This window comes from Manis pentadactyla, chromosome 14 (genome assembly GCF_030020395.1).
Source record: "Manis pentadactyla isolate mManPen7 chromosome 14, mManPen7.hap1, whole genome shotgun sequence".
Lineage (NCBI taxonomy): Eukaryota > Metazoa > Chordata > Mammalia > Pholidota > Manidae > Manis > Manis pentadactyla.
Genome location: NC_080032.1, coordinates 11653637 through 11757917, shown reverse-complemented (window position 1 = coordinate 11757917; position 104281 = coordinate 11653637). Strand labels below are relative to the sequence as shown.

The following is a 104281-nucleotide window of genomic DNA, read 5'->3' as shown; positions in this document are numbered from 1 at the left end:
GAAATTGAATTGGAAATCAAAAAACTACCCAAGAACAAAAACCCAAGAACAGATGGTTTCACCACTGAATTTTACCAGAAGACAGCATACCCATTCTCCTTAAAGTTTTCCAAAAAACAGAAGAGAAGGGGATACTTCCAAACTCATTCTACAAAGCCAGCATCACTCTACTACCAAAACCAGGCAAAGACAACACAAAAAAAGAAAACTACAGACCAATATCCCTGATGAACATAAATGCAAAAATACTCAACAAAATACTAGCAAACCATATTCAAAAATACATCAGGAGGATCATACACCATGATCAAGTGGGATTCATCTCAGGGATGCAAGGAGAAACCTGGACTGGATCACTGACGGAATAACCAAGCGGCACTTGGAGGTCTTCGAGTGTTGAGGTTTATTTTACACCGGCGGGCTCAGAGGGAAGTAATCTCCCAAGGTCTGAGCCCTGAGCACAAGCAAGGGGAGCAATTTATATTATTTTGATATGTGGCATTTTGGCATGTGCGGGACAAAAGAGCCTGGAGGAGAGGAGTAGGAAGCTGGGAGTGCTTTGCCAACTGGAGGAAAAAAGTGGTTTGCTGACCTTCAAGGCTGTGTTGAATATTTTCCTTATCAAATGTAGTAACCACATTGTTTTTCATGTGAAACCTTCATAAGAGTGTATATCAATAATACCTTAATTAAAAAACTGTGATAAAGTAAATGCAAGTTGTTATGCCTGCAGTCATTACAGCACTGGGAATCTGGTACCTGCGGGGTAACTGAATGGATCCACGAGTCACCTACAATGAGGCATTGAGGTGATAGCTGAAGTCAGAAAGAAATGAGCTCACCCAGGGGGGAAGGCAGAGAACAGCTTCGGAATGAAATCTGGAGGAGACAACCATGCGCCCTAATGCACAGGTACCTGGATGTTGTTCAACCGGGAAGTGACTGTTCTCATCACCTGCAGCTGAAACAAAAGTTTCCTCCAGGACTTGAATGACTCTTAGATTTTGGTTCTAACTCTTTAAAACTGTTTCTCCCACTTGATTTCAAAGCCTCTTCTTCCCTTTCAAAACATTTCCAAAATGGCAAATCCTACCGCTAAAGAGTCCATTGAAGTTGGGTTGCAAACATTAACTGCTTTTGTCTGCTAAAGATTAATGATGTTTCTGATAAGCACAGTTCTGATTAATTGCTGTTGAAACTCCTGAGCTGAATGTCAAACCTGGGAAATTAACTCTTAAATGGACTTAAGAGACAAAAGGCCATGTATCCTACAACATAATCCAATCTAAGAGACTGCAAAGGAAAACACAAGAGGCAGTATTAAATTCATGATGACATGACTGATCTTTGTTCCATTTGTGGAAAAAACTACAAAAGCTCATCATTCTCTAGGAGACGTTCCTTTGATAATAACCTGCCTGAACTGTGAAAAAGTCTGAAACATAACTTTTGATTGCACTCATTGAACATTTGTCATCCTCCAAAATTTCTCATTTGCAAATATTGATGTTCAGTCATATTAAAAGAACAAAATAAAAAGAAAATCCAGTCCATTAAAAAAAAAAAAACTAAAGTAAACGTTAAAAGCCAAATAGCCAAATTCTTCCATTGCTAGCCTAGCTGTGGCCCCAGGTGGCATTACTATAAGACCAGACTGAGATTCTATGCTTGAAAATATTTTTAAGGTATTAATCCTTGTACTAATCCATGGCATAGGTAAGATAATTCATTCTCCAGAACTAACTTTTACTTCTAACAGCAGGATTTTTGAGAAATCAATGTAAATTTATGGGAGTTTATAAACTCAAGAGTATACAAAGATTTAAAAGTTAAGGCTGTCAGTTCCATGGAGACAAGCATGCCTACCCTGCTCTATTCCACAACCACCCAGTTGTCAATTACATGGAAATTTCAATAGCTATGTGACCTCTGAGCATTATATGTCTTAGCTCTACTAGTGATCCACCCTTTTTTATCATACTCTTCATGGTTCTGCTCCCAAAAGGGCTTGAGGGGACAAATGACCTCACTCTTCCCTATGTGGGATTCCATTTTAGTGGGCAGTTTCATTACCCCAGACTTACTACCAGAAGGTGTAAGAAGGAATTGGGGAGGAGGTGGAGCTACCACCATTTAGGGTATGAGTAAACATCTACTGAATATTCTGCCTATTAATAAAAGTTTAATTCAGATGTGTTAAAAAATAATAATAATAAGACTGTCAGGCATGCCCTGAGTTAAGTTGTTGGAAGGCCACTCAGGAGAATGGACATTATGTAAAGAAGGGAGGGAACCCAGTGAGGAGGCCACCAGGGAACTCAAGCAAAACAAGTGCTAGCCTAGTGACTGCAGAAGTGGAAGTAGACAAATTCAGTGTCAGAGTCTTGGTGTCAAACATTCTTGACTTTGAATCTTTTTACCATTTACATCCTTGGACAAATTCTTGCAACTCTTTGAGCCTCAGTCTCCTTACTTAGCAATGCTTGTAAAGCCCTAGCACACATAAAACACACAATACATTATCATCATACTACTTTAGTAACAAAATCCATCTGAAGGAGGTCACATGGACTGACTTCCTTTTCCCACTATACCAACATTAACCCTAAGTAATTTTTAAAATTTTACTTAAGCATAGTGGACATCCAATACTAACGTAAGTAATCTTTACCAAGATTCAATTGCAGTCACATACAGGTACTGCATTAACTCCACCAAGAGGCAAATTCCTATTTCTCACAGAACTTACACTAAAACAACTGCTCATAAATATACACTGAGCAAGGTGTTTTTGTCAAATTAATGAAAGTCTAGTTTGCACCTTCAGGTTGTGTTCTCACATACATTCTTTTATTTCTCAGTGTTTATGAGTAAAAAGGATATAAGCAGAATTTTGTAGTTAAATCATGATCAAGATTGTGCTACTATCAATTATTTTAATTTCTACTGTCAACAGCTTTTATTTAAAACTTTATTAAGGGATGACATTCCTCATTGTTATAGCACTGAGACACCAGGAAACTAAGTTACCAAAAAGATATTTTTGTAAGTATATGGATTATCAACATTCGACTATCTGTAGCTTCCCCTTACACTTAATATTCTTTCAACAAAAGATGAACTACTTTGAAAATCTATCATATTCAATCATTCAATATGTATTAAGCAGGACTTATAAGAAAGACAATGTGCTAGGCACTACGTAAGGACATCATGAGGCCTTATCCTCACGGAGTTTATAATCTAATGAGACCAAGTATTCACACATAACAGGAAGGAGTGATATAGACAGAATTACAAGTATCCAAAATAAAGAGATCATTTTCAGTTGAGGTAGTCAGAAAATGCTTCACAGCTGGGTGGAGTTTGAGCTGGACCCTTGGATAACTAAGTGGATTTTTACAGAATTTGCCAGGAAGAAAGTATGGGACAAACAACTTTTGAAGCAAAAAACTTCATTTTTTTTTTTTCTGAGTTGCTTCCTAGGCATTTTACAGTATGCTAACCCTAATCACGCCCGAAGTCTGGATATTTAGATGAGGATTTAGGTTTAGGATGCCCACCTTAAGTTCCCACCTCACTTTTCCCCAGGGGCACCTTTTAAAATAACCAGATTTAAAGCCCAAAAAGTAAATAACCTCCATCGCAATTATCGTGAAAGTGACAGATGCTGGATTCCCTATTCTCGATCTCCTGCTCACCTGTCACCTGGGACAGAGGGCTGTCACTCCCCCAGCTCACTGCTCCCTCATTCTGGGATCTGGAAGTAATAACAGATCTTGTGACTCTACAGTCGTCCCCTCATATCTGCGCTTTCAGTTACCCACTATCAACCATGGTCCAGAAGCATATGATGCCCTTTTTGACAAATCATCAGAAGGTCAACAATAGCCTAACACTACATCACACTACGTCGTTTCTTCACTTCATCCCATCACAAAGGCATTTTACCACCTCATGTCGTAATAAGGGTGAGTACAGTACAATAACGTATTTTGAGAGGAAGACACATGCACGTAGGTAAATTTTATTAAAGTGTACTGTCATAATTATTTTATTATTATTGCTGATAATCTCTTACTTTCTCTTAATTTATGAACTTTATCATACTTATGTATGGTATAGGAGAAAACAGAGTACATAGAAGGTTCAGTACTACGTACATTTTGAGGCATCTACTGGGGGGTCCTGGAATGTATCCCCTGCTGAGAACAGAGGGGGGCTGCTGTAGTTGCCATGCGTGAGTGTGCTGAAACTGCCTTCAATCAACAAGACCTCAGAGTTTCACTTCCCCAAAGTGGGAGCTTGGATGCTAAGAGTACTACTTGGCGACCCCATGTGGGTGGCTTGTACCCCCCATCTGGCAGGTCATAACTTACAAAGCCCTAATTCAATACACCAGTGCCAGCTTCTTAACGCAGAAAGCATGCACAAGAAACCAGAGAACAGCATCAATATATGTGTAGGGGCTTTTTTTTTTAACTTTTTATTATAAAAATTTTAAGTATGTAAAAAGTATACACAATAGAGTAATAAGCCTCCATGCACTTGTCACTGAGCTTCAACAATTATCAACTCACAACCAATCTTGTTTTATGATTTACATGTCTTATTATATGAAAACCTCACAGGACCCTATGTTCGTGTACTTCCACATTCTTCACCGACTCCATCCTCAGATAAATCCATATTGCTACACTAGACTCTACAAGGCCAGTTTTTCTTAAAGCCACACAAAAGTGCAAGTTTAATTTTAAAAAACAATCAACTGGATTGCTCAAACCAAGGGAACAATAACAAAGAAAATGCAAAATGAATAGATCATCCAAACTCAGTTTGCAGGTACTTTTGGAATTGCATCTACCTTTTCCATATTCTTATTTCAGTGATAATGAATAAAATGATGGGAGAATTCATGTCAAACAAAATAAAGCTTCACAGATGAGGTGTCTTGAGCAAATCACTTGGCCCCCTTAGCTGTTTCCTCCTCTATAAAATAGAGAAAGATCACCTACCTCAGGGACTTGTGAGAATTAAAGGAGTGTTTATTAAATGCCCCATGGACAGTTTTTTATGTTACTACAGAGTTGACTCAGGAAGAACTAGAAAGCTGTTGGGTTTCCCAATTCTCTCCCTTCATACACCAACTCTGTCTCATGCTAAAGGCAAGGGGCTAAGCATTCTGATTTCAAGAAGTTTGTTTGCCTGTAAGGCAAATAAAGGGAGCTGAGATTGAAGGTGTGTTTTTAGTAGGATAAATCTTGTAAACTGTCAAACTTCACAGAATTATTTCCCCTTAACTAGTAGAGCCACCCAACATCACACAGAGGTAGTATGTGGCCAACCTACCTAGTAAAACACTCTGATTTCCCCCCATTTCTTGGCCACTGTATTTACTCTTTCAGCTACGCACAGCCTCCACACAGCACAGTAAAAACAGCAGGGCGGCCATCAGGATTCTTAGCTGAGCCACAGTGTTAAGAAGCTCAAGAGGAGTTAGTTTCCACAAGGCAACTAGCTTTACCTTCATTTCTTACTGTGTCCCTAAGGAAGCTGGGACTGTGATTGTGTTCCGTATCACCTGCTTTGGAAAGGCAGCTCACTTGTTACTCAAAACTATCAAATTAATTTAAAGTTCTTAGAAAGAAAACATATACAGTCACAACTGTTCAAGATGTTAACTCTTCCTTTAGTGTTTTCTTTTAGTCTCTCACTTTACCTTCTTTTTGAGACTGAATATACATCACTGATGTGCCCTTTTGAATTATCATCTCCAATCACCAATCCTCTTTCCCTTCGTGAAGATACATAGGTTGTTGACCAGAGTAACACCCACCACAACAAATCATCCACTTAAAGTCTTCCACCTGAAACCAGTCTTTATTTTCAGATATTACCATTTTTGCTGTTTCCTTAATCATAATATAGTAAAATACAGCACGGAACAGTTTACCATGTGCTTTGTAAACCTACTCGTTTAATTCTTAACACCGTATGAAATGATTAATTCCCCTACTTTATAAGTAAGGAAAAAGTTAAGAACTTACTATCTTGTCTAGGTATAAAGCAACTTAGTGCAGAACCGGACCTCTAAGTCTTCCACACCTCCACTAACACCATTCTCTTTCCACGCTATAAGGCTCTCTTTTCTAAGAGGCGGAGGCCTACAGTTCTCACCTAAACCACATTTGCTTCAAAGAGTAAACCATCTTCAAAAACTCTCTAGATTGCAACCAGATTACCCAACCCTACACCTACAAATCATCCCATTTCTTGCTTCCTCACCCTTCAGCAATTCCTCCCTCCCCACAGTCCAATGTCCACTCTTCACAGATACTGTCATCATTCCCTCAATCCCTCCTGCAAATATTCCACTTCTTCAGACTGAAGGGAGGCCTCTCATCCCCCTTCCTCAAATCTTGGCACTCCCTTCCCAGGATAGGTATGTTCTCACTGCATAAACTATACAGGACACTTCTCAGTCCTTAACAAACTATTTAATAACTTTAAAAGCCCCATAAAGATGGACATAACTTGCAGATCCTCCCACCTCCACACCTGACCCAGGGGCACCAGGCCACTTCAAATTCGGAAGAACAGAGTACCAACCCTTACAAAGATTCTGCCCCGGCCCCACTGTCACCAGCGACTTCTTTCCCATAATTTGGTTATACAAACTTACAAACTCTTCGCAAGGGACTCCCTTCCAGGGTTCCCAAGACTCTCCTTCCTCGGTTTTCCTTCCGCCACACCTGGGCCTCTGCCCACCTTGCCAACTCTCCCCCACTGCCCATCGCAGTGCTGAGCAGCAGTTGAGGCAGCTCTTCCTCTCCCTCAACTTCCAAGTTCGGCCTCTTATCACCTGTTCTCACCAGTGGCCCACCTTTGCCCGGCCCGCCTCTCCAGACACCCTTGCAATTCGTCCCGCCCAGAAGCCAGCACCTCGAGGCATTTCCGGGATTCCTGTGGGATTGAACTTCCCATCCGTGGGCTTTCCAGCCCGGGGTCCTGCTCCCCTTCTCCACGCCCCGCCCCGCCCATGGCCAGATGACATCCGCCGAGGCCGCCGCCTCCTCCACCTCCATCCCCCTTCTCGGACGGCAGGCCCGCGGCCGCTCACCTCCTTCCCCGAGCGCCAACCACCCCCGCTGGTAGAGACGAGGGGGGCGTGCACCCCCGCCCGCTCCCCAGCCCCCCGACGCGCACCTGTTCCTCCTCCTCCTTTTCCCCACCGCCGGCCGCGCGGGAGCCCCGACCCCCACCCCCGCCGCGCCCCAGCTGCCCCAAGCCCCGCACTCACCACGAGTAGGTCTGCTCCGCCATGGCGCTGACTCTCCTGGGCTCCGCTGCAGGCTCCGGCCGGACCCGGCGGCCGCGGGGAACGAACGGGCGGCGGGCTCGCTCCGACCGGGGGCGGAAAACCGGCCGCGGCCCGGCGCTCGCTTGCCCGGCGGGGGGGCCGGGGACGCGGCTGGCGGGGAGAGGCCGGGCTCCGAGGCGGCCCCGCTCCCTGGGCCCCGGGGCGGGGCGGGCTCCGCTCTTGGCCTCCCTCACCCGCTGCGGCTCTAAACCCAACATGGCGGCGGCGGCGGCGACGCTGAGAACAAGGGGGCACCGGGGCGGACGAACGGCGACAGGGCCCCGCGCTCACTGCGCGCTGGGCCGCGAGAGGGCCGCGCTCGGGCAGCGGCGGCGGCGGCGGCGGCGGCGGCGGCCTGGGGACATGGCCGGAGGGCGGCGCTAGGCGGTGAGGCGAGGCTGTTCGGCTCACACCCGCCAGAGGGGAGGAGAGGCGAGGGCGGCACGAGCCTTGGCCCCGCTCGGGTCACGTGCCCAAAACACGCCGCCCCCCCCTTGCGCAGGACACCTGCGCGGAGACGGTTTTCTTTTTTTTTATCATAAATTTTTTATTAAGGTTTTACTGATGTACACTCTTACGAAGGTTTCACTTGAAAAAACAATGTGGTTAGTACATTCACCTATATCATCACGTTCCCACCCATACCCCATTGCAGTCACTGTCCATCTTCTCTGTGTTACACTGTCTTCCGGTGACCCCCCCACACCATGTGTACTAAACATAATACCCCACAATCCGCTTCTCCCTCCCACACCCTTCGCCTTGTAACCACTATCCCTTCTTGGAGTCTCTGAGTCCGCTGCTGTTTTGTCCTTCAGTTTTGCTTCGTTGTTACATACCACAAATGAGGGAAATCATTTGAGACTTCTCTTTCTCTGCCTGGCTTATTTCACTGAGCATAATACCCTCTAGCTCCATCCAGGTTATCGCAAATAGTAGGATTTGTTTATTTCTTACGGCTGAATAGTATTCCATTATGTATATGCACCACCTCTTCTTTATCCCTTCATCTACTAATGGACCTTTAGGTTGCTTACGTATCTTGGCTATTTTATTGTAAATAGTGGTGCAATAAACATAGGGGTGCATATGTCTTTTTGAATCTGAGAACTTGCGTTCTTTGGGTAAATTCCTAGGAGTGGGCTTCACAGGTCAAATGGTATTTCTATTTTTAGTTTTTTGAGGAACCTCCATATTGCTTTCCACAATGGTTCAACTAGCTGATATTACCACCGGTAGTGTTAGGAGGGTTCCCCTTTGTCCACATCCTCGCCAGCATTTATTGTTCTTAGTCTTTTCAATGCTGGCCATCCTTACTGGTGTGAGGTGATATCTCATTGTGGTTTTAATGTGCATTTCCCTGATGTTTAGTGATGTGGAGCATTTTGTCATGTGTTGGCCATCTGAACTTCTTCTTTGGAGAACTGTCTCTCCATAACCTCTGCCCATTTGTTAATCGGGTTATTTTAAGCTTATTGGGTGTTGAGGCATGTAAGTTCTTCACATATTTTGGATGTTAACCCCCTGTCGGATATGTCATTTACAAATATATTCTCCCCTACTGTAGGATGCCTTTTTGTTCTGTTGATGGTGTCCTTTGCCATACAGAAACTTTTTAGTTTGATGTAGTCCCATGAGTTCATTTTTGCTTTTGTTTCCCTCGCTGGACGGGATGCGTTCAGGAAGAAGTTGCTCATGCTTATATTCAGGAGATTTTTGCCTATGTTGTCTTCTAAGAGTTTTATGGTTTCATGACTTACATTCAGGTCTTTGATCCATTTCGAGTTTATTTCTTTGTATGGGGTTAGACAATAATCCAGTTTCATCCCCTTGCATGTAGCTGTCCAGTTTTGCCAACACCAGTTGTTGAAGAGACTGTCATTTCCCTATTGTATATCCATGGCTCCTTTATCATATTTGAATTGACCTATATGCTTGGGTTTATGTCTGGCTCCCTAGTCTGTTCCATTGGTCTATGGGTCTGTTCTTGTGCCAGTACCAAATTGCTTGATCAGTGTGGCTTTGTAGTAGAGCTTGAAGTCAGGGAGTGTAATTACCCCCTGCTTTATTCTTCCTTCTCAGGATGGCTTTGGCTATTTGGGGTCTTTTGTGGTTGCATATGAATTTCAGAACCATTTGCTCTAGTTCATTGAAGAATTCTGTTGGTATTTTGATAGGGATTGCGTTGAATCTGTAGATTGTCATAGGCAGGATGGCCATTTTGACAATATTAATTCTTCCTGTCCATGAGCACAGGATGTGTTTCCATTTATTGGTATCTTCTTTCTCTCTTGAGTGTCTTGTGGTTTTCAGAGTACAGGCCATGCACTTCCTTGATTAGGTTTATTCCTAGGTATTTGATTCTTTTGGATGCAATTGTGAATAGAATTGTTTTTCTGATTTCTCTTTCTGCTAGTTCATCGTTAGTGTATATAGGAATGCAACAGATTTCTGTGTATCAATTTGTATCCCGCAACTTTCCTGAATTCAGATACTAGATCTCATAGTTTTGGAGTGGATTCTTAAGGGTTTTTTATATACAATATCGTGGTCTGCAAAGAGGGACAGGTTGACATCTTCCTTACCAATCTGGATGCCTTTTATTTCTTTGTGTTGTCTGATTACCATGGCTAGGACCTCCAGAACTATGTTGAATAAAAGTGGGGAGAGTGGGCATCCTTGTCTTGTTCCCAATCTTAGGGGAAAAGCTTTCAGCTTCTCACTGTTAAGTATGATGCTGGCTGTGGGTCTGTCATATATGGCCTTTATTATGTTGAGGTACTAGCCCTTTGTACCCATTTGGCTGAGAGTTTTTAACATGAATGGATGTTGAATTTTGTTGAATGCTTTTTCAGTATCTATGGTCATGATCATGTGGTTTTTGTCCTTTTTGTTGATGTGGTAGATGATGTTGATGAATTTGTGAATGCTGTACCATCCTTGCATCCCTGGGATGAATTCCACTTGATCATGATGGATGATCCTTTTGATGTATTTTTTCAATTCAGTTTGTTAATATTTTGTTGAGTGTTTTTGCATCTATGTTCATCAGGATACTGGTCTGTCATTTTTTTGTGTGGTGTCTTTGCCTGGTTTTGGCATTAGAGCGATCTTGGCCTTGTAGCATGAGTTTGGGAGTATTCCCTCCTCTTATACTTTTTGGAAACTTTAAGGAGGATGGGTATTAGGTCTTCACTAAATGTATGATGAAGTTCAGCAGTGAAACCACCTGGCTCAGGCATTTTGTTCTTAGGTAATTTTTTGATCACCAATTCAATTTTCTTGCTGGTAATTGGTCTATTCAGATTTTCTTTTTCTTCCTGGGTCAGCCTTGGAAGGTTGTATTTTTCTAGAAAGTTGTCCATTTCTTCTAGGTTATCCAGTTTGTTACCATATAGTTTTTCATAGTATTCTCTAATAAGTCTTTGTATTTCTACAGTGTCTGTAGTGATTTTTCCTTTCTCATTTCTGATTCTGTTTATGTGTGTAGACTCTCTTTTTTTCTTGATAAGTTTGCCTAGGTGTTTATCTATTTTGTTTATTTTCTCAAAGAACCAGCTCCTCCTTTCATTGATTCTTTCTGTTGTTTCATTCTTCTTGATTTTATTTATTTCTTCTCTAATGTTTCTTATGTCCCTCCTTCTACTGACTTTGGGCCACATTTGTTCTTCCTTTTCTAGTTTCATTAATTGTGAGTTTAGACTGTTCATTTGGAATTTTTCTTCTTTCCTCAGGTAGGTGTGTATTGCAATATACTTCTCTCTTAGCACGGCCTTCGCTGCATCCCACAGATTTTGCGATGTTGAGTTATTGTTGTCATTTGTCTCCATATATTGCTTGATCTCTGTTTTTATTTGGTCATTGATCCATTGATTATTTAGGACCATGTTCCATCCCTTTACTTTACTTTCAGGACCATGTTATTAAGCCTCCATGTGTTTGTGGACTTTTTCGTCTTCTTTGTGTAATTTATTTCTAGTTTCATACCTTTGTGGTCTGAGAAGCTGGTTGGTACAATTTCAATCTTTTTGAATTTACTGAGGCTCTTTTTGTGGCCTAGTATATGATCTAATTCTTTAAAATGTTCCATGTTCACTTGAGAAGAATGTGTATCCTGTTGCTTTTGGATGAAGTATTCTGTAGATGTCCGTTAGGTCCATCTGTTCTAATACATTGTCCAGTGCCTCGGTCTCTTTATTTATTTTCTGTCTGGTTGATCTGTCCTTTGGAGTGAGTGGTGTGATGAAGTCTCCTAAAATGAATGCATTGCACTCTCTTTCCCCCTTTAATTCTGTTAGTATTTGTTTCACATATATAGGTGATCCTGTGCTGAGTGCATAGATACTTGTAATAGTTATATCCTCTTGTTGGACTGGCCCCTTTATCACTATGTAATGTTCTTCTTTGTCTCTTGTGACTTTGTTTTGAGGTCTCATACAAGTACAGTAACTACTCATTTTCTCTCTCTATTAGTTGCATGACATATCTTTTTCCATCCCCTTACTTTCAGTCTGTGTATGACCTTGGGTTTGAAGTGAGTCTCTTGTAGGCAACATATAGATGGGTCTTGTTTTTTATACATTCAGATGTATTTTTATTCAGACTATTTACATTTTGGGTGATTATCAATAGGTATGTACTTATTCCCATTGCAGGCTTTAGATTTGTGGTTACCAAAGGTTCAAGGTAATTCCCTTACTATCTAACAGTCTAATTTAACTCACTTCATATGCTATTACAAACACACCCTAAAGGTTCTTTTTTTTCCATCCTTTTTCTTCCTCCTCCATTCTTTATATGTTTGGTATCACATTCAGTACTCTTTGTCTATCCCTTGATTGACTCTTGGGGTAGTTGATTTGATTTTCATCTGCTTAGTAATGAATTGTTCTACTTTGCTGTGGTTTTATTTCCCCTGGTGATATCTATAGCAGTCCCTCCAAAATGCACTGTACAGGTGGTTTGTGGGACATAAATTCTCTCAGCTTTTGCTTCTCTGAAAATTGTTTAATCCCTCCTTCAAATTTAAATGATAACCTTACCGGGTAGAGTATTCTTGGGTTGAGGCTCTTCTGCTTCATTGCATTAAATATATCAAGCCACTCCCTTCTGGCCTGTAAGGTTTCTGTTGAGAAGTCTGTTGATAGCCTGGTGGGTTTTCAAGGTAGGAGAGCAAGACAGACACTTTTATTTGGCGATAAAGTGAGAAGGTAGAGCTCCTGGCTCGAGCCAGGAGGGGACAAGAGAGCCCCGGAGTGGTTGAGAGACAAAGGGCTAGAGATGCAGACCTGCTAAGTGGTCCCAAAATGTTTATCTTTGAAGAGACATTAAGTTTCTTATTAGTCCTCCGGTTATTTACAAGAATTTTACTGCTCTGATTTCCTCCCATAGCAGCTTCCTGGTCTGGGAGCATATCACTCAAGACTGCCTGCTTTGCTCCCAAGGTGGGCTGAGTTACTGTCTCTTTGTTAAGAAACTTTTTTTTAACTAATTAGGTTTTAAGATGGAATCCTTCCCGTTTTTACTATGTTGTTTTGGGCTTGCTTGCTACATTGCTTGCTACATTGCAAATCCCACAACGGGTTATCTTGCTTTGTTTTTTCCAGAGGCCCTCGCCCTGCTCTGTCTGGCCCACGGTCCCTGTCTCATCACCAGGAGCCCCTCCCGCCAGCCGCTTCCCGAGCCTGGTATTCAGCAGACACCGATGCCTGGGGCTGTCCTTCCCTGCGCAGCCAAAGGGGGTGGTACGTGCAGGATGCGGGGTACGGAGGAGGGGGAGTGTCCTGCGGCCCAGGAGGCCGCCTGGCGGAGGGGCGGGACGGCGCGCGCGGGTCGGACGTCGACGCCCCCGGCCGTCCTCGCTCTCGGCCCCGCCCCGCCGCGGCTGTAGCCGCCGAGCTGCGCCGCCAGGCACCGCCGCCGTCCGGGTCTCGGCCCGCAGCCGCCCGGCCATGGCTTCGGGCCCCGCGGGTAAGCGGGCGCGGGCGCGGGGCGGCGGGAGAGCAGCCCCGGGCCCCGGCCCCAGCCCTCGGCTGACCGGGCGCCCTGACATCTTGTCCCACAGAGGCGGAGACGCGACAGAGGCTGCTACGCACCGTCAAGAAGGAGGTGGGTGCAGGGCAGGGGCGCGACCCCCAGGACAGGCGGTGGCAGCAGCCACCCGGGCCAAGAGTCCCTAAGGGGGGCGTGGCCACTGGCGGCGCGGCCACCTCGGGTGCGGGGCTCACCTGGGTGGGTATTTACCTCCCGCAGGGCTGGAGGAGGGTGAGTTTGGGAGTGGAAGCCTCAGGTATGGCGGGTGGGGCACACTTGGATGAGTCTGGGTAGGTACCCCTTTTGTGGGAGAGCCAGTGGTTGGATGTCACTGAGGTGAGACAAGCCCCTTGAGGGGCTGACACAGCGTCCCGGGGCTGGGGTGGGGCTGGAGGGGGCTGCAGAAGAAGGACCAGACTTCAGGAAAGGGGTAAGATTCACCCGGAGGGAAAAAGCCCCTACCCCTACCCCGACTCTGCCCCCAAATTCTGTGCTCCGAGACACCCCCTAAAGCCAGGGGACTCCTTCCCTGAGAGGCCTGGGACAGCAAGTTATCTTATTTGTGGGTATGTGCCTGCACTCTCCTGGCAGGCAGGGTCCCCTCACCCTACACCCCACCCCACACACGCAGGAGGGTGACTGACAGGTTCAGCTGCCCCTCTCGCCCTTCCTTCACTCTTCCAGGGGCCAGCTGGGAGCCCAGTGTCGCCTTTAGAGTTAATGGCCCGTGACTTACCGCAGAGGGGGAGAATCTATAGTGATGGGTGTCTGGGAACACGAGATGCCTGAAATCCGTGTGTACGTGTGTGCACGCACCTCTGTGGGTGAGAACATGTGGCTGTGTGTACATCTTGGAATATCTGTGCATTTGTCTGGAGAATCTAAGTATATGTGTTGTGTGTACATGGTTCTGTGTGTCAGTGTGTTTATCTGTTACTGTGAATATGCTGTGTGTTTGTGTGATGCTGGAATCTGTGCAAATGAGACTGTGTGTGTGCATGTCTGTGTATGTGTGTTAATGGCCCTTTTCATGTCACCCCACATCCCTCAACCTGGGACCCCATTACTGCTGAGCCTGCATCACCTCTATACTTCCTGTTCCTTAGCCCGAGACTGCAGTGGCCACAGGCCTTTGGGGCTGGCCTTATTCCTGTGCCTCTCTGTGTGTTGATGGTGTCAGCATCTGGTGTCAGCATCTGCGTCAGAGCTGAGCACCAAGAAGCTCTTCCACTCACGGTGGCAGAAAGCCACCAAGGGCAGCCTTGATGCCAGGATCTGTTGCTGCCCCTCCCTCCTTGGGGAGCAGTGGTATGTGTCCGTGTGTGCGGCATGTCCCATGTTGGTTAAACAGTCAGCTCCAGGGCTGGGTGCATGTTCTGGCATTTCTGAATAAGGAGACATGCAGGATACATGGAATCCCTCAGAAAGGCCCAGAACTTTTCAGCTCCATCCTAGTAGAGACCCCTGTGGGGACCTGAAGGTAGCTCTGTGTAGACCCTCTCTGTAAGAAAACCTACAGACCCACAACATTCTGATGACTATTTTGACGGAGGGTGGATATAGATGCCCACCCCTAAGGCCTTCAGGTTAAAAGTCTTTTTGTTCATTGTTTAACCAAACCTAGATGGAATATGTGCTCTCCAGATGCTTTCACCTGGAATGGCTGTGTCTTTAAGGACATGGCTGGTTGGTTCAGCTGGAGGGGGACTTTAGGCAGAAGAGCATCTGAGCAACATCTGGGGAGGGCAGTGCTTCCTGCCTCTGGGCAGGGCTCCCGCTGGAGCCCTGGTCCCAGCTCTGCCACCAGCTCCCTCAGTGTTCTGGACAAGTCCCTTCCCCTCTCAAGGACTCAGTTTCTACATCTAGAGGAGAAAGCGTGGGTCCAGTGTCCTTGGAGGTTCCATTCATGTCAGCCAGGCTGTGGGGGAAACCTTGCCCCCAGTGGTCAACAGTCTGGGTGGTCTTGGCTGGGAGCAGCTGAGTTTGGGGCTTGGGATGAACTTTCTGCCTGGCTCGAGACTGAGGCCATCTCCAGATCAGAGGGACCTCTTGACATCCTGTATGGTGCCTGACTTGGAGGGCAGCCCTAGAACCTTGCAGGTGTGGGCAGAGAGCCTCAAGTGCCCACTGACCCCAGGTCTGCAATCAGAAGGCAGGACTTACAGTCACAAGTTGGCAGCTGTTTCTAAATTCTGCATTTTTGGGGCACATTATTTTAATCATCAGAGCCTCCATTTACTGGGGGTTACTCTGTGCCAGGTGTGCCCTGCATGCACAGTACCTTTATGAAGTGAGTAAGGTAGTCCCCATGTTATAGACAAGGAAACTGAGGCTAGGAGAGGAGGACCGAGTTGCTCAAGAGCACCCAAGCAAGAAGGGGCAAAGCCAGGGACTTGCCCCAGGTCTGCCTGACATCATGGCCTGGCTCATACCCCTCTGTAACATTCCCATCCCCGTCTTCTCAGCGCCGTAATCTCGGCATGTGTGGGTGGTAAAATTTCCATTGTACAAATGAGAAAACTGGCCCAGAGAGAGTAAGTGATGTCTCAGAGGCACAGAAGCATGGAAGGGAAAGAGGTTCAAGTCTTCTGTGAGGCTCCTGTTCAGCATGGGTGCCCCTAAGGGCCTCGCAACAAGCTGTGCCCCTGCAGCACACCTCTCCTTTCTTTCTTCTGCTCACCTCTTTGGGGAGCATCTCCTCCCCATATCAGAGAGCCAGGCTACAGTGGAATGGTGAAAGGAAGCTCTTTGCCTAGAAATCTGGGATTCGGGGCAGATCTTCCTTCTCTGCACCCTCTGTGTTCCAGGAGACAGGGTCCTACCTGTCGCAGCCACACCCAGAGGCTCCTCCCATCTGTCTTTCTGGAAGGGGTGGCTTAACAATCAGTTTCTGCAGATAAGCCAGGCATGTGTGCAGGCTTTACCTGAGCCACTGCGCCCACAAAGGCCAGCAGAGGCTGTGGAGCAGGAAGCTCTGTCCAGTGCAACTCAGGGAGCCAGTGTGACCAGCACTGTGCAGCAGGTCAGGGGGGAGCTCTGGGCTGGGTTCAGTCCCCGTGCATGTACTTACTGAAGGGCATCTGTGTGCCAGACACTGGGCTGGGCTCTGTGGCTATAGCCGTGAACAGGGTAGGCCCTACCTTCTTGGGGCTGACGTTCTACTACGGTAGATGGACCCTGACAGACATCTGAGTGTAGTTAAAAGGGATAATTACAGGCTGTGCACTGAGGTCTGAAGGAGAGCCACCTGGCACCACAAGAGCACATAACAGGGAGAAGTAAATGCATGTCGGTGGCCCAAGAAGGCTTCCTGGAGGAGGTGATGGTTAAGAAGATAAGTAAAGGATGAGTAGGTCATTTAGGTCAAAGTATATGGTAGGAAGAGACACGAACACCATTCCTGGCAGAGGAAATGCAAAGACTTGGTGACTAGATGGGGCACATGAACTTGAGGAATGGGAGGACTCAAAAGTGCTTGGAATACAAAGAGAAAGGAGAAGGGTGCCCTGTGCAGGGGGCAGAGCATGTGGTCCTATCCTAACAGCAAAGGGGAACAGAGTAGGGAGGACAAGAGGAATATGGGAAAAAGAGGGTGGGGCTGGGATTGATTGCTTGTATACTGTACAATTTTGGACAAGCATCTTTGTTTACCTTCACAGGTGTGTGGTGTCAGTTTATTCATAATGGGGATGAAAATCGCTCACCTGTCAGAAAAATGCTCATGAAAACACCCACCATGTTAGCTGAGCCTCCTCAGGGCAAGCAGCTTATTTTTTCTATCTCCCCAGTCCCACCAAGGCAAAGCTGGAGACCGTGTCCTCATCATGACTTGCTCCAGTTAAACCCAACCAGCTTAACCCTGGCTTCTTCCTGGGTTGGCTCACCCTCCACCCCCGCAAGCCCTCCTTTTCCCTCCCTGCCTCCATCTCTTAGTTTTGTTTTGCTTCCCAGAGCTAGCAGGGACTGGCTTCCTGTTCCCATGACAACTGCCATGAAATGAACCACCATGTGACACGAGTTGAGAACGGAAGCAGAGTGACTAGCCGCCTTGTTTTGCTGCCTCTGGCTAAGTCTGGGAGGCCTCTTAATTGGAGGGGAGATGGCGGGGGCTTCTGGGTGGGAGGAGAGACCCCAGGAAGGAGGCAGGGGGAGGAGGACGGTGCTGGAGAGGCGTCTGCGTTGGCTCTGCAAATGGAGCTGGTGTGAGGGCCCTGATGGAGAGAGCTGTCCTCACAGTGACTGTGGGCGTGCTTGGGGAGCTGAGCCTCCCAGGCCCTGGGTGGGAGGCAGTGGGACGGGAAAGGAGGGCAGGACTTGCTAGGAAGCTTATAAGCGGTGAAAGAAACAAGTGATGGCACCCTGGGACCCCATGATGCTTCCACTCCAAACCAAGAGGTTTTTAATGAGGGTGAAGTTTTGCCCCCCAGGTAGGGTTGCCAGATAGCATACAGGTGGCACAAATTCAAATTTCAGATAAACAGTGAATAGTATAGGCATGTTTTGCCAAATCAGGCTGCCCTACCCCAGGGGACATTTGGCAATGTCTGGAGACATTTTTAAGGTTGTCACCACTGGGGGGATGCTACCAACCTCTGGTGGGGAGAGGCTTGGGATGCTGCACAACCTGCAATGCAAAGGACCTCCTCCCCTGCCCCCTGGCAACCAAAAGAAGCATCCATCCCGGAATGGCACTCCTGTTGAGGTGGAGAAACCTCTGTGCCAGGCACTGTACCAGTGTTCCCCAAGCACTACCTCCTTCTGGTTCATAGTCCTACTGTGGAGAGTAATTATCTTCACTTAAGAAATGAACTGGAGGCACAGAAAATGTTAAGCAGCTCTCTTGAAGCTCACACAGCCAGCTCATGGAGGAGCCAGAATTCAAGTCCCGCTTTGCCAGGACCTGAAGGGTGGCCTCATAAGCCTGATTCACAGAGTGGGTAGGGAGCCTTGAGCTTCAACAGTGTGTCTGGAAGCATGACTTGAGGTCAGGCGTGCACAGGGGAAGAGGATGACGCAGGCAAGGCCCCCTAGTTACAGCTTGTGCTGGGCTGTGAATGCCATGTGGTGACATTTGCTCCATTAGATACTGGGGAGCTGTAGAAGATTTATGAGCAAGGGAGTTCGTGTTGTAGTTATCCTACAGGAAGTCTCAGCCAATAGTAGAGGCAGGATAGACCCTTTCTGCCAGTTCTTAGAAGAAAACGGCCTGCCTCCCTCCCTCTCTTTCTCCCCTCCCTCCCTCTCTCCCCTTCCTCCCTCTCTTCCTCCCTCTCTTCTTTCTTTCCTTCCACAAATGTTTATTTAGCATCTAACACGTGCCAGGCTCAGGGTTCTGTGCCCAGTTCCACTTTGGGGGTAGGGTTTCCCACACCAACAAGCAATGCTCCCACACCATCTGGGTGTCCCACGAGTCAACTGAATTCTGGCACTGTCTCCCTGGAGGTAGCATCAGATTCCACAGGTTAGGGGCTCAGTCCCACAGACTGCTTCTGTCCCCCCACCCCTTCCCCACGTCTGACGCACTTCCATCAGGCTCGATTAATTTTCTAGCGCAGCTCACAGAAGTCTGAGAAACATTTTGCTTAGCAGATCACTGGTTTATTATGAAAGCATGTAACTCAGGAACAGCCAGACGGAAGAGATGTATAGAGCAAGGTATGGGGGAAGGGTGTGGACATTCCACGCCCATTCTAAGCACAACTGTCCTTTTGAGTTTCTATGGAGGCTTCATTACATAGTGATGATTGATTAAATCATTGGCCATTGATGATGATCGACTCAATCTCCAGGCTCTCTGACCTCCCTGGAGGTCAGCGTGTGGGAATGGAAATTAACAACCCTCGCATCCAAGGTTAGTTCTCTTGGAAACCAGCCCTTTTTCTTGGGTGGGATCCAAAAGTCATCTTAACATAACAGAAGACACTTTAGGAAATCTCTCACCGCTTAGGAGATTCCAAGGGTTTTAGAAACTCTGTTACAAGCAAGATGAAGACCAAATACATATTTGTTATGACTGACAATATCACACAGGCACTATACTAGAAGCTGAAGATTGAGAAGTAAGCAGAGCAATGTCCCTGTTCACATGCTCCCATGAAACGTGACGTCTGCTTGGGAGACGGACAGTAGATAATAAACATGTATTAGAGGTGACAAGTGCCTGAGGAGAATAAAGCGGGAAAGAGTTGGGGGGAACGGTGGGAAGGGCGCTCCAGAGAAGGCCGTCTGGGATGGCCTCTTTGCTGGGGGGACGTTTGAGCAGAAGCCCGAAGGAGCGGAGGGAGCCGTGGAGACACCGCAAGAAGGGTGTTTCTGGCAGAGGGAACAGCACTTGCGAGACCTTGTGTCGGAACTGATGAAGCTGGAATAGAGACCAGGAAAGGAGTCAGAGATGAGGTCAGAGAGGGATCAGGAAAGCCATCCTGCAGGGGAAGCTTTCGCTCCTGCTCTGAGACGGGAGCTGTAGGAGGATTCTGAACAAGGTGGGGACGTGAACTTGTCTGTGCTGCGGATTGCTCAGGCTGCAGGGGGAGGAGTAAGTGCAGAGGACGGTGTTGGTGGGGGGGGGGTCCCAAAGTCATTAGGTAAGAGAGGAAACTTCTGTTTTGTTCTTTTTGGCACTTACCATTCTTGGGCAGGAAATCACAGCCCCTCACTCCCCGACTGGGCCAAGTGAGGGTTCTAAAAATGCTTGCCCAGTGGAGGAGTACTGGGTGGGATATTTTTGGGCTCTCTGATGCTTGCAGGGCTGACTCAAATCAGTCCGTGTGTGTGTGTTGTATTTTCGGGCTTAAGACAGCAGACATTCTCACGAGTAATGCAGCCATCTCCGCACAGCGCGGTCCTGATGTCATCTTCAGGGCTCTGGCGAGGCGGCTTCCTGGAGCTCCTGATAGTGGGCTTGGGCGTCAGGGCCCTGGCTTGCTGTGACGAGGGTGATAGCAGGGCTCTGGCTTTCCTGCTTCGTGACGTCTCCTGTGCGGCCTGGCTGCGGCTCCCCTGCAGTAACCTCCTAAGGGGTCATGGGAGGTGGTGGCGGCATTTGTTGCTGGCTGGCAGGTCGGAATTGGCTTTTTTGTCACACAGTGGGCCTGCAGTTGCTGGCCACAGACCCCAGAATGGGAATGAGGACACCTGAGTCCTTGTCCTAACTGTGCCCCTAACTGTGGCCTCCTGCCAAGTCCCTTCTCCCTGCCTCGTTCTGCTTTCTAAGTGGCCAAGATGACTCTAGGCTCCAGGATTCTAAGAACTCAAGCCATCATCAAATTTGGCCAGCATCACTTTCCGAGAGCGAGGTGTCCTGTGTTTTCTCTGCCCTGAATTTGCCAAGCCTCTATTTAAGAACTGTTAAAGCTCGGGGGCTGATAAGACTATTTTGGCGCCTTCGTTCCACTTGAGGAAAACAAAGGCTCAACCAAAGGCGTTCTAATGGGGTAAAAAAAAAATTTTTTTTAAGAGCATTTACTGAGCATTTTGTACGGGTGACCTCATTTAATTACCCCAATGCCCTGTGAAGTGGATAAAACATTCTCTTATAGATAAGCAAACTGAGCCACAGAGATGGCAAGGAACTTGCCTCAGGTCACAGAGATTGTCAGCGGTACAGTTGTCGCAAGTGTGGAGTTATGGGAAGAGCCAAGCCTTGAGTTCCGGTTGTGCCCCTGCCATTTTGTAGCTGCAGGAACTCGCTGGCTTCAGGATCCTTGGGAGCCAAACAGCGAGGGCATCGCCTACCACGCGGTGCTGTGTGCTCTCACCGCCCGCCGACTGACAGTGCTTATGGAGGGACCGGGCACAGTGCTTGGCTCTCCCAGTTAAGAGTGGTTTAGAACTCAGTCACAGGGCAGTTTGCTGCCCTGTGTGGTCACACCCAAGCTGGTTGCACCCTCAGCGTGGGTTCTCGCTCTCCCTGGGCAAGCCCTCTGCTGGGGAGGCCAGAGACAGTGTGGTGGACTGGAAAGGCGCATTGCCTGTGGTCCAGACGGATGAGCCCTTGAGTGGGAGTCGGGGAGGCTGGGTCGTGGCCGGCTGTTCCACCGTCCAGAGGTGAGCAGCCGGGTCTTGCCTCTGGGTCCGGTTGCTCACTGGTCCCATGGAGGTAAGGCCTCAGCCTGAGGAGGGCAGACCCCCTCCCACTTGGCAGCTCTTGAGCCCTTGGCTGAGGTGGCAAAGCGCGCCGAACTCCATGGGAGGTGGTGGATTTTTCTTTAAGTAGTACCAGAAGGTGGGAGATAAATAGATTCTTGTGCTTTTTCTTTTCGAAATCTTGAAAGAACTCAGATTCCTAGTGTTTATAAAGGTAACTGGCCCTTTGGCAGTATATCCCCATTGAAAAAGCAGATGACAGAAGTCCTGTGAGTTTAAGAAACTTCGTGACACTTGGGACATTGAATGAAATCACCTTAAGTTAGTATTATTTAGTGAATTATGTTTAGTTAGTGAGTTAAAATTATAGCAATTACCATTTATTTATTTTTCTTTTTTCCTATTTTAAAACAAGAAGTAAAAGACATCTTTACAGCTACCATTTGTTTATTAAATACTGCTCTAAATTGCTTTATCTCATTAAATCCACAAAGCAGTCTCCCTATAGAGTAGGTACAGATAGCACCCCTTACTGATGAGGAAACTGAAGCTCTGAGAGGTTAAGAGACTGGACCAAGTTCTCACAGCTGAGAAGCAGCCTAGCAGGGTATGTGGACCGGCTCCATCCATTTCGAGTTGTATAATAACTTGCTAACAGAACTAGATAGGACAATAAATAAATATGTAAATAGAGATTGAAAAGGGAAAGAGTGGCTAAGAAACGGATTTCTTGGTCTAAGCGTTTGGGACGTTTGGGTTGAGTACAGCTTCAGGTACAGCTATAGCCTGGGGTTCGGGGTTCTGGTGGTATCGTCAGGATCCTGTCTCTCTCCATCCCTCTGTGCTGCTTTTCTGTGGTGACTTGATGCTCTGTCTCTTCTGTGGGGAGGTGGAGTGTTGCCCAGCCACTCTCAGGGCACACAATCTGCCACGTTGGCATCAACAGACAAAGAACTTCCCCATGGTTCTAGCAGAAGTCTTAGGTTTAGGCCTCACTGGACCGGCCTGAGTCACATGCTCCTTTTGCGCCAATCCCTGTGGGATGGGCGTTCTGATTGGTGACGCCTTGGGGGTAAGGTAGGGAGTCAGCCTTGTGAGAGTAAGGCAGGGTTCCCAGAGGAGAGTCAAGGTGAAATGACAGGACAGGGAGATTGAAAGCAGGCAGACAAGCCACAGACGTCCACTCAGCACAGTGAGGGAGCTTAGCCCCTAACAGTGGAAGTGTCCACTCTTCTGCTGCATGCCTGGCTGTGATCCCAAATGCTGCCTGGGAACAGGTGTCTGCCGGTTTAGGGATTTCTGCTCTGGAGGTGGGCAAGACCCTGATACTGTACAAACACTTTGTACTTGCTGTGTAAAGTATCCTCATCTATCCATGGTACCTCTTAAGGGTCCACAAGCCAAATACCCAAACATTTTCAGAACCACCCTGCAAGACTCTGGGATACAAAGATGAATACAGTCGGTATCCCATCCTTGGTGTGCTCAGAATTGAAATGGGGCATCCTAATGTCTAACCCAGTGAACTCACTATTAATAATAATAATCACTAATAATAATCATAATTGGCATTTATTGGGCACCTACCAGAACTGTGCCATTCAATGGGAGCTACTAGTCACATGAGCTTATTATCATTTAAATTAAGTAAAATTAACTTAAATGAAAAATACTGCTCCTCAAGCACACTAGCCACATTTCAAGTGCTGAATAGTCACATGTGCCTAGTGATATCACATTGGACAACACAGGGATAGAGCATTTCCAGAAACTTCTATTGTGTCCTAGACACTGTGCAACATACTTTACATCCATTAACATATTTAATCTTAGGAAAACGACCCTCAGAGTGGTAGGTGCTATTTAGTATCCCATTTTACAGGTGAGTAAATTGAAGCACAGGGGAGGTGAAATGACCTGTCCAGGGTCACACAGCTGGTAAGGGGTAGAGCCAGGATTCTAACCCAGCCCTTAGGCACCATATTCAGCTGCTTTTCCTTCTAAGATTGGCCAGAGATGGTTCGTCCATTTCCCTGGTTCACCCTTGTGTGTGTGTTTTTTAGCAACTGCCTGGGGATTCCTGTTTCCTGCAGCTGCTGAGGCCCCCAAAGTTTGGGCAGCCTTCCAGAGGATCTAAGCATGCTCTAGAATCTGCATGTGCCTCCGTCATCCATGAGGCCTGGGATCTGTGGATACGGGGCATGTTGCCAGGGGAGCTGCCACGTGCACTGGTCAGAGCGCCTGGGAGAAAGCTGGCCTGTCTCTAGGCTGTGGGCTGGGAATGTGAAATATGGAGACCCTGTGCTCTGGGAATGGAGGGCAACCCAGGGATCATCTTCACGGCTCCGTCGTCTCCAGCAGCATCTGTGCATGGGAGTGTTGGCTGGGAGCACCTTTTTGCCAAGGTGCCCCCAGGTAGATGCTCAAGAATCTGGCACTGGGGGAACTTCCTTGCCAGGGGGTGTCAAAGGCACCTGTGCAGAGCGGCTATGGGAAGCCTGTTTGTGGGGAACCTATCCTCATCCTTGGAACACCCTTCCCCCCGGGTCATGACAGGTTGGACGGTGCTCAGACTGTTAGGGTGCAATGCCTGGCGCCTATTTATAGCACACCAGTAAACGATTAACTGGGGCCAGGCTAGCAGCAGCTGAATTAGAGGCATTCGCTTCTCTCCTGCAAGCCCAACAGGCATGTTTTAAGGCAGGTTAGAAGGGAGGAGCCGGTGGGGTGGGTTTTTCGGAACACTGGGCAGGCCCACCTGCCCAGTCCTTATCATCTAGGTCCCACCCCCCCTTCCTGCTCGCTCCTGTCACATAGATGGGGCTGCAGGAGGACACTCCTGTGGCTTGGCTTCCTTGCTTTTATCTGCATGGGTGTGGGGCCAGGATGCAAGTGTGTGGGTGGGAGAGTGGGGCCAGTCTGTTCCACAAACTGCGTGGGAGTCCAGAAGAGGAAGCTTTCATCCATTTACCAGTGGTGGCTGAGCTCCTACCGTGTCTGATACCTTCAGCCCTTCTCCGCGAAGTTCCCAAAGCCCTTTGCAGGCCACGACAGGCTGAGGGTGTGGAGGAACCCACCTGGAAGGAGGCCCTCAGGCTGTTTGCTGAAAGGTTGGGATCCCTGATGACATCCTACGTTATCAGCAGAGTGAGGAAAGGATGTTTCTCCTTTTCTTTTCTAATGGACTATTTTTTACAACAATTTTTGTTTCATGGTAAAAAATGAGCAGAAAGTACAGATTTCCCATATGCCCCTGGCCCCCACACATGTATAGGATCCCCCACTATGGATACCCCCCACCAGAGTGGGACATTTGTTGGGATTGGTGAACCTACATTGGCCTGTCATTATCACCCAACGCCCATGGTTTACATTAGGGTTCACCCTTGGTGGTTTATATCCAGTGGGTTTTGACAAATGCATGATGTCACGTACCCACCATCACAGTGTCGTGCAGAACGCTTTCTCTGCCCTAAAAACCCCCTGTGCTCTGACTATTCATTCCTCCCTCCTAGCCAGCCCCTGGCAGCCACTGATCTTTTCACCATCTCCATAATTTGGCCTTTTCTGGAATGTCATACAGTTGGAATCCTGCAGCATGTAGCCTTTTCAGGTTGGCCTCTTTGACTTCGTAATAAGCACTTCGGGTGGGCTGTTTCCTTTCATTACCACGAATCTCCTTTGGTAACCAACGTGCGGCAGAGAGAGGGCGCTGTGAGGAGCTGGGCATGCTGGGAGAGGTGAAGGGGAGCGAAGATCTGCTGGGGCGGAGGTAGAGCTGGGAGGTGCTGCTGGATCCTGGATCTGGGAGCAGGGGGATGGCCGTGACCCCCAGCTGCCCTGGGCTGAGGGACCGGGTGTGTTGGTCACATCGTTGATGGGGTCCCTACGGCCACCTGGCACTCCAGAGCAGGAGACCTTGATTCAAATCCTGACCTCCTCACAGGTCACATGATCTTCGTCCTTTGTCCACTCCAGGTCAGCTGCCTCATTTGGGAAAATGGGAATTAGAGCAATAACATCTATAATTACACGGTTGCTGTGAATCTTTGGGTTCATGTATGTGAAGTGCCTCTGAGGCTTGTGGGAAGCACCTGTAGGTGTCTGTTGAATGTATGAATGAGCTACTGTGTGCCAGGCTTGGTGCAGGGCACGGCAGTCAAGGGTTTGAGCCCCCACTCTGCCATTCAAAAGCCATATGCTCCTGGGCAAGTCATTCAACCTCACTGAGACTCAGTTTCCTTGCCTGTAAGATGGGGAAGGCAGTCTCACTTGACCCTGAACATTAATGCCCTATGCAAGGGCCAAGTACACAGTAAATAATAAATAGGTGCTGGTTGTTACTATGTAAAACAAATGTATAGGGTACTTACTATGTGGCTGCTATTGTGTTAAATGCTTTGGATGTGTTAACCTACTTCTGTGAAGCAAATACTAATATCATCCACCCGTTTTACTGCTGGGAATGCTGAGTCCGAGAGAAGAGATCGTTTGTGTAAGAGCTGAACTCTGGAAGTTTGATTCCAGAGCCCAGTGCTCAAAGCTGTGCAGTGGGAATTTCTCTAGGAGCTTGGAGGAAGGGGGCCACGTCATCTTTGGGGGGGTTTCAGGTGGTAGTGAGGAGAAGGGCACGTTCATGAGTCCCAGAGGATTGGGTGGTTGTTCCAGAGCTGGAGATGGAGGAAGGAATGGGTGGGAATTTTGGGTGCAGGGGACTCCACAAGCAAAGGCCAGGCCGTGGGAATCACTCGGACCCTCAGAAAGAATGGCGTGCGTGCTCAGAGCTTGGGGTGTGGGAAGGGGAAGGGACAGGATTTGGCAGGAAAGGAAGGTAGGGCCACAGCATGGAGACAGTCCCAGCTTGCAGGGTGGCACCCCCCACCATCTGTTTGTGTCTGTGCTCTGAAACTTCCCCTAATTTTCCTGTTCCTCTACCCACCACCAGGCCTGTTCCAGCCACTCCCAGCTCTCACCTCACTGATAACAAAATAAAAAATAAAAAGCTGCCAGCTATTTCCATGTAGTGCTTTTCCCTGCCACGTTCTCCTACATCTGTTCCTTCCTTTGAACTTGAAGGTGGCTGTGTGGGAGGAGTTTCAGGGGGGAGTTTTTTTCCTCTGCTTTAGAGTTGGAGAAACTAAAGACTAGAGAGTTCATTTTCACTTGCACTTCAGATCTTGAGCATCAGCTCCTCCAGGAAGCCCTCCCTGACCTTCTCACGTACACCATCAGGTCCTATTTCTTTGTTATTTTTTCTTATAGAACCAAGTTCTTTTGCTGTGAAGACCTGAACTCACTTTGCCCTTACTTACCCATCTGTGGGATTTTAGTTAATGTCTTTCCAACTTGGTGGTCTGTAACCTCCATGAGGGCAGGGACTCTGTTTACCACGTGGTACCAGATACATGGAGGTGCTCAATTAATAAGTGACAGCTATAGTTTCCTTGATAAGTGCTGGAAAGGCAGGTGTCAGTGGGACATGGAAGAGGCCTTCTGCTTGGGGGATGGAGAGTCCAGGGAGGTTTCCAGGAGGAGGCAACAGTTGGGCTGAAGCCTTAAGTCTGAGCATGTATCCAGCTGGAGCATGCTGGGAAGGCACCTGGCAGAAGGCACACAGGAGCAAACGCAGGAGGTGAGCCCATGGCACTGCCGCTGGGGACCCGCGTCCAAGAGTGAGTGGTCCCAGGTGGGACTGGAGATGCTGGCCTGCCAGGGCATCTGCATCTTGTCCTCCACATCTAGGGAGCCTGCAGAGGGGGCAGCATGGCACAGCCCATCCTCCCCTCACCCCCTCACCCCCGTGGCTGGCGAGAGGCCTTTGCGCTACCCCGAAGGCCCTCCAGGCATCCTAATTTAACCGTCCTCTCCACTGTGAGTTACTTGTTGACATAAGAGTCAGGGTGCCTGAGGCCTCATCTCATAAGGTGATGCTGGCTCAGCCTTACTCACCCACCTGCACTGCCAGGGGCCAAGCTCCTAAGACCCCAGGTGTGTGTGTGTGGATGCTCTGAGTCAGTACTGAGACAGTAGGCAGGTGGCAGCTTGGATGATTTTTATTTAGGTCTAATATTGCCCCGCAAGCACTATGCTGGGTGCTTTTAAACCAGGGTGTCCCTATGGGCCAATTCCAGCCAGTCTGTGTACAGCCCTTGGGCCAAGAATGGTTTTTACATTCTAAAAGGGTTGTAAAAGCAAATGGGACTACATGATGGAGACTTTATGTGACCTGAAAATAGGTTTGACAGATTTAGCAAATAAAATTCAGATTGCCCAGTTGAATTCGAATTTCAGAAAAAAAATAATCTTTTAGGATAAGTACACTACATGCAGTATTTGGTACACACTTATCCTGAAAAAGATTCCTTATTTATCTGAAATTTAGATTTCACCGGGGGTCCTATATTTTATTTGACAGTGCTACCCTGCCTCCCAAACGTGAATGATTTGCTGTCTGACTCCTTACAGAAAAAGTTTGCCCACCCCAGCTGTAAACACATAGCAAGTGAGACCAGGTGTCAGAGGGACTTAAAGACACTGCCTGGAACCAAGCTTACGAGCGTTAGCTTCTCATATGAGCATTATGTCTATCATCAGGGTGATCAGCAAACATAGATTGTACGCCTATTGCTTGCTTGTCCAGGTTTTGTCTCAGGCGTCAAGGTCTGTGTGGGAGGCAGATAAACCCACAGACACATAAAGAAAGTCAGGCCGTGGTAAGTTCTAGGCATACGCATACAGCAGGGCAAAGGAGTAGAGAGTGACAGGCATGACGCTCTATTTTAGACAGGGTGATTCTGAGCAGGGGCCCCATCCTGAGTGCTGTGCATGGGTTGCTGATGGAATCCTCATATAACAGCCCTAAGAGGTGGTGTATCATCCCCATTTCATGGACGAGGAAACTGAGACCTGGGTCACCCAGCTGCTGGCAGTGTTGGAGTTTGACCTGGGCCTAGTGGCTCCCAAACTCCTGTTTTGCTCACTTCACTAGAGTGCCTTCCTTTATATGGTGCCAGCCATGTGCCAGGTCCTCTGAGGCCCTCTGCCTGTTATTTTCCATAATCCTTATGACAGCCTTGCACACTGGGCTATGTTATTCCTATACTGGGCCGAGAGGGGGTGAACACTGCATGCTGTGGAGAGGCACAGGGGAGTAGTGAGGTGATTTGGAACGTGGCAGGGTTCAAGGTGGACAGCAAGAGGGTACCAGGCTGTGGAGGGGCAGGGGGCAGGTGTGAGGAGGGAAGACAAAGCAGGCCCTGGAACCCCAGGAGTCCCCCTCCTGGCTTTGCAGATTGGCCCTGATTTCCTTGCCTGACTCCTTCTGGATATTAATCCTCCTTTTATGCTGTTTAAATATTTGCAAGTGGAGGGTGGGAGGGCGTAGCTGGTTTCTGAATGGCTGTAGGGTGGGGCCGGAGGTGGGCTGGGGCAGGTGAATAGAGCTGAAGGGACCTTAGCAATTGTCCATTCATCTAATGCTCTTGAACATCCACCATGGGCCAGCAGTGAACTGGGCACTCACTGTCATCTCGAGAGTTGGTGCCACTTGTAGAATCCCAATTATGTGCCAGATGCTGTCTCCATGGTCTCATTCAAGCCTCCCATGAATCCCCAGTGTGGCAGGGGTGCTGTTACCATCTACCCCATTTCACAGATGGGAAAACTTGTCCAGCATCATGCAGACAGTGAGAGGCCAAGGATTCGACTGCAAGTTACATTCCAGGCTCTTAGGTTCTCTCAATGACCACCTGACATCCTGTCCTTAGAGCTGATAAGCTGGGTGAAAGGAGTGAGCCTCCTGTCATTAGAGGAATACTAGGAGATGCTGGAGGATGCCTTAGAATGGATGCTGGAGAGGGATAAAAGCCTCCTGACCAGACTGACCTGCGCGGTCTCTCCGCCCCTGAAATTCCCCTGTAGGATGTGTTTGGCAGAGTCACCTCCGGGCAGCCCAGGTCCCCTGACTCCTAGCTCGGGGCTGCTTTTGATCCTTAAGTGGGTGACACTGAGGAATCCCTTAGAGGTTTCTCAGCACCTCGGGATTTCAGGAGGGCTGGGGCTGGACGCAGAGCTGTAGGTTAGACTGTCAGACGCTTGGTTCAAGTCCTGGATGACCTTTGGGCAGATAGGATAAATTGAGCCTCAGTTTGACCATCTTTAAAATGGGGCTAATAATGCTCTTGCAAGGATTAAATGAGGTATTTTATTTACCAAGTGTACCAAGCATCTGGCACATAGTAGGTGCTGACTAAGCATTCTCTCTTGCTCTAAACTGAGCAATAACAAAAGCATTTTGTTCCAAGTGACCTCCAGCTTCTGCTGTAAGACAAAGTATTTGTTAGGACAAAGGCCCCAGGTCTGAATGCTGTGACCTCTGCATGACCTTGGGTGGGTTATCTAATTGCTGTGTGCCTCAGTTTTCCCATCTGTACAATGGGAATAATTTGGTGACCTACCTCCTTAGAGTTATTGTGCTTACAAACAGTACCCAGAGCACAGCGAGGACTCAGAAAAATGAGCAGTGACTTCAGCATCCTAAAACTCTGCACTTGCCCAGCCCAACTTTTCCCAGATGACAGCACCTTTAATCCTCACCACAGGATGTGAGGGGCTGTGATGGGACAGGAATACAGGTCTGCATGGCTCCAAATTGCACCAGCCACTGTCTTGTGCTCTCTAAGTTGGGCATGATTCCTGGGCTGGAGCCTAGAAAATCACACAGAGAGCAAGGAGCCAGGATGCCACACTGCCACGGTCCCCAGACCACCGCGAGGTCCCTCAAATCTGTTGGCGTCCCAAGTGGACCAAATCAAAGCCTGTGTCTGGGAACCAGAGCGGGGGGAAGGTGGCTGAGCTGAACTTCAGAGGCCTTCCGGGGCTACCTGACCATCTGTCCCTGCCCACAGGCCTGGTCAGACACTGGGAAGGGCCCCGCTCACAGGAGTGGGCAACAGCCTCTTTTAGGCCGTGCCCTCTTCTGCAAGGCTCTCGGTGAGCTTTGGGGGAAGCTCCCACCCTGCAGGCTTTTTAATTTAAGCTTCTGGCCTTGGGCTGTCAGCTTGCTATTAAATTCTGGGAAAGTGGTCTAGTCCCTAGCTGGGAGCCAGCAGGGAGCACTCGCCCCAAGAGCTGGCCCAGACTGAGATTAGTCTGGGCTGCGACTCCCCATGGGCGAGGAGCAGTTCCCTTGGCCGGAGCTGCCAAGCAGACCCACCTGGTGGCACCAGCCCGGCTGGAGCAGGCTTGGTGAGTTAGAAAACCACTCCTGTGCGTTTCTCCCTCTCTCACACTCTCACTGCATCATACTTCTGACACCAGAGGTGTGGGTTTTCTACACACCAAGCCATTCTGTGACACCAGCTGGGTATCCTACAATTTAACTCAGTTCTGACACTGTCTACCTGGAGGTAGCTTCAGATCCCACAGGTTAAGGGCCTAGTCCCACAAGACTGCCCTCCACTTCAGATGCCAATTGCAATCTTAGGTTGTCACCTACACTTCTGATGACAGGTTATATATAGGTTTCCTGCCACCCCCTTCTTGGGTTCGATAATATGCTAGAATGGCTCACAGAAATCAGGGAGACACTTAGGTTTATCAGTTCATTATAAAAGGATATGGTAAAGCATACGGGTGAACATGCAGATGGAAGAGATGGGTAGGACAAGGGGCGTGGTGCTCCCGCGCCCTCACCAGGTGTGACCCCTCCCAGCACCTCCATGGTCAGCAACATGGAACTCTCCAAACTCCATCCTTTTGGGGTTTTTATGGAGGCCTCATCATGTAGGCGTGCTGTATCATCAGTTCAATCTCCAGCTCCTCTCCTCTTCCTTGAAGTCATGGGAGGGGGTCAGTCTGACTGTTCCTAGCTTCTAGTCATGGCTTGGTGTTTCTGGAGACCAGCCCCTATCCTTAAAATGCTATCTAGGAGCCCACCATGATTTTCTTCATTAGAACAAAAGATACTCCTATCACCCAGGAACTTACAAGGAAATTAGGAGCTCTGTCAAGGAACCCAGTTCAGAAACCAATGTATGTGTTTTCTATTATTTCTCAGTAAGTGAACTACTGCCCAAGGGCCAAATCTGACCCTCCACTTGTTTTTGTAAATAAAGCTTTATTGTAATACCCACACCCTTAGATATTGCACATGGCTGCTCTGGTGCATTACAAGGGTGGAGTGGAAGAGTTGAGACAGAGACTAAATGGCCAGTAAAGCCAACAATACTCTCTAGACCTTTACAGAAAAATTTTGCAGACCCCTACCCTTGTACTTTGGGGTCTGAAGTCCTGCGTGCCAGGCCTGCCCCGGGAACTTCCTCTGTTCTGACTTGGAGAAATGTCTTAGTCCTTTGGGGGGGCTGTAACAAAACTATCGTAGACTGAGTGGCTTAAACAAACATTTATTTCTCACAGTTCTGGAGGCTGGGAGGTCCAAGATCAAGATGTTGGCAGGTTGAGTGTCTGCTAGGAACCTACTTCCTGGTTCATAGATGGCCGTCCTCTCCCTGTGTCCTGTGTGGCAGAAGGGGACTCTCTGGTCCCCTTAGTAAGGACACTAATCCCATTGATGATGGCTTCACCCTCATGACCTAATTTTCTCCCAAAGGCTCCACCTCCTCATACGCTGACATTGAATGTTAGGATTTCAACATCTGAATTTGTTGGGGAACGTAAATATTCAGTCTATTGCAAGGGTTGTCCCCCTGAGCCTCAGTTTCCTCCTCTGTAAATGGGGAGAGGTGATTTCTGTGTATGGTGTAAAGTGCAGGTCCAACTTCATTCATTTGCGTGTGAATGTCGTTTTCCCAGCACCATTTGTGAAGGGATGCCTTTCCATTTATTTCTGTTGTTTTAAATTTCTCTCAGCAATGTATTGAGTTTTCACTATGCAAGTTTTTCACTTCGTTGGTTATGTTTATGCCTAAGTGTTTTCAATATACAAGTCCTGTCCCCACTGAATGATCTTGGCATCCTTGTTGAAATCATTTGACAGTATATGTGAGGGTTTCTTTCTGGGCTTTCTGTTCTATTCCATTTGTTACATGTCTGCCTTTATGCCAGTACCACACTATTTTTCTTACTTTTTTGTAATAAGTTTTGAAGTCAGGAAGGATGACTTTGTTCTTCTTTTTCAAGATTGTTTTGCCTATTTTGGGTCCCTGAGATTCCATATGAATTTTAGGGTAGATCTTGTTTCTGCAAACAAAGCAAAACAAAACCGCTGTTGGGATTTTGATAGGAATTACATTAAATCTATAGATTGTTTTGGGTTTTGTTAACATGTTAACTATATTAAGTCTTCCAATCTGTGAACAACATGGGATGCCTTTCCATTTATTTCTGTTGTTTTAAATTTCTCTCAGCAATGTATTGAGTTTTCAGTATACAAGTCTTTCACTTCATTGGTTATGTTTATGACTAAGTGTTTTCAATATACAAGTCTTTCACCTCCTTGGTCAAGTTTATTCTGAAGTGTTGTATTCTTTTTGATGCTATTGCAAATGAAATTTTTTTAAATTTCCTTTTTGGATTATTCATTTTTAGTGTTTATAAATGCAACTGATTTTTCTGTGTTGATTTTGTGTTTTGCAATTTTGCTGAGTTTGTTTATTAGTGCTAAGTTTTGTTTATGGAACCCTTAGGGTTTTCTATAGATAAGATCATGTCATCTGTGAACAGAGATACTTTTACTTTTTCCTTTCTGATTTGTTTTTCTTTTTATTTCCTTTTCTTGCCTAATTTATCTAATCCTTTATCTAACTAGAAGTTCAAGTGCTATGTTAAATAAAAGAGTGGGCATCTTTGCTTTGTTCCTGATCTGAGAAGAAAAGCTTTCAGTCTTTCACGGTTGAATAAGATGGTAACAGGGTTTTTAATATAATGGTCTTTATTATGGAGGTAATTCCCTTCTGTTCTTAATTTGGTGAGTGTTTTTATGATGAAAAGATGTTGAATTTTGTCATTATTTTTCTGCCTCAACTAAAATGATTATGTGGTGTTACTTTCTTCATTATGTTTATGTGGTATATTACATGGGTTCATTTTTGTCTGTTGAGCCATCCTTGCATGTTAGCAATAAATCCCACTTGGTCATGGTTACAGTCCTTTTGCTATGCTGCTGAATTCTGCTTGCTGGTGTTTTGTTGAGATGTTTGCATCTGTATAGTTTTTGTGTAGTGTTTTGTCTGGCTTTGGTTTCAAGGTGATGTTGGCCTCATAAAATGAGTTTGAAAGTATTCCCTTCTGTTCAATTTTTTTTTAAGAGTTTGAGAAGGGTTGGTTAGTTCTTAGGTGTTTGACAGAGTTCTCCAATGAAGCCATCTGTCTGGTCTTGAGCTTTTCTTTTTGGGGACATTTTAGATTACTGATTCAGTCCCCTTGCTACCTATACGTCTGTTCAGATTTTGGTAGACTGCATGTTTTAGGAATTTATTTCATTCAGGATATCCAATTTATTGCATGCAGCTGTTTATAGTATTCTCCTAAGAGCCTTTTTATTTCTATAGCATATGTTGGATTGTCTCCTGCAGCTCTGATTTTAGTTATATGAGTCTTTAATTCTTAGTCAGTCTAGTTAAAAGTTTGTCAATTTTTCTTATCTTTTTTGGAGAACAACTCTTGGTTTTGTTGATTTTTTTCTATTGTATTTGTTCATCTCTGCTCTGATGTTTCCTTCTTTCTGCTAGCTTTGGTTTGTTTTTAGTTTAAAAAGTTGCTTAAGGTTATAAAGTCAGCTTGTTGATTTGAGGTCTTTCTTCTTTTAACATAAGCATTTCCAGCTGCATGTTTCCCTCTTAGCACTGCTTTTGTTACATCCCATTGTTTTTACTATGTTGTGTTTTCATTTTCCTCAAGATATTTGCTAATTTTTCTTGTTATTTCTTCTTTGACCCATAGGTTGTTCAGCGAGTGTGTTAATTTCCACTATGCTGTTGGTTTCTAGTTTTACTCCATTGTGATCAGAAAAGAAACTTTGTATGAATTTGGTCTTTTAAAATGTTATTAAGACTTGTTTTGTTTCCTAACATATGCTCTATCCTGAAGAATGTTCTGTGTGCACTTGAGAATAATGCGTATTCCCCTGGTGTTGGGTGGAGGATTCTATGCAGTCTCTTGGGCCCAGGTGGTCTATAATGCTGTAGTCCTCTGTTTCCTTGTTGATCTTCTGTCTGGTTTTTCTTTTGACTTAGCCTTTAACCAGATCCTTCTGGCCACGTGAAGATGAGCCTCTAGGAGGCAAATGCAGGGAGACAAGTGAGAGGTTACAGTGTCAATCCAAAACAGATGTGGCTCAGACCAGGGTCACTTGGACCAGAGAGGTACTGTTGGAGGGGATGTCGGTTTGGAGATGCAGGGAAGAGTACAAGGTGAGAAAGGAACGCATTAAAGTGAGAGTGTTAGGGAATGACAGCATAGAATAGTAAAGGAAGGTCATGAACAGCTGCTCAGCATAGGGTACCACCCCTGCTAACTCCTCAAGGCAGTGTTACCTGGCATCCAGTGTCTGCTTGGATCTGCATGGTGTGAGAACTGAGTCCCTACCACCCCAGAATTTTGGGAGCTGCAGAGCACTGGATGGAGTGAGATTATGTTCTGCAAACTTCCTATTGGTAAAGAAAGAAGACTTTGAGGCAGGCTACTAAAGAGCATGACTGTAAGCTGCAGTTCCCAGTCACCTAGGAGAAGGTAATTTGCAAGCCCAGATCTGAGCTCTCAGTAGCGCCTCCCTAGTTGGGACGGGGAGAGTGAAGGTTTGAGCTGAAATCTGCAGGATTAGAATGAAAAAGCAAAGTAACAAGGACACTTACACTGGAAAAGTGCAGAGACAAAACGTTGAGGTTGAACAGTGAGAAGTTTATTTAAAGCAAAAAGGAGCTCACCCGGATAAGGGGTGTATGTGGGCTGCTTCAGAGAAGAGGCGCTCCTAAAAGATTGGTAAAAAGTTAAAGGTATGCACTTAGTGCAGATGACCTCAGAGAGAGGAACACCCTGTAAGGTTGAGGGTTCCCTCTTTTTAAGGATTTTTCAGGTATGTGACAAAGGGCCGGGGTTGCAGACTTGTTAAGTGGTCCCAGAATGTTAAAATGAACTTAACACAAGAAATTTACTGCTCTGATTTCTCCCTGAAATAAGGAAGTCTTGGTCTGGGAGCTTTCAAACAAGACTGCCTGCCCTGCCCCTGAGGTGGGCTGAGTTATTGTCTATAAGCTAAAGAGTATGTTAAGAATCTTACTTCTTTAAAAAGCTAACCTTTTCAAACAATAAGGCTTCTCTCTCACTTACCAACTTTACATTTCCCTGTATGGCCCTGGAAGATGACTGGTTAGCCAGAGACGGGTAAGATTCCTCAAGGGAGGAACAACCTAAGACAGGCACAGTCACAGGGGGCCATCTGGTGAGAAAATGGGGAGCAGCAGAGGTGAGGCTTAGAACCTCACCCCCCCTGTTCTGAGAGAAATCTTCTGCATACATGGATGTTTATTGCCCTGGTCTAGCTTGGATTAACACATAGTCTACAGGCACACACCTGATCATCTACATTTGCTCTCTTACAACACTAAACTCGGTTTTCTACCTTTATCACGTATCTACCTACCACTTCAGCATTTTATTAAAAATAATAATAATAAAGAGAGAAATGTGGTATCCACATATAAATCAAGTTTAAAAATCAAATGAATATTCATATTTGAACTGACTGTTTATAGTTCATAATGCATGAGCAAAACCGAAAGTTTCTGTGATGACTGCCCTTGCACTGTTCACCATGTAACTTATTCACTATGTAAGAATTTGTTCTCCATGTAAGAACTTGTTCGTTACGCATCAGAAGATTGGAGACTGACGAAAATTAGGCTTGGGGTGGATTAATGATTGTACATTGAGTATTGACCCCCCTATACAGAATTTTATTGTTGTTAACAACTATTTGATCAATAAATATGAGAGATGCCCTCACACACACACACACACACACACACACACACACAAAAATATATATATATATATATATAAACACACTTTCAATTGTAAAATAAATAAGTAACCGGGATGTAATGTATAGCATAAGGAATATAGTCAAAATATTGTAACAACTTGGTAGGGTGATAGCTGGTACCTAGAATTATCAGGTATATAAATGTTGAATCACTGTGTTGTACACCTGAAAGTAATGTAATAAAAAATAAAATAAATAAAAAAAGAATCTTACTTCTTAAATTCCTGAGTTTTAAAAGGCAATCTTATCTTTAAGATGGAATCTTTTTTGCTTTTACTGTTGTTTATGGCTGGGCTTGCTTGCCATATATTGCCCAGGTTGTAAATTACTTGATTAGTGGCTGGAGGAGAAAAAAACAGCATATAGGTTAAGTTAAAGAATAAGCTGGGGTTTTCAGGAGGCTAAAGTAAATCTTAAAATGGCATAATCTAAGTGACACAATAAAGACATGGACTATGCTTAGGTACCCTCCTTTATCTGGGGAATATTCAGACATTCCAGGCCTAGGTACTCCTGGCTTTTTGAGCTTTAGCTGATTAATTCATTAACTCTGTGAGTCTTTCCTGGTTTTTTTTTTTTAACTGGTTAACTTTTTGAGTGTCTTTTAGTGGGCTTTCCTGGCCTTATTCTCTTTCTAACCCATTCATATCTTTTTTCCTGCCCAGCAGTATTGGTGAAGGGGATGAGAAATGGACTTAGTATATTTTGATGGCAGACCCAGTGTACTTGGCTCAGTCTTTGCAAGTTGGTATTTACTAGGTAAAGGAATTTTTCCAAGGTCCTACAGCTTATAAGTGGCTGAGCTAGGACTTGAACCAAGGCCTGTCTGGCCCCAAATTCTTAGCTCTTAGTTAACCACTGTGCTGCTCTGAAAACACTCCTGACCAGGGTGTCTGGAAACCCATGCCCCCCCTCACCCACTGCCTCCCCGATAGTTCACTATCACCCACTACTTAGCCTGAACTCATGCCCCTCTGCCCCTCTTTTCCCCCAACGACATTCAGGTCTGGGTGCTTGCCAGCCTCCTCCTGTCAGGTTCTGACACTGGATTATAAAGTAGCATCACTGTGTCCTGCCTCAGGGGAGCAAAGGGAAGGGAGGCAGGTACCTAGGAAGGGGGAGGGATGGACAAATACTCTGAGACCACGTGGGCTTAATGGTATGTCACAGAGGAGCTCAGCCCCTGGAGTTTGACAGACCTGAGTCTAAGCTTTGACTCTGCTGCTTACCAGCTGTGTGACCCTGGGCAGGTTATACCACCTCTGTGCCTCTGCTCCCTTCACAAGCTGCTCTGTTTACCCATAATAATGGTGGCAAAACATTTTTTCAGCTAGAATATTCTGCCAAAGCAGAAGTTGATTATGATCCTTCAAGCCATTCATTCCTCAAGCAGAACGTTATTGAGCACCTATGATGTGCCCGAACCATAGCTGCAAAGCAAGGAGATACAGTGCTTATTACCCTAATGAGGTCCACAGCTCAGCAGGGAGGACAATGTGTGTGATGAATTCAGTATAAATCTGATGGGCGTTATAAAAGCTGCTGCTATGTAAACCCAAGCAAGGGAATTTAACCTCCAGAGCAGGTGATGGTTCAGCCAGGACCAGAATACTGAGGTTTTAGGCAGATTGATGAATGCATGCAGCTAACACTTATTGCAGGCACACTGTGTGCCAGACTCTGTGCTCAGTACATCGTGTGCATTAACTTGTTTGGTTCACCTTGAGGCAGGTGCTATTCCTATACACCCTTTATTCAATGAGAGAGCTAAAGTTCAGAGAGGTTCTGTAACTTGCCTGAGAAAACACAGCTAGTAGCTAGAAGGGCCACCGTATGGCAGCTGGAGCCAGGCTGGAAAAAACCATATGTGGGTAAAATTATAATATTCCAGAATCTCTTGCCTGGCTTTAGTGCATCTCCATATCAACATGGGTTCCTCAGGGGTGGAGAAGAGTAGTTCATCTCCATATCAAGGGGTAATTACCTGGGCGGCAAAGGCTTATTTGAAGGTTGGAGGGAGGTCTCCCTTGCTTCTGCCAGAGCAGGAAAGAGACAGCCCCAGGCTGCAGTTTGTAAGCAATAAATGGGTTTTAAACTTTACTTCTCCGTTTGACTGATTTTGGTTTTAGAGGTATTTTGCCCCAGGATTTCCTCTCCCCGGAGTTACACTGTAATAGCTGAAAGTCCAGCTGTGCTTCTTCCCAGCGGTATGGCCTTGGGTGGGCCAGGTTGCCTTCCTGAGCCTCAGTTTCCAATTCCATAAATGGGGCCAATTCCATGGACTTGACTAGGTAGTTTTCAGACTTAGAAATGCTGTCAAAGTCCAGGTTGGAGATTGCTGAGCTCAGAGGTCAGCCGCTGTTCACAGGAAGGGTGCTGACTTGGGTGTGTGGGGCATGGGTGATGTGCCAGCTCCGGCATGGGCAGTGCCATGTGGTTTTCCAGAGAATGTGGCCAGGGATGCTCTGAGTTGAGTCTTCCTCTCCAGGAGGCAAGCAGAAGGAAGGGGGAGAGGGACATCAAGAGCCTGAGACCGTCCTCAGGTGGGGGCATTGATATGCTGGCCTGGCTGAGTCCGCAGGGGCCGCACAGCGCCCAGGAAGGGAGCAGAGGCCCACTGAGGGGTGGGCTCAGGACTGTGCCCCATCGTCCCATCGCAGACCCGGTGTTGTAGACCTGGGACCTGCCTCTGAGTTGATCTCTTCTGACCTCCGCAACTTCAAGGTGGAGAAACTGAGGCCCTAGAGAGGAGAAACTCTTTGTGAAAAGCTGTACAGTGACTCTGGGCGGAGTGGGGCCCAGAACCTAGCAAAGCAGCAGGGTGTTCAGGGCCCCAGAGGTTCAGCCATGAGCAGAGGCACAGCTGCCCTTTCAGCGTTGTGTTCCTGTGCCTGGCACATCAGAGGTGCTCAAGAAAGCAGAAGTGCACACACAGCCTGGGGACCCACACTCAGGCTGGGACTTTGTCTGCTCTGGGCCAGCTCTACTTCCTGGGGCAAGTTGCTTCACTCACTGAGCCTCTGTTTGCCAACATAAGATCACAAGCCCAACTGGTAGGTGCCTGAGCAGAGATGTGAACTCGGATCCACCAGATTCCAGTGCTGACTTATCTCTCTACATCCTCCTGATTCTTTTAAAAGTCTGTTTCATGCATTCATTCATTCAGAAAATATTAATTGAGCCCCTACTGTGCACCAGGCACTATTCTAGTTCCCATGGATAAAGCAGTGGACAAGGAAAACGAGGTCCTGCCCCCTGAGAACTTATGTTCTAGAAGACGGAAACAGACAGGAGCAGATAAACAGATGGGGTGGGACTAATGTAAATACACTCAAGGAACTATAATAGGGGGTGGAGGGAGCAGAGGGAGAGGGCTGCCTTAGGTAATGTGTCAGGGCAGGAGCTGACATTTCGTGTGACACCTGAGAAGACACCTGCCATGCAAAAAGCCTGAAAAGTGAATCCTTTAAAATGTGAAGCGTGGTACCGTCACAGGCCTCGGGCTTCCTGAAGACGCTGCGAGGAGGGTGTGGAAGGAGAGCAGGTACCCAAATCTTGCCAACAGCCCGAGAAGGCTGTGAAGGGGGACGCCGGTCTTTGGCACGTCTGCACCCTGGTCGTGTTTCCGTGTCCCTCTCCAGCTGTCTTTGCCTTCCAGGTGAAGCAGATCATGGAGGAGGCTGTCACGCGGAAGTTTGTCCACGAAGACAGCAGCCACATCATCTCCTTCTGTGGTGAGTCTGTGGCCCGTGGCTGTGAAAAGTGGCTCCTCTCTCTGTGGGCTGCCTTGGGGAAGTGGCATCTTTTTATTTAATTAAGGTGTCATTGATACACAATGTATGAAGGTTTCACTTGAGCAGCATTGTGGTTTCAACATTCACCCATATTGTCAAGTCCTCCTCCCCACCCCACTGCAGTCACTGTCCACCAGCGTAGTAAGATGCTATAGAGTCACTACTTGTGGGAAGTGGCATTTTTGAACAAGGGTGCTTATGTCAGTTTTTTGCTTCGTAACTCCAAATTTATTTTCAGATTCCAAAGGGACTCCCTTAGGGAATTTGGAAATATAGAAAAGTCGCGAGAAGTAATTAGGAACGACATCTGCCCCCATGAAGAGGAAACCATGCTTAACACTGGAGGGACTGCCTTCCCTTCCCGTGGCGTCAGTTCACACTGACCACATCCAAGAGGCAAGTGGTCTTGCATCCAAGAAATGGGCTCCATGTTCTCTCTTTACTCTACCTATGGCTGCCCAGGTAAAGGAAGAGGATGGATAGGGCCTTTAAAAAATGTATGGAATTAAGAGCCACTGACACATCCCGAGGAATCATGTCCAGCTCGCTCAGCAAAGGAGGCAGGCCTGGGCTCCAAGTGTGACTCAGACTTCTCTCCTTGAACTAGCTATGCTCACGAGGTTCCAGAAATGACCATGCTGCCCGGTTCATACTGTACTTTGACAAGGGCTAGAGACATGTGTTTTGTGTGTCCCGGAAGTCAGGATCCAGCTCATAGTTGGTGTGTACATCTAAGTTTCTTTCTCCTTGAAACACTTTATTTCATGATTGGAGTGTCTGATCATGGAGGCCATGCTGTAATTCCCCCCTCGTGTCTTGACCCCACAGAGAGGCCGGAGCGAGGAGACCTGGCAGGGCAGTGAGCTTCCGTCCAGATGGCTGGGGGCACCATCCATGGTCCTGCAACATGCTGAGCACACGTTGTGACCTGGGAGCCCCCTGACATCAGTTCAGCGTCTTTGTAGCCAGGCAGACTGGGGTCAAATCCCAGCTCTGCCACTTTTTAATTGAGTAACCTTGGCAAGATTTTATTTTTTTGAAGTGAGATATATGATACATGTATTTTTAAGAACTTTTTATATATACTTAAACATTTAAAAGATTTAAAATATTTTATGTGTTTATAAATATGTATATTTAAGTAAATACGTATGCACATATACACACACAGGCAGACCTCATTTTATTGAGACATGCTTTATTGCACTTCACAGATACTGTGTTTCTAAAAAATTGTTTTGTGGCGATGCTGTTTGAGCAAGTCTGTCAGCACCATTGTTCCTACAGCATCTGCTCACTTTGTGTGTCTGTCACATTTCAGTAATTCTCACAATATGTCAGACCTTTTCATTGTTATACTTGTTATGATGATCTGTGATCAGTGATTAAGACTTGACTCACTGAAAGCTCAGATGATAGTTAGCATTTTTTAGCAACAAAGTATTTTTAAATTAAGGTGTGTACACTGCTTTTTAAGATATAATGTTATTGTACACTTAAAAGACTGCAATATAACCCAAGCATAACTTTTACATGCCCTGGGACAACAAAACCTTCACTGGACTCGCCTTATTGCAATATTCACTTTACTGTGGTGGTCTGGAACTGAACTTGCAGTATCTCCAAGGTCTGCCTATATATATACATTTGCACACACATATGTAGACACTTCAATGTGAGTATGAGAATATATGCCCAATTTTTTTCTACTGGACATTTTTATTTGCAAATAAAATGATATGCATGTCTCCTCCAGGACTTGCTAACATACCTCCCAATTAAAGATTTAGAGGACTAGGAAGTGATAAAAATAATAATAATTCTCTAACTCCAATCAGTCTTTCGGCAAGAGAAAGTTGATGGCACTAAGTAAGGCCTGAAGGCTCTCCCTGAGGTTTCTTTAATCCCTTGTTCCTTCTTAGCCATTGTCAGAAAGAACTGGGCAATGTCTACAAAGCCTGGAGAGATAATTAACTTACGACAGTATGAACAGATGAAAAGTACTGTATGTGTAAGCAAGAACGAGGATCTTTGAGAGATCTGCACCCAGAATAATTTAAATCCACGGGCAGGTTAGGCGGTATGTGAGCATTCATTCAAAGCCAAGTAGTTGCTAACAAAAGCAGTACCCCAGAACCTCTCGATATTCCACTTTACACATTTCGTAACCTTGGCCAGGCTCTTAACCCTTGAAGTGCTGCCGTGCTCTTTTATGGAATGACGATAACTGATATACTCAACTCTGGGGTTTTGTCCTAGGTTTTTAGGTAAGGTAAACCTTAACACTAGTCTGACACCCAGCAGGTTCCCAATGAGGAATAGCTCTTGTTATATACACTTAACTCTTGAACAACATGGATTTGAACTGCATGGGTCCACATACATATACCTGGATGTTTTCTCAATAAATATATTGGAAACATTTTTGGAGATTTGCAGCAAGTTGAAAAAACATTTTCTTCTCTGTGGCTTACTTTATCGTAAGAATACATTATATAATACATATACAAAATATGTGTTCGTCAGTTGTTAACGTTACAAGTAAGGCTTCCAGTCAACAGGAGGCTATTAGTAGTAAAGGTTTCTGGGGAGTCATAAGTTATGCATGGATTCTTGACTACAGGGGGCAGAGGCAGTGCTCCTAACGCCCACATTCTTCAAGGGTCAGCTGTACTCACTTCTCCCATAAACATTGCTTATGCTCCTTTTACATACCAGAGTGAGCTCCCAGTCTGGTGTGTAAGGCAGATAAGATACAGGTAAGATTCTTAACAGAGGGCTGCCCAGAGTACCAGAAGTAACATAGGGGCTGTTGGAGTGGCCTGCATGGAGTCTTCCCAGAGGGGAACACTGAGGGCCAGAGAGGGAAAGTGTTTTGCCTGTGGTCACACAGCAAGTTAGTCGTAGAGCCTAGGCTACAACCTTGGCATCCCGATTGGAGGATGGCTAGGCAGGGCCTCCAGGGAAAACACAGAAATGGGAAGATTATTACTGAGTTCTCTCTTCAAATGTCCTTTGTGGAAGCACAGTGTTGTTAGCACACCTTGGGCTCAGAGACCTGGATTTGGAGCCCGGCTTCACCACTTACTTGCCAGGCAGCCCTGGGCAATTCAGTTTACCTCTTAGAGCCTCAGTTTCCACATCTGAAAAAGGGGTCTGGCTTTCCTTTCTTCCCTGGCTGTGGCAGAGATTGAATGAGACCCATAGTGCTAGCTGGCACTGGAATTACAATAGTAATGACAACGACGTGGTTCCTTAACCCGGGCAAAGCTCAACAGGGCTGGGATCCAGTCGCCTCTCCCTGGTGGACAGGAGGAATAGCTAACGTTGGCAAAGCACTCACTGTGTGGCAGGCTCTGTGCAAAGTGCTATCCATGCTTTTTTCCTACCTCATCCTAACAGAAACCTTGTGAGATTAATGTTCTTACCACCCCTATTTTACAATTAGGAAACTGAGGCACAGGGAGGGGTAGAAGTTGCCCACAGTTGCACAGCTGGTTAGCGGCTGGCAGAGGATGTGCACAGAGATGTTGTGACCTCGGGCGGTGAGCTGGGTTAACCACTAAGCTCTCTTGCTGCCTTTTGAGGGGGTGGAAGGTAGAGAGGCGTACATGCTCTTCCCTAGGATGCTGTCACCAGTTTTGTGATTGTGGGGCCCCCAGATCCCCAAGGCAGCCCTGTGTGACTTGGAGCTGGGCTGGGTGCTGGGAGCACAGGCAGAGCAGAGCCTGCTGACCACTGTGTCTGTGCAGCGGCTGTGGAGGCCTGTGTCCTGCATGGGCTGCGGCGGCGGGCGGCGGGTTTCCTGCGCAGCAACAAGGTCGCAGCTCTCTTCATGAAAGTGGGCAAGAGCTTCCTGCCCGCTGAGGAGTTGAGCCGCAAAGTCCAGGACCTGGAGCAGCTGATCGAGAGCATGTGAGTGTGGAGTTCAGGGTGTGGGCGGGGGCACTCCCTACCGCAGAGGACAGCCCATGCCTTCCCTGAGCTTGCAGAAGCCTGTGCCTCCTCATGTGCACCCCCCCCATCCTTTCTGCTCCTCAAAACTGCCGGACTCTTTCCTACCCCAGGGCCTTTGCACATGCTGTACCCACCACCAGGTTCACACCCTTCATCTTCCATGGCTGGTTCCTTGGTATCATTCAGGCCTTCCCCTAGCTAAGGGTAAATTCTAACCCTCACCCCATTTCTCTTCCATATTGCTCTGTTTATTTTCTTCCCAGTTGTTAGCACCATCTGTAATTCATATTTTTGTTTAGTGTTTGTTTATGTAATTATGCATATCTTTGTTTACTGTTTATTTGATTGTTATCTGTCTCCCTGATGACTCTAAATGCTATGAGGACAGGCTGCTACGTCTTTGTTACTCCCCATTATGTCCCCTGCATCTGGGACAGTGCCCAGCACATGGTAAATGGCCAAGAAACAACTGTTGAATGATTAAGTGCCTACTGGGAGTCAAGCCCTGTTCTAAGTGCAGGAAAAATCAAAGTTTAATGAAATCAATATGGTTTCCGATTGCATGGAGGAGTAGCTCACATTGAGGCAACTACTGAAGGGGAGACGTAGCTTCACTCACTTTTCTTTGTGGCTGATTTTATGTATCGGGAGGCAGCTCCTGGCTTGAGTGTGTGTGTACAGGAGTGTTTCCACCAGAACCACCCCTAGAGTCCCAACTATGTGATCAAATCCCAGACCTGGAGCTTGGTAAGGGATGGCAGATAGGTTCCAATTCCAGTTGATTCTGGTGGCTGCCCGGGGGATTGTGTCGTGAAAGATTCTAGAGCTGATTGAGCTTCAAATGGTTGGGATCCATGGGAAAGAGTGCATGGATTGATTAGCCATGTCTGTTATGGGCAGGAGAATGGAGAGACAGGCATGCATGCCATGTGTTTCCGTCTCTGCCATGGGAGATCACTCCAGTTCACAGGATGAGAAATGGCCCTTTCCTTGCCCTGCAGGCCTTGCTGGCCTAGGGCTGCTGGCCAGAACTGCATGATGGGCTGGCCTCTGGGTTTGGCATTGGCAACTCCCATTTGGAATCTGACCCCTCAGCCACTTGGTCTTCCGGTACCTTCCAATCCTTCTGCTAAATTCCCAGGTGTTTGCTGATAGCTTCTTAAAGGGCTAGAATTCCATGGCCCTTCCATAATATTGGGAGTTCCTAATGCACGAGCTAGAGGTGCCCATGCCAAGTTGTAAAAGAGAGCCACTCATTCATTCATGCAATCAGTCATTCAGGAACTACTTATGAGCCCCTCCTATATGCCAGACACTGTGTTCGGCCCTGGAGATACAGACATGAAAAAGGCCAATGCTTGCCACATGATAGATTCTGAAGTATTTTATTTAAAAAGGTAGTGAATTGCTTAGTCCATGCCCTCAAGGTCACATTGGGGAGGGGAAGACAGAAAAGTGATGAGGAAGTTACAGAGGAGGCTGAGGGAGCACAGGGGAGGGCCCCTCCCCAGCTCTGAGTGGCCCAGGAGGGCTTCCTGAAGGGAGGGACACCCTCACAGACCTGAAGAGTGAGGAGGGGCCAGCCTGGGAGTGGGCTGGGGAGGGAAACAGGGAAGAAGCAGCTCCTGGCAAGTGCTCAGGTGGGCGCCTGGCAGCCTCGGGGACCTGCAGATGTCTCTGGCTGCATCGGGGGGGGTCCGGGGAGGAGAGGAAGGAAGGCACGGCCGCAGAGGAGAACCGCGGCAAGGTCATGGCGCACTCTGCTTGTCATGTGGAAAAGCTTGCTCCTCGAGGGCAGTGGGGAGCCCCTGAAGGAGATAATCCAAGACTCTTCTTGGCCAGCACTCCTTTCCAGCAGAGAGAGAGAGAGAGAAATATGGAGAGCAATATCAGTATGAGAATCTGGGTTGCCCGTCAACAGTGTATGGAAGTGTCTTTAGCCACATCTTCACATCCACTGGGTATTACTATTTTTTCAACTCTTTACCCAGAGCAATATGGGCTCTCACTGTTGTCTCCGTTGCCATTCCTTCGTTTTCTAGAGAAATTGAACATTTTCCTATTTGCATAGTGGTCCTGTTGGATCTCCTCTATATTGAGTATCTATTCTCCTCCTTGACTGGCCTTGAAGGCGAAACCAGATCCAGGGCCTCCAGGAGAACGTGCGGAAGCTGCCGAAGCTGCCCATTCTGTCCCCACTTGCCATCAAGCACCTTTGGATCCGTACTGCCCTGTTTGAGAAGGTCCTGGACAAAATTGTGCATTACCTTGTGGAGAACAGCAGGTGAGTGGGACAGGCCAGATACCTATCTGGGCGTGCCCTACCTCCACCTGCTGACCCTCACGGGAATTACACCCTCTCACACAAAGCCACTTGATTTTGAAGTGATTAAATACAGGTCTTCTGGATGTTTGACTCTGACCTAGCTTAGCTTAGATTCTTGGGAAGGTTTGGATGTGTAATAGCAACACAGGGTCTTCATATTTGCGTTGGGATATCAGGATCTTGTAACCTTAGGGACCTTCCTTCTCCTGTGAATTAAGCTCAAGTTCTATTCACCAACTATGGCCCTAAAGGAATCAGTTTCTCTATGCCTCTGTATCTTTTGGTAAATGGGATAGGGATTGCTGCCACTTTGGAGAAGAGTCAAGACGGGGCATTAGTGAGAACAGCAGTATGGAAATGAATAGTGATTTTTACATTTTCTTCCCTAGCTCAGATTAACCTGGTGTAAAGGTTTTACAGTATGAGTCTTCTTGGAAACCATTCATCCATGCATGTATAAATTAATCCAATAAATGCTTAATGAGCATCTACTATGTGATAGGCAGTAACTTAGATGTTGGGGATACATTGGTCTTACCTGTCAGGTTAAAGAACTTGCATATTATGCCAAGAGCAGTGGGGAGCCACTGACAAATCCACTATCTGAGACTCCTCATGGCTAGCCCTCCTTTCCAGCCTGAGAGAGAGAGAAATATCAGAATCTCCCCATCTTTTGGTATATGAAAGTACCTATTTAACCACATCTTCACACACAGTGGGTTTTATTGTTATCTTTTATTCTTTGCCCATTTGCTGGGAAAATATGTATGAAAGTACAGAACAGAGAAATCGGAGGTTCACCATTGATATAATATAGTTAAGTAAATGACAGGCTTTATTTGGATTTCACCAATTTATATATATAATTTTTTTCTATATGGTTCTATGAAAATTTTAATACATGTATTATTTCATAGGACTAATACCACATTCAGGATTAAGAACTGTTCCAAAGGAACCCATCACTCTGAAAAAACTCCCTGGCACTACCCTTTAGAGTCACATCTCGCTCCCAACCCTGCCTGCTATTTTTAAAGGCAGCCTTTCTTAAGTTTGTGATCATGTTGCTGCTGATGTTAGGAACGGATGCTGAATGGCAGAGTGGAAAGTGCCTTGAAGTAGTATCTTCACATCTGACCGCAGAATGTGGAGACTTGATGTTAAGCACGTCTAGGTCATGTCAGTTCTGCTTCAGCCAATATTCTGGTTGATAGAAGATGGCCTTGGGGTAAAATGGCAATGATGTGGCCACTACTCGTAAGAATTGCCTTGTGTCAGAGTCTGTGCTATTGCTATACACACAGGTCAGCATTTAATTCTCCCAACAATCTGGTCAGGTGAGTTCTCACATTCTCCTCATTTTACAACTGAGGACACCAAAGCTCAGAGAGGGTAATCACCCAGCAACACACAGCGAGGGAAGAGGTTGTAGAACTGGGCTCCCACTCAGTCCTCTGACTCTAGATCCTGTGTTCTTCACTCCCTGTTGTAGGATGGGAAGAGCCAAGCTGGCTGGGTATAGCTTGCATTCACCTGCTGTGTGGTCTGCAGCAGTCTCTGACCCTCTCTGGGCCTGAGATCCCTTAGCATCAGAACTAAGTAATTTCCAACTCCAAAATTCCGTTAGTATCTAGACTGTACAAGTTTTCAAAGAATTAGAAACTACACAACTCAAACAAACCAAAACCAAAATCACCCAGCACAAGCATTGTATTCATGGGATCACATGTGTGAAGAGTCAGAAGCTGGGGGCATTTCTGAGCATGTCAGGCCAGTGTCATCCACATTAGGTATCTGGGCAGGAAGGCCTGTTAATGCAGCCTTTGGGGAGACTCCACAGCTAAAAATTAGCGTTTTGGTGGCTCAGTAACTTTAGAAGAGCAGACATCATCTTGAGACAGGGACTGTGGGCTTAGAGTAGGGTGAGGGCCTCTGGGGGCGGCGGGAGGGGGGGAAAGCAGGTTAATCCCAGTCAACAATGTAACAATGTGCAAAGAAACTCCTACCAAAACTCTGTTAAACATTAAGCAAAGTCAGAGTCACATTAGTTCTCTAGGGTAAAAATATCAAACTAGGAATATAGGCATTCTTCAGTGGAATTAGTTAAAACTAAAAAGCCAGGAGTAACTTGGCCTGGAATGTTTGAATATCCCCCAGGTAAGAGAATACTTATGCATAGCCCATGTCTTCATTGTTTCAATTCAATCATGCCTCTGTGGGATTTGCTTTGGCGGCTGAGGGGCCCAGCTTTTTTTTTTTTTTACTCCACCCAGGTGTTGCTTTTCCTCCTCCATCCCTGATCAAGTGAGTAGCAATCAGGGCAATTGATTTAGCAAGCAAGCTCAGTCATAAACATGGTAGTAAAAACAGGAAGGATTCCATCTTAAGGATAAGATTGCATTTTAAAACCCAATTGGTTATGTGGGGGGAACTTGGTGATGGTTGGAGTCTAGTAAACATAATGATCCTCATGTAATTGTAGGTTAATGATACCAAAATAAAAATAAATAAAAATAAAAAACCCAATTAGTTAAAAAGTAAATTTCTTAACATACTCTTTAACAAGCGGACAATAACTCAGCCCACCTTGGGAGCAAGGCAGGCAGTCTTGACTGATATGCTCCCAGACCAGGAAGCTGCTATCCTGGGAGGAAATCAGAGCAGTAAATTTCTTGTAAATAACCGGAGGACTAATAAGAAACTGAATGTCTCTTCAAAGATAAACCTTTTGGTTCCACTTTGCAGGTCTGCATCCCTAGCCCTTTGTCTCTCAACCAGGCGTAAATCCCCTAGACAACACTCCACTCTGGGCTCTCCTCCCCTCCAGGCACCAGGAGCTCTGTCCTCTCACTTTATTGCTACATAAAAGCCTCTGCCTTGCTCTCCCACCTTGAGTGTTTGCAAAGTTCATTTGACTCCACAAACAAGAACCCCTGGATCAATCTGAGCCTCTAAGTGACTTCCTGTCTGAAATGGAAGGTGCCATAGAAGCAGATTGTTATTTCTGGTACCCTCACTAAGGCTTGATCATAGGCCTGTATGAAGCAAGTATGTGCCAAGCGCTGTGCTATGCACCTTACATCTGCTCTCCCTCCCAATCCTTCCCATAGGCCTATGGGATAAATGTTTGTTATCCCTATTTACAGATGGGGCAGTTGAGGCTCCCAGAGTTAACTGGGAGGCAGGCAGGGGATTGAGCCTTCTCTGTTCTTAACCACCACGCCGTTGTCTATTATGCACCCTCTGTGGGTCGTGATCCAAACCTACATGTCCTTTCCTCTCTTGCCAGTAAATACTATGAGAAGGAAGCGCTCCTGATGGACCCTGTGGATGGCCCCATCCTTGCGTCTTTGCTGGGTAAATGGTTTGGTGCTCTGAGCTTCACCTGGATCTCTGTTCTTGGCTCTGGGGGTGGGGGCACCTCCTAAGGGCCATTCTCAACTCCCTCTAGCCTCCTGCATCACACCTCACCGGTTCCCTGTCTCTTGCTCCCAGGATCTATGCTCGTCTCTCCTTAGTAGGATCCTGGAGCACCTTAGCTGGCGGGGGGGCAGGGTTAGTGAAATAGGTGCCCCGTCTGGAGGTAGACGGGAGGTGGAATTGCTGTGGCCCTGGATTCCCAGCCCCCGTGTGCTCCGCAGTGGGGCCCTGCGCCCTGGAGTACACCAAGATGAAGACTGCGGATCACTTCTGGACCGACCCCTCAGCCGACGAGCTTGTCCAGAGGCACCGCATTCACAGCTCACACCTGCGACAGGACTCGCCCACCAAGCGTCCGGCCCTCTGTGTGAGTGGGGTGAACGGCGGGTTCTCGGGGGGGCTAAGTTCCAGACTTAGTGTGGAGGTGAGGAAGGGTGGGGGCCTTGAAGGTCACTCCGGGCCTCACCCTCCACCTCCCTTCACACGGCCAGATCCAGAAGAGGCATTCGAGTGGCAGCATGGATGAACGGCCGTCCCTCTCTGCCCGTGACTATGTCGAGTCCCTGCACCAGAACTCCAGGGCCACCCTGCTCTATGGCAAGAACAACGTGCTGGTCCAGCCGGTGAGAGTTCTTCCTGGGCCCACCTTCTCCTGGGGGTCTGGCTCCAGGTTATGGAGGAGGGATTCCCTCTGGCTCCAGGTTGTCCATCCATCCATCCACCACTCACCCATTTTTTTTCATTCATCTACTGACATCTCCATCTCTCCATCTACCATATTACAGTATTTCCTTCTACCCATCCATCCATCCACATTTTCAGCCAATCAACCAGCAATTCTCTTCCAGTCTCTACACCCAACCACCCCTCTATTTATGCATCCACCCATCATTCCTTTATCCATCTGCCTGTATTTATATCCATCCATCCTATTTATATCCATCCACCCATCTGTCCTTCTTTACATCCATCCATCTATCCATTTGTCCATTTATTTTCCAGTCCCATCTTTACCTGTCCACCCAGCCTTCTGTCCATTCATTCTTTCTTGCTATCACTTACTCATCTAGCAAACATTTGTTCTGAACCCACTAGATGCTAGATGCTTACAGTATTAAGATAAACATCTCCACAGCTGATATTTATGGAGTGCTTCCTATGCATCCAGCACCATGCTAAGTGCTTCTAACTGTGTTAACTCTTTTAAACCTCACAATAAACATTTGTGGCAAATAGTAATATAGATGGTAACACTGAGGCTCATACAGGGGCAGTAAGGGGCAGAGTTATGATTTGAATCCGGGGTGGCCAGAGTCTGTGCCATTTACCAGTCACCCTCTATGCCCCAGCACTGAGCCAGGCCCCGGACGTGGGTGGTGAGTGGGGCACATGAAACCCCTCTCCTCATGTGATACCTCCTTTGCTGTCTCCTCCCTGAGACCATTTGGATCAGTTTGGGGTTTGGACTCAGCTAGGAGGAAGCAGAGGGCGGACTGTCGGCCACCCCAGCTCTGCAGTCAGAGCTGTGACCGCTGGGTGACCCTGAGCAAGTCGCTTTTCCCCGCTGAGCCTTAGGACCCACATCACAGTGGGCACCAGACTGTGTCCTTAGACCTGAGATGCTGTAAATTAAGATGCTCCATTTTTAAACATAGCATCAGGAAATTAAACATTATATGCAATGTTTTCTCAATACCTGGAAATTTTATTTCACACTTTTTGAAGGGGCTTTTTGAGACCATTTGGATATGTATTTTTAAATTATACATTACTCTTATATGCACACACAAAGGAATGTATAATTGAAATACATTAGTGAAGATAGTCCTAAAACGTCACATGTCAGGGTCCGATTTTCTGTATCACTTTTTGACTGAGAGTCATTGCTCTCCTTATTTTTCCACCAAATATCATTTTCCATTCCATCAGAAGAAAGGGTCAAGAAATTACAGCCTGTGAGCCAAATGTGGCCCTCTACCTGTTTTTCTAAGTAGTTTTATTGGAACACACCCCTGCCTGTTTGTTCACGCATCATGTATGGCTGCTTCCGTGATGTGATGGCATAGCTGAGTGGCAGCCAGTGAGCCTGTGTGGTGCGCGAAACCAAAAGTGCTCCCTGTCTGACCCTTCACAGAAGAAGTTTGCTGACCTCTGATCACGAACATAGGAGGTGCAGCATTTCCTCCAAGCATGTGTTCTTCATTGTTGCTTTGCAGGAAAATCTGGAGTAGTGGCCCCCCTGCAGTGGTGACTGATGGGTCAGACATCACTGTACTCTCCATTGCTCTATTCCCAGCCTCGCTCCCTACACAACAATTTTTCGATTCAAAGCTGAAGCACAGTCTCATTTTTTGAAGACATTTAAAATGGCACCTGTCCTCCACATGTGATATAACAACCATGTACAAAACTTAAAGTAACAACCACCTGAACAGCTCTGACAGAGTTTGCATGAGCTCAGGCAATGACATATGTCACAATTGTGAGATCCCACTGAGCATAAGATGCATCTCTGTTTCAGGTACATTAAAATGTGGAAAGCAAATGTGCCTCTTGGAATTGCTGAGATGCTGCCACATATCTGTTTACACATCATGTATGGCTGAGATACTGTACCTGCCTCATTGGGCTGCAGGCAAATGTGGCTCAACTAGGGCATGGGTGTGATGCTAAGCCACGCCTGGTACACACGAGCAGCTCAGTGTTAGTTGTCTGTGTCCACATGTTGAGGTGAATTTGGTGGAGGGGCTGCCTCCTCTGTGTGTGAGGCTTGGACACAACCCCCTCCGGCCTGCCCCACTTGGGATAAAACTGGTGAGAAGCTCTGCAGGCACGTTGGGAAGTCAGAGGGTCAGGCTGTTGTGTGGGGGATGAGGCACAGGCATTTGGGGAGGGGGCTACTGGGTAATGTGTTTGGATGAGCTCAGCTGCCATTTCTTTCTCCCTTACGACAAGCCAAAATGATGCCAGTTAAATGCTTTCTGTTAAGAAAAAGATTGTAAAGAACCGTCCAACTCTGATCGTGCAGCAGGGCGTCTGGAGGTGCGGGTGTGAAAGCGTTGGGGGTGGGCAGTATTCATAGCTGGACCTATAGAACCCAACCTGGGTGGTTGGCTGCAAATGGCTTTGCTTAGCCCCATCGGTCACTGCCGATGGGGCTGGGGACTTGCCCAGCCCTGGGCTCTGAACCCCTGGAAGGCCTTGGGTTGTCCAAATGCACATGGTCTTGGAAGGAAAGCCCCAGCCTTTTGGCTCCAGGTATGCGTCCACGAGTCAGCTGGATGAGGGTCCATGCCTGTGGTGACTCCAGCACTATGACCAGGCCTGGGTCCTCCTCTCTCTGCAGAGGGATGACATGGAGGCTGTGCCAGGATACCTGTCCCTGCACCAGACGGCTGACGTCATGACCTTGAAGTGGACGCCCAACCAGCTGATGAATGGGTCTGTGGGGGACCTGGACTATGAGAAGAGGTAGGTCACCATGTCCCTCCTCTCCCCTTGGCACAAGGAAGTGTGTACCACCCACTTGGCCCAGCCTCCCTGCGTCTGTGTCCTCATGAGTAACTCAGTGCCCCAGGAGCCTCCGGGAACTAACCAGAAGAATCTTGAGGTATGCGAATTAGGCATAGCCCTGGTCAAAACACCACCCAGAGAAAGAAGTCTTAACCAAGATCTTGAAAGCCTGCAAATGGCAAATATTCTCCCATCTGCTGCCACCTTTCCTGTCATTTAGTAAAAAGAGGCAGGAGGGACTGGTTGGTGGGCGTCTTGTTCAGGGCTTGTGTCCTGTGATATCCTGGGATTTGTAAGAACCAGCAAAGGCTTTGGAGGCATGCTCCAGAGAAACACAGGGGTCGGGGATTCCCTGCTGCACTCGCTGTGTTCTAGCACAATCAGAGAAGGCCTCAGGAAGAGCAAAGGGAAGCCACCGTGCGGAGGTGTGGCCAGCTTGGTCATTTCAGCTGGAGGAGTGGGAGCTCGTGGGGGGCAGAAGCAATGGTTTTGCTGCTCTCAGTCCACAGCTAAACCAATTTTTCTACATTTTCTTGATTTCTTAAAAAGTTTTGATTGTGTAGAACTTGTAACATAAAAACATACAGTACTTTGGTACCCGTCTCCCATCCCTAACAGCCATCCACCTACCCTTTCTTCCTAGATAATTATTCTGCAGCAGCATGGGGACATGATAGGATTTCATCTGTGAATATAGATGTGTGCACGTACATGTATGTACATAAAATAAGGGCCCTTTCCAAGGAGCATGACCAGAGCACCGTTTTGTGTTCTGTTTAATGGTGCACTTCAGTGTGGATAACACTGGGCCGTCGTGTGGGTACTGCCACTCTCTAAGCTGGTCATTTTCTGTGCAGAGCTTGTTGTCTGTCCTCAGACGGGGTCAGTGTGAGATGCAGCTGGGGCACAATTCGGCCCCAGCCAGACTCCAGAGTTTCTGATCAAGAAACCCTCATGGAGGAGCAGTGAGGTGCCCAGGAGATGCTCTTCGCCAGGAAGCTTATCTCAGCTTATTCATCCTAAACCTTGGCGTTGGGCCTCCCCTGGCCTCCTAGCTGAGTCTGGGTCAGACAGAGCCCTGAGTCTCCTTTGGAGCGTTTATGAAACTAGTCTCACGATAAACCTGTACTTACTTGTGTACCGAGTGCCTTGCTCTCCACGCCTCAGTTCCATATAGGCGAGGAGACTGTCTTGCCCATGTCTACTCTTCAGCACCTGCCCCAGATTGTAGCACATAGTAGGAGCTCAGACAGTCTTTGTGAAACAAAGCAGGGTAATCAGGGGACCTGGATTCATTCATTTATTAACCGAGTAGCTACTGTGTGCTAGGTGCTGTGCTAGTTACAAGAGCAATAGCAGATGCGTAAAAGGAGAGACAGTCTTTACCTTCTTAGAGCTTACACTGTATTCACATTCACTGGAAGAGACATGAAAGGAGCAGACGGATAAATGGGTGTGGGGGGCCAGGTCCTTGCTCAGACCTCACTCACTCACTGGGGGACCTGGGTGGGGTACGCCACTCTCCCTCTCCGGGCCTCAATTTCCCCTTCTGTCAAATGAGGGGGATAGACAAGACGATCTCCTCAGAACTCAAGGGCTCCCAAAGGGTTTGTGGGGGCTCCCTAAATACTGATGAGCCTTCCTCTAAGCACCAAAGCCTGAGGACCTATTTGTTGGTTGGACTTAAGCCCAGGGTTGTGTGTGCGGGGAACTTCTGGTGCTAATGTTTTGGGAGATGCATTGGGCAAAACGATTGCCAAGCACCCCACCTCCAGCCCAAATCACTAGGGACTCTGTGCTTGGGCGTCATCTTTTCTGCTAAGGGGAACAGAGGTGACCAACAGCTTCAGAGGCCACCCCAGTCAGTCCACCACCACACTTGTGCCAAGGCCAGGCTCCCCTTGGGCTACTTTTTGAGAACTGTAGCTCAGGCACTTCCGTACTGTTCGGACTATTTGTGAAAAGGGACATCACAGCACTTCAATATTTACTTCCAGCTGAATCTGAATTTCCGGACACTGCCGATGGGGCTGGGGACGTGCCCAGCCCTGGGCTCTGAAGCCCCTTGCAGCCTTGTTACCCTCACCTGGAACCCGGGGCTCAGTGGAAGGGCAACAACCAGGGGTCAGAAATATGGGGGTTAGCATGTGGGAAAGGGGTGCAGCATCTCTCTGGGGACCAAAGGACAGTGAAGATAAGGGGTGTGGTTCTTGTCTGAGGAGGTTCTGGACCTCGTTTTTCCCAGCATGCCCTCCTCCTTGTACCACCAGGGCCGTAGATCCTAACTCTGGAGAGGGAGTATCACCAGGGTGGCTGTTTGGGCTCTGCGGTCAGGCTGGACTTGGCTCAGATCCCGGGCTTGCCGCGTGGAGCAGCTGGACCCCTCATGCACTGCTGATGGCACAGCCACGTTATGAACCAGTTTGGAAGTTTCTTATAACAAACCCTTACCGTCCAACCCAGCAATTCCATTCTAGGAAGCTGCCAGACGTGTAAGATGAAAACAAAAGCAGCTCTTTCTCCTTCCCAGTTGAGTGACCTTGGACATTCGACTTCACTTCCCTGAGCCTCAGTTTGTTCAGCTGTGAAATGGAGATGGGGTCACAGAACCCCCAAAGAGGCGTGTGGGGAAGAGTCATGGGGAAAATGCGTGTGAGTCCTGAGCAGGGCGTCTGGCCCTGGAAAGACCGCTCAGCCACAGGCTCTGCCGGTGTTAGTTTTTACGGGCCCAGAAGGACGATGGCCACGGTGCCTCTGCCCAGTGTCCAGGGGCAGTTGGAGAGTTGCCCAGTTTACTGCGTTGCCCGGCGTTTGCCGTTCATTCTGCATATTCTTGAGCATCTTGCAGAAGTGAACAAAAAACATCTCCAGGAGTTCATCACCCCCTGGGGACACAGAGGAGAAAGCAGGCAGTCGCAGCTCCGTGTGATGGGAATGATGTGCGAGCCCAGGGAAGGACCTCCTGGCCGAGACTTGGCGTGTGAGGGGAGCAGCAGAGGCCGCAACTCGGAACATGCTTGTGTACTTGACCGTCCTCCAAGGACATTCGCTCCATGCACCCTGGCGAGACTGAGGCAGGAAGGTCCCTTAGCGAGCATCTGGTCCAGCTTCCTCGTTTCACAGCTGGGGAAACTGAGGCCCAGAGACAGGCAGGGACTGACACAGTGTAGGTGGCAGAAGAGGGATTTGAACCCTTCTGGCCTTGAAGCCTGGGTTAGTGTGGATCCTCCAAGCAGCAGACACCGAGACTGGCCTAGATGTGCAAGAGAGATCTAATGGGGGAGGCACCCCTGGAGGGTGGACGCGAGGAGGCAGGCGGAGCCTTCAGGTCCCAGAGCCGGGCTGCCCCTGGGAGCGGGAGGGGAAGGGAGGAAGTGGGCGGGAGGAGCCCCTGGGCTAAAGCTGACCGCCAGAGGGGTCCCCACGGGAATGGGTCCACACTGGCATCCATGTACCCCCGTGTGCTCAGTCTCGGCTGCGAGTGGCCCAAGGGAAGCATGGCCTTGGCACAAATGTGGTGGCGGGTCCACAGGGTGGCCCCTGAAGCCGCGGGTCAGCTCTGTGTCCCGGAGCGGGGAGAGCTGAGCAGTGCGGTCTCATGGCCCCACAAAGCCTGACCTCCGGTGAGCCCCACCTCCCACTGGCTTTGAGTGGAAAAGCAATGTTTTTATTTAATTAATTAATTTATTTTTAAAGTATTACTGATGCACAATCTTAGAATGTTTCACATGAACAACAATTGTGGTTCCAGCATGCACCTATATTATCGAGTCCTCACCCCTCCCTTGCAGCTGTCTTATCAGTGTAGTAAGATGCGGAAAGTAGTGTTTTTCAAGACAGCAGTAGGTTTTGAGCTGGAAATGGCAAACCTTAAGTAAATAATCACAAGGCCCATTAACAAGTAGTTTTTTTTGTTATCTGTGCTGTGTTGAGCCCTTCAAAATATGTGATTTAATTCCCACAGCAACACTGTGTGGTGGGTATTATCATCCCCATTTTATGGAGGAGGAAACTGAGGCTCCCATCAGAGACTCTTTCAAGTCACTGTGCTGGGACCTGTGAAGTCAAGGCTGTTGAGAGGCAGTTTTGACCACATGGACACGTGGTGGCCTGGAATTAGGGTCTCAGTCAAGACTCTCAGAAACCCATGACAGGAAACGAGCTCAAGCTGACTTAAGCATTGGCTGACATAAACTGAAGAATCCTGGGGCGGTGGCTTCAGGCATGGCTGGATCCAGGGACTCACATGTGAAGATCTGGACTCTTTCCATCTCTTGGCTGCCTTCCTGACTGTTGACTCCAGTCTCAGGAAGACTTATTTTTTTGGCCCTGGCCCCCTAAATCTCCAGACTGATTTCATCCTTACCAGTACTCTCCTAGCAAACGGAGCATTTCTTTCTCAGTAATATAAATCCAGTAATTGAATCTCATTGGCTCTGCTTGGCTCATGGAGCCATCCCTGAACCGAACACTGTGGCTGGAACAATGGAATATGCTGATTGGCCAGGCCTGGGCCAGGTGACCACTCCTGGAGTCTTGGGGTGGAGGGTGGGTGAGGTCAGCTCCAGCCAGGTGGACTAGGGGTAAGAGAGGGGAATCCTCAGAAAACTGGGGTGCTGAGACCAAAAGAAAGGGAGATAGAGCCTTGGAAGACTGGGCTACTAATGTTGGGAACAGGTGGGTCCCAGTGGGAATGGTGGGCTTCCGTCCTCTGGGCCCTTCCCCGCAGTGAGGTGGGCAGGTACCCTGCAGGTCTGACCCTCCCGCCCCTTTCAGTGTCTACTGGGACTATGCCATGACCATCCGCCTGGAGGAGATTGTCTACCTGCACTGCCACCAGCAAGGTAGGGACCGGCGGGGGCGTGAGGCTGAGGTGTTCCTCCTGGAACCCTGCCTGCCCCCACCCCCTTACTGCCTGCACAGTCTCAAACTATTGACTTCACCTCTGCGAGCCCCAGTTTCCCCATCTGTAAAGTGGGGATCCAGCAGTACCTGCTCGTGGGCTTGTGGGGCTCATGTGATGTATGTTGGGGGCTCAGCCTCAAGCCCGTGGTGGACTAAGCTGCTGGTATTTAGTGAGTGCTTATCATGTGCCGGGCGTGGTTCTGAGTAGTCACATGCCCATTATTTAGTTGTCACAACAGCCCACAGGTAGAGGCACCGTCGTTCCTGTGTCAGAGGTGAGGACGCAGCTTAGCACAGGCCACACAGCCTGTAAACCTAGAGTCTGGATTCAAAGTCAGGTCTTTGTCACTCTAGAGTCAGCACCCTGAAGATCTGGGATTAATAACTCGGGTTCCCCTTTAAAGCTCAAAGAAGGTATATTCAGAGCAAGCTGACGGCCATCCTGCTTTAGAAAGTAAGGGATCTGTGCCCTGCCAAGGCACAAAACATTAAGCTTATGAATGTGACAGACCTGGGTTCACATCCAGGCCCTCCCACTTACCAGCTGTGTGACATTGGCACGTTACACAACCTCTCTAGGCCTCAGTTTCATATTGATGAATAGGCAATACTAGATATGCCTCATAGGGCTATTTCAAGTATTATAACAAGGCACTGCCATTAATGTGCTCTGCTTACATACACTGACTGCTCGATACATACTGTCTAGAGTTGTGGGTCTAAAAGCCTCCATCCCAAAATAGGTCTGGTAGATTTGTAGAGGGTGCTTGAGGACTCCGGGGTGTTTGGAGGCATCATTTTCTTTGGTGGGTGACTTCAGGGAGGCCGACTACACTCTTCCCGACCATGTCCTACAGTCCCCAGTCAACGATGGTAGGTGGGATGAAAGGGGCTCGGAGGTGGAAACTGCCCCTGACCCTCTGCCCAGGCCTTTCCCAGAGCCTCGGGCAGGTGCGTGGTCTGCCTCAGCATGCCTGGGGGGCTGTTTTGGGGAGGGCCCCGTCCATGCACCTCCTAGTGACTTCCTGCTGGGTCTTCTCTGGCCGGGTCCTGGCAACAGTGGACAGCGGCGGGACAGTGGTGTTGGTCAGCCAGGACGGGATCCAGAGGCCGCCCTTCCACTTCCCCAAGGGAGGGCACCTCCTGCAGTTCCTCTCGTGCCTGGAGAACGGGCTGCTCCCCCACGGGCAGCTGGACCCACCACTCTGGTCTCAGCGCGGGAAGGTGAGTATGGGGTGGACTGGGAAGCCCAGGTGTAGGTCTGTCGTGGGGCACAGTCGCTCCTGCCTGTGGGTCCTCGTATGGCTCCTGGGCTCATGCGTGCCTGCCAGGACCCTCAGGCTGTACAGGCTGGGAGGCAGGTGTGCCCAGGGGCCATGCGCCAGATGTATTCTTTCAGGGCAAAGTATTTCCCAAACTGCGCAAGCGAAGCCCTCAGGGTTCCGCCGAGTCCACATCTTCAGACAAGGAAGATGACGAGGCCACGGATTACGTGTTCAGGATCATCTACCCTGGCATGCAGTCTGAATTCGGTAAGCTGCCCTGTTCCTGGGCCCTGTCCCTGGCAGCCTTGGTTTCCCTGCAAATGAGAAAAACCACTGACTATTTAGCTAATAAAGATGCTGCTGGGTGGGAGGTGGTGTAGAGTAGTGGCAGTGACATGGGCTCTGGAATCCTGGCTTCAGCCCTCTGTGCCTCGGTTTCCTTATCTGTAAAATGGGGATGTTCATAGAAAAATGAGATAAAGCACTTGGCATAGAACACTGAAATATTAGTTGCTATTATATTGTTGTTGTTATGACTTTTTTACTTCAATATATTGTTAGGATTCATGAGATAATGAAGTGATCAATGTAAAGCCCATAGAAGAAGGCCTTGCACACAATAGGTCCTCAATAAGTGATATTTAACAAGCAGAGGAGAAGCAGAGCACTAGACACTAGCCTGCGAGATGCTAACGTATGTCCAACAACTGGCATAGTCACTGCCATGAAATAGATGCTTAGTTAATCGAAATCATTGCTATTTAAGATTATCATCCCCATGGAATTATTAGAATTAAATGAGTAAATATTTGAAAAGTTCTCAGAAGGAGGCCTGGCATTGATGAGGCGCTGTATGGATTTCTGATAAACAAATCAATAGCAAGTTATAGATTCTTTCTGTAAACTTCATTGTATTTAACCCTTGGTGGGTTCCATTTGATGGATAATGGCTCTGAGCCTCCCTTTGCATAAGTGAGGTGGCCGGGCAGCGAGAGGTTCTTTTGCAAGCGGACCTGCTCCCTGGCAATTGGAGTGATTGTGCCAGGTCGCTTAATACTCTGGTTCTCACTCATTGCTGAGTGGGATCTGAGGTGTGGGGCAGGCTTGCCTGTAAGGCCTTGGGTTCTGGGCTTAGCCTGTATTTCCACCAATATGTTACTTCCTGGCCAGTTAGGAGCAAAGCCTTATGTCCCTGTGTCACTGAGAGCCATAGAGTGTCCTGGAGTCCTCACTCCCACACCCACCCCACCCGGGATCAGGGCCTGGGGCCATCCCAGCCTATCGAGGGCCCCACGGCTCCCACAGGCCCGGCAGAGCTGGTTCATCAGAGGGGCCACGTGCCCTGTGGCTGCCTTCCCAGGAAACTGTCCACAGGCCATGTGTAGGCTCCTGCTGGGGGGCAGGCTGGGTGCTGGATGTCTTACTCATTTGGGGCCTCTCCATGTTGGCCTGTCGCAGCGCTGCATGTGCCAGTGGAACAGGCATGAGCTGTGCCCACACACACCCCTCTGCACGCCGCTCCACTGCCAGCTCCTAGCCTGAGTGTCCCTTTGCCTAATGGTCCCTTCTGTCCCTGGGTGGGGTGGTTAGAGGTGTCAGGGAATCAGTGCCTCCCTGGAGCAGCCCTCAGCCAGAGACTGGCAGGAATTGGTGTGTAAATGGCCAGCTCCTCACCTCTTAGGTCAGAAAACTCTGGAATGTGTTCTGTGTGTCTCCCAGAGGTCCCTGCAGGAGGTCAAGCACCAGCTGTCAGTAGTGGTGACTTGCATGGTAACTAACCCTTTACTCTGTGCCTTCCTGTCTCACTCTACCCTGGCCATACGTCTTAGGATCACCTCCCAAATAAACTACTTGGACTGGAATCTTTGTCTGCCTTTGAGGAAACCCCAGCTAAGTCGGTTTATTTAGAACAGGGCTTCTCAATCACAGCACTGCTGACACTGCAGATGGAATAATTCTTTTGGTTGGAGGCTGTCCTGTGCATTCTAGGGTGTTGAACAACATCTCTGGTCTCCACTCACTAGATGCCAGGTAGCAAAGCAAGTCATGAGAATCAGAAATGTCTCTAGACATTGCCAAGCATCCTCTGGGGCCAAGACTGCCCCCAGCTGAGACCTGCTCGTTTAGAGAAAAGCACATGGCACTCACCGCATTCGATTCTGCCACTGCAACACAGCCCGGTGCCCTGCCCACTCCAGGCCTCATTCCCTTGTCTATAGAATGGAGATAACAGTACCCCCACCCAGGAGCATATTTGGAGGAGTTAGTGTGATGATACATCAAACGCCCAATGTGATTCGTGACTGATGCTCAGTGAGCAATAGTAGGTATCATGTGGTAAACACCACTGTGTGCCAAGCCCACTTCTGTGCACTCTCCGGGTCTTAGTTCATCAATCCTCACCTCAGCCCTTCCAGGCCAGGTGCCATTGTTGTCACCATACCCCATTTTCTGAAGAGGAAGCAGAGGCATAGAGAGGTAAAGAAATTGGTCCAGGGTCACACTGCTAAACCTCAGCGTGGCTGGAATTTGAATCCAGGTGGTCTGGCTTCAGAGCATGTGCTTCCTACATCCAATTCACGCAGATTGTTTTTGACATGGGGTGGGGAGGGTACTGTAGTTTGACTTCTGTCATCTTAAAGGTCAGATTCAGTCCACATGCTTGGCTGATTTTCTCAGGGGCCTGAGCCTCTGAGCCTCACAGAGTCAACAAAAACAATCATGTTGAGATTTCCATGTGTGAGCTATGAAAAGTCCTTTCTGAAGAAGTGCCTAAATCAGAAATAGGTAAACCCCTTGCTGTGGGCCAAATTTGACCCACTACCTGTTCTTATAAATAAAGTTTTATTGGAACATGGCCACTCCCATTCATTTACATACTGTGTGGTCTGTGGCTGCTTTCTCACCACAGCAGTGGAGTTGCATAGCTGTGACAGAAACCACATAGTGCACCAAGCCAATTACATTTACTGCCTGGCCCTTCACAGAAAAAGTGGGCAGATGCCTGCCTTAAAGAATAAGAGGGGAGAGTCACCCTCTGGGGGAGATGATGTGGCCACAGATGGTTCTAAACTCCGTTTCGGTGTCTTCTTGCCCCTGTATCTCCACCACCTGGTTCTTTGCCTGACTCTTGTGCATGGAGGAGGCAAAGACAAGTTCTAAAACACGAGGATGAGTTGACAGAGAAGGGCATTTCCAGGCTCCTCTGCTGCTGAGATCGTACTGTCTGGTCTGGCAGGAGCGAGCCCCCTGTGGCCACCCAGCACTTGAAATGTGCGTAGTCCAAATTGTGATGCACTGTCAATGTGAAATACACACTGGGTTTTGAAGACTTGGAACAAATTAAAAAGTAAAATATCTCATCAATAATTTTATATTGATTTTATGTTAAATATGTTATATGATAACATGATGGAATATATTGGGTTAAACGGAGTATGTTGGGATTGATTTCCCCTGTTTCTTTCTGCCCTTTTAGTGTGGCCACCAGAACATTGTAAGCCATGCATGTGGCTCATGTTGTATTCCTGTTTCCTGTTGGACAGCGCTGGTCTCGTGCGGGGTTTCTCAACCTCAGCACTGTGGACATTGTGGGCTGAATAATTGTGTGCTGGGGTAGGGGGTGTTGACGTTGAATAGCATTGCTGGCATCTACCCGCTCATTGCTAGGAGCATATCGTAATTCCCAGGTTGTGACAACCAAAAATGTCTCCAGATATCACCAAATGTCCTTTGGGGGGCCCAAATTGCCCCAAGAGAGTATTAATAGGATCTCGGGGTCTAGTCCCCTGGGTGGAATCCCAGCTCCACCACTTATTAGGTGGGTGGTCTTGGGCATGCTGCTTAACCAATCTGTGCCTCAGTTTCCTTATCTGTAAAAGATGATAGTACTTGTATTCAGTAACAGACAGTTGCTGCTAGTGGACAGAGAAGGGGAATCTTGGTCAAAAAGAGCAACTATGCCAGTTACTACCTGCTGGGGCTTTGGGTGAAGTTCTGAGCCTCAGTTTCCATTTCTGCAAAATGGGAAAGGACATGCTTCCCTTACAGGGGCATTACAGGTGATAAGGTAAGCCCTGCCTGGCATGGTCCCCAGTACATAGTAGGCACTTTATAAATATCAGCATTCTTCCTCTAGTCAGTCACAATACATGGGAGCTGCATGGAGCAGGGCAGGGGAGAGGGACAAATCCCAGGAATTGGTGCTTGCAGCCATTTCAGTGTTCTGCCCATGTCTGACCTTCCATTTGACCCATGCCTTTGTTTTGTGTCTCAAGCTGCTCCCGACCCCTTGGACAGCACTCTCCCCATCTCTGTGGGCCCTGCCTGGATGGTGGCTCCTGCGGTCCGGTCCATGCTGGGGGTAGCCAGAGACAGTCAGTGGGCACGAACCAGATGGGACACCACCCTCCCCCTGCCAAGCTCGAAGCAGTCACCTCCCAGTAATGTCTGAGCTACCCCACCCCTGGGGCTGGGTGCTGGCCACCTCTGCCATGTTGTCATTTGAGTCTTGGTCCCTAGGGAGATGGAGGTGGGATCCATTGGTGATGTTTGCAGGGTGTGAGGGGCTGAGGGTGGAGGCATGCTTGCCAGACATAGGTGAAACTGAGCAATGCTTCCCTGAGATTAGCAGAGAACTGGGGATACTTTTCTAGAATATTTTACAGGGGCTTACTGGTCTTTCTTGGCCAGCTCACTTGTGAGTCTGCCTGGGGAGGAGTACTGTAAAAAGCCACTCTTGGTGGCCCTGAGAACCTCACTGTGTAGGCAGCTTTCTCCTCTGTCCGTGGGTAAGGGCGGGCCCGGTCAGCTGCTGAGCTCTGATGCTGTGCGGGGCCTGGACCACAGTGCCCATGTCCCTCAGGGCCTGAGGGGTGAGGCGGGTATTACCAATCACCCTTGGAGAGGCATGCCATATGGGGCAAATGTGCATTTCTCTTAATCTCCCAGAGCAGGGCTTGGCAAAACTAGGGCCCACAGCCAGATTTAGCCTCATTCTTTTCAGCTCACAAAGCTAAGAATGGTTTTTACCTTTTTAAATGATTGAAAAAAAAATTGAAAAGGAACAGTATTTGGTGACATGTGGAAATGATAGGAAATTCACATTTCAGTGTCCATAAATAAAGTTTTGTTAGAACATACCCATGTTCATTTCTTTGCATTTCGTTAAGGGCTGCTTTTGCTTTACGACATTAGAATTGAGTGGTCATGATAGTAACCAGACGGATCATGAGCCCTAAAATATTTTCTACCTGGCTTTTTACAGAAAACATTTACCCTGTCCTAAAGAAAATTAAATTTTTGCACCTGCTTAGAACTGCCAAGAGGCCGGTAGGTTAACTTACGGACATTGTGATGCAGGTGTCACAGTTACATTCCGCAGTAGTGCAGACATCACTGCTTTCCGGGAGCTGGGGAAGAGGACAGGAGGAGAAACTCTAAGGGTTGTGTCCTGAGGGCAGTTGATCGCAGTCACTAGTGTCCAGGAGTTAGGAGATCAGTCATGTCCTCTTGGTTCTCGAACTGCTATTATCAAAATTGTTTTTGAAATACAGACCCAGAGACTATTTCTTCAGGAGATTTTAGTTCAGTAGGTCAGGGGGTGGGTACAGGCACGCGGATTTTTAAGAAGTAGTTCTGGGGGGTCGCCAACCCGTTTGAGACCCGCCTGGTGGAACAGCTGTGTGTCTCAGCACCGCGGACAGCACCGGTGCCCTCAGCCTGGATCTGCTGGTCCCTTGCCCTTGTCCTGCCTCATCTGTTGAGTTGTTGTCCCTGCCATCTCACCACCAGAGAAGTTCTCTCCCAGAAAGTCTACCTCTCGGGACTCAGGACCATCAGTCTTCCCCAGAAGCCCCCAGCAGGCCTCCCCTCCTTCCTGTCAGCCTCCTGTGAGGACAACTGAGTGACAACATGGTGAGGCTTGGCCTCCTGCTCTGGGACTGGGTCTGTTTTCTTGGCTCTGGACTCTCCCTCTCCTCGGCTGCCATCAGCTCTGCCTGGCCCCTGGGGGCCCCAGGTCTCAGTGGTGGCTTTCATTGTATCAGATGGGCTCAGAGGTCTGGGTCAGGCAACGATTGGGGTTTCTGGTTCCTACTGTCACATTCAGGGTCCTTCCCTGCCCCTGTTCTGGCCCAGGAGTGAGCTGCTTGCCTTGGGATGAGGCTGCTGTGACCGCACAGGCTTAAGCAGGACTCTTCCTCTGCTCCTTCTGTCACCACAGTCCCCCAGGACGTTACGGATGTCTCCGTGAGCAGCCTGCCATCCCTATGGCACCCCAGCCCCCGGAAGTCCTCCTGCTCATTCTGTTCACAGAGTGGCTCAGCTGACGGCGGATCAGCCAACGGCTGCAACCATGAGAGGTATGAGGGGCTTGAGCTGTGACCAGTTTGCAGATACCCATGTCTTCCCTGCACTGAATTCAGAGGAGTGAACATAGGCTATGGAGACACCCAGGTCTGGGTTAAATCCAAGAGCTGTGAAGTCCTAGCTATTGGAGCTTCTTACATGTATTGGTCAGGATAAACCAGGTTATGTCGCAGTAACAAACAGTTCTAAAATCTCAGTGGCTTATTACAACAAAGCAAAGGTTTATTTGTCATGCATGCTGTGTGTCCATCATGGGTCAGCTGGGGGTGCTGCTTCCTCTATATTCAAGCCACCACCATCTTAAATATTTCCAGTGACAGAGGTAAAAGTAGCTCTGGAGGGCTTGAGCTCTAGAAATGCTCTGGCCTGAATGCAGCACCTATCATTTCCTCTCACACCTCACTGGCCCCATCCACAAGGTGCCGGGAAGTGCAGTCCTACTATGCTCCTGGAAGGCAGAAACTAGAAATATTGCTTAATGACAATCACACATGCCTCAGTTGGCTTCTCCACCAGATGAGGATACTGTGCTTGCCTTATACAGCTGTTGTATTGGCAAATCAAATGATGCTTTAAAATGGCCAGCATGTGGTTCCTGGCACGTGGTAATGTTCAGGAAATGACACTGCCTATTTTAATGCATGAAGTTAAATGCCCAGATCATCTGTTTCCTTGCCTATAGAGCTTTTGTCTCTTTGAACAACTACTTTGGCAGTTCGTGAGTCTGATCTTACTTCCTACTGACCCAGCCTTTCTTGGCCTGGGAGAATGAAATCTTTTTTCCCTTCCTGTGCCTCTGTCCCAGTGGGTGGTCCATTCTGCAGCCATGGGATTGTAAGGGTCAGGGGCTGACATCAAATGTTTGCAGTCACCTGAGCCCTGGCTCTTACTCTGTGAGCTGTGGGCCAGCAGAATTGTCACCTGAGCAGATTCTCGGTCTCTCCTCCCGGACCCACTGAAGCAGAATCTGCATTTAACAGGATACCAAGATCATGTGTGTACTTTTAAGCTTGAGAAGCACTGATGTGACCAGAGATTCTCACATTTTAATAAGCAGCAGAATCACCCGGGGGAGGTAGCAAAACATACTAGTTCCTAAACTACTTCCCTAGAGGTCCTCATTGAGTAGGGCTGTGTGGGGCCCAGGAATCCACATGTGGGAGAAATTCCAAGTGATTCTTGGGCTGATGGTCCATGGGCCACTGAACAATGCTGTTCTAACCTAGTACCCCCTCTCATAACATCTGCTTACATCAGGTAGTGATGGGCAGCCCATCACCTTCCAGAGAGCCCAGCTACTGTGGAATAGCTGTCAGTGTGATGCTGCTCTTAAATAATTTGAACAGGCTTGAGCCTTACTGACCTGAAGGCTCAAAGAGGGTGACTTTAATATTTAGTGCCTCCATGTGCATCACTGGAGGACTGTAGCCTGCCTCCTCCCCTTTCTGCCTAGGTTTTCCTGGGTGTCCCCTGGGATATCCTGAGACTAAACATGCAGACGTTCCTCCATGCTATTCTCTGCAAGCATGCAGACACCCCCCTCAGCAGTTCCTTGTGTTCTCCAGCAGTGCTGGGGCCTTTCTTCTCTCCTCTTTCAACCAAAACAGCCCCCCAAAATTCCCATGCAGGAAGCTCAGGTATCACCTACTTTGCAGTTAGCTAGACTCTAAATCCCAGTTTGGCTCAGTCTGGCTGAGGTGGGTGACTTTTGAAGTCAGAACTCTTTCTGAAAGTGGCAGAAACCCACTGCAATCTGGTTTGAGTAAAAAAGAAAATCTGTTGCCAGAACTGAGAAGTACAGAGATGCAGTGACTTCAGGCATGATTGGAACCAGGTGTCAAAACCGAAGTCTCTGTTTCTTCAGCGCTTACCTCTGTCTGCCTCTATGATAGTTTCATTCTCAGGCAGAGGCTTCCTATTCAGAGGCAAGAATGGATCCCAGCAGCCATTGCCTTATATCCACTGCCTTAGGAACTCAGGCAGAGAAAAGAGTATCTTTCCTCTGACTTCCAAGCAAAGTCCCAGGGCTGATTCTCATTGGCCCACATTGGATCATGTGACCACCTCTAATCCAAGCAGAGTGACTCCAGCCGGAGTCATTTACCTGGTAGAATCAGCCCCTTCCAAACCACAGGAACAGAGGGTTGGGGAGGGGCAACTTCCCATGCTGAGAGCGGAAGGAGGAGGCAGTGACGCTCATGGGTAGGAACAATGGTCCCCCCAGCGGTCCCCTTGGCTGGCTGGCTGTAATGTGCTCCCTGGAGATACTGAGCTGTGCTCCTCCAGGAAACCTGGCCGCACATTGATCTAAGTGTCTCCTTCTTTCTCTGTCCCCAGGGCTCCCTTGAAGCTTCTCTGTGACAATATGAAGTACCAGATCCTTTCCAGAGCCTTCTATGGATGTGCGTAGTAGCTGCATTTGCTGTTGTGGTCTCTGGGAGCATTTCTTGAGTGCCTGCTGTATGCCAGGAATATCAGGGGAAGGAGCCTGGCTCTGGAGTGTGAAATTCTGCTCTGTTTCTTAGATGTCTAGTTTTGGGGCAGTTCCATGAACCTCTCTGACCCTCAGTTTTGTCATCTACAGATTGAGGATACATTTTATCCCTAGGTCCTAAGAGATGGCAGCAAACAATGGGCTCCTTGGTGATGGGGATTTGGTTTAATCACCACTGCATCCCCAGTGCCCACCTAGCGTTTTCAGGTCGTTGAGAGGCACGTACAAAGCCGGCAGCTAGCACTGCTTGTCATGAGGTGCTCCTGTCAGTTCCCATCTCCTGTGGGCAGAAGCAGAATCGAAGGTGGTCTCATCCCTTCCCAAGAACTTAAAAATTGAATTCATAATATGGGTACTCTGTTTATTTCCATTTAACAGATGAGAAAACTAAGGCACAGAGAGGTGACGTGACTTGCCCAAGGTCACACAGCCAAGAAGCAACAGAGCTGGGACTTGAGCCTAGGCCTACCTGACTGCAAAGGCTCTGCTTTTTTCCACTCTGCTGTATTGATTCTTGGCCAGTTTTATTTCCCCAGCCTTTCAGCCAAGATGGGAGAGATAAAATGCATTAATATTTTCAGGGATTCCAGAAAAGTGTTCGTACATCCTGCGTGCGCCTGCAGAATAGTGGTGTAGATCCTCCCCCTGGGTGCCTGGAGAGGCAGGGAGAGTGTGAGCTCCTCAAGGTCAAGGTTTTTGCCTGTTCTGTTAACCACCCATCCCCAGTGTCTAATGAAGGGCCTGGCGTGGAGCAGGCATTGAACGAGTATTTGTGGAACCCAAATGGAGGAGATTCCTGGAGAAAGGGATAGGTGTTGAGTGATGTCACTGCACGCCTTGGCTTATTCCTGATGGTGGTGAGAGTCCGGGTGCTGGAGCCAGGCAGCGTGGGCTCAAACCCCACCTCCATCCCCTCCTGGCCATGTGACCTGCGCAGGTGGTGCCAGCAGTCTGTGCCTCAGTTTCTTATAGGTGGGGATAACTAGAGGATCTGCTTCATAGGGTTGTGACAGAATAAATGAGTTAAATTATGTAAGCTCTGGACAGCTCCCTGGCCCATAGCATGTGCTGTGGCCATTACATTGGCATAATCATCATCCCATTGTTGGTAGGCGCCAGAAGGTCCACGGTCCTCTCTGGGAGTTGAGGATGAGATGATAGGAGAGAGCCAGAGGGAAGGGGCACAGTCAGAGCAAACACTGGCTGGCGTTTGCTGAGTGCCTCCTGCATGCCTCGCACTGGGCCCTCCAGGTACCAGGGTGGAGCAGGTGGAGGGTGGCAGGTTGGTGGGCATTCGTCTGAGAGGCAGGGCCATCTTTGACAGCAAACTGGGTGTATCTCCCTGGCTACTGACTGGCCGGGACCTTCTTTATCCAGCGGCAAGTTGGACAAGAGTTGTTACCACTCCTGCTCTCTTCCTCTGTTGGTGTGGATTGGAGGCACCCAGAGGCACAGTGAGCCCACAGTCACTGGCTCCTTTCTGCCTGAGAATTGAATACCTTGGCTTCCAGCAGAGGAGGTAGTGGCTCCCTTAATGAGGCTGAGGAATGCAATAGGACTTCCTTAGCGTCACAGAGCTATTAAGCCATCCAGGCAGCCAGTGACTTGATGCCTTGGATGATGAGGATTTGCTGAGTCATAAAGATTCACTAAGATTGCCAGTGGTCAGCTCTTTGGAGACCCCATGCGGCAAGGCAAGGAGGATTGGATGGTAGATGACAGGCTTTTCCTTCTCTCCCTCACCAGGGCTTGCCTACTGCAGACACCTGTCCACCGTGCGAACCCACCTGTCAGCCCTGGTCAATCACATGATCGTGTCTCCAGACTTGCCCTGTGATGCTGGACGAGGGCTGACAGCCAGGATCTGGGAGCAGTACCTGCAGGACAGCACGGTAAGGCTTGACCCGTCTTGGTCTGAAGTGGGGCAGAGACTGCAGGGAGTCCGTCTTGTCATCTGAGGAATAGACGCACCTGGTGGGAATTCCGGGATGTTGTGACGTCCTTGGGTTCTGCATACCCAAACTGAAGAGAGAGTTCCAAGACCTGTCGCCTGCATCTGCCCATTGATGTAGATCAAGGAAAACACATATGCTCCCCTGGAAGGAGTAAAGAATCAATGAGTCACTGTGCATCTATTAAACATCAGTTCTATGCTCAATCCTGCATAAGGTGCTGTGAGTCCCCAGCCAGAAGGAATTGTTGAAATTCCTTAGAATAACAAGAGTAGCTAAGTTAGAAGGAGGCAGCTGAGCCAAGAAAACCCCACCACTGTTTAAAACTCTCCTGTTTCTGTCTTAGGGCCTAAGAGCTGGACCATGAGATATTTTTACCTGGAGATAGATTTTTACGATTTTATTAGTAGAATACAAGGTCCCTGCAAGCAAAACGTTTATGTCTGAAGAAAGTTTCATGGTCATATAGTTTGGGAAACCAGATTAGGCAGCTTTCTCTATCCTGCCGGACTTCTCAGAACCTTGGCTATGCTGATACTTGTCACTCTCAAGGATTGGGGGAGTGTGGGAGAGCATATGAAGCATTCCCTCAAATGTATGTGGCCACAGGGACCTTTGCTGGAAAAGTACCTCCCATGGCAGGTGGAAGGCAGAATCCACTTAGAGAAATACTAGGATTCCTGCTGCCATTTGGAGGAGATACCTGTGTCCTCCACTTTGGACGAATCCAGTAGCTCCATCACTGGTTCCCGAACCTGGACAGTTAGAAGGGTTATTTTACCTTTTTTGCCAAAAATAGTTGTTTTCCTAAATTGCAGGAGGAGTGCATACTTGCTGTAACAGTTCAAAGAATGAGGAATGTGGGTGTATAGAACAAAAAAATTTTAAGTAGCATCTTTCTGCTCTACTCTAGTTCTAATCCGTGAATTAATGAGTAGTATCAGTTTGGTGTAGACCCTGCCATACATTTCCTATCCTTATGCATCCACAGATACATCTACACAGAAATATCTGTAATTCTTTTATTTAATTCTTAAGTGAGGTGACATTATACTTGTATTTTAAGTGACCAGTTTTTATATCAGGGATGCTATAATTTATTCAAGTCTTCCCCTAATGATAGACATCTGGGCTTTTCATTTTTTATTCTTTTTAATTATTAAAAAAGTGCTTCAGTTAGCATCCTTCTAAACACATACCTTTCTGTACTAGTGCTTTTATTTTGAGGGTAGATTCCTAGAAATGCAGTTGATTAATGTGCACTTGAAATTTAAATAGTCATGCCAGCTTACTTTCTCGAGAGGTCTTAGTGTTTATACTCCTCAGCGGGCTAGGACAGTGCACATTTCCTGAGGAATTCAAGAGATTTATAGACTCTGGGCTCCGCTCCAGCCTTACTGATTTTGTAGCTCTGGGAGTGCAGCCCAAGAATTTATACTTCTGAAAGCTCCCCACATGCTTCTGGTGCTCTTTTGAGGCACTAGGCTAAGGACAGATTGGTTGCAGCACAAATATTTTTCGTCTAATTTTTTCATAACTGATTTGGTCATATTTTCATTCTTCTTGGTTGGACTATTGTATTAGGGTCGACTGAGTTGCAGTAACAAAAGTCCCCACTATTTCAGCTGCTTGACACCATGGGGGTACATTTCTTGCTCACTGGACAGTCCTGGGTGAGCCTTCCTAGGAAGAGGGCATCTCTCCTCCCTCCAGATGTTCAGAGGTCTTTCAGTCTTGCGACCCCACCATCCTCCAGGGACTCATGGTCACCTGTCTCCCAACAGAGAGCATGAAGGAGCACACCTTCTTCAAAACCCTGGCCTGGAAATGGCTTACATCACTTCCTCTCACATCCCACTGGCCAGAACCCAGTGATAGGGTCACACCAAACTGCAAGGGGGGCTGGGAAATGGAGTCCAGCTGTGGGCTTCAGGAGAAGAGGATGTAGATTTTGAATAAAGTTCACAGCTTCAGCCACAAATAGTTTTCTGAATTTTAAATAACTTCAACAAGGTTGTCTACATAATGGAAACCAAAATTCCCAACAGGGACAAAAGAATGGCTGGTTTTGCCATTTTTGTTGGGTACATCTAAGACTAGCATTAAGGTATGAAAGATGCTTTTGATTTTGGAATGTGAAGTAAAGAGATAAGACAAGAGGAGACAGAACCCCAGTGCCCTTTAGAGTAGCCTTCCAGCAGTCATGGACACACACACACACATGTGAACAGTTAGGACCTGCAGGTCCCCCAGCTTGACTTGTAACTGCAAAGCCTTTGCCTGAAAATGAATTTAAGAAAACAAAGAGGACAAATCTATTCCATGATACAGAAAACAATTGTTAAAATCATCCCAATGTGCACAAAAACTATTAGTGTATGAGGAACCGGCTGGAAATGGTCATTTTGAACTCATCTGCCTTAAAATAATTCTCTGAGAGCTGAGTCAAGATTAAGAACTCCTATATTCCCAAATAAGCACAGTACACACAATTTACTGAAAATGAAGTAGAAATGTTAATATATTATGTATTAGCCTTTCTTTTTGTTTTGTTTTGACCCTCTGCATGGTCTTCCCTCGCAGAGATGTGCCGTTCCCCCCGTGGTGGGCAGCCGGGGGACTCCCCGGATCTTGCTCTTAGATATCTGGGTACCTGTGGCTTTGCACATCACACCATGATCTCTGAGGCTGGGCCTAAGAAGCAGGACTGCCGGGGCACAGGGCCCACCCCGGGTTTCTGTTGACCAAGCCTTTGCTTCCTCCCCTCCGCTGCAGAGTTACGAGGAGCAGGAGCTGCTGCGCCTCATCTACTACGGGGGCATCCAGCCAGAGATCCGCAAGGCCGTGTGGCCCTTCCTCCTGGGCCACTACCAGTTCGGGATGACGGAAACAGAAAGGAAGGAGGTTGGAAACCCCGATGGGGTCTTCGGTAACAAGAGGAGCCAGATGCTATGAGGCTGGGGGAGCTCTGGTCCCATTTTGGATCAAGGTGGGGCAGGGAGGTGCAGTGCAGGGGAGCCAAGAAGCTCCAGAGCAATACTTATCCCAACGCAAGCCACAGATGTCATTTTTTTAGGTTAACTTTTTATTTTGAGATAATTATAGATTCACGTGCAGTTATAAGAACTAATGCAGATGGCTCTCATATATCCTTATACAATTTCCCCCAGTGGTAACATTTTGCAAAACCGTAATATCACAATCAGGGTATTGACATTGGTGCAGTATACCACTCTGACTCCCAATTCCTGGTTTACTTGTATTTGTGTGTGATTTTGAGTGTCAGTATGTAGGTATTTAGTTCTCCACAATTTTATCACATGTCACAGCCAACACATGGACCATTTCCGGCATTCCGAATTCTCCTCAAATTGTCCTTTTATGGCCACAGCCACCTCTCTCCCACTCCCTGCCTCCTCTCCAGCCCCTGGCAACCACCAATCTACTCTCCTATAAATTCCTATAATTTCATCATTTCATGAATGTTGTATAAATAGAATCATACAGCATGTAGCCTTTTGAGATTGACTTTTTTCACTCAGCATAATTGTCTGGCGATCCATCCAAGTTGTTGCATGTATCAATAGCTGGTTCTTTTATAGCCGAGTGATACTCCATGGGGTGGACGCACCACAGTTTGCTTCACTGTCCACCTGTTGATGGATAGGTGGGATGTTTTCATTGCTTGGGCCATTACCAACAAAGCTGCAATGAACATTTTGTACAGACTTTTGCGTGAGCCTAAGTTGTCATTTCTCTGGAATAAATGCTCAAGGGTGCAATTGCTGGATCATGAGATACTTGCATGTTTAGTTTTATAAGAAATTGCCAAACTGTACCATTTTATATTCCCACCAGCAGTCTAGGAGTTCCCCTGCTTGCACCCCCACCAGGATTTGGTGGTGTCATTCCTTTGTATGTTAGCCACTCAGGCAGGTACATTGGCCTGGGGATGTCTAGTTACTTCAGCACCATTTGTTGATCGAGCTATTTTTCCTCCAATGAATTGCTTTTGCTTCCTTATTTCATCGTGGTTTTAATTTGGATTTTCCAAAGGCTGGTGATATTGAACATCTTTGCACGTGCTTGCCACCTGCTTGTGTCTTCTGTCCATTTTCTAAATAAGTTGTTTAGTTTTTACTGCTGGGTTTGAGAGTTCTTTATATGTACTCTACATATTAACTCTTCTTGGAAATGTGGTTTGCAAATATTTTCTCTACCTTGTCTTTTCATCTTAATGGGGTCTTTGTGCAAAACAAATTTTTTAACTTTTGATGAGGTTCAGTTTATCGATTTCTCATATGGAGTGTACTTTCATATGAGGCCTAGGAACTTTGTGCCTAGACCTAAATCCCGAAGATTTTCCTCTGTTTTTTTTTCCTTTGAAGTTGTATAAAGTGTTTTACATTTGAGTCTGTGATCCATTTTGAGTTCATTTTTGTTTACAGCGTGTGGCTTAGGTCGGGGTTCATTTTTTGGCCTGGGGATGTCTAGTTACTTCAGCACCATTTGTTGATCGAGCTATTTTTCCTCCAATGAATTGCTTTTGCTTCCTTGTCAAAAATAAGTCGGGCATATTAATGGGGACCTCTTCTGGACTCTCTGTTTTTTCCATTGATCTAATACCACACTGTCATTAGTAATCATCAGCTAGTAAATACCACAGTCTTGATGACTGTAGCATATATACAATCCTAAATGTTTTAGTAGTCACATTCTAAAAAGTAAAAAGAAACAGATGTAATGAATATTTTAAAACTTTTTTGTTTAAAATAATTGTAAGTTCACAAGAAGTTGCAAAAATTGTAATACCAGAAGCCCTGTCTACCCAATCACCCGGCTTCCGCCAGTGGAAACATCTTATAGAACCATAGGGCATTATTAAAACCAGGACATTGACACTGGCACAATACCACTAGCTAGACTGCAGACCTTACAGGGATTTCATCAGTTTTTGCATCTGCTTTTGTGTGTGTGTGTGTGTGTGTGTGTGTGTGTGTGTGTGTGGTTCTGTCATTTCATCAACATGAAATTAATATTCATAATATATTTTATTTAACCCAATATATTACCATTTCAGTGTATTAGGAATGTAAAACTCAGTAATGAGATACCTTACATTCTTTTATCCATACTAAGTTTTTAAAACCTGGTTCTATTTTACACTCCATGTACCACCTGTACTATTACTTACTAAATATTTGTCTTTAAATTGGCTCACTTAAAAATTCATGTGACTTTTTAAAAAAGATTTATATCTCTACCACCAGTAGAAAACCAATACATCTTCCCATAAATGGAAGGAAACTATAAAAAAAATAATAGAATTATGACAAAATGATGTAATTCAGTTCTACCTACATTTGGTAGTTTGCCTGAGGCCTGTTTTCTCTTTCTTAAAAAGGGAGATTATAATGTGTTACAGGAGGTGTTAGGCACACAGTAGCACCAGACTGGTCTTCCTCGTCGTCAGAAAAGTTGCCAGAGAGTTGAAGTGGGAACTCTCACCCTGCGGTTCCATGTGATGAGGCCCCATGCCAGGGAACTGTCCAAAATCTTTTGGTACCAGGGTGAGGTCCCTCCATGCTTCATTCATGGCTGGTAGGCTTCTGGGCAGATAAGAACCGGGAACTGCAGTGTGCCAGGCCCTGTGCTTGGACTGGGGACCCAGAAGTGCACCAGATGAGGTCCTTTTCAGGTTCGTGGGGGTTGTGTAGAGTCAGATGGATGGAGGCAAGCCCGGGGGCTGTTGTAAGAGCACATAGGAGGCTCTTCCAGGTGGAAGTCAGGGGGAAGGCTGCCTGGATTCTTTGGAGGAATTGCTTTCCAGGCAAGGAGGATGAAGAAGGGCTTCTGGGAAGAGGGGACACTTGCATGACGCTGTGTGTCCTTGTGTGGGAAGGGGTAGGAAGGGAGGGTGGGTGCGGCTGGAATACAAAGGACCTGGGGACTGGGGTAGCACTGAGAGGCGGAGCTGGAGAGGAAACAGGAGGAAGGCTGCTGAGTGGGAGAGGTCTCAGAGGGGCCAAGCAGGCCCCAGGAAGGAGGCCACTGGGGTTGTCCAGGTGCAGGGTCGGGGAAGCCCAGCCTAGAATGGCAGTGGGAATGGGGAAGTGGGCTTGGATGAGTCTTTGGGAGGTCGGCCAGAGGGAGCCACTCAGGACAGTCACTGTGCAGGGTGGATCCTGAGCCTCTCCAGAAGCCCCAAATAGCTGCAGGATTCCTCCCCCTCCTGCCATAGGACAGACTTCCTGCTCATTATGGCCTTGTTTAGATCGGCTTGTCTGCCAACACTTATGGCCAGAGATCTGGCAGATTCTGGTCCCCTGTTACCTGGGCTGGTAACATGGGAACAATGTTCCCCCCTCTGTACTGAAATCCCACAAAGAAAATGCTTGAAATCTGTGACCCTCTATAAGGCCATGTCTGCATGTAAAGGAAGGGGTCAGCTTTATTCACCTCTGATTCCCCACCATCTACCCCCAGGTTGGGCATGTGGGAGGCCCTCAGTAAATGTGTTGAATGAGTGGATGGATGAAGCATTTGCTCATCTTGTATACCATAAGCCCTTTTTATAGCCTAGCACATAGTAGGCACTAATCAAATTAACTGGATAAGTGAATGAATGAATAAGGAAGGAGAGAAGAGAAGGAAGGAAATGAGGAAGGACAGAAGCAGTTTTCTCATTTCAATATCTGCAAGGCTTAGAACTCTGCCTGGTACAGAGTAAGGGCTCAAGAAATATTTGAATGTGTGAATGAATGAATAAAAGAAGGCAGGAAGAGAGGGAAAAAATTGAAAGAAAGTGGCCTTCCTCACTTTTGTGTCTTCCCAGGGCCTAGCCGGTACCCCACACATAGTAGCTGTTCAGTGAAGGTCTGTTGGATGTTAACTCCATGAACGTTGAATGGCTGGTTTCAGGGCTCAGGGTCCTGGGCCAGAGCCATCCTCTTCCTGGTTGGGCTGGCCCTCCCTAGGGGTCCCCAGTACTCTGGCTGACTTTGCATCTGCCCTGGCAGGTGGACGAGCAGATTCATGCCTGCTACGCACAGACCATGTCGGAGTGGCTGGGCTGTGAGGCAATTGTGCGGCAGAGGGAGCGGGAGTCCCATGCGGCTGCCTTGGCCAAATGTTCATCAGGGGCCAGCCTGGACAGCCACCTGCACCAGATGATGCACCAGGACTCTACCATCAGCAACGAGGTGATGGGCGCCTCCCCTCAGGGAGTAAAGTGGGCAGTGAAGGCAGGATCAGCCCCATCAGGCAGTCATAGGAGCAGTGAGGGCTGGAGCTTTGGGACAGTCTCACCCCTAGCTTTTGGGTGGAACATGACTTTGGAGCCTGGGAGACCTGACTTTGAACTCCAGCATCATCATTTCCCAGCTCTGGGGCCTCAGGCAAGTACCTTTACCACTGGGACTCAGTGTCCTCATCTATAAAATGGGAATAACCCTTTGTATAGGGGAGGTTTGTGTGCAGCTCAAATGATACAGTGTGTAGAAAGCATCTAGCACAGTGCTAGGCTTTCCTTTATTCCATAAATACTTCTTGAGTACCTACCATGTGCCAGGCACTATCAGAAATGTTCTGGAAAGTCAGGAATGCTCCAGTGACCAAGTCAGATACGTCTGTCTTCACAGAATGTCTAGGTTAACAGCAGGAGCTGACAAGAAAGCTAATTATCTTTACAGGGGGTGTATCTGTCATCGATTGCTGTAATAATACTGCATAACAAACAGCCACCAAAGACAAACTGCCCATGAGTCTGTGGGTCAGCAGTGAAGTTTTGCTCTGAGCAGTGCTGGGTGGGCCCACTTGTGCCTGCTGTGAGCCCCTGGACAACGAAAAGATTTGTGGCTCTGGGCTGGGCTCTCTGACTTGTCTGAGGTGACTGGCTCTGCCCCAGTGTCTTACCCTCCAGCAGGCTAGCCTGGGCAGGTTATCATAGTGCAGCTCGCGAAAGAGAAAGCAGAAAGAACACGTGCTTTTTAAGCCTCTGCCCTGGTGGGTGTGCTAACATCCGATTGGCCAAAGCAGGTCACACGGCCAAGCCTAGCCTCAGGGTAGGCAGGAACTAAACGTAATGGGGCAAACTACTGGGCCATTCATACAACCAGGTCCTCTGAGTTGAACCAAAATGAGCCAGAGGTCTCAAATACAGTGCAGTTAAGTGTGGGATTTTCCGGTTGCAGGGGAGGGAGTGGGGATCCTGCGGCTGGCATGGCCTCTGAGGAGGCTTGGGGAGCGGGGAGGGAGTTCCCCCTGCCCACTATCATTTAACACATGAAGCTGAGGCCCTGAGAGGGGACTTGCCAAGTCAGGAGTAGAGGTAAGAACTACGCTTGCTGACTCCAGGCCCAGCGGTCCCTTTTGGGCTGCGTGCAGGGGGTCTCTGCCAGGATGCAGCCTCACCCGCACTCCCTCCTGCCCCCTTGTCCCTCAGTCCTCTCCCAGCTGCAGTTCAGGCCGCCAGAACATCCGCCTACAGAGTGACTCCAGCGGCAGCACACAGGTGAGCTTCAGCCGCCCTGTACCCCCTTCCCCCCTGCTCCCCTCCCTCCAGGTGGGATTGGGTGTCCATCATCTGGTCGTTTATGGTTTGTCTGGTTTAGCTTTCTGTGCTAGCATTAAATGCTGAGTTTTATGAACAAAACAGCAGTAGGCTCATAGACACTGAAAGCAACCGGTGGTTACCATGGGGGAGGGATTGCAGTGGGTAGGAGAAATAGATGAGGGGGATACAGGGGCCCCAAATCTCAATTGTAATATAAATTAGTCACAGGGATTAAAGTACAACATAGGGAATATTGTCAATAATTCTGCAACATCTTTCTATGTTGACAGACAGTAACTACACTAGTTGGGAGGAGCATCTAATAATGTCGGGAATTGTCAACTGTGTTGTATACCTGAAACCAATTTTTAAAAACTGAGTTTTTAGTTACACAAGTTATATATGAATCTACTCTCCCTGTTAAAAAAAAATTAAAATATTGCAGAGAAAGGTTAATTTGGCTTTGAGCACCCCTAATTCCCACTGGCCTTCCCTAGAGGTAACACCGCTGTCATCAGTTTACAGTCTGTCTTTCCAGACTCTTCTGTGTGCCTTTGCAGACACAGAACTATGCAGACTATATGTAGAAGATGTATTTCGGTGACTGGTTGTCTTTAAAATTCCCACGTAAATGCCATAATTTGTTTTGTTTAACAGCTCTCCGTTTCATTCAGTGAAATGTTAACCAATCTGACTCAATATTAATGAAAAAAGCAAAGTGCAGAAAACATGCATACTATGTCACTTCTTGTGTGAAAAGAGGAAATATTAATTTGTATGTGCATTTGCATAATAATGGAGAATAAACCAGAAACCAATCAAAATGGTTCCCTAGAGTAGCGAGGGGAGGCAGCAGGCAAAGAAGCTACAGTTTCATGAATTCTAGTTTTGACTTTGGAATTAGGTAAATTTTTTTACATAACGTAAAGCAATTTAATCAACAAGAAAAGAAACAAACATTTGAAGCTAACAGTAATTCAAGTTGGTGGCATAACCATATAGAGAAGACATATTTCAGGTGACCTTGGAACATGGTCTTGCGCTGTTACCCACCATGGGATACGGCTGAAGATCAGAAAGAAGCACAAATAAGTCATTGAGGCATGTCCTAGAGACTTGTCCATAGTATTTCATATATATCTACTTTTGAACATTGATCCACAATTGTCCAACTGCATGGCTATAATGTGCTGTTTTTAGCCTGTTGCCTATGTTATTAACTAATTTTTTACTTTAAAAAACTGCACATAATTCTGTATCATGGAAAGTATTGTGTCCTCTGCCTTAATTCCTTAGTACTCCCTCCTCAGAGTCAGTTGAAATAGTTCCTTATTTTTTTCTGGATTATTCCTTGTATCTCTATGTATGCAGGTCCCTTTTTTATTTTTCACAAATGAGAGCATATATTACACCTTGTCCTGCTTCACTCTTTTTACTGGCTGTGTAATATTCCACTGCATGCATAGCCCATATCTGAAGCAATCCCCTGGTGGTGGATATGTAGGTTGCTGCTGGAAGCAGTGCCACAGTGGGTATCCTGGTCCATCTTTCTTTGTGTGCCTTGTCTTCAGGTATTTGAGTCTGTGGATGAGGTGGAGCAGGTAGAGGCAGAAGGCAGGTCGGAGGAGAAACAGCCCAAGATGCCTAATGGGAACCTGGTGAATGGCACCTGCTCCCCAGACTCTGGCCATCCTTCCTCCCACAACTTCTCTTCAGGCCTCTCGGAGCACTCGGAGCCCAGCCTGAGTACAGAAGACAGTGTCATGGAGGCCCAGCGGAACGCTTCCCTGGGGCTTCGGCCCGGGGACAGCAGTGTGGATGATGGGCAGAGCAGCGAGGCCACCACTTCCCGGGATGAGGCTCCCCGTGAAGAGCTGGCCATGCAGGACAGCCTGGAGAGCGACCTTCTGGCCAATGAGAGCATGGACGAGTTCATGTCTGTCACCGGCAGCCTGGATGTGGCTCCACCAGAAAAGGAGGTCGCCATGATGGGGAGCTGGGGGGGCGGTGAGGTGCAGAAACACGGCCGGGTGGACAGTGAAGACAACCTCTCAGAAGAGCCTGAGATGGAAAGTCTCTTCCCCACCCTGGCTGCTCTGGCTGTGACCACGTCTGCCAACAGTGAGACATCCCCTGTGTCTTCCAGCGGTGTCACCTACTCCGTAAGTCACAAGGATTCTCCTCCACTCAGTTTTCTCATCTAACAGCCATGGAGGGTGGGAGTGTCCAAACAAACCTCAGTTAGGCAGAACAGTCTTCGGTTCATTGCTTTTTCTCCATCAGGAAGGAGTCACAGCAGAAACCCATTTGGGAGGGAGAACAATATAGTGCTTGAAGAACCCAGGCTTTGCAGTCCAATAGCACTGGGTTCAGATCCCAGTTCAGGCATATGGATCCTCAGTTTCCTTATCTGTCTAGGGCCTTCCTCCCTGAGCTCGTCTCAGAATCAGTGAGTCACACCCTCTGTGCCTGACACACAGTGAGCACCCGGTCAGTAGCGGCCTTGATGGGGAGCATCTCCATTCACACCCAGGTCCGATGTCTTTTAAATGTTCAAGTGGGCTTCTCTGCCAAAAAGTCTTAAGACAAAGGACATTTACTGAAAGGGAGGTTTTCTGAGCCAGGCACCACATATCCATTTTCCTGGGAAGATTTTATTTCTATCAAAATGCTCATGGTTAAAGCGTCAAACACCCAGAGAAGCTGAGTGCAAACACCAGGAGCTGCCGCCCCTCCTGCCCGCCTTCCGCTTCTTCCTGGTAACCGGGGGCATAACCAGCCTTAGACGAAGCTGAATGCTCTGCTCTTTCAGACCACCCAGGTGGTGGGAATCTGGGTTGTCAGCCTGCCTAAGTCACAAACCTGATGTGAGGCCATGAATTATGCAGGGAGATACGTTTTACACTTAATTTGGCGCCTATGTTCAAGACAGGCAGTTGTCCTCGAGACCGCAGGGTGTTAGTAGCTTTTTCCTTTTCCCTTGTGGGGGTGGGTGGGGGTGTGGCTCTGTGGAGTCCTGCCTCATGCAGGAAAATCTCCCATTAGATTCTTTGCTTTGGGGAAGAGAGGCCACAAAACCGTTAAGTCCAAGCTGAAATTTTCCTGATGGCAGCTTTCCCTCAAGGCAAAAACTAGCTTTGGTATTTTCTTGCCTTCCTGGGTTAATTTTTGGCCTTGAAATGCTCCTGACCGCTTCGTTGGGTCATTTCGTCGGGATTGTTGGGTCGAGGCATCAAGTCTAGCATGTTGCCAGGACTGCACTTCTGTTCAGTTCTTCCATTCTTCTTGTGTAGTTTTTGGCAGGGAGGGGGGCACTTGCAGCGACAGTTATAACCCTTAGTTTCTTCAGCTATAAGGTGGGGATAAGAAGTCTACGCACTTCGTAGGACTGTTTTGTTTTATCAAAGGGAAAAAAAAGAATTTTCATCACATGAGGCAAAAGAGGCTTTCTCAGAAAACAACAAAAACAAAGTCCATCCCCTGAGTGATCCAGGTAGAAAACGACAGGAGAGGGCTCCGGGGAGGCGCAGTCTCTGGAAGGCAGCCTCTCTGCGGAGCTGGGGTGTGATTTCTTTCCTTCCCTGCTGGGCGCCTGCAGCCTGAGCGGCTGGACCAGTACACGGTGAACCTGCACCGCATCGAGAAGGACGTGCAGAGGTGTGACCGCAGCTACTGGTACTTCACTCCTGCCAACCTGGAGAAGCTGCGCAGCGTCATGTGCAGGTTGGGGGGCTGTGGGGAGAGTGGGGGGGCAGAGGTGGGGGCTACGGGGCACCCAACTGGCACTGCAGCCTCTGCAGCTGGCACCGTGCCCCCCGAGGATCTTCTTCCAGCCCACATTGGCAATAACCCAACAGTCGTGGTGCTGGTGATAATAGATAACATTAGTTAAGCATTTACTGTATACCTGGCCCTGGCCTGAGCCCTTTGCTGACATCATTTCTCTTAGATCACAGGTGTATGACGTAAGCATTATCCGTTTTACAGGGAAGGAAATGGAGGCCCAGAGGGGTAGGCATTGCTCAGAGGCCCCCAGCGGGGCAGTGGCTGAGCTGTGAGGAGGACACACATCCATTGTCTCCCAGGCTCTAGAATCTGGGCTTTATTTCTTTAAGCCAAAATCGGGGGCTGCTTATCACTTCCATTAAATATTAAATATTGTAGTTCTTAAAATATGAAAGCAACCCATGCTTTTTAAAAATCTAAATCAACCAAGGTAATCAGAATTTCATAAGACATAAAGAGAAACTTCTTCCATATGCCATCATCAATGCCACTCATCTGTAAGAAAACACTACTACTAACAATTTAGTGAATATCCTCCCAAGCCATGTTATATATGATATATAATAACATAAGAGATAGTATATTGTAAGACAGTTATAATATTGTATAATATGGATGCATACATGTTTTAATGTTTTTAAAAATGTTTTACCTATGAGGGATTATACTATAAACAATTTGCCTACAACTTGCTTTTTACACTCAACAGTATATCCTGGACCTCTTTCCATGCTACTCTAACTCAGGAGTTCACACACTACTACTACAGCCACAGGCCAAATCTGGCCCTCCACTTGTTTTTATAAATAAAGTTTTATTAGAACTCAGCCATGCCCATTTGTTTGCATATTATCTATGCTTCTACAGAGTTGAGTAGCTGAAACAGAGTATATGGCCTACAAATTTGAAAATAATTATTATCTGGACCTTTCAGAAAAGGCTTGCCGACCCCTACTCTAACTCATTCTCACTCATAAGCACCATCTCTTAACTATTCTGTCTTACAGCCTCCCAAGCAATTGCTACCTATTGAAATTTCATTCAGTAGGTACAAATGTGATTAATTTTAACATAGTATGTTGCATTAAAATGGAAAAGTTTTGGGGGTGAAGGAAGGGTAGTCTGACTTCTGCTTGTTAGGGCATCAGGAGAAATCAGGGAAAGCATAGAGGTGGTGACCTTTGAGATGGACTTGGGCAAAATCAGGAGAAACTGAAGACCATTTGACGTGTGAATTAGGAACACACACCCTGGAGTTAGGTCACCTGAGTTCAAATCCAGCCTCTACCATTTATTATCAGATATATGGCTTTGTACATGTCACTTATCTCTGTGTGCCTCAGTCTCCTCATCTGTGAAATGGGATGATAATAGTACCTTTTTTGTGGGATGATTTTGAGAATTTAATGATGCAACGCATGTATAGTGGGCAGAGCATACAGTAATTGCTCAGGAAATATTAGTTGTTATCACTGAGGGGCAGATTGGAATTCCAGACAGAGGGAACTGCTAGGGCAAAAGCACAGGTACAAAGGTAAATACGTTAGTGTGGCGGGAGAGGAAGGAGTCCTGGGAACTGATGGTGAGGGTGGGACAAAGGATCGGGAGGAGACATGAGTGCCTTGCACCCCCAGTCAAGGAGTTTGGACGTTGTCCTGTCGTGCAGTGGGAGCCCGTGAAGGCTTCTGAGCATGCAGCGGCCTCCTTGAACTGGGCTTTTGAAGGTCATTCTGGTGGCTGAGCACAGGATGTCTGAAGACAGTGTGACTTGGGGTGGGGAAGCAGGCAGGAGTTGAGGGGGTGGTCCAGGTGAGGGATGGGGGCTGACCCAGGGAGGGGTGGATCGGAGAGGCAGGTTGTGGGTGCCATTGCTGTGCCCCTTGTGTCTCTTTTGTAGCTACATCTGGCAGCACATTGAGGTCGGCTATGTCCAGGGCATGTGTGACCTCCTGGCTCCGCTGCTGGTCATTCTGGATGATGGTGAGTGTGTCCTTCCTGCCCCAGGGCAGGGGGTGCAGTTTCCTTCCCAGCGCAGAGGAGGTGTGTTAGCTCCCTTGTGACTCCATGGAATGGGTCAGTGCAGGTGCTCAGAAGACCTGTTGGTGAATCACCAGGGTCCTAGTGAAATAACAAGCCCTCTTACTCTAGGTTAGGTGACACTTATTGCCGGGTGCCCAACACCCAGCCAGGCCTTGGCTAACCATTGCTTATTGCCGGGTGCCCAACACCCAGCCAGGCCTTTGCTCGCCATTGCTTGTACAACCATGAATGAGAACAAAGAACCAGGCTCAGAGGGCTTCACTCTTGAATTATACCAAACAGTTAAAGAAGAATCAATACCAATTTTTCACAAACTCTTCCAAAAAATAGAATAGGAGGGAACACTTACCAACTCATTGTAGGAGGCCAGAGTTATCCCAGGAATGCAAGGCTGTTTCAAAACATGAAAATCAATTGATGTAATTCACCGTATTAGTAGAATAAAAGACAAAACCCACATGATCATCTCAATTGACAAAGAAATGGCCTTTGACAAATTCCACACCCTTTCATGATGGAAACACTCCATGAACTAGGAATAGAAGGAAATTTCCTCAACACGATAAAAGGCACCAGTGAAAAACCTACAGCTAGTTCATATTCAGGGGTCACAGACTTTCCCACTAAGATCAGGAGTAAGACAAGGATGTCCGCTTTTGTCGCACAAGGTTCTAGCCAGGGCAGTTGAGGAGAAAGAAAGAAAAAATACCTAGATTGGAAAAGAAGTAAAACTATCTTTATTTGTGTTTGTACATAGAAAATTTAGGAATAAAAAAACTATAGCTGATAAACAAATTCAAGATTGCAAGATGTAAGATCTGTATTATGAAAGCCAACTGTGTTTCTGTATACTTGGACGAGCAATCCCAGAGCAAAATTAGGAAAGCAATTCTTTTTCAGTAGCATCTAAAAGAAGAATATACTTATGAATGAATTTTAACAGAAGTGCAAGATGTGTATACCCTAACCACACGACATTGTTGTAAGAAATAAAACATCTAAATAAGTGGAAAGACATCTCATGTTGATGGATCGAAAGACCTACTATTGTTTAAATTGTAATACTCTTTAAATTCATCTAGATTTTATGCAGCTCCTATCAAAATCCCAGTTGCATTTTTTTTTGCAAAAATTGGCAGGCTGACCTTAAAATTCACATGGAAGTTCAAGGGACCAAGAATAGCAAAATCAATTTTGAAAAAGAGGAGAATGTTAGAGGACACATATTTTTCAACTTCAAAACTTAACTACAAAGTTATAGTAACATGTTGTCCTGGGTGGGTTCCTGGAACAGAACAAGGGACATTAGGTTAAAACAAGAACACTGTGGACTTTAGTTAATAATGTATGCCCAGTGGGTCACCACTGGTGACAGGTGTGCCACACTAATGTAAGGTGGCCGTTACATTAGTACATCAGTTAGTAGGTCACTCTGGGAGCTCGGGTTCTACGGGCAGTGACAGAGTTGACAGTCTCCCGTGCTCTTTCCCCAGAGGCCCTCGCTTTCAGCTGCTTCACGGAGCTCATGAAGAGGATGAACCAGAACTTTCCCCATGGGGGCGCCATGGACATGCACTTTGCCAACATGAGGTCGCTAATCCAGGTATGACCCAGTCCTGCTCTGTGACATAACTACTCCAGCTCGGCCCAGCGGAGCTCAGATGAGCTGAATAGCCAAGCCTTGTTCAACTCGACTCAGTAACTCAATCCTACTTCATTCAGATCAACCAACTCAGCAACTCAAATCAGCTCTGGCAGGTTCAGGGTCACTGGGCATTCCCTGGGTCCAGTGCTGTGGCCGCAACGATGACAGACATGGTCATCACTCTTAAAAAAGTTGGTTGTTTTTTATTGGGCCTTTTCCTCAAAGTAACATTTGGGTATATTTCACACACACACACAGACACAGACACACACAGACACAGACACACACACACACACACACACAGTTTCATTGAGATTTAATTCATATGCCATAAAATTCACCCTTTTAAAAGTGTACAATAAAGTGGTTTTTAGAATATTCACAGTTGTAAAACTATCATCACTAATTTCAGAATGTTTTCATCACCCCCAAAAAAGCCCCATGCCCTGTAACATCACTTTCTCTCCCAGCTCCTGGCAACCACTAGTCCACTTTCTGACTGTAGATATCCCTATTCTGGACATTTCCTGTCAATATGTGGCCTTCTGTGACTGGCTTGTCTCACTCAGCATCATGCTCTCAAGGTTCAGCCATGTTGGAGCGTGTGTCACTGTGTCCTTCCTTTTTATTGCCAGTGATACTCCATTGCGTGGACAGACCACCTGTCATTGATCCTTTTGTCCACTGATGGACATTTGGGCTGTTTCCACTTTTTGGCTATTGTGACTCGTGCTGCTGATGCTCAGGCTTTTATGGGGCCCTGTCTCCTCACTTCTGTTGGGGCTCGCCCTAGGAGTGGGGTTGCAGCTGCACATTTCACCTTCCCACCAGAACACGAGAGGGTTCCGATTTCTCTACATCCTCCCTGGCACCTTGTTGTCTGTCATTGCCCTTATAGCCGTCCTTGTGGATGTAAGCTGTACCTCTTTATGGTTTTGATTTGCATTCTCCTAATGAGTAAATGAGGCTGAGTATCTCTCATGTGCTTATTGGCCATGTGCATATTTTCTTTGGAGAAACATTGGGGTTAGGGTGACGTAGCTCATTTCCACTTCAAATCCTTGGTCTGTTTTTTAACTCCACCTGGTTGTCAGGGACTGTATTGTGCCCAGTTCAGGATGTACCGTCATTTAGTCAGCTGTCCCCTGTGGTCCAGCGTCTTCCCAGGAGGCTGATGACTGCCTTTCCCCCCACTGACAGATCCTGGACTCGGAGCTCTTTGAGCTGATGCATCAGAACGGGGACTACACTCACTTCTACTTCTGCTACCGCTGGTTCCTGCTGGATTTCAAGCGAGGTGCGGACTTCAGCCTGGGGCCTTGTTCACCTCAGGGGAAAAGCTACTGTGCAGGGAGTGGCGAGTGCCGGGCAAAGCCAGAGGCAGAGAGTGCCACTCATTCACTGAGGTGTGATCATTGGCTCCCCTACTTTCTCGTGCAGCCACACTATGCAGGAGACGTTACAATCCCCATTTTACAGCTGAGGAAACTCGGGCTGAGAATAATTAAATCCAGAGCTAGGCGCAGTGGGGCCAGGATCTGTGCCCGCCTCTGTCTGCCCCTTGAGCCCAGTTCTCCCGTTCTGTTGGGCTGATCATCAGATACTGAGAACTCTGAAGCCCATGGGACATGTTCCACAAGTGGCTTAGAAATGATGTATAACATAGGACACTGCTGTTGTGCAAATTTAGGATGGTGCTAGTTTTAACATCTAACCTGTATGGAGGTGCTTACTAAGTCGCAGGCACTGTGCTGAGCTGTGTGCTCTCTCTCCAGTCCTTTACCGTTACTGGCATCACCCCATTTAAAGGTAAGGCAAGAGAGAGGCTTGCGGAGAGAAATAACTAGCCTGAGTCCCCCTTGCTGGCATGTGATGGAGCTGGGGTCAGGCCGAGTTCGTTGGACAGTGGAGGCCTTGCTCTTCATCACTGCTCTCTATCTCTTTTTTAAACCCAGAGGCAGCCATCAGCTCTGCCTATGTGCAGGGGGAGCAGACATAGCCCTATGGAAGCTAGGGGAGAAGGGAGGGTGTAGGGAGAGAGAGAAGGGGACAGTGGTCAAGGGGCAGGGCAGGAAGGGTCAGTGTAAACTGCACATGCTCAGTTCCTCCACTTCCAGAATGTCCCAGCTGGAAACTTACAACCCACCTCATTGCGTAGCCTGTTCTACAGATGGGGAAAATGGAGGCTTCTGATGGGCAGATTGCAGAGTCCTGGTCTCCCGCCTCCTTGCTGTCTGCTGCCCCACGACAGAAGCGCAGAGCACAGCTGGCCTGGGATTTTCCCGGGGGGCCAGGCTGCACCCGAGCTCTGTGGCTGACTACCTCCCCATGTGTGTGCATGTTGGTGTCTTGGCAGAACTCGTCTATGACGATGTCTTCTCCGTCTGGGAGACCATCTGGGCAGCCAAACACGTCTCGTCCGCCCACTACGTCCTGTTCATCGCGCTGGCTCTGGTGGAGGTCTACCGTGACATCATCCTGGAGAACAACATGGATTTCACAGACATCATCAAATTCTTTAATGGTACCCTCATGACCAGGCTGTCATCTAGGGGTGCGGGCTTCCTGGGGCATCAGAGGAGGGGACTCACTGAGACTGACGCACAGTGAAGGGGATGGAGGGCGTTCTGCCCGCTTCTTGTGAACCTTTCCAGGTGGATGAGTTGACATCTGTAATGCTGAGAATGCATTGTTCTCAGGCATCTGGCTGAAAGCAGGTCCTTGAGATCTGGGTGTTGAAATCAGGCTTGGGGCAAACCCTGGCTCTGCCACTAAGCAGCTGTGCCCTTGGACGGGTCACTTCCCTTTCCTCTAAGCATTTGCTTCCTCCTCTGAGAAGTGGGGTGAGAGTGCCCCTGCTCCTGAGGGCTGATAAGAAAAGCGGGTACAGGGAGGTAGGCAACTGGAAACAGGCACAGGCTGTGAGATTAGATAGGTATGGATTCTGGCCCCAGCCTTGCTGCTCAGGAGCTGTGTGCCCTTGGGCAAGTGACTGCATGTCTCTGGGCTTCAGATTCCTTGGGGATAAAACGGTTCTAATCTCTCCCTCACCTAGATGTCAAGAGGATTAAATGAGGCAACGTGGATAAAGCCCACCACATGGTACCTAGTTCGCATGAGGGGCCCCATAGCTGGAGGCTGTTGCTACTATTGTCTCCACTTACTTTTTTTTTAACTAAAGAAGGTTTTTGAAAAGGCAAAAGCAGAAAAAGTCACCTGTCACCTCACTGCAGGAACATTATTATTCTCTTTTAAATAAGCTTTTTATTTTAGAATAAATGTATATTTACAGAAAAGTTGCAAAGTTAGTACAGAGAGTTCCTGATACCTGTGCCCAGCTGCCCCTACTGTCACGATGTCACCTGATCCTTGCACACTTGTCACAACTAAGAAACTAACATTGGTGCATTACTATTAATGTAAAGCTACAGACATAATTTGATTTCACGCAGTTTTTAACTATTGTCCTTTTTCCATACAGGAAACCACATTGCACTTAGTAGGGTCAGTTTAAAAAGTTTTGTTTCCATCCAGTGTTTTCCACATACAAATACAGTCTATTTGTTACCATCCCAGAATCCAGTTCTATCTAATATTTTTCCACTTAATATTTGAATATTGAATAACTTGAATATTTGAATGAACACATTGATCATCTTCCATGTGATCATTTTTTTAAATATACCCCAAGTGATTGTCCATGACACACTGAACCATCCCTGTTGTTGGGGACCTGGGTTGTTGCAGTTTGAGGCTGTGACCGACATACCAAAGCAATTACTGTCTGAGTGGAGGGCTTCTCAAACTTTCTCAGTTCACGGTACCCCTGGTGTCTATAAAATTTTCTGAACAAACACAAGCCAAAAGTTCCACCCAGCCTGTAGTTAGGTCCAGACAGACCATTTAGTAACTATTTATATCCTAACAGCTTAGCAGCCATTTGAGAAAATGATACACCTAACTCAAAAAAACAATTCTTTTCTAAATGATTTTTTAAATACATACAATAAAATGCACAAATCTTAGTGTACAGCTTGATGAATTCTGACATGTGTACACTCATAACCATCATCCAGATCAAGATATCAAACATTCTCACTCATTTTTTTTCCCCTTCAACTCTTTTGCCCACCTCTCCACCCGCTTGCCCGTGGCAACCACCAGTCTGTTCTTTCTGCTTATGAGTCTAATGAAAACAACACTTTTATTTCATTGTTAAATGAGTGCAGTTACTAACAGGACATGTGTGCCTGCTGGGCTTTGCACAGCTTGTCAGACCCTGGAATCAGGGCAGATCCCCCTTTCCCACAGCAATTGTTACAAAGTACTTGCTTTTTATCTGAGCAACCCGCGAGGAAAACCTAGCTTTGCAAAGACACAAAGTCGTGGATAGGAATGTAGTACAGTTTGTGAACTCATTCTACCAGCTTGTGTGGCGTTCAGCGGATGTGCAGGGTTGCTGTGTTTCCCTCAAAATAGCCATCAGTTCACAGGGACCCAGTTTGGGGACCTGGTCTTTGTCCTTTTCTCTCCTACTAAATGATTTCTTCATGATAAACGTCTAGGTCTAGGATTAATTCTGTTTTAACATATGATCATTTTGTGCAGCTGTTGATTATGGGTTTTTTTTGCTTTCTCCTCCACCCCCTCCTCTCCTTCCATTTTCCCCTCCTTTCATATGTTTAGGCATTTACTGTGTGCCAAGCATTGCTTTCTTAAAAAGTTCCCAGTCTTTGTGCTTTTAGGAGATGGGAAGACCAGGCGTGTTTTAGACACACATCGCGAACCAGCATCGCCTTGTGAAGTGGGCACTGTTACAATCCCCACCGTGCAGATGAGGAGGCTGGGGTCCAGAGATACAGGTCTGCCCCAGGGCGCCTGCTCCCAGAGCCTCTCTGGGGAGATGCCAGGTGGTGATGACGGGGATGCCCCGAGGCCCTGCCAGGAGCCGGGTGTATGTCCTCAGGACGCAGTCAGAAGGAGGCTCATGAGATCTTGCCTTCTGCTCTTTCAGAAATGGCCGAGCGACACAACACCAAGCAAGTCCTGAAGCTGGCCCGGGACCTCGTGTACAAGGTGCAGACTCTGATCGAGAACCAGTGAGGACCACCAAGCCCCAGCGGCATCCGCCACCCGCCTGTCCTGCCCGCCTTTCCTCCTGGCCGCCTCGGGAGCCAGGGCCTGGGGTCTGTTCGTGAGCGGGGGCTTCTGTGCAAAGAGAAACCATCCCGACTTTGGCCGTGGGGCAGGTGGGATCGAGGGGTTGCCCCTTCAGTTCAGCCTTACGTTCTCCTGTTTGACCAAAGATCGCCCAAGCCTGGATTTCTCCCTTGCGGGAGTTGGGGTTGGTGGTGACGGAGGGAACAGCTTTGCTCGTGGCCCCCAGATGGCCTCTCTCTTCTCCCCCACCCCTCCAGACGGTCTTGTCAGATGAGACTCTGTGAGGGGATTTTTTGGAAATCGATGTAGGAGAGCCCTGTGGGGCTACGTCTATACGCTGAAAGGGGCCTTTGGAGGTATTCTAGAACATGGTAGAAGATTGGCATGGAGAAGTTTCTGCCCTCAGCATTATTATTGCCGTTTGGGCTGAGCAGTTCCTTTTTGATGGGGGCTCCTCTGGGTGTTGTAGGATGCCGAGCAGCATCTCTGGCCTCCCCCCACCCCCAGGTACCAGGAGCACCCTCTCCCCACGCCAATTGTGACATCCCAGAATGTCTCCGGACATTGCCAAATGTCCCCATTTGAGAGCCACTGGCCTAGAGGAGGGGCTGCACATGGATCTCCCTCCCCGCTTACTTTATACCTCAGCCACCTGTGTCCTGAGGCTTCCTCCTATTTAGAAAAGGCACACGGGGCTCCCTGGATCTACTTGGGGTCCACGATCCCATTTGTTGTACTCTCTCATTTTTTTCCCCTCTGCCTGACCCCAGGAGAGACCTCTTTCCTTCTTTTCGAGAAAGGCGTCTTCCTACAAGGGTGATGGAACCCGAGAAGCGTCCCAAGGCTTCCCTGGGTCCTGCCCGAGCCCCTGGGTGAGGCAGAGTCCACATCCCCGTCTCTTTTCCTCGGGAAGACCCCTCTTCTCCTTCCGCACGTGGGTCTGGGGCTCCAGAAGCCCGGAAGATGTGTGTTGGCGAGGGCTGCTTTCAGGGAGGCTGGCTTCCCTAAGCGCCCTTGCTCACTCAGGACAGAGGAGAAAAGGGAAGGCAGAGGCCGGCCGGAGCAGAGCGAGGCGTGTGTTTTCCTTGAGAAACATCCGCTGACAGCGGGCGCCAGGGGCACGGCTAGGTCTGGGAGAGTTCCCCTCCACGTCCTCGCACAGAGGGTCGCCGGTCCACCCTGCCCACCTGTGCCCCGCGTAGGGCAGTGCTGCCAGCTTCGCTGTTCTGACAATGCACCGGGATCGCGAGAACCGGAGAGTCCGGGAGGAATGCTCTTCCCGGGCAGGGCGGGCCGGGTTTTGGAGAGGGGAGGACACTCATAGCACACTGATGCGCTCACAGAGAGGGCGTGTTAGTCGTCCTGCCTGGAACTGGGACGGAGACGACCCTCCCTGCGCGCTTGGGGAGGTGCTTCCTCTTGTCACACGCCTCCATCTTAACCCCCAACTTCCAGGTGGGGCCTCCCAGGCGTGGCGGATGGAGTCCAGGCGGATGGAGCCCTTGCTTCCCAAGCGTTTCTGTGGGAAGTTGCACCCCCTTGCCCTGGCCCCCCAGCTTGCCAAGATGAGAGAAAAAAGTGCACAATTCCCTCCAGATACTTTATTTTGCCACTCAGCTGTTCATTACAGAGGATTGTTTTAGCAAGACCCAGGTCCTAGACCTTCTAATTCTTATTTATTTTTTTGACAGACTAGTCACAAAGTAGAGCACAAGATCTCTCCTCCGCTCCCTTTGGTGGTGTTCCAGAGAAGCGTCTGTGGTTGTAATTTGGAGTAACTCATATTTATTCGGCTCACTCTGCTTATCTGGGTGTCCGTGCATTGTGTGTGTCCTTGTGTCCTGGAACCGCACGTGCGGGAGTCATTCTGCCTGTGGAGTGCCCTCCTTTTCTCAGTGTTGCCAACATATCTTATAATTGTTTACTGAAGAGTTGTGTCTATTTAGAAAATATATATATAAATGTGTGAACTCTGCCTTTTGATGGTTGGCTCTGAAAAGTGACATTGAACGGGGCTATGGATACAGGCATGGAAATAATTGAAGGGTTGTTTTTGGTATTTGTGTTTGGGTGAATTTTTTGAATTGGAAAGAAAGAAATGTTTGCTTCTGCAGAGTGTGTCCTCCCAACCCCACTCCAGTGGGGAGAGACACCCAGATGGGGACAGATTCTCATGACAGCCTCCTGGTCTTTCCCCCAGAAAGCCCAGGGCAGGCGAATCACTCGTCACCCCTTGTGTCAGTTAGCTGTTACCAGGAGTGATGCTGTGTAACAAACCACCTTGGTTTAAACTTAGTAGCTGTTTATTTAGCCTATGGTCCTGTGGGTTAACAGTATGGCTGGGTTCAGCTGGGAGATACTTCTGGTCTCAACCCTACCTCTTCCTGTGTCTGTGGTTGGCTGATGGCCAGCGAGGTGACTGCCTGACAGTTGGCTGTCTGTCTGACAGCACAGTGGGGAACACTGGGCCATGTGTCTCTCTCGTCCTGCAGCAGCCTAGCTCAGACTTGTTTGCATGGCCATGATGATGGTTTCCAAGAAAGCAAGCAGAAGTAGAGACCTATGCTGGGAATTGGCATGAAGTAATTTCTGTTACATTCTGTAGGTCAGAGTCACATGGCTGAGCTCAGATTCAAAGGGTGAGGAAATAGACTCTACCTTTTGATGGATGGCTCTGAAAAGTGACATTGAACGGGGCTATGGATACAGGCACAGAAATAATTGAAGCCATTTTTGCAAGCATTCTACCTAACCCCCCAAGGTCCAGTGAACAAGAGGGGTCCCCAGATGGTCAGCCATCGGACTGGGAACAGATGTCTAAGTTGTCACCTCTCAGTATCCCCTGCTGAGACAGCTCATCTCTCAGCCCATCACAGAGACCATCAGCTTATCTCTCTCAACATCCATGATTCCCATTCATGGCTGCCGCTTCCTGTTCCCCAAATCACGGTGACGTTCCCATACCAGTGGGATGACTTGTATGGAGGGGTGGGCCAGGTCCTCCCTGCCTTTACCCATCCCCACCCCAACACTGCACATACTCTTGTAGACAATGGGCACTCAGTAATTGTTTGATTGGAGAAAGAATAGTTTTCATATTCTCCTAAGAAAAAGGAGTTATAAAAATAGAGGGGAGAGTGAACAACAAGTGCTAGTGAGGATGCGGAGAAAGGGGAACCCTCCTACACTGCTGGTGGGAATGTAAACTAGTTCAACCATTGTGGAAAGCAGTATGGAGGTTCCTCAAAAAGCTCAAAATAGAAATACCATTTGACCCAGGAATTCCACTCCTAGGAATTTGCCATAAGAATGCAGGAGTCCAGTTTCAAAAAGACATATGCACCCCTATGTTTATCGCAGCACTATTTACAATAGCCAAGAAATGAAAGCGACCTAAGTGTCCATCAGTAGATGAATGGATAAAAAAGAAGGTGGTACATATACACAATGGAATATTATTCAGCCATAAGAAGAAAACAAATCCTACCATTTACAACAAAATGGATGGAGCTAGAGGGTATTATGCTCAGTGAAATAAGCCAGGTGGAGAAAGACAAGTGTCACTTGACTTCACTCATCTGTGGAGTATAAGAACAAAGCAAATATTGAAGAGACTAGCAGTTATCAAAGGAGATGGGTGGGGGAGGGTGGGTGGGGAGGGAGAAGGGGAAAAAAGGGGCATTACGATTACCACACATAACGTGGTGGTGGGGTCACAGGGAAGGCAGTATAGCACAGAGAAGACAAGTAGTGACTCTATAGCATCTTACTACGCTGGTGGACAGTGACTGTAATGAGGTATGTGGTGGGGACTTGATAATGGGGAGAATCTGGTAACCACAATGTTGCTCATGTGATTGTATATTATTGTTACCAAAATTTAAAAAAATGGGAGAGAAAGAGAATATGCACATGTCCATTAAAAGATGTACTATCTGAGTGACAATGTGACCTCAGAACTACCCTGGGCAGTTTTCAGGAGGAGGTTCAATTCCCACCACTGTGAGGCAGTCATTATAATAATGGTACCTAAAATTTACTGAGTACAATTAATCAACATTGTGCTAAGTGTTTCATTTACACAGAGCATCTCAAGTTCTCATAGCAACTCTGAGGCAGGCATTATTTCACCCTGCATTTTACAGAAGAATCCACTGAGGTCCAGAAAGGTGAAGTGGCTTGCCTGAGGTCACACAGCAAGGAGACAGAAGGGGTGGGATTTTAACCTGGGCACATGGTGATTTCCTGCAACTCTAGCATCGGCTCTTTTTCCTCCCCGTGGGAAATGTTTATTTGCTCATTTCCGGGACGACGATGGTTTTCTCAGTGTTGCTGGCGAAGAGGATGGTCCTCCCCTGGGCCTTGGTCTTGCTGGGCAACTGAGTCATGGGCAGGAGGCTGGCCAAGACTGCACTGAGGATGGCAGTCCCATAGCCCCAGCCCAGCTGGCACTGCCCACTGTGGTACACAGAGGAGGCTCCGCAGGCTTCCTTGGCGAATGGGGAGGCCAGGCTTATTGGGAAAACCAGCGGGCCCGCCACGGTGGCGGTGGCTGTGAGAGAGCAGGGAGGAAAACCAGTGTGTGAGTCAAGGGGCTCTGGGCTGGCCTTCCAACCCAGAACTCAGTCATCCACCCTCCTGTTTACCCACCCACCCATTCATCCACCTGTCCCTCTATTAACATATTCATCGGTCCATCCACCAGTTCATCCGCCCACTTACCCACCCATTCATTCATCCATTCACCAACCCACCCATCCATCCTCGCATTCATGCATCAAAACTGATAGAGGTGCTGTGCTGGGCACTCATGAGACTAGGAAATGAACCGGACGCCCTCTCACCTACAAGGCACTCCCAGTGCAGGAGAGTCACATGACCCCCCAGCCTCCCTTGCTGCTCTTCAGCTGCGCTGGTCTACTTGCAGTTCCCCGCATATCCTTGCTCGTTTAACTCCATGCCTTTGCCCATGATGTTCTTACCACCTGAAAGACCCTTCTGCATTTGGCTAACTCCCACTCATACTTCCAGACTCAGCTGGAACCTCCTCCAGGAAGGCTTCCTTAACACCCTCCACCCTGAGAGTTTTTTCTTGCATCCTATTCTCAACCCTGTCATGTCCAATATCCGCTGAGTTGTCATTGCCTGATGTACCCCACCCCCACTAGACTCTGCAGGACTGTATATCCAGCCATTGGTTCAACAAATTTTTAGTGAGCATCTATTATGTGCAAATTGCTAGATGCTGGTGATATCAAGGCAGACATGTCCTTGTCTTCAAGGGGCTCGTGTTCAAGTGGAGAGAGATGGACAATGATCAATCAGACAGATATTTCAGATAAATAACTGCTATGAAAATACAAAGCAAGGTAAGGAGAAAGAAGCTTCCTTACCTAGAGGTCATGGAAGATCTCACTGAGGCAGTGATATTTGAGCAGAGCCCTTAATGGGGTGGGGGAGCAAGACACATGCAAATCTGAGAAAAGAGAATTCCAGGCAGAAGGGACAAGTGTGTGTATGAGCAGCAGAAAGGCAGCCAGTGTGGCTGGAGCACATGAAGCCTGGCAGAAGGGGTGGGAGGTGAGGTCCTGGAGGGAATGAGGGTTTAGTCAGGCAGAGGCTCAGCAGCCATGACGAGGAGTTGGATTTTTACCCTGAGTGTAACAGGAAATCTCTGGAGGGTGGATAGAACAGTCTGAGAGGCATGATCTGATTTCAGTTTCAACAGACCAGTTCAGCCAGTGTGTGGCAAACGGACTCTAGGGGACAAAGGTGGCAGCAGAGAGACACGTCAGGTGGTTAGGGTTCTAATCCAGGTGAGAGATGGTGGAGAATTAGTTGAATGAGGGTTGCAGTCAAAGCCTGGGTGAGACCATCCAGAGATTGTGTGAATTAGAGAAAAGGAATCCTCTGGGCAATGGCAGCCCTGCAGTTTCATAGCTTAGCAGGTGGAGCATAGGCTAGAATTCAGCATCTCTTCAGCTGGGCCCTCTTGTGCAGTGCACAGCCTGCTCAGCTGCGTACTGTGGCCCCAGCAAAGATGATGCAGAGTGGATGGGTGAGAGAGAAACAGGGCCAGATGTTAGGACTGGGTTAGCTAAGGTGCATGAGAGGGTGGTGGTAGGGTTGCCATTCCCTCTGCCCCATTTCTGGCTTGCTGAAGGACAAGGAATAGTCTACAATTTTAGGGGTTCTCTCTGAGACTCAACACAGGAGGCCAGACTCTGCTCACAGGTTTGTCATCCATTCATTCTAAAAATACATCTAGAATGTGTACTCTGTGACAGTGGATTTACCTGCTACCACCTGCACCCCTGGCATGGGGCCTCTGTTCCTCCTAGGGCAAAGCCCTTTGGGGACCAAAGCCCAGGATAGGAGGAAAATTGCATTGAAGGCCAACAGGAGCCATCCTATAAGGAGAATTGCAGCTGAGACCTGCCAGGAAGAAAGAGGGATAGTGCTTTCTGGGGTGGGGGCAGGTATATGCTCTCCCTGCTTAACTGAGTCCTCAGAATCTCACTGAGGTCCTGCGCTATTATTACCCCCGTTTTACATATAAACAGGTCCAAGGATGTGGAGTAATTTGCCTCAGGGCACACAGCTAATGAAGTAGTAAATCCAGAATTAAGGTGCAGATTTACAAACACCATACCCTACCTCTACAGAGTTCCCTGCTGTATGGCAGGGTCACCAAGAGAGGCACCTTGGTGATGATGTTTTAAAGGCTGTGTAATCTTCCTTAGAGGTGCTGGACTGGGATTCCTGACCTATTGTACGCACTGTTGAATTTGGTAATGTGCATCATGAAGGAGATTTTCCATACCTTAGCTGTGGTTTTCAAATCTAGTAATGCTTAGAGGGTGGGCAGGTAGGGGTGTGCAGGTTGTACACTGCACAATTCTAGATCATCATAGATTTGCATATTGATTATATGATTTTCCAGTAGATGGCAGTATAGTATCCAGAAGAAGAGGCACTTTTTCCTAGTTTGTGCAAAAGCTCTATATGGGCTGGCAGCTGCCTCTAGAATCTATCTGGTGTTGGCTAAAATGCAGACCCCACCCCACACCTACAGAGTGAGAGGTTGAGGGCAGAGGACCAGAACTTGGCTTTTTCTATTTTTGGTTCTGGTGGGTTTGATGGTGCTCCTTAGGCCCAGTAAAGTGATGAGCCCCAGGTCTTACCTTCCAGGCAAAGTCAGGAATATCACCCAGGGACCTGAAGGTCCCACAACTCTGGTTCCAGCTGTTACCTTGAGGCCAGGAGCAGTAGGTGAGGACTCCAAAGGAGAAGGTGGGGGTCTGGAACCAGACAGGGGAGATGAGGCTGAGGGCTGAGATGCAGGTAAGGGCAAGCTCCAGAGCTGCCCACACGATGCCCTCCATCAGGGATGTTGGTAACCTAGGGGTCAACAGGCAAAGTTAGTGGGGAGGCTGCTTGGAAGGAAAGAAATGGACTGGTGAAGGGGTCCCCCCAGCAAAGGCTCTGGTCCTGTGTTCAGACCCCAGGCCACCAGCCTCCTTTCCCGCGCTGATGGAATGGGAGGTTTTCAAATCCAGTTAACAACTCCGGTGGGGGGTCGGAGTGGGATGTGCCTAATGAGTCCCAGAAGTAGAAACCCCAAATCTTAGAATAAATGTTAGTGTTTAAACTGACCTTTGACCACCCCCACTCCTCAGGTGACATCATCGGTACTGACCCACGCCAGGTTCCTCTCGTTTCATTAATTCATTCCTTCGTAGATTCATTCATTCTCTCAGCCCATCAAGCCTTGCACTGTCCAAAAGGGCTGCTTCTGCCCAGAGGGGCCAGCTTTTTCTAAATCACACACAGATGCTGTGTTTCCAGCAACCATCCTGTCCATTAGCCAACTCCTCTCAATCACTGGCCGTTTTAATTACTTAATGTGTGTCTTTTTGTTTGGAGGTAGTTACACAAAATCAATATTGTTCAATATGGGTACGTTTTCCATTTATGTAAATGGCTTTCTTTGATATGTTGCATTCTGCTTCCTACTTCGAGCACTAAGCATGATGTTTTTAGGGTTGGTTCATGTTGCTGTGTGTACACTTATTCCATTTGAGTTTCCTAGAAGCAGTCCATTTATACACAGATTTTTTTCAATAAATATATTGGAAAGTGTTTTGAAGATTTGCAACAACTTGAAAACATTTTCTTTTCTCTAGCCTACTTTATTGTAAGAATGCAGTATTTAATACCTATAATATACAAAATATGTCTTCATCTTCTGTTTATGTTATTGGTAAGGCTTCCCGTCAACAGCAGGTGATCGGTAGTTATATTTTGGGGGAGTCAAAAGTTAACACGTGAATTTTCAACAGCGTGGGGATTGGTGCACCTAACCCCCATGTTGTTCAAGGGTCGACTGTAATATGCACCACGCAACTCATATGCCTTGTAACTCCTCAGCCGCAAGCCCGGAGGACTAGAGAGTGAGTGCGTCTTTGTTGACTGGAGGAAAGCCCACTTTTGGCCTGTGTTACCGCGTTCACCCCTTGTGGCAGTGACGACAGCGATACGTACATAGACCTGGTTCACTTCAGTTGTTTATTGTTGCTCGGAAGGCCGGGAGAAGGTGAGTGAGAAGAAGCAACAGCCGGGGGGAGCGAATGAGAAGAAGAATGAGGGGAGAGAGGGAGACAGAGATTGAGAGAGTGGGAAAGAGAGTGAGTGCAAGAGAGAGAGTGAGTGAGTGAGAGAGAGTGAGTGACAGAGTGAGTGCTTCTTTCCTGCGCCCAGGAAGCGTGCGCCACCTTAGGGCATTGGTCAACTAGAGTGGAAGGGCGGTGTTCAGCCATAGTGGGACTCAGCCTCTGCCGTAGGCCGGCCCCTACATCGTGTGTCAGGCTAAGAGAGGGGCAGGCACCTCCCAAGGGCACAGGCAGAAAGGGATGCATGCCTAGGTCTTCTGCCTGCGCAGCTGTACTTGAAAGCCCCAGGGAAATGCTAGTAATGCATCATCCACCCGCTGCGGGCCGGATCCTGTTCTAGGTGGTTTCTTAGGGAGGCAAAGGGGCCTCCCCAGGGTTTCTGCTGAGATACAGGACATCAGTACTTGAACGAGATCTATTTAAAACCCATGCACTTTACCATGCTATTTTCCTGTCTCTTTTCTCGGCTTCGTTCAGCTCCAACCTCCAGTCTTCCCACTATTTTCCTCTCCCCAGCTCTTGGCTTTCTTCTGAGGCAGGGCTGTGTACCTGTCCCTCTCTGCTCAGCGGCAGCTGCTCCCCCCATGAGGGCAAAAAGATCCTCCAGCCTGGAGATATCATCTCCCTTATCCCTTATTCCAAATAATTTTAGCTCTCCTGCTCTGAGACCAACCCCAGTGGTCCCAGGTACAAACCAATGTCCCAACCGTATACAGCCCAATTTAATGCTTTCACTCTGGGGAGGCGTACAGGCTTTGAGAGCAGAGAGGGTCCATTTCTGGATCTTTTATGTATTGGCTGTGTGACCTCAGGCAAATCACTTTCTCTGAGCCTCAGTTCCTTCCTCTGTAAAACAAGCCTTTACTGGTGTCTGTCTTGTGGGTGGTTGGGAGGATAGAAGGTATATAGAAGGTGCTTTATGGAGTACCCTGCACACAGTAGGTCCTCTATAAATAGTCACGACAATGGCTGTGGTGGTGATAGTGATGGGGTTGGTGGTGATGGTGGTGGTGGTGGTGGTGATGGAAGTGATGGTGATGGTGGTGGTGGTGGTGGTGGTGATGATACTGGTTACTTAAAATTAAAATGTATCTGCATGAAAAGCAAGTTGAAGTCCAGTCTTACCTGAGCAGTAACAGGTGGTTGGATGAGGAGGCTGAGGCAGGCAGGTGGTTTGCTAATAGCCACCCATGTCACTGATGACCAGAAGCGAGGCCTAGAAGGGCAGAGCCAGCCCACGGGCACCCAGGGTCAGAGGCACCTGAGCTGTCAACCCAGCCAAGGGCACCCAGCTGTCATGCCAGGACCTGAGCTCTTCAGTCTTGGGTTTCATTTTGGGGCTATAAGCTGGGCCAGCGCTTTAAATGTGGCGGGAATCCTGGCTTGGAGGCTGGCTAGTTACTCTACCACCTCCCAGCTGTGTAACCTGGGGCAAGTTGCCCCATTGCCCCGGGCCTCAGTTTCTCCATCTGTAAAAGCAGATTAGCAATCCCAGGGGACAAGCATAGTCGGGTTCAGTGGGCCATGTGGCGGAGCCAGACAGACCACAACCTCCCCTTCCCAGCCAGCGCTGTGGCCTTGGGGGGGTCACCTCGCCTCTCTGGAGAATGGGGATGTGGTTGTTGTGAAGGTTCAAGGGGACAAAACGCGAGTGTGTTGCCAGAGGAGGGGGGAGAAGCCTGGCCAGGCAGCTCAGGGTTACATTACCTAGAGTTTTTATTCCCAGGATTAGAAACACCTCGTGGCTGCTAGCCAGCAAGCAAGATGCGGCCCCTTGAGTAAGGAAGGATGGATTTCTTTCCCCTACACCAAAACCCACCTCTCCTTTGGGGTTGGAAGGATTCTGAGGGGTGTAATTCCAGCCAGGAAGCTGGGCAGCCTGGGAGCTGACTGAGGCCCGTGATTCTGCTGCTCTTTGGCTGCCTGGTGGCTCTCCGGGTGTCTCTGACCTTGAAAGGAGTTTTGTTCTCCAGATAATGTGCTGAGTGTCAGCTGGGAAGGTCACGCCGACTGCCCAGATGCCCAGAAACCTAACTGAGGCATTATAACCTGAACCCACATCCGGCCAGGCTCCAGTTAGCTGGAATCCACCTAAGGGGAGCTTGAAAGGGACTGCATATATTCTCCTCCAGCTCAGCACTGAACTGTTAAGGGCAGCTGACAATTCGGGAGCGCCCACCAAGCCCCATTTAAAATGCTTTCAGGCCTTCATTCATGTACGCCTCACGGCTACCCAATTGTAAGTACTGTTAGCAGACTTTCCATTTCACAGATGGCAAAGTGCGTCTCAAGAAGTGAACGGTGGAAGGAGGACTCAACTCAGGGAACCAGGCTCCTGATCTTGGGCCCTAAGCTCAAAGGGACATTAAAGGGTTGGTTTAAAAGTCAGATACTCCAACAGGTTTCTGGGCTGCCCAGAGTTAGGGCTTGGCCAGCCCTCTCACCTGCTCCTGCCAGGGAGCATGGATGGCCCCGAGGGAGCCGGCCAGCCTGGCAGGCAGAGAACTCGAACTGGGGAGTTAAGAGGTGGCTGCTTGTGCCTTGGTTTACCCCTGCAGCCACATCCCTTCCTTATCCTTGCTTCTCATCCTCATTTATCAGCTGAAGGGGTTGATCATTCATTCATTCAACCAACTTGTATGTGCCCAGCCCTATGGGACGCTTATGGTACAGCAGCAAACAGAACATAGTTCCTACCCTTCTAGAAGCTTCAGGTTCTGTAGGCAAGACAGACAAACAGTCCATTCATCCACCCACCCAACAAATACGGATTGCTTATGTATGTTCCAGGGGCTGTTCTAGGTGCTGGGGATTTAGCAGTGAGGAATACAGACAACACTGTCCTCATGGAGGTTGCAATCTAGTGGGAGACAGACAGTAAAGAAGCAGGTCAACGTATAAGATGCCGGATCTTACTAAGGGCCACAGAGAATAATGAAGCAGGGAATGGAGCTGCCCAGTGACTGGAGGAAACCGTGGAGAACCTCCTGAGAAGGCAGCCTGCAAGCAGGAGTTGAGGAAGGGGAGCGGCCTTGTGGACCTGCGGGGGAGGACCAGGTGCAAGGGCCTCATGGTGAATGTGTGTGTGGCACATGGAGGACACAAAGAGGTCCAGATGACTGGAAACATTGAGGACAGGGGTGAGCAGCGTGTCACGTAGGCAGAGAAGGTCCTTGGCTTTTAACTTCTGAGTGAGATAGGGAGTCTGCAGGGGTCTTGAGCAGGTCCTGTGTTTTAAAAGGATTGCTCTGGCTGCTGGCTGGAGAACTGGGGGAAAGGAGAGCAAGGGACTCAAGGCAACTGCAGTTGGTCAGCTGAGGAACAACAGTGGACAGGGTGGGGGGCAGGTGGGAGCGCAGGGCAAAGGAGTGGGCGGACCCTGGATCTGTGTTGAAGGCCAGAGGTCAGTCCGGCAGGGTTTGCTTAAGGATCGGACTTGGAGTATGAGGGACTGAGGCAAGGATGCCCCTGGGGCTTTTGACCTCGGCACAGGGAGCCACCATGCTTGGTATGGATGCCGCAGAGGCGCCACGCTGCTGCGGGAGGGGAGGTGTCTGAGTGTGATGTAGCCTGAGTGGGGCCAGAGATGTGTCTTTTGCCAACAGATGCAGACAGGTGCATCTCCACGCCAAGAGAAAGCCCGGGTGATGCTGGGGGACCAGCACAGAGGAGGGGCACCAAGTGGTGTGAGGAGGGCAGGGCAGCCGGAGGGACTTTGACCTGCCCCCCTCGTCTCCTACTCCCAGCTGCACAGCCAGGACAGCTGGATTTCTGGTTCCTTCCCAGGCTCTGTTACAAGTTGTCTGTGGGAGCTGGGTCAGACTATGTCATGTTGTGGCTCCAAGCCCCATTTTCCCCATTGCAGTAGACTCAATGTTTGTGCACCCCCCAAATTCATATGTTAAAATCCTAACCCCCATCGTGATGGTATCAGGAGGTGGGGCCTGGGG

General features: G+C 48.0%; 2 protein-coding genes across 7 annotated transcripts; one reads left to right on the top strand and one right to left on the bottom strand.

The window, feature by feature from the left end:
* Window positions 1-13187: 13187 nt before the first annotated feature.
* Window positions 13188-93626, top strand: SGSM1 (small G protein signaling modulator 1). Of its 6 annotated transcripts, none has more exons than XM_057491202.1 (26): window positions 13188-13330; window positions 13425-13468; window positions 40138-40213; window positions 44026-44188; window positions 46362-46514; window positions 49846-49913; window positions 50198-50343; window positions 50468-50599; window positions 53323-53447; window positions 58266-58333; window positions 59455-59618; window positions 59794-59926; window positions 63937-64101; window positions 65883-66021; window positions 68366-68430; window positions 70269-70414; window positions 73250-73378; window positions 77494-77676; window positions 78918-78986; window positions 80600-81190; window positions 82627-82751; window positions 84712-84794; window positions 86348-86457; window positions 87700-87796; window positions 88856-89023; window positions 91514-93626. In XM_057491202.1, the coding sequence occupies exons 1-26, from the start codon at window positions 13312-13314 to the stop codon at window positions 91600-91602; spliced, it is 3450 nt and encodes a 1149-aa protein (XP_057347185.1). In that variant the 5' UTR covers window positions 13188-13311; the 3' UTR covers window positions 91603-93626. The 6 variants fall into 6 exon arrangements, 4 of the variants coding, with proteins under 4 accessions (XP_057347185.1, XP_057347182.1, XP_057347183.1 ...); XR_008993543.1 differs by lacking the exon at window positions 63937-64101 and having other exon boundaries at window positions 13189-13330; window positions 91514-91685; window positions 93351-93626; XM_057491199.1 differs by lacking the exon at window positions 63937-64101 and having other exon boundaries at window positions 13189-13330.
* Window positions 93627-95398: 1772 nt separating this feature from the next.
* LHFPL7 (LHFPL tetraspan subfamily member 7) lies at window positions 95399-100154 on the bottom strand. The gene is made up of 3 exons (XM_036908988.2): window positions 98844-100154; window positions 97956-98094; window positions 95399-96211 (listed from the first exon to the last, which is right to left on the bottom strand). Exons 1-3 carry the CDS (start codon window positions 99042-99044, stop codon window positions 95949-95951), a joined length of 603 nt encoding a protein of 200 aa, XP_036764883.2. The 5' UTR covers window positions 99045-100154; the 3' UTR covers window positions 95399-95948.
* Window positions 100155-104281: the final 4127 nt, after the last annotated feature.

What these genes read in the sequence shown, in the direction of transcription:
- LHFPL7 (XM_036908988.2), bottom strand. Translation starts at nt 99,044, where the DNA reads ATGGAGGGCATCGTGTGGGCAGCTCTGGAGCTTGCCCTTACCTGCATC. An exon ending in TTCCTGACTTTGCCTGGAAG is followed by an intron (nt 98,095 to 98,843) that starts GTAAGACCTGGG and finishes TCTTCCTGGCAG; the next exon opens with GTCTCAGCTGCAATTCTCCT. An exon ending in AGGGGTGCAGGTGGTAGCAG is followed by an intron (nt 96,212 to 97,955) that starts GTAAATCCACTG and finishes GCTCTCTCACAG; the next exon opens with CCACCGCCACCGTGGCGGGC.
- SGSM1 (XM_057491202.1), top strand. An exon ending in CCAGCGGTGTCACCTACTCC is followed by an intron (nt 81,191 to 82,626) that starts GTAAGTCACAAG and finishes GGGCGCCTGCAG; the next exon opens with CCTGAGCGGCTGGACCAGTA. An exon ending in CATCATCAAATTCTTTAATG is followed by an intron (nt 89,024 to 91,513) that starts GTACCCTCATGA and finishes CTGCTCTTTCAG; the next exon opens with AAATGGCCGAGCGACACAAC.